Below are 144,179 nucleotides of genomic sequence, written 5' to 3' on the forward strand. Positions count from 1 at the left end.
TGTAGGGTGTTAGGTGTCCGGAATCAATGTATAGTAAATATATTGTCAATTACTATGACATATCGCAGGTCAAAGAAAAATTCTAATATTATGTTCATCATGAGAATATCCTATTAACAAATATACGGTAACTATAACCATTAGAAATTCTCAAAGTGAATCAGTTTAATGGTCATATCTCTATATGTACCATTTATATATATATCCGAGTCGCTAATGTCCTAATTTTAGTGATTCTATGATTAAGAACAATTTAAATTAAAAGTACTTTAAAAACATATATCTCATTATTATGATCCCTATCATAATTATTCATTTCTAATTTTAATTAAAGACACTATCATAAATTGTGAAAGCTTATTCTTATAAATAATAATAATAATAATAATAATAATAATAATAATAATAATAATAATAATTCATTATAGTATTTTGTTGGACATACATACACACTTATCTCTTCAGTTGGAATATAGTATTTTAAGATATCATTTGGTGGATTACCTTTTTTCTTCCGCTGCGTGTTATGAACACATGATAATCCTTCAATTAGCAAAGTATAATTTAAGCTTAGCAAGAATACGTGGAGAAGGTTACGATGGAACTAGTAATATACAGAGAGAATTTAATGGCTTAAAAAGTTTGATTCTAAAACAAAATGCGTGTACTTTTTATGTTCAGTACTTTGCTCACCAACTTCGATTAACATTTGTGGTTGTTGCAAAGAAATAGGTTGAAATTGCACTGCTTTTTAATTTGCTTATTAGTTTGTGTAATGTTGTTGGAGCTTCTTATAAACGTAAAGACATGCTCCGTGAAAGTAAAATGCAAAAGATAATTATTGCATTACAAAATAGAGATGCTTCTAGTAGACATAACTTAAATCAAGAAACAACATTGAAAAGGACAGGTGATACTCGATGAGGCTCACATTATAGTACAATACTTAGCTTGATTTCTATTTTTTTTCGTGGTAGAAATTCTTGAAGTCACTGAAGAAGATGGAAATAATCCGGAATATAAGAGTTGAAGTATGCCAATTATTAAATCATATTCAATATAATCCAGAACAAAAGGGTTGAAGTATGTCAATTATTGAATCATATACATCCTTTTGAATTTGTATTCAATTTACATTTGATGAAAAATATATCAGGGGTTACTAATGAGTTATTTCAAGCTCTAGAAAAAAGTAACAACACAATATAAATGCTATGATATTGGTCAAAATATCCAAGTGGTTTGTATTCTTTTTCTCAATGAAGTTTCACTGTTTTGTGATAGTCACAATATTCATGTTCCAAATATGAATGACGTATTTGTAACACAAGAAAGATCAAGGCGCATAATCCAAAAGGTCTCAAACTTGCATTATTTTCAAGTTAAATCATTTTATCAAGTGGTTGATAAACAACTTCAAGAGCTTAATAATTATTTTACAGAGGTAAATACCGAATTACTTCTTTGTACAGTTTGCTTGAATTCAAGTGACTCATTTTTTGTATTTGATAAGAAGAAGTTGATTCATTTAGCTGAATTTTATCCACATAAATTCTTTTCTACTCAATTTTTGGCACTTGATAGTCAACTTGAGAATTTTATATTGGATATGCGTGTTGATGATCAATTCTCAAATATAAATAGAATTAGTGGATTATCTCAAAAATTAATTGAGACAAAAAAAAGTATATTATTTCTCCATTGGTGTTTCTCCTATTGAAATTAGTTTTGATTCTACCTGTAGTAATGACATCAGTTGAAAGAACATTTTCTGCTACGAATATCATAAAAAGTCAACTTCGTAATTTGAGATAACTGGTTGAATAATTGTTTGGTTACATATATAAAAAGAGAGATATTTAATCAAGTTGATAACGAAACAATTATTCAACATTTTCAAAATATGAAAACAAGAAGAGAAGCACTTTTAAGATTTGAAAAGAAGAAAATCAGTGACTAATGTAATTTTTTTTTATATTCGAATAACAAATGCGCACTTTTTTTTTTATTTTGGATTAATATATCTTTTGATAGTAATGTGTATTATTTTTTTCAACATAAATTTTTTAGGTCACTATACATATATACCCTATATAATAAATATTGTTTTGATACCAATATTTTTTTACTAACTAAACACGGGTTCTCTTTTTGTTAATTGAAAAATAATTTAAATATAAAATTAATTAATAATAATCGTATTTTTATATGGATATTAAGATTTTAGCGTATGAATAGTATTTTTGAAAAAGAGTATATGATTAAATTTATCTGTAAATGATCACCCGTTTTTTAAATTGGTCCCTAAAAGATTTTTTAATAAATTCGTTTTTTAAAGATTTAAGTTAATCACGTTAATCTTTCTATCACTTCTTTTGTTGACGGTATCAAAAATTGCTGATGTGGATCGTTAAGTGATCACGTTCCACATCAAATAGTCCTAATTTGCTATTAACATAATAAGTTTATGAAGTTAGATCAAATCAAAACCTAATTAAAGAAAAATCTTGAGGCTTTAGAATTTGATTTGATCTAATTTCATAAACTTATCATGTTAGTCGTCAATTAGGACTATTAAGTGAATGTTATAGTGTTACTTAACGTGCCACATCAGCAAATTTTGATGCCATTAGGATTAACATGACTAACTTAAAATATTTGAAAGATGAATTTAATTAAAAAAATCTTTTAAAGACCAATTTAAATAACAAGTAATCTTTTAGAAACTAATTTGATTATATACATATATTATACCTAAAAAAACAAAACATAAGAAGGAAAGAAATAACATACGAACTATGAAAAATTTGAAAAGAATAAATACGTAAATTAAAATAAAAATTAGAAAAATAAAAACCAAACAATAAAGCATTGAAGGAAATAAATACAAATAAAAAAATAACATTATTAGAAGGAAGAGCAACAATTTAATGTATTATATATATATATAACATTATTCGAAGGAAGAGCAACAATTTAATGTATTATATATATATATATATATAAAATAAAAAATATACATTGTCTTATTTAATTTAGAGCAAACTTTTATGAAAATAAATACATAAAATAAGAAAATAATAATAATAATAATAATAATAATAATAATAATTTACTATAATCTTAATTTTTTAATATAATTAATTTTAATAAAATAATAAATTAATTAAATATAAACATGCCAAATCATATAATCAAATATTGAATTTATACAATTATATATATGGTCATAATGTATTAAAGTAATAACTTATCAAATCAAATTAAAGCATATATGGTCGTAATGTATTAAAGTAATACAATAAGAATGTAATAATTAATGACAACATTTATCTTGTCAGTTTTATTGGTAGCTTTATTATATATTTTGTAAATTAATCAAATCATTAATTGATATAAATTATAATAAATTATGTAATATTTTAATATTTAATAAAAATAATTAATTGATATCATTAATTAGTTATAATTGATTTAATTTAAGGGTAAAAACCAAAAATAAGTCAAGGGAAAAAATAATTTACGTGAATAAGCCAAAATAAAAATTGCTTCATGAATCCATTAATGCACGTTTATATGTAGTTCGAACCAACTTGGTTCGAACTCCATTTTTACATAATTCGATCCAGCTTGGTTCGAATTATACACAAACGCATGCACACACGTAATTCGAACCAGCTTGGTTCGAATTACACACAAACACACGCACACACTAATTCGAACTAGCTTGGTTCGAATTACACACACAATAATTCATGGTATAATTCAAATTATGCTGTTAAAAAATTAATAATTTATTAAAAAAATTTATTAAAAAAATTATTAAAAAAATTAATAATTTAAAAATTAAAAATATATATATTTTATTTCATACGTTAAAAAAAAGCTAACAAAATATTTAATTACGAGACTTTTTTAAAATATTAATGAGCTATCAATTCGAATTCCATACAATACTTTTCTGTCCATTTTTAATAGTTCATGAATATTTTTTAATAAATTTTTTAAATTATACTACAAAAAATATTTTATCCTATGCAAAATAATTTAAAAAAAATTGCTTAATAAATGTTAGGAGTACTATAAAAATTTGTAATGTTATAATAACTTAGGTAAATACATGCATGTACTCAAATTTTAAATAAAATATTCTACATAGTCAATAATAATTTAGAAATGAAAGAAAATATTTTATTCTATACAAAATAATTAAAAAATATATTTTATTCTATACAAAATAATTTTAAAAAATAGCTTAAAAGATGTTATGAATACTATAAAAGTTTGTAATATTCTAGTGATTTAGGTAAATACATGATAAAAATATTTTTTCTTTAATTTCTAAATTATTAGTGACTATGTGGAGTATTTCTTTAATGTCCTAAGTCACTAGGACATTGCAAATTTTTATAGTACTTCTAACATCTTTTAAGCCATTTTTTAAATTATTTTGTATAGAATAAAATATTTTTTTATGGTATAATTTAAATAAATTTATTAAAAAATATTCATGAGCTATCAAAAATGGGCAGAAGAGTATTGTATAGAATTCGAATTGCTCACCATATAATTTGAATCAGAGTAATTTAAAAAAATATTTTTTAATAAATTTATTTAAATTATACCACAAAAAAATATTTTATTCTATGCAAAATAATTTAAAAAATGGCTTAAAAGATGTTAGAAGTACTATAAAAATTTGCAATGTCCTAGTGACTTAGGACATTAAAGAAATACTCCACATAGTCACTAATAATTTAGAAATTAAAGAAAAAATATTTTTATCATGTATTTACCTAAATCACTAGAATATTACAAACTTTTATAGTACTCATAACATCTTTTAAGTCATTTTTTAAAATTATTTTGTATAGAATAAAATATATTTTTTAATTATTTTGTATGGAATAAAATATTTTCTTTCATTTCTAAATTATTATTGACTATGTAGAATATTTTATTTAAAATTTGAGTACATGCATGTACTTACCTAAGTTATTATAACATTACAAATTTTTATAGTACTCCTAACATTTTTTAAGCAATTTTTTTTAAATTGTTTTGCATAGGATAAAATATTTTTTGTAGTATAATTTAAAAAAAATTTATTAAAAAATTTATTAAAAAATATTCATGAACTATTAAAAATGGATAGAAAAGTATTGTATGGAATTCGAATTGATAGCTCATTAATATTTTAAAGAAGTCTCGTAATTAAATATTTTGTTAGCTTTTTTTTTAACGTATGAAATAAAATATATATATTTTTAATTTTTAAATTATTAATTTTTTAATAATTTTTTTAATAAATTTTTTAATAAATTTTTTTTAATAAATTATTAATTTTGTTAACAGTATAATTCGAATTATACCATGAATTATTGTGTGTGTAATTCGAACCAAGCTAGTTCGAATTAGTGTGTGCATGTGTTTGTGTGTAATTCCAACAAAGCTGGTTCGAATTATGTGTGTGCATGTATTTGTGTATAATTCGAACCAAGCTGGTTCGAATTATGTAGAAATGGAGTTCGAATCAGGCTGGTTCGAACTACATATATATGTGCATTGGTGGATTCATGAAGCAGTTTTCGTTTTGGCTTATTCACGTAAATTATTTTCTCCCTTGGCTTATTTCTGTTTTTTATCCTTAATTTAATGAATAAAAAAATAAATTAATAAACACTTTTAAAGGCATGTTACATTTTTTTTTACTAAAGATAGGGAGATCCGAACTTATGATCTCTTAAATGAATATGAAAAGATTATGTCATTTGAACTATAACTCATTGACAAAAACATGCTACTTTAATTCTATTATTAGTGTATTATTGTATGTCTTTTGCTATGCACGAAAAATATCTATTTTTTATATTTATATATGAAATATGCTTCTAAAATGAATTATTCATAAATATATTTACATGGTATAAAATAACTTTATATATATATATATATACACTAATACCAAATAATTTATAAAATAAAGAAATTCACAAAGTACTTATATTTAATAAAAAAAAAGTATAGTATGCAATAAATAAATAACTTAATGTCTATAAAATAATGAACTAAAATATTTTAAAGTGAATTTTATATATATTCACTAAATATTGCCAAATGAATAATAATAATAATAATAATAATAATAATAATAATAATAATAATAATAATAATATTTATTTGATTAGTAAAAATAATAATATATTACTAAAAATATCAACAAATAATTCTCAAACTATTTAGATAAATTTAATAATACACAGGAACAAAAAAATTTGTATTCAAAACATTGTACAAAAAAAAATAAAAAATTATTAAGAAGACATATATAATATTCAAAGGAATATAAGAAAGAATTAAAATAATTATTAAAAAGATATAATATACAATATTATAATTATTGATAAATTTTATCATAATTAATTATTAAATATTAATAAATTTAATTATTTAATACATAATATTTTTCAAAGAGGTAAATTCTGAGTCGGTATCCAAAAAATTTTGTTATTAACAAAATATTACCTAACTTTTGTTATTGACAAAATAGTCCTTAAATGATTTTAAAATTTGACAAGCGTGTCCCTAAGCTCGCCGGAGCACATTTCCGACGAGAAGGATGTTGAGGTGGCCACCGAAAAATTTAAGGTGGAATTTTTAATTGATTAATTAACCAGTCCAACTTGAAAAATCTAAAATCCCCCTTTCTGAACCCTAATCCCCCTCCCTTCCCTCTCTGAACCCTAACCTCCGCCCTCTCCAATGCACTCTCTCACTCATGAGTTACTATAAACCTGGAAATGCTCCTAAATTCTAATCTAGAAAAAGATCCTCCCTCCCCATCACACTCTCATTTTTCAATCATGAATTATTCCAAATTTGCAGATTAATTTATAATTCAAAAAAATTAATAACAATAAAGCTCAAAAAAATGCAAACAGATTCATATACAATAATTAAAATAAAATAAAATAAAATAAAGCTCAACACAAACACCACAGAAGCAAGAGGCAGATTTAGACCAAGCCAGAAGAATAAGAGATAGAAGAGGTACGACACGGCGGAGCCAAGATGGAACACAGGCATAGGAGGTAAGGCAGCGAGCAGAGGTGATAGAAACGAGGCCGATGAGTGAGACGCTGCTGTTATGTGTGTCTGTTCTTATGCTTGACCACAAGGAGGGAAGCGAGCCACCGCGAAGCACATACCTACGAGGTGACATTGAGGAGACAACAATGAAGGTGAAGGGACGACAGAGGGTGGGTTTAGGCAAGGCGATAGCGGTGAAGGCACATGAACGATGCGACGCTGACGGAGGAGACAGACGACATAGGAGTTGGCAGACGCAGAAGACCCGGCGACGAGATGGCGACCGTGCAGTGTTGGTGACAACGGCTCTGTGAGACTGAGAAAGTTCAACTTTACTGTCGTTTTGTGGAGAGTGCGTTGGGAAGGGGGGATTAGGTTCAAAGGGGGAAGGGAGGGAGATTAGGGTTCAAAAGGGGGATTAGGGGGATTAAGGGGATTGGGAGGATTAGATTATGGATAATTAATTAATTAAAATTTTCACTTTGCATTTTCTCGTGGCCACCTCAATATCCTTCTCATTGGAAATGTGTTTTGGTGAGTTTAGGGACACGCTTGTCAAATTTTAAAATCATTTAAGGACTATTTTGTCAATAACAAAAGTCAAGTACTATTTTGTCAACGCTAAAATCTTTCGGATACCAATTTAGTATTTACCTCTTTTTAAAAAATACCATCAATATGTAAATTGGTACCAAAATGCACCACGTGAATATACTTCACTCTAAACTTATACTCATAAATAGTAAAATAAAACACTATATGTAATATTCACAAAAATATAAGAAAAATTGTGATAATTTTTAAAGGATATAAAATAAAATATTAGAATTATTGATTTACGAAAATATAAAGAAGAATAATAATAATTACTAAAAAAATATGAAATAAAATATTAAAATTATTAACAAATCTTAATATAATTAATTATTAAATATTAATTAACGTATAATTGATTACATAATATTTTCTTAAAAAATTGTTGAGAAGAAAGTAGTATCCAAACTGGCACCACATACGCCACTTTACAATGCTTTGCATCATAATATAATATATTGTTAAATTAACAATAATTGATTATTAATGATTGATCCACTAAAATATAGAGAAAGAATCATAATAATAATTACTAAAAAGATATAAAATAGAATATTAGAATTATTGACAAATCTCAACATAAATAATTATTAAATATTAATTTGTGTAAGATTGATTACATAATTTTTTTTTAAAAAAAATTAAAAAGAAAAACGTATGTAAATTAATACTAGAATGTGTCATATGAGCATCTTTGATACTATAATGTAATCTGTTGTAAATGATAATGATATAACGATGATATAATAAATAATAGATATAATTGGTAAATAGATAGTTATTTTATGGGGTATTCCAATTTTTATTAATATCTCTTGAATATAAAATCTCCATTCTTAAACAACCATTGTTTAAACTTGTCATTTTAGGCAAAAATATATTTAGCAAATTTCCAAATATATTTGTTTGCATAAATATTTATTGCAATTATTATATTACTATTATAGTATTATTAAAACCTAGACTATACAAAAAATAATATGTGTTCATATTTGGCTTTATATTTTATATGTCCAATTTATTTCGTGTTCAACATGTAGGCTATATTTGAAATTGAACTTACCAAGATTGGTCCGAAATCCTTACTTGATCCAAATTAGAGAGTAAGTTAAAAGCTTTCCTCCTCCCTACTACTTTGGTAACCACTTCTAAGTGGTAACCACCTTGAACATAGGGAGATTTTTCACATTAAAAGAGAAGTAATCATCCATGATCTTTAGGAATCATCTTAAAAAAAATTAAGTCTAACATTTTTACTTTATAAATACACCTATCATATAGGTATTTTTTTCAATTCAATCTCATTGAAGCCTTCTAAAAACTCCTGCTAAATTAGGTATCGGAGTCCCCTGTAGGTACTTCTCCATAACCATTTAGGTGAGGACATCGAACCAACCACCGTACCAACACTCAAGTCGAAACTCAAACTAAAATCCATTTGGACCTCACATCTAAGCCTAAATTCACCCTAGTTTAGGTGACATCTCGAAACATTGGCGCTGTTATCGAGGACCGAACCATGTCACTTGTCTTAATGGCTAACACTGACAGACACGATAGCAAAATGGTCTCATACTTTGGTTCCCACATCAGAAGCCACGACCGGGATCGCCATTCTCCATCCATACCACCTTTACCTCCTCCCTATTTCCACCAGTAATCAACAACCCTCTCCCCAACCTCACTAAATCTCTCCTCAACCTCATTAAAATAACTCACAACCTCAAAACTCCCACATGCTCAACTGAAACATTTATATTTCCCCACAATAAAGGGAAAGGATTCAAAATTTTGGGACCGATATACAATCATTTGGGACGACTTGAGTAACTGGAATCCGAATTTGGTCGACAGAAGGATGCCGAGCATCAACTCAAAAAAGAGATGCAGTGGCAAAAGGAGACTGACTAGAAGATTAAAAGAATGGAGATGGAGCTAAAGTAGAAAAGTAGTTAGGAGGCATACGGTGATTCTAATTACTACTATGGTGGAGAGGACCCATTTTTGGAGGCCATCTTGCGGGAAGAAGTTCTCGAAAATGGCTATGTATGATGGAACTACTGATCTGAGAAATCATTTTAGCAACATCAGAAGTTAGATGTACCTTGGGGGAGCATCTAATGCAACTCGGTGTGAAGCTTTTCTGACCACCCTTACCAAAGCAACCCTTAAGTGGTTTGATGGGTTTCCTTCCAGTTCAATCGCGTGTTTCAATGATCTAGCTTGTAGATTTTTTACCCATTTTTTGATTTAGAAAAATAAAGTCAAATACACTTCAAATTTACTTGGAGTAAAACAAGAAATCAGAGAGTCACTACAAATCTACATGAAAAGGTAAAATAAGGCTTGCTTGGAAGTTCAACACTTACCTACAAAGGCAATCATCATAGGTTCGATAAATGGCTTAAGGGATGGACCATTCTCCCAGTCCATCTCCAAACAACATCCGACCTCGATGGCTAATGTACAAATCAAAACTAAGAAGTAAATCAACATGGAAGAAATTACACAGCTCAGAAAATCACTCCTATGTCGGGATATTAAAAAAGCTCGTGAGGGCAACAAGGAGAAACATAAAAGGAAATGAGAAGAGGAATCTTCTGGTAGAAAAATGTATCACTCTTACACTCCTCTTAGTGTTTCATTGGTGGAAGTCTACATGGATATCTACAATGTGGAGAAGCTACCACTATCTTGGCCCATCAAAGGTAAGAAAGGGGAAAGCAAGACAGAATACTGCGAGAATAACCACATCTATGATCGTCACACTAACGACTGTTATGATCTCAAAAACGGGATAGAAAAGTTATTACATGATGGTCGATTGGATAAATATATCACTTTCTCTAGGTCAAATCAGAGGAGGAGGTGGGATGCGAGAGATGAAAGAAGCTCTTGAGACAAAGACAGGAGTGAAGAAAGGGAAAAGACCCCAGAGAGACATATAAATGTCATTGCCAGAGGATTTATGGCAGGAAAAACCTCCAAGTCTTCCAAGAAAAGACACCTGAACGGAATATATCAGAAGAAAGTCGAGAATTCGACATTCCTGAGATTGTCTTCCCTAAGAAAGATGCAAAGAGAGTTATACCAGGAATTTGACATTCTCGAGATTGTCTTCACCAGGGAAGATGCAGAGGGAGTTATACCAGGACATGACAACCCGATTATAATCACCATGGTATTAGAAAATACCAACCTACATCGAGCCATGATCGACCAAGGAAGCTCAGAAAACAACCTATTTAAGCTGGCTTTCGAAAAGCTAGGTCTAAAAATCAAAGACCTAAGAGCCTACCAAGATACCTTGTTCAGACTAGGAGAAAACCTAATTCAACCAATAAGATATATCAGCCTTTATTCCATATTCAGAAAAGGACCAAGAAGTATCACCTTAAAGGTGGATTATGTGGTTCTTGATACACCAACAACATATAATGCCCTGATAAAGCACGCTTGGTACACGAAATTGTGATCTCAACGGCTCCAAAAATTTGGTAGGCATGTTCATAATCTCAACTCTTTTTCACAACTCCACACAACTAACCAGCAAGTGCACTGGGTCATCCAAGTAATAAACTTACGTGAGTAAGGGTCGATCCCACGGAGAATGTCGGCTTGAAGCAAGCTATGGTCATCTTGTAAATCTCAGTCAGGCAGATTCAAATGGTTATGAGGTTTTAATAATTAAAATATAGATAAAATATAAAATAAGATAGAAATACTTATATAATTCATTGGTGAGAATTTCAGATAAGCGTATGAAGATGCTTGTTGCTTCTGAATCTCTGCTTTCCTACTGTCTTCATTCAATCATTCATACTCCTTTCCATGGCAAGCTGTATGTTGGGGGATCACCATTGTCAATGGCTACCGTCCGTCCTTTCAGTAAAAATGGTCCAAATGTGTTGTCACCGCACGGCTAATCATCTGTCGGTTCTCACTCATGTTGGAATAGGATCCATTGATCCTTTTGCGTCTGTCACTATGCCCAACACTCGCGAGTTTAAAGCTCGTCACAGTCATCCCATCCCAGATCCTACTCGAAATACCACAGACAAGGTTTAGACTTTCTGGATCTCAAGAATGCTGCCAATTGATTCTATCTTATACCATGAAGACTCTGATCGTGAACCAGGAGGCTAAGAGATATGCATTCAAGCTTGTTTTCATGTAGAACGGAAGTGGTTGTCAGGCATGCGTTCATAGGTGAGAATGGTGATGAGTGTCACATAATCATCACATTCATCATGTTCTTGGGTGCGAATGAATATCTTGGAATAAGAATAAGCTTGAATTGAATAGAAAAACAATAGTACTTTGCATTAATTCATGAGGAACAGCAGAGCTCCACACCTTAATCTATGGGGTGTAGAAACTCCACCGTTGAAAATACATAAGTGATGAAGGTCCAGGCATGGCCGTGAGGCCAGCCTCCAAAACGTGTACAATGGTCTGAGAGTCTAAGAACTAAACGTCCAAAGATGGTCAAAAGATGTGAAATAAATTACTAAAAGTAGTTTTTATACTAAACTAATCACTAGGGTTTACAGAAAATGAGTAACTAAGTGCAGATAATGTAGAAATCCACTTCCGGGGACCACTTGGTATGTGCTTGGGCTGAGCATTGAAGCTTTCAGCCTGTTTGTGGCGTTTAACTCTGGTTTGTAACCTGTTTCTGGCATTTAACTTCAGAATAGGGCAGGAAGTTGGCATTTGAACGCCAGTTTGCGTCGTCAAAACTCGAGCAAAGTATAGACTATTTGTATTTCTGGAAAGTTCAGGATGTCTACTTTCCAACACAATTGAGAGCGCACCAATTGGGTTTCTATAGCTCCAGAAAATCCACTTTGAGTGCAAGGAGGTCAGAATCCAACAGCATATGCAGTCCTTTTTCAGCCTCTGAATCAGATTTTTGCTCAGGTCCCTCAATTTCAGCCAGAAAATACCTGAAATCACAGAAAAACACACAAACTCATAGTAAAGTCCAGAAATGTGAATTTTGCTTGAAAACTAATAAAAATATACTAAAAACTAACTAAATTATACTAAAAACTACCTAAAAACAATGCCAAAAAGCGTATATATTATCCGCTCATCAACGCTTAACCAAATTTTTGCTATAGTTTCAACCTCTCATTTGTGCATGAAGTTTCCAACTAAAATGGGATGGTTATTGTAAAGGGTGATCAAGCGTTAGGTCAAAGATGTTATAATGAAAGCTTAAATCTCAGGGACAAAAGTCAGAGGACAAGTGACTATCCTTGAGCTCGGGCGACCTAAGAAAAAAAAATAACTTTGACCAAACCAGAAGAAAAACTAAAGGAAGTCAAAGTCGGGGATCAACTAGAAAAGACAACCCAGATAAAAGAAAACATGAAGAAAGGGCTGAAAGAGGAACTCATTTAACTCCTGTGAGACAACGCCAATTTTTTTGTATGGAAAACCTCTTATATGTTAGGTATCAAACTTGAACTTATGATTAACAAACTGGTAGTATTTCCAAGATCCATGCCTATCCAACAAAGAAGAAAGAAGCTAAGTGAGGAGCGAGCACAAGTTGTCGAGGAACAAGTGTAAACCCTGTTAGAAGCCAGGTTCATCAGAGAGGTCAAGTACCCGATATGGTTGGCTAATGTCATTTTAGTCAAAAAATAAAATGGTAAATGGAGAATATGCATAGATTATACGGACTTCAATAAAACATACCCCAAGGATCTTACCCCCTCCTGAGTATGGATGCTCTAGTGGATTCAGCATTTGGATATAAATATCTGACCTTCATAGATGCTTACTCGAGATACAATTGAATCCCGATGTACGGCCCTGATAAGAAGAAGACATCCTTCATCACCCCCAAGTCAAAATATTGTTATGTGGTTATGCCTTTAGGATTGACGAATGCATGAGCCACTTATTAGCATTTGATGAGTATGATTTTTCAACCTCTCTTAGGGAACCTTATGGAAGTATATGTAAATGATATGCTGGTAAAGACAAAGCAAGCTTCCTTGTTAACATTCGATCTCAAGAAAGTATTCTCCACCATAAGAAAGCACAAGATGAGATTAAATCCTATTAAGTGTGCATTTGCAGTGGAAGCAAAAAAAATTCTCGGGTTCATGCTAACATAGAGAGGAATAGAATCAAACCAAGAAAAATATGTGGGATCCTCAACATGAAGAGTCTGATGTCAATCACTGAAGTTCAACAACTCAATGGGCGACTCATGACATTGTCAAGATTCCTTGTATGATTGATACTAAAAGAAATACCCCTATTCTCGATGTTAAAAAAAGACATCGACTTCGTATGGATGGAGGATTGTGAGAAGGCTTTCCAGCAATTCAAGGAATACTTGGCGCGACCTCCGATCCTCTTGAAGCCTAAGGAAGGGAAAGAGCTAATCCTTTACTCAGCTATTACAAAGAAAGCAATAGCATCAGCTTTGATAAGAAAAGATGAAGAAAGGCAACCTCCAGTGTACTTCACGAGCAAAGTACTTCAGGGGTTCGAATTAAACTATCAGAAGATAAAAAAAAATTGCATATGCTCTCATACTTTCTTCTAGACCGCTCCAACCTTACTTCCAAGTCTACATTGTCTGAGTCTGCACCATCCATCTAATGAAGAGCATATTGTAGAAAACCAACCTCACATGAAGAATATTACAATGGGCTACAAAGCTATCCGAGTTTGATCTAAGGTACAAAGCTTGGACTGCATTAAATCCCAATGCTTAACCGACTTCCTAGCAGAATATGCAGGTGAATACAAGTTAGAAGACTCAAGCTGGCATATATATGTCGACGGATCTTATTATTGGTAGTGGAGCAGAAGTCATCCTAAAAAACTTGGGAGGCACAAGGTTAGAATTATCACTCAAATTCGACTTTCAAGCTTCCAATAATTAGGTAAAATATGAAGTCGTGTTGGTTGGATTCCAACTTGCAATAGAAGTAAGAGCTAAAAAGGGGGTAATCCACAGTGACTCCCAAGTCGTTACCTTGCAAATTAATGGGAGCTATCAAGCCAAGGATTCTTCCATGAAGAAGTATCTTGAGATAACCATCAAACTAATATCTGAATTTCAGGAGGTGAAAGTCTGACACATATCTTGGGATGACAACAATAGAGCAGACGCCCTATCAAAGTTGCCAAGCACCAAACCTGGGGCAGCTACAGAAGCCTGAGACAGGAGATGCTTCAAGAACCATCAATCTCGAAAATAGAGGTCAACTCGGAAGTACTCGTAGTCGTGGGGCACGACCTGGGATGGATGACATCATACATCGATTTTCTTAATTTTGATATAGTTCCAAGTGATCCGAAAGAACTAGGAGGCTCATCAGAAAAGTGCTACACTCTACATGCCCAGCTCACTTCGTGTCCAACATACATGCTACATTCGAAATTAAGCCTGCCAAGATTGGCCCAATAACCCTAAAATTGCTACAAAAAACCTAGCTTAGATATGAGTCTCTGAAACTTTTATCCGATCTGATTTGGGGAGCAAATTAAGTGCTCCCCCTACTTTGGTTACCACATCTAAGTGGTAACCACCCTGAACATGGGGATGATATCCCACATTATAAAGGAAATAACCACTCATGATCTCTAAGAGTCATTTCCAAGAAATGACTAAGTCTAATACTTTTATTCTATAAATACTCTATCAAACAAGCATTTTTTTATAATCTAATCTCATTGAAACATACTAAAAACTCTTGTTAATTTAGGCATCGGAGTTTTATGCAAATATTTTCACCATCGTCTAGGTCAGGATGAAACACGCGAATAAGAAAAAGGAACATGAAGAAAAAGGAGGAGAAACATAAACAAGAAAGAGAAGGAGGAGGAAGAGGAGGACGAACGCAGAATATAAATATTGAAAAAAAAACGACATAATTTTAGGTACACATTATGTAAATGAGTTTTGTTAGGTTAAAATTAATTTGTATGAATTTATTTACCAAAAAAATTTATATGTATAACGAAACTGTAATTTTTAATTATATACTATAATATATCAAAAATAAAAATAAATAGAGTTAAATTAGGTCTAAATTCACACTCAATGTTATTCGCAACTTAATCTGTTCAGCTTTTAACCTGGAGCACTATAAATTAGATTGCCAACCCTATAAATAAGATTGGATTGAATTGGATTGAATACCCCAGATAAGGTTAGTATTGCCTCTTATGTCATAAACAAAAGAAGGAAACATATATCCATACATTTATATGTTCTTTCTTAGTGGAGAAGCATTGTGTGCACCCTAAATTGGATCGAAAATCCTTTGGCTTTATATTTTTTGTTTGCATTGTACACTGCATTTCTTTGGCTTTATCTGAATCCCCGGGGGTTTGTAAAATACATTTTTTGATGATCGGTTTGTAAAATACTTTAAAATGATGTAAATATATTTTTAAAATTTAAAAAGTATCCCCGTTTAATATTTTAATATATTTTATATTTTAATATATTTTAAAAATTAACTTATTTTTAAATAAAAATAAAAAATATTATTTAAATATTAAAATTAATATATAATTATATATAAATATATATAATTTAATTTATTTTTAATATATATTTTTTTATTTTTTTAATATATATTTTATATCAATAATTAATTTTAATATTATAATATGGTTGAATAAAAAAAATCCTGGAAAAACATACCTACAAGAGAAAAAGGAACTGCAGTAGTGCAGTGTACATTAGTAGTAAGTAGTACCTGATATAACAAGGTTACGTTCACGCGGAGACACTGAAACACTTTGCATTCAACAGAAAACAACAATGTCCAACCCAGCTAGCTTCTGGACACAGGCTAACGCTCTTCTCCGCAAGAACTTAACTTACCAGGTTACCTACCTTCCAATTCCAACCATCTCATCTTCTTCTTTTCTTGCTTCGTTAATTCTTCCTCACTTTCTTACAGAAACGCGATGTCAAGACCAACGTGAGGCTGGTGCTGTTCCCGGTGATCCTCGTCGTACTGCTCTACGCGCTCCAAACGGCGGTCGACATCGTGCAGAGAGCGTCGCTTCAAGACGAGGAGAAGACGAAGGCCGCCGCCTGCAAAGGCTGCGTCTGCGTTCACGACATCGGGCCCCATGCCAAGTGCCCGGATTCAGAGAAGGTGTGTGGGCCCCGATTCTTGGGCCAAGAGGATGCCAAGAAGTGTCCCGTACCCTACCCACCGGAGTGGCCTCCCCTTTTGCAACTTGACGTCGGCGACGGATTCTTCAGCAATGATGCCGCCCGCAATGTCACCATGCTCTTCACTGGCACTGACCAATTTTTTGGAGAAAGTAAGTTTTTTTTATGGTCAATTCTTTGGTGGCTTCTATTTTGGTGTGGAAATTCTAAAATTTATATTTTAAAGTAAATATTAAATATTTAAAAATTATTTATTTTTATATTTTTTAAATTACATATCAATTTTTAATTTTTTTAATAAATTAGACACTAAATTTTAGTCACTGAAATAATTAATATTTTTTATATGTTCTAAAAATTTATTTTATTGTTAAAACTTTTATATTAACCATCTTTTTGGATAGTTTTGAGTCCATGGAGAGTTAAAATCAAAGGGTGAGGTGCACGAAATCAGTTCATTGGGTTTGAATTTCACCGACTTATGAAAAAATTTTACAGTTACAAGTTAGTTATTTAGAAGAGATACACAAATAATTTTGTCTAAAATTTCTTTTTCTTGACTGAAAAAAAATGACACTTCATATGTTCTTATAATTTTGTTGAAAAATATTAGTTTTTAGTTTCTTTAAATGCTTTTAAGAGGAATCTTTAAGAGAAATCATTTTTCTTTTTGGTTCAATCAGATAGAAAATTTAATTTATGGAATCACTTTTATTTTTTTTCATAGTATATAATTATATATTTTGCACATGCAATCTGATGTAAATTCAAGTTTAAGTTTAAGTCGCTGGTTTTGTATTTATCATGAATTCAGTTATCACAAAAGTTAAGCTTTTAGATGAAGCACGACTGCACGAGTGTATGATGAATAATTCTAAAAGAATGCCATGCAGAAAAGAATAGACGTCACCTGAAATGGAGTGATATGTTGTGGAAACTACATTTTGAGAAAAATGTAGTTGATTAACCTTTTTTATTTTGTTTATTTTCTCTTTCAAATTTATTTGTGCAGGTTTATTTGGAACTATGTTCCCAACTGAGTTGAGTATAAATGAGTCTGATATCATGGCTAGTTTGGCATCAGTTGTTCTGGTGAGTCAATATTATTTACTGCTTCTTCCGTTTGTCTTCTGTTTCAAAACCTGTTGTTGGTGTAACCATCAGAAACTGTGCAGGGAACTGAATTTGGGTTGGATTCAACCCTTTTTGTGGACCCTGCGTTAAGTATTAACTCTTATATCCTTTATCGTCTACAACAAGATCAGTGTAAGGTGAACTCTAGTTTCTCCTTTAACTTCAACGAGGGAGACTCCAAAATGATCCGAGGTATTGAACTACAGAACATGACGTGTTTCTTGTGATAATGACATTTTTGTAGACATGATAATGACATTATTTGAGCATGTTGCATTGAAAACTTTGATGAACACTCTCTTTTCTGACTCTGTTAGATATGCATGGCTTGAATCAGATGCCTTGAGCTTTTATCACTAATTAAAAGTTTAATTTCTTTAGATGTTAAGGTGAATTGTACTCAGGCTTTTACCTTATGGCGCAAGACTTTTTCTGATATATGGGATGAGCTACAAGTTGAAGATTGTGATGATGATACAACAGGTTACACGTTATACAAGAATCCTATTAGTGGAGGTACTTAGTATACCATTATGTTTAAATTTATTTAATCTGTGGAAAACCATACTAATTTAATGTTGTTTTTGCAGCTTTTGACTTTCTAAATTCGAATAAGAATATTTTTAATGTTAGCTTTTTAATTTACAAACATGACAATAGAGATAAGATCAACTTGAGCCGCACTCCTCGTTCTGTAAATATGGTATGTGTCTAAATCTTGTTATTGCTTGTCTCTCATTGTTTTCTTTGGACATCATATCCCGTTTTCTAATAATAATGTATATGACATAATGTAGCAGAAAAATCTTTCCAACATTTTGTTTTATCTAGCAAAGTAAACACTAGAGTTCAAACACGTACTTCATTTATTGGTACTCTAGTAGATTTGAACAACAGAAACTTGCTTTAGTCATTACCATTTGAAAACTAACTGCATCAGTAAATTTTACAAAGTTGGTATAGAAATAGCAATTCCTCTATACATATATTATTAGCAATTTTGTGTTGGTAACATATTTCAATAGGGACTGACTTCTAGTATATCTATGCATGCATGCAGATATCAAATGCCTTCTTGAAGTTTTTGCTGGGAAATGGTACCAAGATGTTATTTGACTTTATAGAGGAAATGCCAAAACCTGCATCCTCAGACACAACAATGATTGATATAACTTCTCTCCTGGGTGGTTTGTTCTATACATGGGTCATCCTTCAACTGTTTCCTGTAAGAGCAGAAATATCTGAACAAATTGATCAACTATGAATATAATCAATTTGTTTGTATCTATGAAACAGTAGTTAACAGAAATGAGTGAGTTGTGTTGCCATTATGTTGAAAAAATGTTTTTCTTTTAACTAGTTTTGATTTTTTGAAATATGCCTCACATTCCTACTTATCCCTATGTTGTGTTTTTTCTGCCTTCTTCTTTTTAATGTTTCTTGCACACTGAACAATATATAATGTGAACACAATAGAATTTATTTTGTTGTATATTTAGCTGTTCAACAGGAATAAACTTTTTTTTCTCTAAAATTTTTTATGCAGGTTATTCTGATATCGTTGGTGTATGAGAAGCAGCACAAAATAAGAATGATGATGAAAATGCATGGTCTTGGAGATGGACCATACTGGTTGATTTCCTATGCTTATTTTCTTGCCATTTCCATGGCCTACATGCTGTGCTTTGTGTTAATGGGTTCATTCTTTGGTATGAATACAACCATTTGAACTGTATAGCATTGTTGGTGTTTTCCAATTCTCTTTAATACTGACGATATTTAATTTTCCTTTTCAGGATTCCATTTCTTCAGAGAGAATAACTATGGAATCCAGTTTGTGTTTTATTTTATCTATGTAAACTTACAAATTGCCTCCGCATTTCTGGTGGCTGCCCTGTTTTCGAATGTTAAGCCTGCTACAGGTTTGATCAAATTCGTTTCTGAAATTGTAAAGTCTATAATTACTTATACATGCTTTCAAAATTTAATTTCTTTTATTCATATCTGATTAATGGCCTGTGTTTTTCATAATTGCAGTTACAGCATATATAGTTGTCTTTGGAACTGGACTGGCAGCTGCCTTTCTTTTCCCAGATTTGATGAAGAATGATCTGTTTCCAAGTAAGTTAAATGACTGAAAATCAGGGTATTGTAGTAAAGAATCTTTCTTTGAGTGGCAAATTAGGATGCTGTGGCTAATTTATCTTTGACGTTGATAAACATGGTTGATTAATAACAACAATAACAATTTTCATTAGAGTTTATGGCTTACCTTTCTTTTCTCATGAATAAATCTAATGGTGGAAAATGTTGTTCAATGGTTAGACTTAGATACCCTGCTTTGGATCTAATCCTGTGGGAACAAGGAAATTTTGGTTTCCCAAGATAGATATTCTTCTCCACTTTTGTCATGTTGTTAGCTCATTAACAATGTGATCTTCCTACGAATTGTAATTTGTAAATATGGATGAAAAGTATGAGCTATAGGCTTATAGTTTGTAATAAGTATGAAATTATTCGGTGGCTCTTTGACCTCAGCAATTCATTCTCACTTTGTTTCACAAAAAAGCCGATCTTCTACCATGATTACTCACTTGAGATTGATGAATCACCTATGGGAACCACTGGGAGTGTTGATTAATGAGAGCACCCTTTTAATGAGCATAAGTGAGATAATTGGATATAAAGATAGAATTGCAGAGAAGAATATGCATATAGAAGAGAGAAATCAGAGGGGGAATGTCATCTCACATTTTGCAAAATTCCTATTGCAGTTCATAGTATTCCTATTTATGCTCTTCTTTCCTATAACTAACAACTCTACAAATTGAGTTTTTGGGCCTATTATACATGTTGCAAAGTTAAAGTTGCATGGTTAAATTGAATGAAAGTGTACCACTAACAAGTGAAGAAGTTATTTCATTCTCATATTAACCTACTATCCTGTGGCATTTCTCCAGAAAAATGGATCATTGTTATGGAGTTGTATCCTGGGTTTGCTTTATTTCGCGGGCTAAATGAGTTTGCAGAATATGTCAGTGTTGGAAATAGTTCAGGGACCCTTGGCATGAGGTGGCAGGATCTGAATGATAGCACAAATGGCATGAAACAGATCTTAATCATCATGTCAATTGAGTGGATAGTTTTCCTTTTTGTTGCTTACTACCTTGATCAAGTTTCCTCATCAGCAAGTGGGAGAAGTCCATTTTTTTTCTTGAAAGGATTTCAGAAGAAGACACCTTTGTCTTCCCAAAAGGACAATATGCCAATACAGGGGTCAAGAGCCTTGGCTCAGATGGATAAACCTGATGTAATCCAAGAGGTGAATTCTTACTTGCTTCCATTAAATTTCATGTTGATCTACTCTCTCTTTCTTTAACAAAATTCTGAAAACAGAATACGCTGAAGATAAAACAGAAATAAAAACGGAAACCAAATATACTCTAAGGAGTTGTGTTACATGCATACTGCATTTTCATGCTTTCTTTTTTTTTTTCCCCTCTCTTCAGAGAGAGAAAGTGGAGGAACTGCTACTTGAACCGGCCAGCAATCACAGGATAGTTTGCAACAAGCTGAGAAAAGTCTATCAGGGGAGGGACGGAAACCCGGATAAAGTAGCAGTGAGAGGCTTGTTCCTTGCTGTTCCTCAAGGGGAATGCTTTGGCATGCTTGGTCCCAATGGTGCTGGAAAGACTTCTTTTATTAGTATGGTTAGTTATTTGTACTTCAATTGCATTTCTTTCCACTACTCACAAAAAATTAATATAAATATTTCTACTATGATTCCATGTTGCATTGTTTCTTTCTTTTTGGCAATTCAGAAATCTAATCAACTTATATATGTATATGTTTATAGATGATTGGTCTGACAAAGCCAACCTCTGGTACTGCATTTGTTCAAGGCATGGACATAAGAACTGATATGAATGGACTATACACAAACATGGGTGTATGCCCCCAACATAAGTAATAGAATTCCCTCCAACTTTATTTATTTATTTACTATCTAACTCTTTTTTTTCTTTTTTCTTTTTTTTAATATACAAATTTTCTTGATATTTTAGCTTGCTGTGGGAAAGGTTGACAGGGAGAGAGCACCTACTTTTCTATGGCAGACTTAAAAATCTCAAAGGTTCAGCCTTAACACAGGTAAGTTGACTTACAGAAAATATTAAGACTTTAGACACTATTATCTTCTTCTCTCTTTTTTTATCCAATTAAAGATCTCCACTATTAAAGAGATATATATTAATAAAAAATGATGAAAGTAAAGAGTCCAACATTACAAATGAAAATACTTTGCAGCATTAAGATTAAAAAAAGTGAATACTGTATATGACATAATACACTTTTGGTTCAACAAAAAATTAATGTGTTGTGCATGTTTGTGAACTAATATTTATGGCTTGGTTTTTGGTTGAGTTTGGAGCTAGAGAAGGAAAAAATTGTCCAGTATAGATGCAATTTGAACAATACTAGCATTAGCATTTATTCGGAATGCATGAGTATTGAGTACTATTTTTGCTGCAGGCAGTAGAAGAATCTTTGAAGAGTTTAAACCTTTTCAATGGAGGAGTTGCTGATAAACAAGTTGGAAAATACAGTGGAGGGATGAAGAGGAGGCTTAGCGTTGCAATTTCTTTGATTGGGAATCCCAATGTATATTCTTTTAATCAAAGTTTAATCCTACAGAATCATTTACGTGTCTTAGCTTTTCTGACGCTTTAAATTTTTAGGAAAAATACTTTATAACATTTATGATCAGGGTCTATCAGACTAAAAAATTTATAACGTAATTCTTGTTGTTCCATTCTACTAAATAAAGATAAAATTTAATAGTTCCTGACAGTTATATTAGAATATCAAGTTTATGTTTGATCACAATGTAATTTCCTTTTTCTTTATAAGGTTGTTTATATGGATGAGCCAAGCACCGGATTAGACCCTGCATCAAGAAAACGCTTATGGGATGTTATTAAGACTGCCAAAAAGGATCGTGCAATTATTCTCACTAGTGTGTCTCGCTCTCTCTGATTTCCATCATCTATGTTTTTTCCTTCTTGTATATTTTATTGATATATACCAATCTTGCTTTATATTATTGTTTCAGCTCATTCCATGGAAGAGGCAGAGGCCTTGTGTGATCGATTAGGAATCTTTGTTGATGGTAGCTTGCAATGCATAGGAAATTCAAAGGAGGTAAAACTAAAATTGCTCCAATAACTTCTGAATGATTCTTCACACTTGCTTGCATTATTCTTGTTTCAATCACTATAAAAAATTATTGGAATAGCAACCAACTAGAATGGCTTTCGTGGTGGTTGCTAAATCGGTCGCCAAATTAGAAATTAGCAACCTATTTAGTGACCAATCTTGTTTTGGTAATAACAAAACCCGATCAGTCGCTATTCCAGATATTTCTTGTACTGGATTTGAGTTCTTTTATGATGGTAGCTGCATCTGTTGGTTTATCATTTTATATAGTTGAAAGCAAGATATGGAGGAACTTATGTGTTGACAATGACAACACCTTGGGAGCATGAAAAGGAAGTGGAGAACATGGTACGGCTGCTATGTCCTAATGCTAACAAGATATACCATATTTCTGGGACTCAGAAGTTTGAGCTGCCTAAAGGGGAGGTTAGAATAGCTGATGTATTTGGAGCTGTTGATTTTGCAAAGAGAAACTTCACTGTTTCTGCATGGGGTTTAGCTGACACCACAATGGAAGATGTCTTCATTAAGGTTGCTCGTGGCGACCCCCATTCTCAAAACCTGTCATAATATATAATTGTCATACATGTTTATGGCATATCAGTATATGGATGTTAAAACTTTAATCTTGTTAGTTCCGGTGGGATTTAAATTAGAAAACTTTGACATATATATAAACTTTACGCTAAAATACACTTTTGGTAATTGCTACGATTCTTTATAAACAGTGTCTAATTTTTTAAAATGATAACTAGTTAATATTTAATAAATTTTAAATATTTAATTTTTTATTTTAAAAATAATTTAGACAATTTAAATACCAAAATAGAAAACATCATAAAATTTACCTATATTTTTTACTCTAATGGTCTCGAAAAAGTTTTAAAAATATTCTAATATTTAATTTGTTTTTATTTTAATGTTTAAGTTTGAGTTTTATTCTAATAGTTAATTTTTTGAACATTAATATTTCATCAACACTTTTGTTAGTTTTAAATCCCATAATCGATTTATCCATAATTTCATTCACATAAACATCTCTCAACAATAATTAATCACTAAAGAACATAAAACTGCTCTCATGGAATTATCGAAATTTGGAGAAACTCCTGACAATCCACAATCTTAAAAAGATTTATAAATTCTACTCTCCTGAGATTATTTTTATTTGTAAAACAAAAAATCAATTTTTCTAAATTGAAGAAAAATTAAGATCTTGTAGTTTCAAGGAATGATCTATTGTGGATCCGAATGGATTATCTGGGGGTTTGGTAATAACATGGAGGGATGGTTACATTGTTCAGATTTTACAGCATGGTAGATTTTTCATTGCGGCATCAGTTTTAATAGCTGGTTCTAATGTTCCCTGTGGTGTTCTAGGTATTTATCTCAGTTCAAATAATCAATATAGAATGGCTCAGGTTGTTGAATTAACTTCAGTCACCCAACAGTTCCACGGTAAGGTGGTGTTAATGGGTGATTTTATTGCCGTTTCTAATCAATTGAAAAAAGCAGGTGGGGGTGTTAAATCTCCTTCCTCTATTGAAACTTTTAACAGTTTTATTGATGATAATTCCTTGATTGATATTGGTATGGTTGGAAGACCATTCACTTGGTCGAATAGGCAGGATGGTGATGAGTTGATACAGAAGAGACTGGACCGATTTCTGGTAGGAGTTGATTGGCAACAACTTTATCCTAATGCATCGGTTCTTAGACTGTCAGAATCAAGGTCGGGTCATTCCCCTCTTCTCTTAGACTCTAATCCAAGAATTGAAAGATCTAAACGACGATTCAAATTCTAAGAAAGATGGTGTTCAAATGATAAAATAAGACAAGTTTTTAAAGAGGTTTGGCACGAACAGATTGATAGTTCAGCCATGTATATCCTAACTCAAACAATAAAGCGTTGTCGGCATAAGATTGTCAGATGGTAGCAAGAAAACAGATCTAATTCAAAGGTGGAGATTGATTCACTACAGTTTAAATTAGAGAAACTTCGTTTAGTAGGAACTCATGGAGGTGACATCATTTCAGAACTAGAGGGCAAACTTGAGAAAGCATTGCAAAATGAGGAATCTTATTAGAAAGATAAGTCTAGAATCAAATAGCTCAAATTTGGTGATCAGAATACAGCTTTCTTTCATCAGAAATTTAGAAATCAAACCCGAAGGAATAAAATTTGGCAACTAACTGACAGTAATGGTGAAGTGGCTACTTCAAATGCTGGTATTGCTTCTATGGCTGAATCTTATTTCAAGGACATCTTCTCCTCCACTTGTCATGAGAACCCTGAACCTTTGTTTACTAATTTTGAACCTAAGGTTACAATGCACATAAACCGTAGGCTTCAAAGACCAGTGACTATGAAAAAAGTAAAACGTGAAATATTTAGCATTCATCTTTAAAGTGCTCCAGGAGATAATGGCATGATAGCAAAGTTCTTTCAAATCTTCTAGAACATCCTTAGTGGTGATGTATTTCGAGCAATTAAGAGCTTCTTTTTAGGAGGCAGAATTTTGAAGGGTTTTAACCACACTCAGATCTATCTTGTTCCCAAGATTTCTGATGCTAAAGATATACCTCAGGTAAGACTAATAAGCCCATCCTCAGTCTTTACAAGATTATCTCTAAAGTACTTGTGCATAGACTTCAGGGTATGATGAATAAACTAATTAGCCCTTACGCATAATGCTTTTATTAAAGGCAGATTAATCTCTGATAATATCCTAATTGCTAATGAGTGTATACATTACTTGAAGAACAAAATAAGAGGACTCAAAAATAAAATTGCGCTAAAATTATATATGAGTAAGGCATATGATAGGGTGGAATGACACTTTCTTTGGTTTATATTGGAGAAGTTTGGTTTTGACTCTCGATGGATTATGTGGATTCGAGAATTAGTGGTAGTTGTTTCTTATTCTGTCATTGTGGAAAGGACAACCCTATGATTTCTTCAAACCAAATAGAGATATTCGACAAGGAGATCCTCTATCTCATTACCTTTTTTTTCTATGCAGAAGGTCTCTCCTTCTTGCTACACAAGGCAGAATAGAACAGACTAATTCAGGGTTTTCAAATACATAGGTGATGCCCAAGGTCAACCACCTCCTCTTTGCTGATGATTCCATTTTGTTCTGTAAGGCTAATCCTGAGGCATGTTCAAACATCCTGCATTTATTGAATTCTTATGAAAGCATCAGTGGTCAGAAGGTGAATCTTAATAAATCTGTTGTATTCTTTAGCCACAACACTCCCTCCACTATTCGTACACTACTGGCTAACTCTATGAATATTAATCATATTGGGACGCAGGATAGATACCATGGTTTGCCTTCTATAGTCTCTAAATTGAAAAAAAGCTTCTTTTAGTATGATCAAAGAAAAGGCTCGGAAAAGCATCCAAGGGTGGAAGCGCAATCTTCTATCGTCGGGTGGTAGACAAGTATTGTTTAAGGCAGTGGGGGAAGCTATTCCTATTTATACATTGTCTTGCTTCAAGTTGCCTGATAGTTTAATTTCAGAAATTCATTCTCTACTTTCTCAGTTCTAGTGGGGACAAAAAGGTTTTGAAAGGCGAATGACTTAGATTAGTTGAGACACTATGACTCGCCCACGATAAGGAGGCCTTGGATTTAAAGATCTCATAATTCAGAATCTAGTGCTTTTAGGCAAACAGTTTCGGCGACTTGTAACATAGCCTACTTTTCTATTATCCAAAATCCTAAGAGGTAAATACTTTAGCAATGATAATGCTATAACTGCAGAAATTGGAGTCTTACCTTCCTGGGAATAGATGAGCATACTAGAAGGCCGAAAGATTGTTGAAAAAGGTCTTAACTGGGCTGTGGATACTGGAGAGAATATTCAAACCTTTGAGGATCCTTGACTGCCTCCTCCGTAACCTTTAATGATTTCTGACATGCCAAACAGACATGCTATTTCTGAGTTAGTTCTAAGAGTTAAAGACTTAATTATTGAAAACAGGAATTGGAATCAGAATCTTATTCAATAATTATTTTTTCAAGACCTTGCAAACATGATTTTGTCAGTTAAAATTCAGCAGAGTAGAGAAAAATTGCAATGAGATTTGAGCAAATCCAAGCAATATGATACAGCTTCAAGTTATAGAATTGGCTATTTATTCCACAACTTTGTCCTAATTATATGCAGCAGAAAAAGCCGTGGATTGATCTATGAAAGTTGAACTTGCCTCACAAAATTAAGTTATTTATCTACAAAACTCTCCATGGGCGGCTTTTGGTGCTTGCTCAGATTCATCGCCGCATCCCATCTATATCGCCAATATGCCCCTGCTGTCATAAAGCAACATAAACAATCACTCATTGTTTGGTCAATTGCTCAAGAATTAAAGAAGTTTGGTCTTAGAGTTATCTTTGTGACTGTCTTCCCCCTTAGAGCCCTAACAATTTTTAGACATGGTGGACTACATCAACAAAGATGCTTAACCCGTTGAAGAATGCTGACCTAATCCTTAATCGCTTGCCATCATTTGCTGGAAATGTTGGAAAGCTCGCAACTAGTTAATTTTTGAAGGTTCTATTTCAATGCCGTCTGTTATTCTAGCAAGCTCTGTCAAGTTGCTCCGTGAAATCCAAAGAACTCCCCATTTAGATCGTCATCTCTATGAGGCAAACTCTTACTTTATTCAATTTGTCTTATTATTCTTTCTTTTTTAAGATTTTTCTTTGTTTTTCGACCATGCACCATTGGATGAATATCTTCAGTGTATTATTTTAAAAAATTTCCACATTTTATTATGTTATCTTGCTTTTGTACATCTTTATAATTCACTTTTCAATAATAATAAAATATAACCAACTACCTTTAGAAAAAAAAATTAACCACTAAGGCACTGATTGGTTTGTGAAAATATCTTTTATTTTCGTTTTCTGTTTTTATTTTCTAAAAATAAAAATCATTTTTAACTTTTTGCATTTTAAAAAATGCGATTGGTTTGTGAAAAAATTTATTTCTAAGTATCAAAAATAATAAAAATATGTTTGGTTAGTTTATTTTTAAAATGTATTTTCAATAATTTAAAATCACAAAATTATATCTTTATTAAATGTACAATTTTATTTTTTTAATTTTTATATAGTATCAATATAAAATAAATTACTATCTTATTATACTATTTTAGAAAAATTTAATATCTCTTATATATATATATATATATATATATATATATATATATTGATTTTATTTCTTATGGCACTATATAATAATAAAAAACCATCAATTGAAACAAAAAATGAAACTAAAATTAGTTTTACACCAAACGAATTAATTAATATTTCAAAATTTATTGATGTAAATAATTTTTTAACAAATAATTTATTAATAAAATAATGAATAAATAAATATTAAAGTTAAAAAAATTTTAAACAAAATGCCAACTTTCCTGTCAATATTTTTATGTTTTTATTTATTCTTTTAATTTTTATTATCGATACTTTTATAATTAGTTGTCGATTTAAAAAATAATTTTCATAACAAAATATTTTTTTAAACGAAAAAACGAATGTCAAAAATAAAGAAATTTAATAAATACATGTTAATTCAGAGAGTACGTACACAATACTAAATAAAATAAAAAACTTAATAAATATATATTTTAATTCTAATTAAAATTTTATTTTTTCTTTAATTACCTTGTCTATATACTCAAAGATACAAAAATTAAGCCTAAAATAAAAAATCAAAAGGATCAAATAAAATAAAAAAAAAAAAAACTTTATCTTTTCATGAAATGTATTTATAAATTAGAGGTAAAGAATGGATATCCTAACAACAAAACATATAGAGAAAGGAGAAGATAGAAAAAAATGAACAAATACACTGATAAATATAGCGTGAAAAAAAATTATAAAATTGAGTAGGAGAGATTTAAATCTTTTGTTCCAAAACCAAAAACATCGTATTTTAATTTAAAAATGTTTTCAAAAGTTAAAACTAAAAAGACTGAAAATATGAAAATGGTGTGTTTTTAACTTTGTTCTTATTTTTTAACATATTTTCGTTGAAAATATTTTTACAATGTTTAATCAATCATATTTTTATGTCTTATTTTCATTTTCATCGAAAATAAAAATGAAGACGCTTAAAAAAATTAACCATGTTATTAATTAACTCTAATTTCTTGATAAGCATCTTAACATAGAATTAAGTTTTAAAGTGGTTCATAAAATTAGTGTTGTATATTAAAATCGCTTTTGAGATTTTAATGGTGCCAATTACATCATTGAAATTGGCAAAAGTATATCATGTTAGTTTCTAATTTATTTTTTTGTTAATAGAGTGCAGATGTAGCTCGATAAAGTGAATCATTAATGATGCATCACTTTGTAGTTTGACCACGTGTAATGATATGGTAATGGGTCCAACAATGACACTTGGTATGCTGACGTACATGAATGTGTCAGCTACGTATCACAATACTATTTGTGTCAGCTACGTATCACAATACTATTTGGTCACGTATCAGTTTGTGTCATGTGTCGCAACATTATTTGTTCACATATAATTCATTATGTGGTCATTGTAGATGTCTCAAATTGGTCCTTAACTTTTCATTAAATGACTCATTTTATTCTCTAAAATTAAGTGTTGTCCACTAAATTAGTTACTTCAATAGTTTTTTCTTCTTTTTTATATAAATTTAAAATTCTTATTATCTTTGAATGCACTAATCTTAATTATATTTTTTTACATATTTTTTAAATATAAATATTTTTGATAAATATTTTTAAAATTTCAATTTTAATCGTATAATTTTTTTCATAATAATTTAACCCTGATAATTATGTGACGTGAGATAACTTTTAACTTCTCATACAATAAAGGAACAAATCACACTCATTTCATATAAAATCATCTCTCTCTAAAAATATCCCAAAAAATTCAATTATTTCTCAATTCAATTCTCACATAAATAAATTTTAACTCTTAGTTGACTTAGATATTGGAGTCTCTTACAAGTACCTCCTACTGCTATTTTAGAACTGACGTAAAGACACTTCAAGCATTTTTATTGTCATTTTTGACCTCTTTCATCTAGTCTATTTACACCTAATCAATTTTAAGGTATATCACATCTCATAACAATGATTATGTTATTTCATAAAAGAACTATATGATTAATTTAAAAAACATGTATTTTATAAAAACAAAAAATAAAAAAATGTGTATTTTGATTCTTAACTTCTTGTTAAAAATACGCGTATTTTTTTATGAAAAAAATGTGTTTAATCAATTATATATATATTTTTAAAATAACATACTATTATATTACAAAATTTGTCAATGTTAAATTATTATAAAAAAATTGTATAATTAAAACTAAAATCTTAAAAATAATTTATAAAAACATTTATATTTAAATGACATATAAAAAAATAGAATTGAAATTAGTATATCCAAAGATATTGAAAATTGAATTAAAAAAATTTGGTGAATAACTAATTTGGTGCACGACATTTAATTTCAAAAACTAAAATGAGTTATTTAATGCAAAGTTAGGGTCCAATTTGGTGCATCTATAATGATGACCCAGTGAATAACATGTAGACGAATAATATTGTGACATTTGGCACATCTATCCACATCAACACGCCACATGTCATGGATCGATCCGTCATCGTATCATTACACGTTCCTAAATCGTGAAGTGAATGATCCATATCATCAAACTATATTAGCATGCTATTAACAAAAAATGGATCAAAGACTAACAAAATGTACTTTTGTCAATTTAAAAAATATAATTGATGTAATTAAAATCTCAAAAATAATTTTGATACGACATCAATCTCAAATACTATTTTCAAACTTAACTCTCTAACCTATAATAATATAATTGTGATAAATTTTAGTCACAAATTTTCACTTTAAATATTGAATCATTCTTGATAAATTGCATTCAACTTTAGACTTTTTTTACTATTAATTTATTTAGTAGATATCACTTATTTATGTTGACAACTTATAACATTATCTTTGAATACCTTAACTACCCTAAACTTGTTAATAAAATAATAAACTTACCCGTTTTACTCTTAGCCCTCATCCCACTACCACCAATTAGGGGTGGCAAGCGGGGAAGCCCGCCCCACCCCGTCCCGCCCGTCACACTAGAAGGCGAGCTGGCCCGTCCCACCCCGTCCCGCCTAGTGAGATGGTCCCAGAATTCCAGTCCTCTCCGCCTAATGGCGGGTTGGCGGGTTAGCGGGCTAAACCCGCCAAATATCGTCTTTTTTTTTTTTTTTTACTTTTAACTATTAAATAATATACATAAAGGTATAAAAAAATCTCTTCTGCTTTTTACTTTTAACTATTATAATTTATATATTCACAAACGTTAAAGTCTTTGTAATTATAAATATCTAATAAACATAATTATAAACTAAGTTTTCATCCAAAATATAATTATAAATATTGTTCTCAAAGCAAAATAAACATAATCCAAAACATAATTATAAATATTGTCTCTAAAACAAAATAAACATAATCTAAAACACTCAATTTTCATCTTCATTCTCTTGTAAGTTGGGTTGGGAAAAGTTGGATTTTAGCAAAAATATTATAAAAATACCCCTTGCAATTTAAGCGATGCGGATTAAGCGAATTTTTGCTATTTGACGATCCCAATTTTCTAGTCCAACCCGCCTTTTTTGACGGATTACGCGGACCGACCCGACAGATTTAGCCCCGTTTGCCACCCCTACCACCAACCGACCACATTGCACACCTTTTACTGCGCCGCCACATCACCACCCTCATTCTCACTACTGCCATTCCATCCCATCCCTCATCTCACCAATGCACCACAACAACTCACCATTGAATCTGCCTCCCGAACATACTACTCTGTATCATAATTGTCACCAACATCAATAACATTAACAACTACCACACCACTCTACGGCAGTGGCGGAAACAAAATCTTGGGGGCAAAAAATTTAATATAAAAATTTAAGGTCAAACTCATCTGATGTAATTCTTTAAATTTTTGAAGGTTGTATCTCATTTTTTTTGTGATTTATTAAAATAGAAGAACTATTTATAGATGTTAATGTTGTAGAAGTTATATATTTTCTTTCTTAAATATTAGTCTTCTTCTTAAAAAATGTATCAATTCTTTGATTTTTCATTATTATTTTGTATAAAAATTTGAATATATATTCTGTAAAATATATAAAAAAAATTAGAAGAATAAATATTAAAATTTATAATATTTATTAATTTTTTTTATCAATTTATACAAATACAATAATATCAATATTTATTGAATATTTTAATATTTTTTATCATATAAAAAATTAAATTAAATAAATAATAATATATAAAATAATATTAAATTAAATAAATAAAAAATACCTAATTTTAAAATAAAAAGAAAAATGTGTTTTTATAATAAGAAACAAAATAGTAAGTATGATGATTTTTGTTAGATAATTTTCTTTTATTGATGTATTGTAAAGCCAATAAAAATTTACTCTAAAAATTATTATACAATAAAAATATGAAATAAATTTTGAACTTAAATACCTTAAATTATAGTAAAACATTTAAATCAACTGAATTATTTTTTATTTTTTATTAGATATATTATTAATTTTTTTATTAGAAAATTTGGGAGACCATGACCCATTACCTTAGTTAACCTCCACCACTGCTCTAGGGCAACTCCTCATTGTTATCGCTGTGTTTTGAAAGTTTATTTATCTATTTAAATCTTCTGAAATTATTTTTATTAACGGTATGAATTTTTAAATATTATTTTAATAGTTTACAAATGAATGATTTCTGACACCAAAAATCAAAAGATCGGAGGTAGAATTTGCAAAATCCCCTCTCTCTCTCTCTTAATAACGCAAATTACAGTCAATCATGCACCTACTTAATTTCCTAAAAATATCTGAATATTTGAAATTTAAATTATAATAATTAAATTACATAGTATTTATAATTTTAAAATATTTTCAGTTTATCCAAACAAGTATTATCGTGCATATTCTGTTATTTGTGGGTAAATACCGATAGAATTTATCTAAAATTTTGATCCAATCCAACACTAAAAGTATTAGATCGAATTTAATGTTCACAATTTTTTAATTTAGATCCAATAAAATTTGCAAATTAGATCAGATCACAAATATATTCACAAAATATATAAATATTTTAAAAAAATTATTTTTATTAAAAAATATTAATAAAATATTTTTTTATTTTTTTAAACAGATTTATTTTTAAAATGTTATTAAATATACTTTTTTAAATAATAAAAATAAAATAATACAATATACATAATTTATTAATTGAAATAAAACATAAAAAATATTTATTTATTTATTAATTTATTTTTACAGATCCGTCGATATACGTATCGGATATTCGAATACCTACATAAAATCTGTAATCTGATCTTATTAATGTGGAGATCAAATCCGATTCAATCGGATAACTTTGAGAATGAGATTGATATCTGCAATTTTCAAATCGATTCAATTCATAAACATCCTTATAATTATTTAAGTTAGACAAATTTAAGAGTTATCAGAATTTATTTATTTTGTCCATCACTTAATTATTAATTCAATTTTTTTAATCTAAATTTTTTAATCTAAAAATCTAACAATATATTTTATTTTATACTTTTAAATATTAATAACTAAATAATAAATAAAATAATAAATTTTAATAGTTTCGTCCTAACATTCCTCTTTAAGTTATAAGAGGAAATAAATATTCTTCAAATTACATGTGTGTTTTTCGTAATAATGAACTTTAGTGTAATGTTATTAGGGATGGCAAAATTTCCCGAGACGCGGGGATCCCTGCGGGGACTGCTCCGAATGGGGATCCGATTGTGGGGAATTTTTCCCGCAGGGATGGGGATGGGGACAAAATTCCCCCGAAGCAAGTGTGGGGACCCGAGCGGGGATCCCCGTCCCGTCCCTGCTATTCCCCGAAATTTATGAATTCCTTAAATTATCCTTAATAGTTTATTTCTCATATATGTTTTTTAGTCATTTCTCACACACATATATAGAAACCCAAAACTCTTAATCTTTATTTGCATAACCCTTCTTCAATTCAGAGATCCCTAAGACTGTCCATACTCCATCTAACCTCTCTGCAGCCACCCCTCGTCACCCTTCTCACCGAATCGTCACACCTCACCGTGCCATCACCCTTATCGCGTCGTAATTTCTATTTGCGGCGTTCTTTTTTATAACTCTGCCGTCGTGTCCATTCTCCTCTCTGTTGTCATGTCTCTTACCTCGTCCACTGCTTTGTCCTTTGACTCGTCGTTGCGTCCCCCTATTGCGTTATTTCGAGAGAAGTCATCATCGTATTATTTAGGCTTTTTGTATAAAATCTTGCAATTTTTGTATAAGATAGATACTTGCAGCTCTATTCATATGGAAATTAATAATTAGTTAGAATTATTATGTAGATGGGGAATGGGGTCCCCGCGGGGAATGGGGCCCCGTGGAGAATGGGGATGGAGAGCAATATTCTCCCACGGCGGGGAATGGGGCGGGAATGGGGAGCAAATCTGAGGGCGGGGATGGGGAGCAGGGAGGCATCCCCCGCCCCCGCCCTGCCCCATTGACATCCCTAAATGTTATTATATTTATAACTTATAACACGTGTTTAGTAGAGCAAGAGATCAGTGATTTTGGTTGCTTAGTAAGATAAGTGATGTATTTTAAATTTTTAATAACAAAAAAAAATTGAATTTAAAAGAGAGAAAAATTTTAAAAATTAAAAAAAAAATAAGAACCTTTAAAAATTCGGTTATAATCGTAAAATATTTCAAATAGGAAAACATTTCAACAGTATCTTAAAATCTTGAAATGTTGTTAAGATTGTTTTAATATTGAAATTAGTTACACATCACAGATTTTTTCTATATAAATTTATAAGGTTTGACTTCAAGAATTAAAATCTCATTATTATTAATTATTCTGGATATTTTCTTTCAGAGATGGCTAAGGTATCAATGTTGTTTTCCTTTCTTCTGGGTTTGGTGCTCCTTTCCCAAGCACATGGAAGTGGCGAGAAGATTGGGTTTTATGAACTTAGAAGAGGAGATTTTGAGATGAGAGTCACGAATTATGGTGCTACCGTTCTATCTGTTGTGCTTCCTGATAGAAATGGTTTCTTCCCCTATCTAATTTTTCTTAATTGTCAATTTTCAATTTTCATTATTTTTATTTAATATATTTAATAATAATTCTCGGTCACACTATAACTTAATAATTTTCTGCGCAGGAAATTTGGCTGATGTTGTTCTTGGTTACGATTCTATTAAGTCTTATGCGGTATTATACTATTCTGACGTTGTTCTTGGTTACGATTTATTATTGGCGAGCTAATTCATAAGCGGAAAAAAGTTAAAAAATTAAGTAATTAAAATAAAACGTGTTCTTTATGTGCCGTTGGTTCTCTATCACTTCCGATTCAATATTATTTTATTCTATATATCCAAGTTTCGTTGATTAATTGAATATTTAATTTTTTTAACTGATCTAATTTTATGGTGCTGCATTTTGAATGCTTTCTCAAAATCTAAAATGTGTTATAAAGTGATTACTACTCATTGTTACACACATAATCTGTGAAAGAGTAAGGTTAGATAATCAATTTTTTTAAAAATTATTTTACTTATGTTAAATTTAAATTTTAAATCATAAATTGTTAATCTTAAATTTTAATTATAAAAATTAAAATTAATTTCTTATATTTTCTCTCTTTCCGAAATTCATAGAGGCAGTGAAATTTTGTTGTAGAATGATACAACTTACTTTGGAGGGCTCATCGGACGAGTGGCAAATAGAATCGGAAATGCTGAATTCACTTTGGATGGCAAAACCTACAAATTGCCAGCTAATGATCATGGCAACACACTCCACGGTAATCATATATGTGCATATTTTTATTTTCATATTATTTTTAATAATTATTATATATAGCTATCAAAGGAATTGCTCACTTATAATATCAATTGTACAATTTGAATTCATATGTGTTGTAATCTTCTTAGGCGGTTTCAAAGGGTTCAATAATGTTATTTGGACTGTAACATCCTACAAGAGAGACAGTCACATAACATTCCACTACAACAGTTATGACAATGAGCAAGGTATGTAACTCATCCTTGAAATTTAGGTAGAGTTCATGATTTAGAGTGTAATACTTTATTCAATGGTTAATCAATCTTTTATACATGTTTTTATTTAATCAAATTACTTAGTATGTTTAAAAAAACAATTAATAAAAAATAATAGTGTTAAAAGCAAGCATAATTTATTCTTTTTGATAAGCATTTAGCCATCAAAATATTTTTATAAACTTATATTAATAAAAAAGTCTAAATTTACTAATAGATTGAGTGTCGGTTAAAATTGTTGACCAATTTAAATAAAAATTGCTGGACCTAAATGTTTTTCAATAAAAAATTGTGAAAAATAATATGATTACGTATTCGTGGAAAGATAGTAGTAAGTATTGGCATCTATTATATATTACATAAAAACTCGAAATTGTTATTGTAGGATTTCCTGGAAAACTTGAGGTGGATGTGACTTACATGTTGATGGATACAAACAAATTGGTTGTGAAAATGATTGCAAAAGCAATAGACAAAGACACACCGGTGAACTTAGCACAGCATACATACTGGAATATGAGAGGCCACAACACAGGCGACGTTCTTTCGCACAGAGTTCAAATCTTTGCATCCAAAATCACTCCGGTCAACGAAAAACTCATCCCTACCGGAAACCTTCAATCCGTGAAGGGCACTCCATACGACTTCCGTCGGCCAAAGGAAGTCGGAAAACAGATCGACGATCTGCCCGGTCTCTACGATATCAACTTCGCCGTAGACAGGAAAAGCAAGAAACACTTGAACAAAGTTGCCGTAGTGAGGGATCCAGTGTCCGGGAGGCAAATGGAGTTGTGGTCAAACCAGGTTGGAGTGCAGTTCTACACAAGTGGAATGTTGAATAACACCATTGGAGGCAAGGATGGTGCTGTTTACAAAAAGCATGCTGGTATTGCTTTGGAGACACAGGGGTTTCCTGATTCTGTTAATCATCCGAATTTTCCTTCTCAAATTGTTCGTCCTGGACAGATTTATCAACACTACATGGTTTATAGGTTCACTGCTTATTAATTAAATGGAGAAAGTATGTTAGTATAAATGATATATAAAACTATAAATTACGAATTAGTTTGGTTCTTTTGGGTTTAATTATATGCAAATTAGGATAAGGAGACTTTTTGTGCTTAGGTTCATGTTCATCATCACAGACTATATTCTTTTGTGATGCCTTTCACTAAAAGAAAACTGTGAAATAACGAAAAAAATTTACCAATAAATTTATTATCGTCAAATTTTATATCGGATAAATTCTTTATTGATAATTATTTATTGGGCAGATTTACTCTTCTGATGGTAGTTTGTGGTAAAATTAGCGGCAAATTTTACTATAAGGTGACAAAATTTTCCTAATAGTTATATAATTTCCAACTTTGGCACCATGTGTTATGATTCTACGCCACGTTGCTGCCGGATTTTTCCGCCGTCGAATTATTAAAATAAATACTACGGACGATAGCTTTATCTTTTTAGACTCAATATTCAATAATTAATAATTAATAGTCAAATCCTAATTAATAAAAGTCAAATAATAATTTATCTGAAAATAATGATCTATATATAATGTAAAATATCAAGTATATAGAATGAAAACTTGAAAGAAATAAAATGTTATCAAATAAATCAAAATAAAGTCTTAATGACTACGAGTCCTGATAGTCATCGTCGTCATCATTCTCCTGGTCTTCTAAAGCAGCGGTTTAGGTGGTGTCGGTGCCTGTCCTGACTCCTGCGCAAAAGAAGAGGAGCCGCCTCTAGTAGCGCCACTGTCACTGGCGCGTACCTGCTCATAGTACACCGCCATCTGTCTTCGCATCCGTTGAATCTGCTCCAGCTCCCACTTGAGCTCCTCCTTTAGGGACTTTGTCTCTGCGTTGCGAGGATTTTGTTATATCTCTCCTCAGACTGATGCAGCTGCTGATCCTGGTTTCTGAAGGCTCTAGGTGAGGCCAAGAACCTGCTCCTGCAAATCGATGACCTCGAGATCGGCAGGGCTGGTGGCTGAGGCAGATGAAGCCCTTAAGGTGGAGGTGCAGAGGTTGTCGGCAAAAAATGACCCCAACCTATAGACATGATTCCTATACGACTTAGATGTGGTCTCACGCCACACCGCATCAGGATCGACAATAGAAGCAGCAGAGTTGTTGTCGTCCTTCCCACTCTACTGAGATTGCTGGGTCACGGCCTACAACCTCTGCGTGTAGGATTCTTACATATCACATTATATGCAAAAGTGATTAGGACGACAATTAATTGAAAACAAATATATGTTATGATTTAAACCATGACGTTTACTCACATAATAATCCTGAGACCGCTGATCGGCAAATCTCTCATTTTTCTCCTTCAAGGTGTGAGTATACTTGAAGATCTCTGAGGTCGTTGCCTCATGATCTAACTACCTAGACTCCACATATTGAAACAATAGATTAAATCAAGTGATAAGTATATTATACTGATCAGTATACTTGGATGACCTGGTCGATGCGCTGTTGGTCCTGTTTGTGGCTTGGAGACGCCTGAATCCCTCATCAGTCACCCAATAGACGTAGAGGGCCTTCTTAACGTTTGGGTGGAGCCACTAAGTAAGGTGGTCACGCCCTTTACACACGTCTTCAAGGATTTTCTGAAGCCTCCTACACTGCAAGAAAAAGGCTAAATACCATCGAATTTTCCGTCGAAAAAACGAACAAAATCTGACAGTAATTAAGTTACCTTTGGAAGAAATAAGACGATATAAACCTCGTCGGTAACACGATATCGGCGGATTTTTTTACGTTCGACGGTAATTTCTGTAGAATTTAGTGACAGTATATAGTTAGTAAGAAAACGGAATCTGTTGGACGTTACCGTCACTAACGTTGGCGCCATATCGTATGTCTCTGCGCCATCTTAGCAGCGAATTATTCCAACAGTACTGCCAATGGAAATGTTTTTAATTTTTTTGATAATATTTTCCCATCTATCTATAATGTACCTTGATAATTAATACTTGAAACAGTGCTTTAAACATGATGTGAAATATCAAAAAGATAAATTAAAAATACGGAATGATGGTAATTGAAATATCTGAAATAATACTAACTATATTACAATCTTCGCAAAGTTTCTTAAAGAAATATGATAAACCACTATATTATGGTTTATCTTGTGCTCAATTGAGTGGTTTTTATGAAGTCTCTGCACACTTATTCATACTAATTCGCATGTTTTACATTTTCCTTCCTAATTTTGTTCTATAATTGGAAACTTGCTTCCCAAGCCTTTAAATTACCAAAAATTAATTTTCCTTTATACCATTCAATGCCGTGATATGTGTGTTAAGTGACTTCTGGCTCTATAGGGCAGGAATGGCTTAGAGGATGGAAAGGAAGCATGCAAAAGTGGAAGGAATACAAGAAGTTGAAGAAATTGCTAAGCTGTCTAGCCTGACCTCTTCGCACTCAAACGGTCATAACATGAGCTAAAGAGGTCCAAATGAGGCGGTTCTAGTTGCGTTGGAAAGCTAACATCTGGGGCTTCGCAACGATATATAATTTGCTATAGCTGCCCCGAAGATAGGTGACGCGCACGCGTGACCTGGAGAAAATTCAATCCACGCGTACGCGTGGACGACGCGTACGCGTGACTTTGCCGCGTGCTGGACGTATCAGAAATCGCTGAAGGCGATTTCTGGGCTGTTTTTGAGCAAGTTTTGGCCCAAAAAACACAGATTAGAGGCTATAAAGTGGGGAAATCGATCCATTTATCGAGACAACATTCAATATACACAATTTTGAAGGTTTTAGATGTAGTTTTTAGAGAGAGAGAGGCTCTCTCCTCTCTCTTAGGTTTTAGGATTTAGGATTTCTCTTAGGTTAGGTTTACTCCTTCTTCATTCCAGGTTTAATGTTCCTTTAATTTAATTTCTCTTCTACTTTTATTTATTCTATGGCTTTAGTTTTTTTATTTACCCAATTTGATTTATGAACTCTCCATGTTAGAATTGATTTTCTTATTTAATATAAATTGAGGTATTTCAGATTTATGATTGCTTTCTTCTATTTATGATATAAATAATTTGGATTTTTTCCCTTTTGGCTTTGGTGGAGTAATTGGTAACACTTGAGTTATCAAACTCAGCTGTTGATTGAAAATTTGAATTTGCTGATTGATTTGGATCCCTCTAAAGCTAGTCTTTCCATAGGAGTTGACTAGGACTTGAGGAATCACATTGATTAGTCCACTTGACTTTCCTTTATTTAGTAAGGGTTAACCCATGTTCCCACAATTTTTCTACACTTAATTGACACACAATCTCTAACTTAAGCTAACCAAAGATTCAATTTGGGGTAATTAATTTGTTTTTCTGCTTAAGGCTAGTGATGTGGTAAAATATAGAACAAAAGAAGATTTAAAAGGTTCAAAGTGGCTAACAAAGGTGACATAAAAGGGTAGGCTATTTGAGATAAGTGAGCTAATAACAATTAATGACCTCAATCATATGTATGCATATGACACATTAAACATTGGACATATAGGATGGAACAAAATATAGATTACAATCATAGAGAAGCAAACACACAAGAATAAAATATTATGGTCAAATAATGTAATCATACAATTAGGCTCAAAAGTCTCTCTGGGTTGTGTGTTCTTAGCTATCATTTATGTTCCAATTTACAGTCTTCAAACAAGTTTTAACTCAAAAGTTTTGATTTAAATTAGTGAAATTTTTTAAAATAGAGTCTTTGAAAAGAAACTTATTATGTTTCAACCAATTAGAACATGCATGCAAACACTTATTACTATGCAATCTATCCTATCCTAAACAAAAGAAAAAAAAATTTATTGGTACTAAGAAAGAGAAATTACCTCCGGAAGCCAGGTACTGACCGACCTCTCCACACTTAAAGCTTGGCACCGTCCTCGGTGCCTGATAAACCACTATTTTTTGGTTTATCTTGTGCTCAATCGAGTGGTTTTTATCAACTCTTTACCCACTTATTCATACTATTTGCATGGTTTTACATTTGCCTTCCTAATTATGTACTTTGATTGAAAACATGCTTCTTTGGCCTTAAGTTCCCTATGTTTAAATCCTCTCTTATTACCATTAGATGCCTTGATATGTGTGTTAAGTGATTTCAGAGATTACAGGGCAGGAATGGCTCAGAGGAGAGAAAGGAAGTATGCAAAAGTGGAAGGAATACAAGAAGTTGGAGAAATTGCTAAGCTGTCCAGCCTGACCTCTTTGCACTCAAACGGCTATAACTTTAGCTACAGAGGTCCAAACGACGCGGTTTCAGTTGCGTTGGAAAGCTAACGTCCGGGGCTTCGATTTGATATATAATTTTCCATAGCTGCTTCGAAGTTAGGCAACGCGAACGCGTGAATGATGCGCCCGCGTCGCATCTGCAAACTTCAATCCGCGCGGATGCGCGGGCGACGCCTCCGCGTCACCTTTCCGCGACCTGAACGTAACAGAAATCGCTGGGGGCGATTTCTGGGCTGTTTTTGACCCATTTTTCAGCCCAGAACACACAGATTAGAGGCTATAAAGTGGGAAAATGCATCCATTCATAATCATGCTTTTCATATTCATAATTTTAGGAGTAGATGTAGTTTTTAGAGAGAGAGGTTCTCTCCTCTCTCTTTTAGAATTTAGAATTAGGATTTCTTTTGCTTTTAGGATTATCTTTTTATCAGGTTCAATATTCCTTTTTATTTATCTTCTCAATTTAGTTTATGAATTCTTCTATGTTACAGATTATTCTTTGAATTAATTTTACTGGAGGTATTTCAGTTTATTATTGCTTTCTTTTATTTATATTACTGTTGCTTCTAATCTGAAGACATTTTTATTCCAGTAGATTCACTTTTTCCTTTTGGTCTTGGTTAAGAAATCAGTAACTCAGGAGTTATCAAACTCAACATGATTGACAATTGTTATCTTTGCTAATTGAATTGAACTTCAATAATCCCAATCTTTCCTTAGGGATTAACTAGGATTTGAAAATCAAACTTAATTAGTCACTTGACCTTCCCTTGCTCTAGTAAAGGTTAACTAAGTAGAATTAAGACTCAATCTTCATCATCATTGTAAGGATAACTAGGATAGGATTTCTAATTTCCCATACCTTACCAAAAGTGTGTTTTACAGTTATTTATTTACTTTACAGTCTTTTACCTATTTTAATTGCAATTTAAATTACTTGTTCCTCATCTTCAAAACCCCGATTTACAATCTTCATAACCAATAATAAGAACATACTTTCCTGCAGTTCCTTGAGAAGACGACCCGAGGTTTAAATACTTCGGTTATCAATTTTAAAGGGGTTTGTTACTTGTGACAACCAAAACGTTTGTAAGAAAGGTTGATTGCTTGGTTTAGTAACTATACTTGCAACGAGAGTTTACTATAACTTCTAAACTATCAATCTTCAGTTCTTCAAAATGGCGTCGTTTCCGGGGAATTGCAAACGTGTGCCTTATTATTGGTTATTGTAAATATTTACTTTTTACCTGTTTATTTATTTTTATTTTTGTTTTTATTTTTTGCTTTTTCGTAAATTAAGAGGTTATTGGTTTTTATTTAGTTATTAAAAATTTTTTCAAAAATTTTTTCTTGGTGTTCATCTTGATCTTCAAGTTTTTCTTCGTGTTCATCTTGACCTTCAAGTTGTTCTTAGTTGTTTTCTTCGTTCTGATCTAAAAATTTTAAGTTTAGTGTCATTTTATTGTTTTTCCCTTTCCTCATTTAATTCAAGGTTCATTATGGTTGGAAGCTTTAAGTTTAAACGCAAAGGTTGGTGTAAAGCTCAACTGAATGGGTCTAGGAAGTTAGTTGGCCGCTTTAGTGAGAATTCAGATTGCTTGCCACCCGGATGGAATCATGATGATCAACAAGAAGACGGGTGCAATAGCAAGGTTTGGGATCCTGGAATCTGTTCTGACATCCAACACCCCGGGAGCCTAAGAATCTGTTTGAAGCTGCTTAAAGGCTTTACGTGCCTAGTTTGGGATCCCGGAGGATATTGGAATCACAAACATTGGTGGAGATTCCTGGATGAGTTCAAGCATATGCCACCATAACAGGAAGCTCATCAAATGTCCAACTTAAGGACTTTAACTAAAAGTGCTAGGTGGGAACAACCCACCATGGTATGATCGTTCCTTTTTCAATTTTATTTCGTTTTGTTTGTTTTTATTTTATTTTATTTTATTTTCATTGAACCTGGAATTATTTATTGCATCTACATTAGCATTTCATTATGCATATTGCATATAAAAAAAAAGAAAAGCACGCACGCAACGCGGCAGTGTCGCTGACGCGTCCGCGTCAACAGTGCATTGGGAAGAAAAGAAATCGAACAGAAAGTCACGCGAGAGCGTGGCTGGAGGCGTGCCTTTGGCACAATTTGACCCACTCAACCGCGTCGCTGACGCATCCGCGTCATATGGAAAACATGCCTCCCACACGATCGCGTCACCCACGCAGTCGCGTGATCTGTAAAATCAACGTAAAAGGGTGTACGGCCGAAAGTTGAGCTGGAATTGGGCTGGACTCGTGCTGGATGCCCAAGCCCTCCCACGCGAACGCGTGCCTTACACTTCCGCGTCGGTTTTCAAAGTATGGCCACTCACGCGATCGCGTCAACCACGCGACCGCATCACCCAACAAATTGGCAAAAAGAGTTTCGAACAAAGAGTTGCGCGAATGCGAGGCTGCACTCGCGCCAATCGCAGAAATCAGGTCACGCGATCGCGTGACTCACGCGTCCACGTCACCTGACCTTATCACGCACCACGCGAATGTGTAACCCACGCGATCACGTAGCCTGCGCCGCACAAACTTATCCAGATCAGCGCCAATTATCTTATCTTTTCTTTTCTAATCCTAATTTCTTCTCTCTTTTCTTCTTTCTTCTTTCTTTCTTACTTACTTCTTCTTCATCTCTTTAATTTAATTTATTTGCATACTTTCATTCATTGCATTTTAATCTTGTGCATATTTTTATTTTCTTTTCTAACTTTATTATTCCATTGGTGTTAAAATTTTTCAACTGTTGCATCTTTTCTTGCATTATTCTGGTGCTTTATGACTTGTTTTATTCTGATTGGGTATTATTCTTCACAAGTCAATGCTAATTTTTATAATACTGATATTCCTTTTGCATTGATATGCACTTACATTATCTTACATTACCCATACTCTCTTCCCCATTGTTGTAACTTTTATATGCCATATGCTTCCCCTGTTTTCTCACTTGCATGTTGTAGCTACCATGTAATTGAGACCTTTATTATTTGGCATTAACACCCATATTTTATTTATGTTCTTATCTTTATTTCTGGGTTACTGTTCTTCTTTTTCTCTTCTTTCAGGCTGGTCACCGAAGACGGAAAAAGGGAGAAACTTCTAAAAGGGGAGACAAACAAGTCCATCTGCACAATCCTTGAAGAAAAGCATCAGTTAGAACAACCTGTCCACCTGCACATCTCAGCATGCACCGGGGACGGTGCAATCTTTAAGTGTGGAGAGGTCGATACCGATCTCCATGGGTTAGTTACTCTTCTATCTCAACACCAATGGTTTATTTTCCTTGTTAGTTGTTGCATTTGCATGTTTGATTGCATGATTATTTGATTTTGTGCATATTTTATCACTTGGTTGAAGTAATATTTTCTTTTTCAAAAAAACTTTTAGAGCATTTCACTAATTTGAATAAAATTTAATGTTACACTTGTTTGAAGAAATATTATACTAGAACATGGTTTAGAGCTCGAACACACAAAACCTGTGAGATTTTTTGAGCCTATTTGAATTGGTTGCATTTTATCAACCAATATTTTATTTTGGTGTGTGTTTTTCTCTCTAAAATTGTGATCTTTGTCTTGCTTAATTCTATATTTCCATGGTTTGATGTATGCATGCACTTATATGATTGAGGCCTTTGTTTCACTAAGCTTACATATCCATATGGCCTTACCTTTCATTATTCCTTGCAAACCAATATTGAGCCTATTATACCCCTTTGTTCTTTACTTTAGCACATCATTAACTCTAAGCGGAAAACAATAATGTCCTTAATTTGAATCCTTCGTTAGCTTAGACTAGTGAGAGTGCTCATGAATTAATTATGGGAAAAGTTGAATTTGGAAACATTTGGTTTGAGAATTGAGTATGTTAGAACTTTCTGAAAATGTGAAAAAAAAATGTTTAGGACATGATTCATGCATCCAATAATTTAATCATATGCATTGAGAAAAATAAAAGAATATATATATATATATATATATATAAGCAATTAAGCAAAAAAAGGACAAAATGCCCCAAAGTAAGTGGTGAAAGCAATGCATATGTATTGTACTTGAAATTAGAATGCATGAATATGTGGAAAACATGGTTAATGGATAGTTAGATGTGGTATTATGATTACATGGATTGTCTAAAGTTAGGTGGAAAGTTTAAGTTAATTAAGGATTCAGATTTTAGTCCACTTGGCCAAATACAATCCTACCTTGACCCTAACCCCATTACAACCCTTAAAAGACCTCTTGATATATGTATCTGCGCATTAAATTTTTGTTGATTATTAGATGAAGAGCAACCCTTAGAAAGCAAGGTTAGTAGAGAATTGAGAGAATCGAACCTTAAACACTTGAGTGATTAGAGTGTATACACTACCAGTGAGGGTTCGATGCTCAATTCCTTGTTCCCTGCTCTCATGGGCTATTTTCTTCTTACAAGTCTATTTGTACTTCATTTCCATGATTTGAATTAGTGAAATCCAGTTCATATTTCTTCTTGAAGGATTTGTTTACTTTTAACCAAGTAGGTAAAAATATTTTGCATGTAGTTGCATTCATATAGATAGGATTGCATTTCATACATTTTACCATTCCTCTTCACTCATTTATAGCTTCTCTTGAGCTTAGCATGAGGACATGCTAATGTTTAAGTGTGGGGAGGTTGATAAATCACTATTTTATGGTTTATCTTGTGCTCAATCGAGTGGTTTTTATCAACTCTTTACCCACTTATTCATACTATTTGCATGGTTTTACATTTGCCTTCCTAATTATGTGCTTTGATTGAAAACATGCTTCTTTGGCCTTAAGTTCCCTATGTTTAAATCCTCTCTTATTACCATTAGATGCCTTGATATGTGTGTTAAGTGATTTCAGAGATTACAGGGCAGGAATGGCTCAGAGGATGGAAAGGAAGTATGCAAAAGTGGAAGGAATACAAGAAGTTGGAGAAATTGCTAAGCTGTCCAGCCTAACCTCTTTGCACTCAAATGGCTATAACTTTAGCTACAGAAGTTCAAAAAATGCGGTTTTAGTTGCGTTGGAAAGCTAACGTCTGGAGCTTCGATTTGATATATAATTTGTCATAGCTGCCTCGAAGTTAGGCGATGCGAATGCATGAATGACGCGCCCACATCGCATCTGCGAACTTCAATCCGCGCGGACGCGTGGGCGACGCCTCCGCGTCACCTTCCCGCGACCTGAACGTAACAGAAATCGCTGGGGGCGATTTCTGGGCTGTTTTTGACCCAGTTTTCAGCCCAGAACACACAGATTAGAGGCTATAAAGTGGGGGAATGCATCCATTCATAATCATGCTTTTCATATTCACAATTTTAGGAGTAGATGTAGTTTTTAGAGAGAGAGGTTCTCTCCTCTCTCTTTTAGGATTTAGAATTAGGATTTCTTTTGCTTTCAGGATTATCTTTTTATCAGGTTCAATATTCTTTTTTATTTATCTTCTCAATTTAGTTTATGAATTCTTCTATGTTACAGATTATTCTTTGAATTAATGTTACTTGAGGTATTTTAGTTTATTATTGCTTTATTTTATTTATATTACTGTTGCTTCCAATCTGAAGACATTTTTATTCCAGTAGATTCACTTTTTCCTTTTGGTCTTGGTTAAGAAATCAGTAACTCAGGAGTTATCAAACTCAACATGATTGACAATTGTTATCTTTGCTAATTGAATTGAACTTCAATAATCCCAATCTTTCCTTAGGGATTAACTAGGATTTGAAGATCAAACTTAATTAGTCACTTGACCTTCCCTTGCTCTAGTAAAGGTTAACTAAGTGAATTAAGACTCAATCTTCATCATCATTGATAAGGATAACTAGGATAGGATTTCTAATTTCCCATACCTTACCAAAAGTGTATTTTACAGTTATTTATTTACTTTACAGTCTTTTACCTATTTTAATTACAATTTAAATTACTTGTTCCTCATCTTCAAAACCCCGATTTACAATCTTCATAACCAATAATAAGAACATACTTTCCTGCAGTTCCTTGAGAAGGCGACCCGAGGTTTAAATACTTCGATTATCAATTTTAAAGGGGTTTGTTACTTGTGACAACCAAAACGTTTGTAAGAAAGGTTGATTGCTTGGTTTAGTAACTATACTTGCAACGAGAGTTTACTATAACTTCTAAACCATCAATCTTCAGTTCTTCAGTGCGATCAGTCAGGAACAAAGGGGGCTGGTAGCAGCATCTCCACAATCGGGACCGTCATGGCTCCCTGTGCTGGTAAATGAAGTGGAGTCTGGGGTGTCTGGGTTTTCTTCAGGTGGGTGGTTACCAACAAGCAGCTCCTTGAGGTATGTAAATCGGCGCTTGTTACGGCGCTCTCTTTGCTTTCCTTGCCGGTCAAGCCGGTCCAACCTCTCAAGTATCTGAAGGAGTAGCTGATTTGCTGAAGGTGCTTGTGATGTGGAAGGAGAAGGAATATCTCTGGTCGGTTCTGCAGTTTGGTTGATAGTTGCTGCTCGAGGTCTGATGTACTTCCCATTTGGGACGATCTGATCATCCCGTGGAATCATGGTCTTGGTGTCCCCAGCTCTGTAGGTGACTCTGGCTGCTGAGACTAGATCTGAAATCAAGACGGGAAAAGGTAGGTTGTAACGACCCAATTTTCAATATGTCTAGGTCATACCGAAAACCGAGCGCTACCAATTTGTCTTCCTAATTATTATCTATTATTTATCATATGAGCCTGATTCGTTGTTAAAAATGTAGTTAATTTGCGACGTATTTTTTTTGAAACGTTTGGATTAATAGACGGAATCATTCATAATCAACTCACAACTGATAACAGATAAAACAGTTATAAGCAACCACACATAAATACATCACAAGTAGCTAGCAACATTCAGTGATCTAGCCCTTATTAGAGTATAGACCTTTAGTTAGAACACCCCTAGATATAGCTAGATAATAACTATATACATATACATTCATACAACATCCCATATCCTGACCTGTTTAAGAGGTTCCTAAGCTGGCACCTAGGCTAGCCTAGACTCTATACTCACCTAGTCCCTCTAGACTACTAAAGCAAGGAAAAGTACGTTCTAGGTCTTCAAAACTCAAGTCAGGTGGAACGTCATCGAAAGGTAGAACATCATCTGTTACTCCTCTGCACGATCAGACATTGCCATATGACGTTGACGTTAGGATTTTTTTACCAGTAAAGAGATTCATAGAAATAGTTGCGTTGTAGATATAGTCTTTAAACCGACAAAAATCCCTTCGTACAAACGTTTTGGGTGTCACAAGTAACAAACCCCTTTAGAAATTTTTAACCGAGTATTCAAACCTCGGCTCGTCTTCTCAAGGAACTGCGAGTAAGTATGTTCTTATTATTATCTATAAAGGTTGTAATCGGGGTTTAGAAGATGAGAAGCAAGTAATTTAAATGACAAGTAAAGTAAATGGCAATTAAAATAAATAAATACTGCAAAGCAGACTTTTGGCAAGGTAAGAGAAGTTGGAGGTCCAACGTAGTTATCTCTCTCAACTATAATGAAAGTTGACTCTAAACTCCACTTGGTCAACCTTTACTAGGGCAAAGGAAAGTCAGGGGACTAATTAAATTGACCTTTGAATCCTATTTATTTCCTAAGAAAAGGTTGGGATTACTTGAGTTCAGCTCAATTAGCAAGATAACGATTATCAGTTATGTTGAGTTTAATAACTGTTGAGTTACTGAATTCTTAACCAAGACCAAAAGGGGAAAGAGTAAAATTGCTGGAATAATAAAAATGTCCTTAGATGGGGAGCAATGGTAACTTAAATCAAAGAGAACAATCATAAACTGAAAATACCTCAAATATCATTAATTCAAATAACAGTCTGTAATATGGAAGAATTCATAAATCCAATTATAAAGGTAAACAGCCAACTCAGATACTGAAATAAATAAATAAAGTGAAAGGGAAGTTTAAAACAAAGAAATATAAAACCTGGATTGAGAGTCACTCTTAAAACAAGAAGAAATTCTAAATCCTAAGAGAGAGAGAGAGAAGATCTCCCTCTCAACTAAACCTAATTCATTGAAAAATAAAATATGCGAGCTCTCCCTGAATGGATGCATTCCCGCACTTTATAACCTCTGGTCTATACTGTCTGTACTTGGATCTGGGCCAAAAACGCCTTCAGAAATCGCCATGAGCGTTTTCTGCAATTTCTGGTGCGTGGCCTCTGTCACGCGTCCGCGTGGGTCACGCGGTCGCGTCATTTGGAGCTTTTTCTTGCCACGCGATCGCGTCAGTCATGCGACCGCGTCATGTGCGTTCTGCTTAAGGCGCGGTCGCGTCAGTCATGCGGCCGCGTCGCTGCATCTTCGCTTCTGGCACGCAATCGCTTCGTCCATGTGGTCGCGTGGATACCAGTTTCCTTAAAGCTCCGTTTTGCCTTCTCCTTCCTATTTTGTATGTTTCTTTTTCCATCCTTTAAGTCATTCTGCCTTAGAAAATCTGAAACTACTCAACAGACTAATCACGGCATCGAATGGAAATAAAGGTAATTAAAATAACTAATTTTTAAAACTTAGGAAACCTGTTTTTCACAATATGACATAATAAGGAAGGGAAAGTAAAACCATGTAATTAATGTGAATAAGTAGGTGAAGGATTGTATAAATCACTCAAATTAAGCACAAAAGAACTCAATGAAATATGGGTTTATCAGACGTCTCTCTAGTACCTCATCAAGTAGCCACACAACAGGAGTCTCGTACACAGGATTTAGGTTAAAGTTCACGTACAAACGGGGTGTAGATATTGGCTGGTCTCATAATATATACATATAAACAGAGAACGAGATTCACCCTAGACTCAGAAGACTATCTAGAGCAGAATCCTCTTTGCAGAACCATTATCAATGAACTACGGTAAGGTACTCTTACTTCCATCAGAAGAGGGAAGGGAGAGAGAAGGGGTAAGAACTGGGGAGTTCTTAGTAGGGCCGGGATTATTAGTTAAGTTCATTAATTCTGTGTTGTTTAGAAGATGAATAGCAAAATATAGAAAAGCAGTAAATAGAAAAAATAGATAAAATAGAGAATAGAAAGCAAAACATGAACGAAGTATACAAACAAACAAAGCATACATTCATTCAACAATCATAACAGAGGAAATGCACAACCAAGTATGATGCATGTCTGTCCTATGCAGGCCATGAACTCACGTGTCGGTTTACACCCTGCAGCCCGACATTACCTAGGAACAAGTCCTAGATATGGTTTCCCTTTGTGTCCTTAGTGCATACGTGTCAGTGGTGAGAATACCACTCCTTCGTGACTACCGGCAGTCGGCACAAAGCTCGACCCTATAATATACGCACAAAGGGAAACAGTGATCCTCAATTCGTGGGCGTCCCCGAGATCAATTCACAAACAAAACAATGATCCTCAGTTAATGGGTTTCCCCGAGATCAACATACAACAACAAACACGATCCTCAGTTCGTGGGCTATACCCGAGATTAATACTCAACAATACAGTAATCTTCAGTTCGTGGGTTATACCCGAGATCAACATACAACAGTTCGTGGGTTATTCCCGTAATCAATGATTATCAGTTCGTGGGTTTTTCCCGCATATAAAATAGTTAACAGTTCGTAGGTTTTCCCGAGATCAATAATCATTCAGTTCGTGGGTACTTCCCGTATTTAACCAATTATTCGTTTGTGGGTTTTACTACTCTTTTCTCTTTCTCTGTTTACTCTGCTCTGATTACTCTTTTCTCTGTATCTGTTTCCTCTGCTCTTATTACTCTTTTCTCTATATCCCTATTACTCTTTTTTTTTCTTTATCTCTTTACTCTACTCTGGTTACTCTGTTCTCTCTGTTACTTTATTCTGCTCTGATTTCTTTGTTTAACGTTTGTTTTTAAGGCTTATGTAAATTTCGGAATGAATAGTTAGCCTATCCCAAGTATAGGTTCATTAAGTCTATACTGAAACAGTTTAACTTTTCATATAATACCTAACCCTAGTCGCAACTCAAGGACTAACTATATTGCCCTAGTTCGTTCACTAATCTCTGTCTGTTTTTCTGTCATTAATACTTTACAGACTTTTACTTCGATTTTTATCTTTTCTTCAACTTCTTATCTTTCTTTTATCTTTGCCTCACTAATATGTTCTTACCACTCCCTAAGTATTTTATGAAGATAATTATGAGATTCTGTACTTAAAGTTGTCTTTCTAAAGCTTTTACAAAAAACTGCCTTTCTGCATTATTTTATTATTTTTATTAAAATATTATTTTTAATTAAATATTATTATTTAATATTTTATTATTATTTATTATTTTATCATTAAATTTTCGAAAATTACCTTATCTTTACCTTTAACCTTTAAAATTTACTTTTTACCACCCGTAACTTTTAATATTTCTACTTTAACCACCTTAACTTTCAGAAATTACCAAATAACCCCTCAAACACCAAAATATTTACTTCCTTGCCCTTTCTAAGATCTAAAAGGTTTTCTTCAATGTTCTTCACCACACTCAAAGTGTTCTTCATGTTCTTCGTATATTCTTCAAATTCTTTCTTTGTTTTTACCCGTTTTTCAGTCTTTTCAGCAATCGATTTTTATCAAAATTCAAAATAAATTCCCAGCCACTAAAACCCCATCTTTTCTACATGTTTTAAACACAAATTGAACCTCAATTTAAGGATTAGGGTTCATTTTTCCAGCTGCACTCAAGAACATATTTCATAGCTTGAATATCATCAAATTTCATCAAATTTTCACCAAAATTTCAACAAGAATCACTCATATAAATCATCAATTTCAAGCACAGCAAAACTATATCATAATCACACAACTCAAATACAATCAATCAAGACTAAATTCGTCAAACCCTACCTTGATTTACTGCTCCAAATCCGGTTACTCTTTGAAGTGTTCTTAAAGCACTTTTTTCTCCTAAAACACATCAAGAACAACTTTAAAACTCTAAACCATCAACTAAACGAACTTCAACAGCATCTTAGGAAGGTTATCCTCACCTTAAATGTACAGGAAATCAAAGATCCTTGGCCCACAAGTCAAGCTAAGCAAGAGATCTAAGGAAGAACATCAAGAAAACACTTATTTAAGCATGTTTCCTTGAAAACCGAATTGAAGAAGGAGGGAGACAGCCATCTCACCTTATTTCCAGTCTTGATATTTTACATGGTTATGTAGAGGAAGAAGAGAGGATCATTTTGGTGAAATCGGAGTTTTGATTTGAGTTTTAGTTCAGAAGAAATCAAGTTTTGAAGATTAAGTGTTCATGAAGTTTTCTCTTTTTTCTCTCCTTTCAATTTCGGCCAAAGGGAGTAAATGACCAGCCTTGGAGTGTCTTGGGGGTGTAAGGTGAGTTTTGATTGGTTGGTTTGGAGGTGAATTAAAATAATATTAAAATATCTCTGGTGTACAACTACTAAAACTAAATGTATCGGAACACTCGTAAAAACATCTCTAAAAATTATTTTCCGAGCTACTAGCATAAATGACACTGTAACATATTTATTATGAGAATAGAACATGTATGATGAGACCTTAGCATTGCTAAAGTCATCAGAGAGTGCTGGTGCAAAGCTGCACCAGTAAACTGTGAACTCGGTTAAACCGATTTTCTATTTTTAACTAAAATAGATCAGGTAACCTTATAATATCATTCAAGAAGCTTCTAATACTAATATAATGATAATATTATCCTATTATCTCTCTTCTCTCATGAATCGAGTCTGGTTCATCAAATAGAGACTATTTACAAAAAATCGAATTAAAACTCCTAACCGATACGGTTCAAAAACTAGGTTCTACGTGACTGTGTTATTGAGCTTGCCTCAAAAAGGGTTCTACCTTAAAGATGAAATAATAACAATGAGGATTGAAATGCTTGATGATATAGAAGAGGTTCTTCCCCTACTAATCTTTTAGAGAAATCTGTGCCTTTAGAAAAGATCTCGCGTACTCGAAAATTAGGGTTGTTACATAGGTTGCCCGCAATCTGTACGTGTCCCATAGCATTTCGGATGTGTCTTGGTAAGTTGAGAGGCTGGTCTATAAGGATACACCAGAGTAGAACAGCCATATTTGCAGTGAAGGAGGACTCGTGAGTGCTCGAAAAAATATAATGGGACATAATCTGTGCCCATACTCGAGCCTCCAAGGTGAGTGCTGAAGTCAATATGCCCTTAGGTCAGGATCGATGGTATCCATAGATCCATCTGCTGCCAGGTTGTGCTATAACTCTGAGAACTGCATCCCAGTCAAATTGGTATGTCTGGCGCTTGAATGAGGCTTCTTGGAATGCGTCCAATCCTTCTGGAGCAGGGGGAAGATCTAAAGCTCACTGAATGGCCTCTTCGGTTATGGGGACTTGCTTCTGACGGACATAGACAGACTGCATGGTTGGCATGTGAAAATTGGAGTAGAATTCAACTACCCATGACAGGTTAACCTACCGTGGCTGTCTCCGTAGAAATCCCCATTATCTTCGCTCAATGCGGGGCTCAATAAATTCAACAATGTGGGTCGGGAGGATGAGTAGGTACTCGTTGTTATAGTTCTGCTCAGCCAGGATGGGGAACACCTGCTCACTGTAGCGGTTAGTGAACCGCGCAGTGTCCTTTGCTGGAAAGGCTTTCTCTTTTTCATCGACCTTGATGATCCTCTTGATTCGTTTTGTTCAGGGCTTTACTGCTGTTGAAGATGGTTCCGCAGTTAGTGCTCTTTTTGTTCCTTTCCTTGCCGATAGTTTGGGAGTAGCTTTCTCTTTACCCTTCTTGGTGGCTATCTTGAAAAGGGAAGGAGTAAGTAACATTTAAAGCTAAGGGTTAGGGCAAGGAAGAGGATGGTACAAGTGATAATCAATGCACGGTAAAGAAGGATGTCGTTAACACATGGCCGCGACTACATGTGAGAAGTTCATCAATGGAAATATAGCAAGTGCATGTAATGGCAAGTAGATGCAAGATATTTATTGGCATGCTGGCAAAGGCATGAGTAGCATAGATCAAGTATTAATTGCCCAATTTGATTATCAAGTGTTTCAAAAAAACAATCTGTTTGTATTGACAATTATATTCAATGAATAATATATGAAAAGGAGTTTTGTGAAAAACAGGCATTAGAGTAAAAGAATAGAATAATTTAAAAATGCACAATGTCATACGGGCTTTTTCACAAACACTTAGCATGCATGGTAAATATGTTATTGAAAGTTTTAATTTTGAACATGTAAGCAACCCTTAAGAAGTAATATTAATTAGACAATTCCTTAATAATCCATAAGCAAAATATAGAAGAAAACAATCACCCAAATAAATTTCTAACACCAGTTAAAATAATGTAAAAGGAAAAAGAAAGACAAATAAAACATAGATAATGAAAGTAAAAAGAAAAAGAAGAAGAAAACATAAATAAAAGAAAAATAATAATGAAAAAGTAAAGAGGGAAGAAGAAAAGAACCTTGATGATGAGGGTGAAGAGGGAGAAAAGAAATGAAAAAGTAAGAAGGAATAAAGAAGAAAGAAGGAAGAAGAAAGAAATATGAAGGGAGAAGAAAGAAGTAGGATTAGGGAGGAAAAGATAGGAAATCTGACGTTGATCTGGATAAACTGTGCGGCGCATGTGACGCGGACGCGTGGGTCGCAATATTTTCAAGTGACGCATTCGCGTGGGTGACGCTTACGCGTGATGTTAATTGTGCTATTGGCGCGAGAGCAGCCTCGTGTACGCACAACTCTCTGTTTCATATGCACATTGCCAAAATTTAGGGTGACGCGTGCGCGTGAGGGACGCGCACGCGTGAGTGGCCTGTTTTGTAAAAATGATGCATACGCGTGGGTGACGCATACACGTGATAGGGGTTGTGCTTCCAGCACAATTCCAGCTCCACTCCATCATAACTCTCTGCCATACACCCCTTTACGTCGATTTTGCAGGGTCACGCGTGTGCGTGGGTGACGTGCATGCGTGGAGGGCTGATTTTGCAATCGACGCGGACGCGTCAGGGATGCGTACGCGTGGGCGTGTTTATGCCTAAGGCACGCCTCCAGCCACGCTCCCGCGTAACTCTCTGCTTCTTTTCTTCTTTGTTTCTAATGCACAGATGACGCGTACGCGTCAGCGACGCTTGTGCGTCGTGTGCAATTTTTTTTATATGCAGAATGCAAATGCAAATGCAGACTATATGCAGAGATTATGAGAAGAGTCACTAAGAAAAATGAGTAGAATAAAATAAAACAAAACAAAGACTAAAACGGAACGATCATACCATGGTGGGTTGTCTCGCACCTAGCACTTTTAGTTATAGTCCTTAAGTTGGACATTTGGTGAGCTCCTTGTCATGGTGGCTTGTGCTTGAACTGATCCAGGAATCCCCACCAGTGCTTGTAATTCCAATAGCCTCCGGGATCCCACACTAGTTGCATAAAGCCTTCAAGCAAGTTAAAGCAAGTGACAAGGCCCCAATAGTGTTGATTGCTAGATTGAATTCCGGGGTCCCAAACCTTGCTTTTGCACCTGTCTTCTTGTTGACCATCTTTGTTCCAACCGGGTGGTAAGCAATCCGAATTCTCACTGAGGCATCCAAACAGCTTCCTAGACCCATACAATTTAGTATTCTTCCAACCATGATAATTCAGCCATGAGCTTCCTACAACAATGAACCTAGGATTGTGTTGCCAACCACTAGCCATCTCCCTCTTACTCTTATAGCCATAAAGAGCTCTAAGTTGCCCATCTGTCTCAAGCAAAGCATATTCAAGTGTGCTAATTAAGCTTAGAGATGAGAGAATTACCCACTTGAATGAAGGGATGAATGGTGATGGCTTTGGGGGAGAGGTCTCCAACAATCTTGGCAAGGTGATCTCAAGCTCCATTCCCTTGGGCTCTTCTTTGACAACTTCCACCTCTTTGCAAGTTTTTTCAATATCAACCTCTTCTTCTTGGTAGCTTTCTTCCAATTTGATCTCTTCTTCATTGTTCACAAGGGCATGGGAGGTTATGCTTCTTCTTCTTTAATCTCTATCTCTTGATCAACCTTTGCAAAGTCTTCAACCATGATATGCCTCGGAGGTTGTACACCCTCCTCAACATCAACATCAAACACTTTGGAGGGAGGCTCTATGGCTGGACTTTCCCATGGAGGTTCTGCATCTCCTAAGTCTTCAACCACTTCTTCCTCTTCAATAATTACTGCTTTGTCCAGTTGTTTTAGTATAAAATCGTACTCATCCTTGATGATTTCCTTTCTATGACAACTCCTTTCAACTATTCCTTCATCTTCAAGGGTCTCTCCTATCTCCACATTTTGTGCCTCCTCTTGCTCTAAGACAAACATACTCCTTCTTGATGTCTTCCTTCACTAATTCTTCAACCACTCCTTCGACTTCAAGGGTCTCTACTACCTTCACCTTTAGGGCCTCCTCTAGCTTCTGATGAAGTATGAATTCGCGAAGACGATCCCTACTCTCTTGTTCCATGTCAATAGCATAACTGGGATCATCTTGCTTTTGGATTGATGGATGTGGATGCTTTTCCATGGAGGGTGGTGATGGGATGGAAAGATCATTATGTGGTTGAAAAAAAAGTGCACTAGAGCTTGAGGGTTGAATATTGGAGGTAGAGGGTTGGTTCATGTGGGATATAAGATTTTGGAGTGTAGAGGTGAGACCAATGATGTTAGACATGAGTGTGTTGCTATCCAATGGAGGTTGGTGTGGTGGATAAGGATTATGGTCATATGGAGGTGAATGGTGGAAAGGGGCTTGTGAGTATGGTGGTTCAGAGTTATGTTGAGGAGGGGGTTCATAAGCATATGGTGGGGCTTGTTGGTAACTGATGAGGTCCGGAAGTTAGACCAATTAAAAGATTATAATATAATAGAACAGCGTTGCGAGTATAGCTCTTAACCAGCAAAAATCCGCCTCATCAATTTAGAAAAGTTGTAACAAAGGTTTAGAATAAAAATACTGGGAGTATGAGTCCCAGGTCGTCTCCCAACGAGTTGCTAGAAAGGATGATAATTTATTAATCAAGAGTTTCTGAGAATTTTGAGAGTTGAATAATAGAAAATAAACAATTGTAACTAAGTGCAATGAAAATAAAAGGAATTTATATTATTCAAAATAAAAGCCTTGACTGGGAGAATGATTAATCAGAAGTTCTATCCTTGTTGGGATCTCTTAAGTGTAGTATCAAAAAGGTTGTTGTTTTCACTTAGTTAACCCTTACTAAATAAAGGAAAGTCAAGTGATTGAGCTAATTCTTATTCACAAATCCTAGTCCTCTCCCTTGGGAAGGTCTAGCGTTAGTAAATACAGAACTAGCCAACAACTTCTAATTTAACCATCACTTAAGCCTTCCAACTCAAGTGTCTCCTTTTAATCAACCCCCATGTCAAGTAGGGAATCTACTCCATTGACATGAATATAACGCTCATAGAAATATAAGAGGAAGACATAATGAATCAAATAAAATAGGGATTGGAAATTAATTAAAAATAAAAGTAATCCTTTGCATTAATAATCCATGAAAATAATCCAATTACCACTTTAAACAAGAATTAAGAATATGGAATAAATAAAAGAGCAAGTAAGGAAACAAACTAGAATAGTATCTTCAACGGAGGTGATGACTCTTCAAAATCCAAAAGCAAAAGCAATAAACTATGAATGTAAAGGGAACCTAGAGGAAGAGTAATTTCTCTCTAGATTCAGATCTAAAACCTAAAAACTATCCTAATGAGAATGTATGAATGTGTATGCCTCTGTGTGTGGAGTCTCTGTTTATTTCCTGGCTTTATTCTGTATTTTTGGGCCGAAAACTGGGTCAAAACGTGGCCCGAAATCGCCCCCAGCATTTTTTATTAATTTTGCAGATCGCGCAGGTCACGCGTATGCGTCAGTCACGCGTGTGCGTCATTTGGAGAATTTCCTTGTCACACGTACGCGTCGTCCATGCGTGCGCGTCATCTTGCAGAACTCCATTCCACGTGTACGCGTCAGCCACGCGCATGCGTCGCTGCAATTTTCTCCATTCCGCGCGCTCGCGTGAGCCATGCGTGCGTGTCGGTGCTCGCTGGTCATCTTCTTGGTTTCTTGTGTTCCTTCCATTTTTGCAAGCTTTCTCTCTATTTTCTAAGCCATTCCTGCCCTATGAAGCCTGAAACGCTTAACACACGGATCACGGCATCGAATGGTATAAAGGAGAATTAAAATATACTAATTAAAGATTCCTAGGAAGCAAGTTTTCAACCATAGAACAACTTTAGGAAGGAATTGTAAAATCGTGCAAATCATATGAATAAGTGGGTGAAGACTTGATGAAACCACTCAATTAAACACAAGATAAACCATAAAATAGTAGTTTATCAATCTCCCCACACTTAAACATTAGCATGTTCTCATGCTTAGTTTAAGGAGATAAAAATAAATGAGTAGGGAAAAGTAAGACTCATGCAATGCAATGCAACCTATGTATATGAATGCAACTATATGCTAAAATGATTTTGTCTACTTGGTTAAAGGTAAATAAGTTATTCAAGACAAATATAAATCAAATATCACTAATTAAAATTTATATAGTAAAAACAATTAAGCTTGTAGGAAGACAGCTCATGAAAGCAGGGAACATAGAATTAAGCATTGAACCCTCACTCATGGTGTATATGCACTCTAGTCACTCTAGGGTATAGGGTAATCACTCTATTCTTCTCTAATCATGCTTTCTAAACTTTGTTCTTCACCTAACCAATTAACAAGCATTTAATGTACCAATACAAATATCATGAGGTCTTTTCAAGGTTGTAATGGGGCCAAGGTAAGGGTGAGGGTATATATATGGCTAAGTGAGCTATAAATTGAATCCTTGATTAACCTAAGCTCTTACCTATACATACTCTCCTTATATTTTTAGAATTATGCCTAGCTACTGATGAGCGGATAATTTATACGCTTTTTGGCATTGTTTTTACATAGTTTTTAGTATGATTTAGTTAGTTTTTAGTATATTTTTATTAGTTTTTAATTAAAAATCACATTTCTGGACTTTACTATGAGTTTGTGTGTTTTTCTGTGATTTCAGGTATTTTCTGGCTGAAATTGAGGGACTTCAGCAAAAATCAGATTCAGAGGTTGAAGAAGGACTGCAGATGCTGTTGGATTCTGACCTCTCTGCACTCAAAGTGAATTTTTTGGAGCTACAGAACTCCAAATGGCGTGCTCTCAATTGCGTTGGAAAGTAGACATCCAGGGCTTTCCAGAAATATATAATAGTTTATACTTTGATTAAGGATAGACGACGTAAACTGGCATTGAACGCCAGTTCTATGCTGCATTCTGGAGTCAAACGCCAGAAACAGGTTGCAAAGTGGAATTAAACGCCAGAAATAAGTTACAAACTGGCGTTCAACTCCAAGAAAGACCTCTACATGTGTAAAGCTCAATGCTCAGCCTAAGCACACACCAAGTGGGCCCCGGAAGTAGATTTCTGCATCATTTACTCATCTCTGTAAACCCTAGTAACTAGTTTAGGATAAATAGGACTTTTTACTATTGTATTTACATCTTTGGAACATCTTTAGTTTCATCTTTAGATCACGTTTGGGGGCTGACCTCTCGGCCATGCCTGGACCTTCATCACTTATGTATTTTCAACGGTAGAGTTTCTACACAGCATAGATTAAGGTGTGGAGCTCTGCTGTTCCTCATGAATTAATACAAAGTACTACTGTTTTTCTATTCAATTCAAGCTTATTCCTATTCTAAGATATCCATTCGCACCCAAGAACATGATGAATATGATGATTATGTGACGCTCATCATCATTCTCATTTATGAACGCGTGCCTGACAAACACTTCCGTTCTACATGCAAACAAGCTAGACTGAATATCTCTTGGATATCTAATACAGAGGACCGAGTCCGAGATATTAGAATCTTCGTGGTATAAGTTAGAACCCATGGATGGCCATTCTTGAGATCCAGAAAGTCTAAACCTTGTCTGTGGTATTCCGAGTAGGATTTGGGAAGGGATGGTTGTGACGAGCTTCAAACTCGCGAGTGCTGGGTGAAGTGACAGACACAAAAGGATAGTAAATCCTATTCCAGTATGATCGAGAACCGACAGATGATTAGCCATGCAGTGACAGCGCATTGGACCATTTTCACAGAAAGGATGGGATGTAGCCATTGACAACGGTGATGCCCTACATAAAGCTTGCCATGGAAAGGAGTAGGAATGGTTGGATGAAGACAGCAGGAAAGCAGAGGTTTAGAGGAACGAAAGCATCTGTGCACGCTTATCTGAAACTCTCACCAATGAATTACATAAGTATCTCGATCCTATTTTAATTATCTTTTAGTATACTATAATCTCTTAATACATTTGAATCTTCCTGACTGGGATTTACAAGGTGACCATAGCTTGCTTCAAGCCGACAATCTCCGTGGGATCGACCCTTACTCACGTAAGGTTTATTACTTGGACGACCCAGTGCACTTGCTGGTCAGTTGTGCGAAGTTGTGACAAAAAATTAAGATTATAAACGTGCGTATAAAGTTTTCAGCGCCGTTACCAAGGAATGGAACCGTCACGATTTCTGTGCACCAAGTTTTTGGCGCCGTTGCCGGGGATTGTTCGAGTTTGGACAACTGACGGTTCATCTTATTGCTCAGATTAGGTAATTTTATTTTAATTTTAAGTCTTTGTTTTTATTCTTTTTATTTTCGAAAACTTTTCAAAAAATTCAAAAATTTTTCTCTTATCGTTTTTCCCAATTAATTTTCGAAAAATACAAAAAAATTTTTAAAAAAAAATCATAAAACCAAAAATATTTTTTTGTGTTTCTTGTTTGAGTCTAGAGTCAAGTTTTAAGTTTGGTGTCAATTGCATCTTTTTAATTTTCTAAAAAATATGTTCGAAAATTTCATGCATTGCATTCTTCATGATCTTCAAGTTGTTCTTGGCCAGTCTTCTTGTTTGATCTTCATATTTTCTTGTTTTGTGTCTTTTCTTGTTTTTCACATGCATTGAGTTTTTCATATTTGTTATTGTCTAAAGTTTGATAATTTTTTAAGTTTGGTGTTCATCTTGACATTCAAAGTGTTCTTGGTGTTCATCTTTGCATTCAAAGTGTTCTTGCATGCATCACATGTTTTGATCCAAAATTTTCATGCATTGAGTCTTTTTTATGTTTTCCTCTTCTTTATAAAAATTCAAAAAAAAAAAAATATCTTTCCCTTTTTCACTCATAAATTCTCGAAAATTTGAGTTGACTTTTTCAAAACTTTTTAAAATTTAGTTGTTTCTTATGAGTCAAATCAAATTTTCAATTTAAAAATTCTATCTTTTTCAAATCTTTTTCAAAAATCAAATCTTTTTCAATTTTTCTTTCATATTTTTGAAAATTTCAAATTAATTTTCAAATTTTTTTTCTTATTTTTAGTCCATATTTTTGAATTCAATGCTAACAATTAATGTGATTGATTCAAAAATATTAAGTTGTTACTTGCCTATTAAGAAAGGTTCATTCTTTAAATTTTAAAATCATATCTTTTAGTTTCTTGTTAGTCAAGTAATCAACTTTAATTTTCAAAATCAAATCTTTTTAATTTCGTTTTCAAATCCTTTTCATAATGATTTTCAATCATATCTTTCAATCATATCTTTTTCAAAATCAATTTCAAAATCTCTTCTAACTTCTTATCTTTTTCAAAAACAATTTTCAAATCTTTTTCAATCAATCTTATCTTTTTGTTTCAATCATATCTTTTTCAAAACTACCTAACTAATTATCTCTCTCCAATTTTCGAAAATCCCTTCCCCTTTTTTTTTTCAAATTTCTTTTTATTAACTACTTGTTTTAATTTTTAATTTAATTTGATTTCATTTTTAATTTTCAAAATTTAACTTTAAATTTTAATTTTAATTTTTTTATTTTCGAAATTCCCTCTTTCTCATCTCCTTCTAATTATTTATTTATTTACTAACACTTCTCTTCATCTCAAAATTCGAACCCTCTCTTCCTCTCTGTGTTCGAATTTTTCCTCTTCTCCTTCTTATATTCCTCTCTTCTTATACTTGCATAAGGAATCCCTATACTGTGACATAGAGGATTCCATATTTTCTTTTGTGTTCTCTTCTTTTTCATATGAGCAGGAACAAGGATAAGAACATTCTTGTTGAAGCTGATCCTGAACCTGAAAGGACTTTGAAGAGGAAGCTAAGGGAAGCTAAAGCACAACTCTCTGGAGAAAATCCGACAGAAATTTTCGAAAAAGAAGGAGACATAGCCGAAAATAATAACAATGCAAGGAAGATGCTTGGTGACTTTACTGCACCAAATTCCAATTTACATGGAAGAAGCATCTCAATTCCTGCCATTGGAGCAAACAACTTTGAGCTTAAACCTCAATTAGTTTCTCTGATGCAACAGAACTGCAAGTTTCATGGACTTCCATCTGAAGATCCTTTTCAGTTCTTAACTGAATTCTTGCAGATCTGTGATACTATTAAGACCAATGGTGTTGATCCCGAGGTCTACAGGCTTATGCTTTTCCCGTTTGCTGTAAGAGACAGAGCTAGAGTATGGTTGGACTCTCAACCTAAAGACAGCCTGAACTCTTGGGATAAGCTGGTCACGACTTTCTTAGCCAAGTTCTTTCCTCCTCAAAAGCTTAGCAAGCTTAGAGTGGATGTTCAAATATTCAGACAAAAAGAAGGAGAATCCCTCTATGAAGCTTGGGAGAGATACAAGGAACTAACCAAAAAGTGTCCTTCTGACATGCTTTCAGAATGGACCATCCTGGATATATTTTATGATGGTCTATCTGAGCTATCAAAGATGTCATTGGACCATTCTGCAGGTGGATCCATTCACCTAAAGAAAACGCCTGCAGAAGCTCAAGAACTCATTGACGTGGTTGCAAATAACCAGTTCATGTACACTTCTGAAAGGAATCTTGTGAATAATGGGACGCCTATGAGGAAGGGAGTTCTTGAAATTGATACTCTGAATGCCATATTGGCTCAGAATAAAATATTGACTCAGCAAGTCAATATGATTTCTAAGAGTCTGAATGGATTGAAGGAATCATCCAACAGTACTAAAGAGGCATCTTCTGAAGAAGAAGCTTATAATCCTGAGAACCCTACAATAGCAGAGGTGAATTACATGGGTGAACCCTATGGAAACACCTATAATCCCTCATGGAGAAATCATCCAAATTTCTCATGGAAGGATCAACAAAAGCCTCAACAAGGCTTTAACAATGGTGGAAGAAACAGGTTTAGCAATAGCAAGCCTTTTCCATCATCCACTCAGCAAAAGACAGAGAGCCCTGAGCAGGATCCATCTAGCTTAGCAAATATAGTCTCTGATATATCTAAGGCCACTTTAAGTTTCATGAATGAAACAAGGTCCTCCATTAGAAATATGGAGGCACAAGTGGGCCAGCTGAGTAAAAGGGTCACTGAAACCCCTCCTAGTACTCTCCCAAGCAATACAGAAGAGAATCCAAAAAGAGAGTGCAAGGTCATTGAATTAACCATCATAGCTGAACCTACAAGGGAGGGAGAGGACGTGAATCCCAGTAAGGAAGACCTCCTGGGACGTCCAGTGATCAATAAGGAGTTTTTCTCTGAGGAACCAAAGGAATCTGAGGCTCATCTAGAGACCATAGAGATTCCATTGAACCTCCTTATGCCATTCATGAGCTCTGATGAGTATTCTTCTTCTGAAGAGAATGAAGATGTCACTGAAGAGCAAGTTGCCAAGTACTTTGGTACAATCATGAAGCTGAATGCCAAACTATTTGGTAATGAGACTTGGGAAGATGAACCTCCCTTGCTCATCAATGAACTGAGTGATCTGGATCAACTGACATTGCCTCAGAAGAAACAGGATCCTGGAAAGTTCTTAATACCTTGTACCATAGGCACCATGACCTTTGACAAGGCTCTATGTGACCTTGGGTCAGGGATAAACCTCATGCCACTCTCTGTAATGGAGAAACTGGGAATCTTTAAGGTACAGGCTGCCAAATTCTCATTAGAGATGGCAGACAAATCCATAAAATAGGCTTATGGACAAGTAGAGGACGCGCTAGTAAAGGTTGAAGGCCTTTACATCCCTGCTGATTTCATAATCCTGGATACTGGGAAGGATGAGGATGAATCCATCATCCTTGGAAGACCCTTCCTAGCCACAGCAAGAGCTGTGATTGATGTGGACAGAGGAGAATTAATCCTTCAACTGAATGAGGACAACCTTGTGTTTAAAACTCAAGGATCTCCTTCTGTAACCATGGAGAGGAAGCATGAAAAGCTTCTCTCACTGCAGAGTCAACCAAAGCCCCCACAGTCAAACTCTAAGTTTGGTGTTGGGAGGCCGCAACCAAACTCTAAGTTTGGTGTTGAACTCCCATATCCAAACTCTAAGTTTGGTGTTGGGAGGTTCCAACAATGCTCTGAACATCTGTGAGGCTCCATGAGAGCTCACTGTCAAGCTATTGACATTAAAGAAGCGCTTGTTGGGAGGCAACCCAACGTTATTTAATCAATTTTATTTTATTTTCTCTTTATTATTTCGTGTTTTATTAGGTTGATGATCATGTGGAGTCACAAAAACTACTGAAAAATCAAAAACAGAATGAAAAATAGCATTGAAAACAGCACACCTGGAGGAAGGGCTTACTGGCGTTTAAACGCCAGTAAGGAGCATCTGGCTGGCATTTAACGCCAGAACAGAATATGAAACTGGCGTTAAACACCAGAAATAAGCAGCAGTCTGGCGTTTAAATGCAGGATTGCACCCAGAGGAAAGCTGGCGTTAAACGCTAGAAACAGGCTCCATTTGGGCGTTTAACGCCAGAAACAAGCATGGAGCTGGCGTTTAACGCCAGAAACAAGCATGGAAGTGGCGTTAAACGCCAGAATTGCACAATAAGGGCATTTTACATGCCTAATTGGAGCAGGGATGTTAAGTCCTTGGCCCCACTGGATCTGTGGACCCCATAGGATCCCCACCTACCCTTCTTCTCTCCTCTTCACACCTTTTCATAACTCTCTTCCCCAAATACCCCTCACCAATCAACTCAATCACTCTTTCCCATCACCCCTCACCACTCACATCCATCTTCTCTTCCCCATAAACCCCACCTACCTTCAAATTCAAAATATTTTTCCTCCCAAACCCAACCCTAAATGGCCGAACCCTAAACCCCTCCCCACTTCTATATAAACCCCTCATTCCTTCTTCTATTTCACACAATACAACCCTCTCTTCTTCCACTTGGCCGAAACCTACTCTCTCTCCCTCTCCTCCATTTCTCTTCTTCTTCTACTTATTTCTTTCTTCTTTTGCTCGGGGACGAGCAAACATTTTAAGTTTGGTGTGGTAAAAGCATTGCTTTTTATTTTTTCATAACCATTTATGGCACCTAAGGCCAGAGAAACCTCTAGAAAGAGGAAAGGAAAGGCAATTGCTTCCACCTCTGAGTCATGGAAGATGGAGAGATTCATCTCAAAGGTCCATCAAGACCACTTCTATGAAGTTGTGGCCAAGAAGAAAGTGATCCCTGAGGTTCCTTTCAAGCTCAAGAAGAATGAGTATCCGGAGATCCGATTTGAAATCCAAAGAAGAGGTTGGGAAGTTCTCACCAACCCCATTCAACAAGTCGGGATCCTAATGGTTCAAGAGTTCTATGCAAACGCATGGATCACAAGGAACCATGATCAAAGTGTGAACCCAAATCCAAAGCATTGGCTTACTATGGTTCGGGGGAAATACTTAGATTTCAGTCCGAAAAATGTAAGGCTGGCGTTCAACTTGCCAATGATGGAAGAGAACGCACGCCCCTACACAAGAAGGGTCAACTTTGATAAAAGGTTGGACCAAGTCCTCATATACATATGTGAGGAAGGAGCTCAATAGAAAATTGACTCAAGAGGCAAGTCGGTTCAATTAAGAAGGCATGACCTCAAACCAGTGGCTAGGGGATGGCTAGAGTTCATTCAACGGTCAATCATTCCTACTAGTAACCGGTCTGAAGTTACCGTAGACCGGGCCATCATGATCCATAGTATCATGATTGGAGAGGAGGTGGAAGTTCATGAGATTATACCTCAAGAACTTTACAAGGTGGCTGACAAGTCCTCCACTTGGGCAATGTTAGCCTTTCCTCACCTCATTTGCCACCTCTGTAATTCGGTTGGAATTGACATAGAAGGAGACATCCTCATTGAAGAGGACAAGCCCATCACTAAGAAAAGGATGGAGCAAATAAGAGATCATGGACCTCAACATGAGCATGAGGAAATTCCTCACCATGAAATCCCTGAGATGCCTCATGGGATGCACTTTCCTCCACAGAATTATTGGGAACAAATCAATACTTCCCTAGGAGAATTAAGTTCCAACATGGGACAACTAAGGGTGGAGCACCAAGAGCATTCCATCATCCTCCATGAAATTAGAGAAGATCAAAGAGCTATGAGGGAGGAGCAACAAAGGCAAGGAAGAGACATAGAGGAGCTCAAAAGCACCATTGGTTCTTCAAGAAGAGGAAGACGTCACCCTCACTAAGGTGGACTCATTCCTTAATCTCCTTGTTTATTTATCTCCCTGTTTTTCAATTTTTAAGCTGTATGTTTATTTATATTTGTGTCTTATTACATGATCATTAGTGTCTAAGTGTCTATGCCTTAAAGTTATGAATATGAATCCATCACCTCTCTTAAATGAAAAATGTTTTAATTACAAAAGAACAAGAAGTACATGGTTTCGAATTCATCCTTGAAACTAGTTTAATTTTTTTGATGTGGTGGCAATACTTTTTGTTTTCTGAATGTATGCTTGAACAGTGCATATGTCTTTTGAAGTTGTTGTTTATGAATGTTAAATATGTTGGCTCTTGAAAGAATGATGAAAAGGAGAAATGTTATTTGATAATCTGAAATATCATAAAAATGATTCTTGAAGCAAGAAAAAGCAGTGAATACACAAGCTTGTAGAAAAAAAAATGGCAAAAAAAAATAGAAAAAGAAAAAGCAAGCAGAAAAAGCCAAAAGCTCTTTAAACCAAAAGGCAAGAGCAAAAAGCCAATAGCCCTTAAAACTAAAAGGCAAGGGTAAATAAAAAGGATCCAAGGCTTTGAGCATCAGTGGATAGGAGGGCCTAAAGGAATAAAATCCTGGCCTAAGCAGCTAAACCAAGCTGTCCCTAACCATGTGCTTGTGGCGTGAAGGTGTCAAGTGAAAACTTGAGACTGAGCGGTTAAAGTCAAGGTCCAAAGCAAAAGAAGAGTGTGCTTAAGAACCCTGGACACCTCTAATTGGGGACTTTAGCAAAGCTGAGTCACAATCTGAAAAGGTTCACCCAGTTATGTGTCTGTGGCATTTATGTATCCGGTGGTAATACTGGAAAACAAAGTGCTTAGGGCCATGGCCAAGACTCATAAAGTAGCTGTGTTCAAGAATCAACATACTGAACTAGGAGAATCAATAACACTATCTGAACTCTGAGTTCCTATAGATGCCAATCATTCTGAACCTCAATGGATAAAGCGAGATGCCAAAACTATTCAAGAGGCAAAAAGCTACAAGTCCCGCTCATCTGATTGGAGCTAAGTTTCATTGATATTTTGGAATTTATAGTATATTCTCTTCTTTTTATCCTATTTGATTTTCATTTGCTTGGGGACAAGCAACAATTTAAGTTTGGTGTTGTGATGAGCGGATAATTTATATGCTTTTTGGCATTGTTTTTACATAGTTTTTAGTATGATTTAGTTAGTTTTTAGTATATTTTTGTTAGTTTTTAATTAAAAATCACATTTCTGGACTTTACTATGAGTTTGTGGTTTTTTCTGTGATTTCAAGTATTTTCTGGCTAAAATTGAGGGACTTGACCAAAAATCAGATTCAGAGGTTGAAGAAGGACTGCAGATGCTGTTGGATTCTGACCTCCCTGCACTCAAAGTGGATTTTCTGGAGCTACAGAACTCCAAATGGCACTCTCTTAGTTGCGTTCGAAAGTAGATATCCAGGGCTTTCCAGAACAATATAATAGTCCATACTTTGATTAAGGATAGAAGACGGAAACTGGCGTTTTCATGCTGCATTCTGGAGTTAAATGCCAGAAACAAGTTGCAAAGTGGAGTTAAACGCCAAAAATAGGTTACAAACTGGCGTTCAACTCCAAGAAAGACCTCTACACGTGTAAATCTCAATCCTCAGTCCAAGCACACACCAAGTGGGCCCCGGAAGTGGATTTCTGCATCATTTACTCATCTCTGTAAACCCTAGTAACTAGTTTAGTATAAATATGACTTTTTACTATTGTATTTACATCTTTGGAACATCTTTAGTTTCATCTTTAGATCACGTTTGGGGGCTGGCCTCTCGGCCATGTCTGGACCTTCATCACTTATGTATTTTCAACGGTAGAGTTTCTACACACCATAGATTAAGGTGTGGAGCTCTGCTGTTCCTCATGAATTAATACAAAGTACTACTATTTTTCTATTCAATTCAAGATTATTCCTATTATAAGATATCCATTCGCACCCAAGAACATGATGAATGTGATGATTATGTGACGCTCATCATCATTCTCACTTATGAACGCGTGCCTGACAAACACTTCCGTTCTACATGCAAACAAGCTAGACTGAATATCTCTTGGATATCTAATACAGAGGACCGAGTCCGAGATATTAGAATCTTCGTGGTATAAGTTAGAACCCATGGATGGCCATTCTTGAGATCCAGAAAGTCTAAACCTTGTCTGTGGTATTCCGAGTAGGATCTGGGAAGGGATGGCTCTGACGAGCTTCAAACTCGCGAGTGTTGGGCGTAGTGACAGACGCAAAAGGATAGTAAATCCTATTCCAGTATGATCGAGAACCGACAGATGATTAGCCATGCAGTGATAGCGCATTGGACCATTTTCACAGAAAGGATGGGATGTAGCCATTGACAACGGTGATGCCCTACATAAAGCTTTCCATGGAAAGGAGTAGGAATGGTTGGATGAAGACAGCAGGAAAACAGAGGTTCAGAGGAACGAAAGCATCTCTGCACGCTTATCTAAAACTCTCACCAATGAATTACATAAGTATCTCTATCCTATTTTAATTATCTTTTAGTATACTATAATCTCTTAATACATTTGAATCCGCCTGACAGGGATTTACAAGGTGACCATAGCTTGCTTCAAGCCGACAATCTCCGTGGGATCGACCCTTACTCACGTAAGGTTTATTACTTGGACGACCCAGTGCACTTGCTGGTCAGTTGTGCAAAGTTGTGACAAAGAATTAAGATTATAAACATGCGTATAAAGTTTTCAGCGCCGTTACCAAGGAATGGAACCGTCACGATTTCTGCGCACCAAGTTTTTGGCGCCGTTGCTGGGGATTGTTCGAGTTTGGACAACTGACGGTTCATCTTGTTGCTCAGATTAGGTAATTTTATTTTAATTTTAAGTCTTTGTTTTTATTCTTTTTATTTTCGAAAACTTTTCAAAAAATTCAAAAATTTTTCTTTTTTCGTTTTTCCCAATTAATTTTCGAAAAATACAAAAAAATTTTAAAAAAAATCATAAAACCAAAAATATTTTTTTGTGTTTCTTGTTTGAGTCTAGAGTCAAGTTTTAAGTTTGGTGTCAATTGAATCTTTTTAATTTTCTAAAAAATATGTTCGAAAATATAGAACACAATTTATTGACACACAATTTCTATCTTAAGCTAACCAAAGATTCAATTTGGGTTATTACTTGTTTTTCCGCTTAAGGCTAGTGATGTTGTAAAATATAGAACAAATGGGATTAAAAGGCTCAAAGTGGCTAACAAAGGTAAATGGAAGGGTAGGCTATTTGGGATAAGTGAGTTAATAATCAATTAATGGCCTTAATCATATGCATGCATATAACACATTAAATATTGGACATATAGGATGGAACAAAATATAGATTACAATCATAGAGAAGCAAACACACAAGAATAAAATATTATAGTTAAATAATGTAACCATGTAATTAAGCTCAAATCTCACAGGTTATGTGTTCTTAGCTATCAGTTATGTTCCAATTTACAGTCTTCAAACAAATTTAACACAAAAATATTTTGATTTAAATTAGTGAAATTTTTCAAAATAAAGTCTTGAGAAGAAACATATTATTTTTCAACCAATTAGAACATGCATGCAAATACCTATTACTATGCAATCTATACTATCCTAAACAAAAGAAAAATAACTAATTTATTCTATTCTATTGTATTGGTGTTAAGAAAAAGAAGTTACCTCTGGAAGTCAGGTACTGATCGACCTCCCCACACTTAAAGCTTGGCACCGTCCTTGGTGCCATCAGTCAGGAACAAAGGGGGGCTGGTAGCAGCATCTCCACAATTGGGACCATCATGGCTCCCTGTGCTGGTAAATGAAGTGGAATCCGGGGTGTCTGGGTTTTCTTCAGGTAGGTGGTTACCAACAAGCAGCTCCTTGAGGTATGTAAATCGGCGCTTGTTACGGCGCTCTCTTTGCTTTCCTTTCCAGTCAAGCCGGTCTAACTTCTCAAGTATCTGATGGAGCAGTTGATTTGTTGAAGGTGCTTGTGATGTGGATGGTGAAGGAATATCTTTGGTTGGTTCTGTGCTCTGGTTGATAATGGCTGCTGAAGGTCTGATATACTTCCCGTTAGGGACGTACTGATCATCTCGTGGAATCATGGCCTTAGTGTACCCAGCTCTGTAGGAGACTCCGGCTGCTGAGACTAGATCTAAAACCAAGGCGGGAAAAGGTAGGTTGCCCGTAATCTGTACGTGTCCCTAGCATGCCGAATGTATCTTGGTAGATTGAGGTGCTGGTCTGTAAGGATACACCAGAGTAGAACAGCCATGTCTGCAGTGAAGGAGGACTTGTGAGTGCTCGGAAAGATGTAATGGAACATAATCTGTGCTCATACTCGAGCCTCCAAGGTGAGTGCTGAAGCCAATATGCTCTTAGGTCAAGATCGATGGTATCCATAGATCCATCTGCTGCCAGGTTGTGCTATAACTCTGAGAACGGCGTCCCAGTCAAATTGGTATGTCTGGCGTTTGAATGAGGCTTCTTGGAATGCGTCCAATCCTTCTAGAGCAGGGGGAAGATCTAAAGCTTTCTGAATGGCCTCTTCAGTTATGGGAACTTGCTTCTGATGGACATAGACAGACTGCATGGTTGGCATGTGAAAATTGGAGTAGAATTCAACTACCCATGAAAGGTTAACCTGCTGTAGCTGTCTCCGTAGGAATCCCCATTGTCTTCGTTCAATTCGGGGCTCAACAAATTCAACAATGTTGGTCGGGAGGATGAGAAGGTACTCATTATTATAGTTCCTCTCCGCCAGGATAGGAAACATATTCTCACAGTAGTGGTTAGTGAACCGCGCAGTGTCCTTTGCTGGAAAGGCTTTCTCTTTTTCATCGACCTTAATGCTCCTCTTGATTCGCTTTGTTGAAGGCTTTACTGCTGTTGAAGATGGTTCTGCCACTAGTGTTCTTTTTGTTCCTTTCCTTGCCGGTTGTTTGGGAGTAGCTTTCTCTTTACCCTTCTTGGTGGTCATCCTGAAGAGGGAAAAGGTAAGTACATGTAAAGCTAAGGGTTCGAGTAAGGAAGAGGATGGTACAAGTGATAATCAATGCATAGTAAAAAAGGATGTTGTTAACACATGGTCATGACTACATGTGAAAAGTTCATCACTGGAAATATAGCAAGTGCAAGTTATAGCAAGTAGATGCAAGATGTTTATTGGCATGCCGACAAAGGCATGAGTAGCATAGATCAAGCATTAAATGCCCAATTTGATTACCAACTCTTTCAAACTAACAACCTGTTTGTATTGACAATTATATTTAATGAATTATATATAAAAAGGGGTTTTGTGAAAAGCAGGCGTTAGAGTAGAAGAATAGAATAATTTAAAAATGCATAATGCCATACGTGCTTTTTCACAAACACTTAGCGTGCATGGTAAATATGTTGTTGAAAGTATTAAATTGAACATGCAAGAAACCCTTAAGAAGTAATATTAATTGTCAAACAATTCTAAATAATCCACAAGCAATTATAGAAGAAAATAATCACCCAGTTAAATTTCTAACACCAATTAAAAGAATGTAAAAAAAAAAGAAAGAAAAGGAAAACATAGATAATGAAAGTAAAAAGAAAAAGAAAAAGAAATAAATAAAAATAATAATAGAAAAGTAAAAAGGGAAGAAGGAAAGGAAAAAAACTTGATGATGATGATAAAGGAAGAAGGGAGAAAGTAAAAAGTGAGAAAAATTAAAGAAGGATAAAGGAAGAAGAAAGAAATAAGAAGGGAGAAGAAAATATAAGATATCTGGCGCTGATCTGGATAAGCTGTGCGGCAGATGCGACGCGGACGCATGGTGCACGCGTTCGCGTGGTTTGCCTTATTTTCAGATGACGCGGACACGTCAGGGACGCGGACGCGTGACCTGATTTGTGCTATTGGCACGAGTGCAGCCTCGCGCACGCGCAACTCTTTGTTTCATACGCTCATTGCCAAAATTCAGGGTGATGCATGCGCGTGGGTGACGCGCACGCGTGAATGGCCTCTTTTTGAAAAATGATGCGGACGTGTGAGGCACGCGTTCGCATGATAGGGCTTGTACTTCTAGCATCATTCTAGCCCCACTCCATCATAACTCTCTGCCATACACCTCTTTACGTCGATTTCGCAAGGTCACGCGTGCGCGTGGGTGACGCGCACGCATGAGAGGCTGATTTTTCAAATGACGCGGACGCATAGGGCACGCGTTCGCGTGGGCATGCTTGTGCCTAAGGCACACCTCCAGCCATGCTCCCGCGTGACTCTCTGCTTCTTTTCTTCCTTGTTTCGAATGCACCTATGACGCGGACGCGTCAGCGACGCTTGTGCGTCGCGTGCTTTTTTTTTAATATGCAGAATGCAAATGCAAATGTAGGCTATATGCAGAGAATATGAGAAGAGTCATTAACAAAAACAAAATAAAACTAGGACTGAAATGGAACGATCATATCATGGTGGGTTGTCTTCCACCTAGCACTTTGCTTTTACGTCCTTAAGTTGGACGTTCTTCAAGCTCATTCTGCTTCTGTTGGTGGGTCTTTCAAGAGGAAGACCTCTAGCTCTTTGTGATCCTTCATCTTTTCTCCATGATAAAGCTTTAGGCGATGTCCATTGACCTTGATGAATTTTGAACTAGAAGGATGACGCAGGTGAAAAACTCTGTATGGCTCTCCGTTTTCTACTCTGTAGGGACCTTCCCATCTTGATCTCAGTTTACTTGGCATGAGTCTCAGTCTGGAGTTATAAAGAAGAACTAACTCCCCTGGTCTGAATTTTCTCCTTTTTATGTGCTTGTCATGGACATCCTTGATCTTCTCTTTGTATCGCCTGGAGTTGTCATATGCTTCTAGGCGAAGATTCTCCAATTCTGCTAGTTGCAGCTTCCTTTCAGCACCAGCTTCTTCAAAATTCATGTTGCACTCCCTCACAGCCCAGAAAGCCTTGTGTTCCACCTCTACTGGAAGGTGGCAAGCCTTTTCGTACACTAAACGGAAGGGGCTCATCCCAATGGGTGTCTTGTATGTTGTTCTATATGCCCAGAGTGCATCTTGTAGCCTGGCATTCCAGTCTTTTCTATGAGGCTTTACTATCTTCTCCAGAATGCGTTTAATCTCCCTGTTAGACACTTCTGCTTGTCCATTGGTTTGGGAATGATAAGCCGTTGCTACTTTGTGAACAATCCCATGCTTCTTTAGTAATCCTGTTAGTCTCCTATTACAAAAGTGAGTGCCTTGATCACTCACGATTGCTCGTAGTGATCCAAAGCGACAGATAATATGGTTTCTAACAAAGAAAACAACAGTGTTAGCATCATCAGTATGGGTAGGAATTGCTTCTACCCATTTAGAAACATAATCTACAGCTAACAGTATGTAACGGTAACCATTAGAGTTTGGAAATGGACCCATGAAGTCAATTCCCCAAACATAAAAAATTTCACAGAAAAGCATAATCTGTTGAGGCATCTTATCCCTCTTGGATATATTACCAAACCTTTGGCATGGGGAACAAGATTTACAAAATTCAGCAGCATCTTTAAAAAGAGTAGGCCACCAGAATCCACAGTCTAAGATTTTTCTAGCTGTTCTTTGAGGGCCAAAATGTCCTCAACTCTCAGAAGAGTGGCAGGCCTCTAAAATGGACTGGAATTCTGATTGAGGCACACACCTTCTGATTACCTGGTCAGCACCACACCTCCACAAATATGGGTCATCCCATATATAATATTCTGATTCGCTTTTCAGCTTGTCTCTATGATGCTTAGTAAAATTGGGAGGGAAAGTATGGCTAACTAGATAATTAGCTACAGGTGCATACCAATGAACTACTTCAGATACTGCATGCAAGCTATCAAATGAAAAAGCATCATTTATAGGAGTGGAGTCATCTTTAATGTGCTCAAGGCAACTCAAGTGGTCTGCCACTAAATTCTGGTTACCACTCCTATCCTTAATTTCTAAATCAAATTCTTGCAGCAACAGTATCCAATGTATCAACCTTGGTTTAGACTCTTTTTTAGCTAATAAATATTTTAGAGCTGCATGGTCCGAGTACACTACTACCTTAGTACCAATTAAATAGGCTCAGAATTTATCCAGAGAAAAAACAATAGTTAGAAGCTCTTTTTCAGTAGTAGTGTAATTAGACTGAGCAGCGTCTAAGGTCTTAGACACATAAGCAATTATGAAAGGATCCTTACCTTCGCACTGAGCCAGCACTGCTCCCACTGCATGGTTGGAGGCATCACACATAATCTCAAATGGCTGGCTCCAATCTGGTCCTCTCACAATCGGGGCTTGAGTCAGGGCAATCTTCAGCTTATCAAATGCTTGCATGTAATTCTCACTGAACTTGAACTCAATATCTTTCTGTAGCAGTTTGGATAAAGGTAATGCTACCTTACTGAAGTCCTTAATGAATCTCCTGTAAAAACCTGCATGGCCAAAGAACGAACGGACTTCCCTCACGGAGGAGGGGTAACGTAAACTAGAAATGACGTCTACCTTTGCTGGATCTACAGAAATACCAGTATTAGACACAACATGTCCTAGAACAATCCCTTGTTTTACCATAAAGTGACATTTTTCAAAATTCAGTACAAGGTTTGAACTAACACACCTGTCTAATACTCTAGCTAAACTATCCAAGCAAAGGTTAAACGAATTACCATAAACGCTAAAATCATCCATGAATACTTCCATGCAACTCTCAATAAGATCTGAAAAGATACTCATCATGCATCTTTGGAAAGTAGCCGGTGCATTACATATGCCAAAAGGCATCCTTTTATATGCATACATTCCAAAGGGACATGTAAAAGTAGTTTTCTCCTGATCTTCAGGAGCTATATGAATTTAGAAATAGCCTGTATAACCATCTAAAAAGCAGTAATGGGATTTACCTGACAGGCGATCTAGCATCTGATCAATAAATGGCAAGGGATAATGATCCTTGCGAGTAGCTTGGTGGAGACGCCTATAGTCAATGCAAACCCTCCATGAATTATGCACTCTAGTTGTCAGGAGCTCTCCATGCTCATTCTTCACTGTTGTGACTCCAGACTTCTTGGGCACCACTTGTACTGGACTGACCCATTCACTGTCTGAGATGGGATAAATGATATCTGCTTCAAGTAGCCTGGTCACTTCTTTCTTAACAACTTCTAGAATGGTGGGATTCAATCTTCTTTGGGGTTGACGGACAGGCTTCCTCTTCTAGGTATATTCTGTGCTCATAAATTTGAGGGCTGATGCCTACTATATCCGCCAAGTTCCACGCAATTGCTTTCTTGTGTTTTCTCAGCACACTAAGCAGTTGCTCCTCCTGTTGTGAAGTGAGTTCCCTTGCAATGATAACTGGGAACTTCTGATTATCCTCAAGGTAAGCGTACTTGACGTGTGGAGGGAGGGGCTCCAATTCCAATTTCTGCTCATAGCTAGGCTCTGGATCATTTGGGGCTAGTGGTGATGGTAAGTTGTCTTCATTATGTTCAGATGGTGTCCCCACACTTGGACCTTGCTCCATGTGCTTCTCTTCTACTTCTTCTTGGTGAACTTTGGCTACAGTCTCATCAATGATGTCGCACTGGAAGATAGAATGATCTTCCGGAGGGTGCTTCATAGCTTCATTTAAACTGAAACTCACTGTTCTGCCATCTATCTCCAAGTAGTAAGTTCTCTCATCTAGCTTGAACTTTGAAGTCTTCAAGAATGGTCTTCCAAGCATGATTGATGATGGTCTTCCTGAGTCATTAGGGGGCATTTCCAGGATATAGAAGTCAATAGAAAATGTGAGCCCCTTAATGCTCACTAATACATCTTCAGCAATTTCAACTACTGTAATAATGCTTTTATCTGCTAACACAAAACGAGCTGCCGACCTTTTTAAGGGAGGGAGCCTTAAAGTATCATATATAGACAACGACATTATACTAACACACGCTCCTAAGTCAAACATGCAATCAGAAAATATTACACCTCCAATGGTACAATTAACCATACATGGACCTGGATCACTACATTTTTCAGGTATACCTCCCATTAAAGCAGATATAGAACTACCTAAAGGAATAGTTTCTAATTCATTAATTTTATCTTTATGTATGCATAAATCTTTTAGAAACTTTGCATATTTAGGTACTTGCTGAATGACATAAAAAAGGGGAACAATTACCTCAACCTTTTTGAAAATTTCTACCATTTTGGGATCAAGTTCCATATGCTTTCTGGATTTCCTTACAAGGTGTGGGAATGGGATAGGAATGGTGCCACTTGCAGCCTCTGCATCCTTTGGTGTTCCATTCCTTGGTTGAGCTGCTTCTTCTTCAACCTTGTCTTGTACTTCACTTCCTCTTCAACATCTTCCATTTCAGCATCTTCCACGTCTACTGAGTCTTCAATTGGGGCATGTTCTAGTGGCCTTGGCTCCTCATGATTCCTCTCTGGCAGTGTGGTTTTAGATCTCAAAGTGATGGCATTGATGCCACCCTTGGGGTTAGGTAAGGGTTAAGAAGGAATTCCACTAGAGCTTAAAGGTTGGTTAGTGGAAGTAGGTAATGAATCTATCCGGGCGGCGAGAGCTTGTAAAGTGGCATTCAGACCATTTAAAGTAGAGTTCAGTGTAGTCTGCATGTCTTATTGTCCTTGTGCAAGAGAACGAAGCATCTTGTCATTTAATGAGGAAGTAGGATAAGTGATCTGAGGGACTTGTTGTTGGTTATGCTGGGGTCCTTGTGACTATCTTAGGTGAGGAGTTCTATAAGGTTGGTTCTGATTCTGCTGTTTGTTGTTGTTATTCCACCTCTGATTCCCATTGTTATCTCTGCCTCCTCTGTTATAGTTGTCCCTCCAGCCATGGTTGGAATTATCTCTCCAACCTTGGTTGGAGTTGTCCTGCCATCCTTGATTATAGTTCCCACCTTGGTTGTAGTTGCTGCCTTGTTGATTGTATCCTTGATTCGGACGGTCATAGAAATTATGAGTAGCTCCACAGTGTTGTCTTCTTGTTGGAGCTGTGGGCATTCATCAGTATAATGACTATAATCAACACATATTTCGCATACTCTTTGGGGAACTAACTGTTGGCTTTGTTATGGTGGGAAAGGCTGAGCTTGTTGTTGTTGGTTCAATTGCATCTGCTTCAGTAGGTTGGTCATCTCACATATACTCTGTGTAAGAGCAGAAGTCTCACTGCTAGAGGAAACTTATGCAATAGCTTTTGAGTGGCTGCTTCTGTGCCTGTGATTCCTAGTGGACTCAGCTAAATCGTTGATTAGTTGCCATGCCTTATCTGCGGTCATGTACTTCTTCAGAGAACCATTACTAGCACCATCTAATGTAGTTTTATATCGAGGCTTCATGCCATGAGTGAAATAGCTAATCAATACTAGCCTGTCAATCATGTGATGGGGGCATGCGTCTAGAAGGTTTTTAAAGTGCTCCCAGTACTCATAGAGAGTTTCTGATTCACCTTGAACAATGCAGGAGATCTCTTTCCTCAGTCTGTCTGTAACTTCAGCTGGAAATTATTTTTCCAAAAATTCTCTCCTGAGCGTATCCCAGTTGGTAACAGTTGCTTCAGGATGGGAGTAGTACCACTCCCTCGCCTTTCCCTTAAGAGAAAATGGGAAGGCGGTTAACAGAATAGAAGTTTCATTTGCACCATGACTCCTAACAGTAGAACATGCTGTCTGAAAATCCCTCAGGTGCTTGATAGGCTCCTGAGCAGGTAAGCCATGAAACTTGGGCATCAAGTTGATTAGTGCAGTCTTCAACTCAAAATCTGCAGTTAGAGTTGGATGATGCACTTGATACGGCTGTAGTGTAAAATCTGGGGCTCTAGCTTCCTGGAGAGTAATCCTCCTAGGTGCTGCCATGTTATCTACACGTGAATTAACTGAATCAGTAGTAAAGGAGCTTGCTTCTTCCTCAGATGACAGTTCAGATTTGCCCTCAGATGAGACTGGTGAATCGATAACAATCACTTCACCACTCTCAGAGGCTAACCTGCGTCGAGCTCGCCTAATACGTGAAAGAGTTCTTTCAATTTCAGGATCGAATGCAGGTAAGCTCGGATCAGGCAGTGAACGTGTCATTCAATGAAAGAAACATATAGCTCATGGTAATAAAATAAAAATAAAATATGCAAATAAAATAAAAATATGTACACTAATTAATAATTCAGCACACAATTGCAACTCTCCGGCAACGGCGCCAAAAATTAACGAGGGGCAGAAGTTAGACCAATTAAGAGATTATAATATAATAGAATAGCATTACGAGTATAGCTCTTAACCAGCAAAAATCCGCCTCATCAATGTAGAAAAGTTGTCACAAAGTTTAGAATAAAAATACTAAGAGTATGAGTCCCAGGTCGTCTCCCAACGAGTTGCTAGAAAGGGTGCTAATTTATTAATCAGGAGTTTCCGAGAATTTTGAGAGTTGAATAACAGAAAATAAACAACTGTAATTAAGTTCAATGAAAATTAAAAGGAATTTATATTATTCAAAATAAAAATCCTTGACTGGGGAAATGATTAATCAGAAGTTCTACCCTTGTTGGGATCTCTTAAGTGTAGTATCAAAAAGGTTGTTGTTTTCACTTAGTTAACCCTTACTAAATAAAGGAAAGTCAAGTGATTGAGCTAATTTTTATTCGCAAATCCTAGTCCTCTCCCTTGGGAAGGTCTAGCGTTAGTAAATACAGAACTAGCCAACAACTTCCAATTTAACCATCACTTAAGCCTTCTAACTCAAGTGTTTCCTTTTAATCAACCCCTATGTCAAGTAGGGAATTTACTCCATTGACATGAATATAACGCTCATGGAAATATAAGAGGAAGACATAATGAATCAAATAAAATAGGATTGGAAATTAATTAAAAATAAAAGTAATCCTTTGCATTAATAATCCATGAAAATAATCCAATTACCACTTTAAACAAGAATTAAGAATATGGAATAATAAAAGAGCAAGTAAGGAAACAAACTAGAATAGTATCTTCAACAGAGGTGATGACTCTTCAAAATCCAAAAGCAAAAGCAATAAACTATGAATGTAAAGGGAACCTAGAGGAAGAGTAATTTCTCTCTAGATTTAGATCTAAAACCTAAAAACTATCCTAATGAGAATGTATGAATGTGTATGTCTCTGTGTGTCGAGTCTCTGCTTATTTCCTGGCTTTATTCTGTGTTTTTAGGCCAAAAACTGGGTCAAAATGTGGCCCGAAATCGCCCCCAACATTTTCTGTTAATTTTGCAGATCGCACAGGTCACGCGTACGCGTCAGTCATGCGTGCACGTCATTTGGCGAATTTCCTTGTCACGCGTACGCGTCGTCCATGCGTGCGCGTCATCTTGCAGAACTCCATTCCATGTGTACGTGTCAGGCATGCGCACACGTCGCTGTAATTTTCTCCATTCCGCGCGCTCGCATGAGCCATGCGTGCGCGTCGGTGCTCACTGGTCATCTCCTTGGTTTCTTGTGTTCCTTCCATTTATGCAAGCTTCCTCTCCATTTTCTAAGCCATTCCTGCCCTATGAAGCCTGAAACGCTTAACACACGGATCACGGCATCGAATGGTATAAAGGAGAATTAAAATATACTAATTAAAGATCTCTAGGAAGCAAGTTTTCAACCATAGAACAACTTTAGGAAGTAATTGTAAAATCGTGCAAATCATATGAATAAGTGGGTGAAAACTTGATGAAACCACTCAATTAAACACAAGATAAAGCATAAAATAGTGGTTTATCAGTAACTACAAGGGGGTCCACCATATTCATCATCTTGGTATGCACCTTGGAATGGATCTTGACCATAGTAATCTGGTGGAGGTTGGTTGTCACGAAAAGGTCCACCATAACTATTGTCTTGGTATGCATCATAGAATGGTTGTTGGTTATAGTGCATTAGAGGGGGTTGTTTCCAAGAGGGTTGATCAAATCCTTGTGGCTCCTCCCATCTTTGATTCTTCCAACCTTGATGCATATTTTCATTATAGTTTCAATTCCTTACAACAACATTGGAACCAAACTTAAAGCCAGAGGGGTGAGAATTCATAGTAGCAAAAGAAAATAAAAATAAAAATTAATGAAAATAAACTCCTAAAACTAGAAACACTAACAAAGAAACGAAAAAACAAATATTTACAATAAACAATAATAAGGCACACGTTTGCAATTCTCCGGCAACGGCGCCATTTTGACGAATGGAACTCTCGCGCGGTCTAGAATTTCCTCAATTAAGTTCTCGTTGCAAGTATAGCTTCTAGACCGACAAGAAATCCTTTCGTACAAAAGTTTTGGTTGTTACTTAAGCAAACCCAATAAAAGTTATAACCGAAGTATTTAAACCTCGGGTCGTCTCTCAAAGAATTGCAGGGAGGTGTGTTTATTATTGGTTATGGAAAAAGTATCTTTTTGGATTTTTTAAGATAAGAAGCAACAATAGTAAATGGCAATGGAAACAAACTATCTATACAAACTCTTGGCAAGGTATGAGAACTGGAAATCCCATCCTAGTTATCCTTATCAGGTGTGATGAGAATAGTTTATTGCTCCCACTTAGTTAACCCTTACTAAATAAAGGAAAGTCAAGTGGACTAATCAATTTGATTCCTCAAGTTCTAGTCAAAATACATATCACAGAACTATGTTTATATTAACCCTATTCAGATTCATCATCTTCTTCCTCAAGTTCACCATCCTTTTCTTCCGAGGTAGTTTCCTGATCATTATCAACTCGTCTTCCTCTTCTTCGTCGCCATTGACCCCGTCTTCTTCTTGAAGATTGTCGTACTCTGGTGGAAGTGCGTCGGCATCTATTCCAAAGTCAGTGATGTCATCATCCATAACAACTGACCTAAGGGTGATCGGCTCACTGGTATCAACCAACGTTTTCGAAGGAGTTGGGTCGTCAATCTAGTAAGGTTCCTGACCCTCTGTCCTATCAACAGACTCGATGCGACTTCTTGACTTAGTTTTAACCACAACCATCCAACTAGACTTGCATGAACCCGGAAAAGGCAAATAGTATACCTATCATGCATTTTGAGGTAGAATAAAAGGATCGTAGTGCCTATATTTCCTAGTTATATTAACTTCATTGATACTGTACTCCTTGTGCTTTCATGTTTCTTGTTGCAAACTTGGATCATACCATTCATATTTAAACACGCACACCTTGTAGGTAGTGTGACAGAAATACTCTAATTCAATTATATTGTGCAACACACTAAACCAATCAGAATGACCCCTGCCTGAATCCCCACGAACCAAAACTCTGGTGTTATCTATTTTCTTTCCAATTAACCACTGTAATGTATGAAACCATGATAAACCACTATTTTATGGTTTATCTTGTGTTCAATTGAGTGGTTTTATCAAGTCTTTACCCACTTATTCATATGATTTGCATGATTCTACAATTCCTTCCTAGTTTTGTTCTATGGTTGAAAACTTGCTTCCTAGAAATCTTTAATTTGTGTATTTTAAATTCTCCTTTATACCACTCGATGCCGTGATCCGTGTGTTAAGTATTTCAGGCTTTATAGGGCAGGAATGGCTTAGAGAATGGAGAAGAAGCTTGCAAAAATGGAAGGAACACAAGAAACTAAGGAGATAACCAGCGAGCATCGGCGCGCACGCATAGCTCACGCGTGCGCGCGACATGGAGAAATTTGCAGCGACGCGTGCGCATGCCTGACACGTACGTGTGGATTGGAGTTTGCACAAAGACGGGTGCGCGTGGATGACGTGTATGCGTGACACGCCAAAACGACCAGCGACGCGTACGCGTGACTAACGCGTACGCGTGACATGCGCTATCTGTAGAATTAACAGAAAACATTGGGGCAATTTCGGGCCGAGTTTTGACCCACTTTTCGGCCCAGAAACACATACTAGAGCCAGGGAACATGCAGAGACTCAACACACATTCTCATTAGCATAGTTTTAGATTTTTAGATCTGAATCTAGAGAGAAATTACTCTTCCTCTAGGTTTTCTTTTACATACACATATTCTTAGTTTTATGCTTTTACTTTGGATATTGAAGAGTCATTACCTCCGTTGAAGATACTATTCTAGTTTGTTTTCTTACTCCTTTATTATTCCATATTCTTAATTCTTGTTTAGAGTTACAATTGGATTTCTTTCAGAATTTATTAATGCAAAGGATTACTTTTACTTTTAATTAAGTTGCAGTTATTGTTTATCATGTCTTCCTTTTATTCCCTTTTTAATCCTATGCAAGTAATTTTCATGTCAATGGAGTAGATCTCCAACTTGACATGGGGGTTGATTAAAAGGAGACATTTGAGTTGGAATGCTCAAGTGATTAGTTAAATTGGAAGTTGTTGGCTAATTCTCTATTTACTAACGCTAGACCTTCCCAAGGGAGAGGACTAGGATTTGTGAATAAGAGTTAGCTCAATCACTTGACTTTCCTTTATTTAGTAAGGGTTAACTAAGTGAAAATAACAACCTCTTTATACTACACTTGAGAAAATTCCAACAAGGATAGAATTTCCAATTAATCATTCCCCCAGTCAAGGCTTTTTATTCTGAATATATAATTCTCTTTTAATTTATAATTATTTATTTTCTATCATTCAACTCTCAAATTTCTCGAAAAACTCCTGATTAATAAGATAGCACCCTTTTTGTCAACTCGTTGGGAGACGACCTGAGACTCATACTCCCAGTATTTTTATTCTAATTTTGTGACAACCTTTCTAAATTGATGAGCGGATTTTTGCTGGTTAAGAACTATACTCGCAACGTATTTCTATATTGATTTCTTAATTGGCTAACTTCCGCCCTGCATCAATTTTTGGCGCCGTTGCCGGGGAGTTGCAATTGTGTGCTAAATTATTAATTAGTGTACATATTTTTAAATTTTGCATATTTTATTTTATTTTACCATGAGCTGTATGGTTCTTTCATTGAATGACGCGTTCGTTGCCTGATCCGAGCTTAGCCGCATTTGATCCTGAAATTGAAAGAACTCTTTCACGTATTAGGCGAGCTCGGCGTCGGTTAGCCTCTGAGGGTGGTGAAGTGATTGTTATCGATTCAGCAGTCTCATCTGAGGGCGAATCTGAACCGCCATCTGAGGGAGAAACAAGCTCCTTTACTACTGATTCAGTTGATTCACGTGCAGATAGTATGGCAGCACCTAGGAGGATTACTCTCCAGGAAGCTGGAGCCCCAGACTTTACTCTACAACCATATCAAGTGCGTCACCCAAATCTGGCTGCAGATTTTGAACTGAAGACCGCACTAATCAACTTGATGCCCAAGTTTCACGGCTTACCTGCTCAGGAGCCTATCAAGCACCTCAGGGATTTCCAAACAGCCTGTTCTACTGTTAGGCGTCATGGTGCAGATGAAACTTCTATTCTGCTAACCACTTTTCTAAAGCGACTGTTACTAACTCGGATACACTCAGGAGAGAATTCTTAGAAAAATACTTTCCAGCTGAAGTTACAGATAGACTAAGGAAAGAGATCTCTTGCATTATTCAAGGTGAATTGGAGACTCTCTATGAGTACTGGGAGCGCTTCAAGAACCTTCTGGACACATGCCCCACCATATGATTGACAAGTTGGTGTTGATCTTCATTCAAGGCATGAAGCCTCGGGATAAGACTATGTTAGATGGTGCTAGTAATGGTTCTCTGAAAAAGTACAAGACCGCAGATGAAGCATGGCAACTGATCAGTGACTTAGCTGAGTCCACTCGGAATCACAGGCACAGGAACAACCACTCAAGGGCTACTGCAGAGGTTTCTTCTAGCATTGAGACTTCTGCTCTTACACAGAGTATATGTGAGATGACCAACCTACTGAAGCAAATACAGCTAAATTAACAACAACCGCAGCCTCCCCCACCACAACAAAGTCAACAGTTAGTCCCTCAGAGAATATGCGGAATATGTGCTGATTATAGTCATTACACTGATGAGTGTCCGCAGCTCCAACAAGAGGACAACACCGTAGCATCTACTCACAATTTTTATGACCGCCCGAATCAAGGGTACAATCAACAAGGCAGCAATTACAACCAAGGTGGAAACTAAAACCGAAGTTGGCAAGACAACTCCAACCAAGGATGGAGAGACCATTCCAACCAGGGATGGAGGGATAATTCCAACCAAGGTTGGAGAGACAACTACAACAGAGGAGGTAGAGAGAATAATGGAAATCAGAGGTGGAATAACAACAACAGACAGCAGAACCAAAACCAGCCCTATAAAGTACCTCACTTAAGGCAGTCCCAAGCACCTCAGAACAACCAACAGCAGGCCCCTCAGATCACTTACCATTCTTCTTCTTCTCATGACAAAATGCTTTAGTCTATTGAGCAAAGACAAAAGGCCATGGAGAACACACTTAGCTCCACCTTGAACGGTCTGACCTCTACTGTACAAGCTCTTTCCTCACAGATTGGATCAATGAATACTTCCAATAATCAGCCTTCAAGCTCCAATGGGATTCCTTCTCAACCCTTACCCAATCCCAAGGGTGGCATTAATGCTATCACTTTGAGGTCAGGAACCACACTGCAAGAGAGGAATCAGGAGGAGCCAAGCCCACAAGAACACGCCCCAGTTGAAGACATAGTTGAAGTGGAAGATGCTGAAGAGGAAGAGGAAGTACAAGATATAGTTGAAGAAGAAGTAGCTCAGCCAAGGAATGGAGCACCAAAGGACGCAGAAGCTGTAAGTGGCGCCATTCCTATTCCATTTCCACACCTTGCAAGGAAGTCTAGGAAGCAGATGGAACTTGTTCCCAAAATGGTAGAAATCTTCAAAAAGGTTGAGGTAACTGTTCCCCTTTTTGATGTTATTCAACAAGTACCTAAATATGCGAAGTTTCTGAAAGATTTTTGCATACATAAGGATAAAATTAATGAATTAGAAACTATTCCTTTAGGTAGTTCTATATATGCTTTAATGGGAGGTATACCTGAAAAATGTAGTGACGCAGGTCCATGCATGGTTAATTGTACCATTGTGGGTGTAATATTTTCTGACTGCATGTGTGATTTAGGAGCGTGTGTTAGTATAATGCCATTGTCTATATATGATGCTTTGAGGCTCCCTCCCTTAAAACGGTCAGCAGCTTGTTTTGTGTTAGCAGATAAAAGCATTATCACAGTGGTTGGAATTGCTGAAGATGTGCTGGTTAGCATTAAGGGACTCACATTTCCCATTGATTTCTATATCTTGGAAATGCCCCCTAATGTCTCAAGAAGACCATCATCAATCCTGCTTGGAAGGCCATTCCTGAAGACTTCAAAGTTCAAGCTGGATGCCTTCTCAGAAACTTACTCCTTTGAGATAGATGGCAGAACAGTGAGTTTCAATTTGAATGAAGCTATGAAGCACCCTCCGAAAGATCATTCTATCTTCTAGTGCGACATCATTGATGAAACTGTAGCTGCAGTTCACCAAGAAAAAGTAGAAGAGAGGCACATGGAGCAAGGTCCAAGTGTGGGGACACCCTCTGAGCACAATGAGGACACTTTTACACTATCACTAGCTCCAGATGATCCAGAACCTAGCCATGAGCAGACATTGGAATTAAAGCCCCTTCCACCCCACCTCAAGTATGCTTACCTTGAGGATAATCAGAAGCTCCCAGTTATCATTGCAAAAAAACTCACTTCCCAACAAGAGGAGCAGCTGCTCAGTGTGCTGAAAAGACACAAGAAAGAAATTGGGTGGAACTTGGCGGATATAGTAGGCATCAGCCCTCAAATCTGTGAGCACAGAATATACCTAGAAGAGGAATCAAAGCCTGTCCGTCAACCCCAAAGAAGATTGAATCCCACCATTCTAGAAGTTGTCAAGAAAGAAGTGACTAGGCTACTTGAAGCAGATATCATTTACCCCATCTTAGACAGTGAATGGGTCAGTCCAGTACAAGTGGTGCCCAAGAAGTCTGGAGTCACAACAGTGAAGAATGAGCATGGAGAGCTCCTGACAACTAGAGTGCAGAATTCATGGAGGGTTTGCATTGACTACAGGCGTTTCAACCAAGCCACTCGCAAGGATCATTATCCCTTGCTATTTATTGATCAGATGCTAGATCGCCTGTCAGGTAAATTCCGTTACTGCTTTTTAGATGGTTATACAGGCTATTTCCAAATTCATATAGCTCCTAAAGATTAGGAGAAAACTACTTTTACATGTCCCTTTGGAACGTATGCGTATAAAAGGATGCCTTTTGGCTTATGTAATGCACCGACTACTTTCCAAAGATGCATGATGAGTATCTTTTCAGATCTTATTGAGAGTTGCATGGAAGTATTCATGGATGATTTTAGCGTTTATGGTAATTCTTTTAACCTTTGCTTGGATAGTTTAGCTAGAGTATTAGACAGGTGTGTTAGTTCAAACCTTGTACTGAATTTTGAAAAATGTCACTTTATGGTAAAACAAGGGATTGTTCTAGGACATGTTGTGTCTAATACTGGTATTTCTATAGATCCAGCAAAGGTAGACATTATTTCTAGTTTACGTTACCCCTCCTCCGTGAGGGAAGTTCGTTCGTTCCTTGGCCATGCAGGTTTCTACAGGAGATTTATTAAGGACTTCAGTAAGGTAGCATTGCCTTTATCTAGACTGCTGCAGAAAGATGTTGAGTTTGAGTTCAGTGAGGATTGCATGCAAGCATTTGATAAGTTGAAAATTGCCTTGACTCAAGCTCCGATTGTGAGACGACCAGACTGTAGCCAGCTGGTGCACGAAAATTACTTCACACTATGTAATTCTGCACAACTAACCAGCAAGTGCACTGGGTCGTCCAAGTAATACCTTACGTGAGTAAGGGTCGATCCCACGGAGATTGTTGGTTTGAAGCAACCTATGGGTATCTTGCAACTCTTAGTCAGGATATTAATTAGTGGCTATCAATTGACTTGCAAATGAACAAGAGAACATGAATTAAAGGTTACTTGTTATGTAGTAAATGAGAATATGTTGGAGTTTTGGAGATGCTTTGCCTTTTGAATCTCTGCTTTCTCTCTATCTTCTTCTTCACGCACGCACGTCCCTCCTATAGCAAGCTGTGTGTTGGAGGATCACCGTTGTCAATGGCTACCATCCTTCCTTTCGGTGAAAATGGTCCAGGTGCGCTGTCACCGCACGGCTAATCATCTGTAGGTTCTCGATCATACCAGAATAGGATTCGCTATCCTTTTACGTCTGTCACTACGCCCAGCACTCGTGAGTTTGAAGCTCGTCACAGTCATCCAATCCCAGAATCCTACTAGGAATACCACAGACAAGGTTTAGACTTTCCGGATTCTCAAGGATGCTGCCAATGGATTCTAGCTTATACCACGGAGATTCCGATTAAGGAATCTAAGAGATACTCATTCAATCTAATGTAGAACGGAGGTGGTTGTCAGGCACACGTTCATAGGTTGAGAATGGTGATGAGTGTCACGGATCATCACATTCATCATAATGAGGCGCAAATGAATATCTTAGATAGGAACAAACATGATTGAATAGAAAACAGAAATACTGGCATTAACTCATCGAGGCACAGCAGAGCTCCTCACCCCCAACAATGGAGTTTAGAGACTCATGCCGTCAAAAGGTACAAATTTTAGATCTAAAATATCATGAGATACAAAATAAATCTCTAAAAGTTGTTTAAATACTAAACTAGTAACCTAGGTTTACAGAAAATGAGTAAACTATAATAGATGGTGTAGAAATCTACTTCTGGGGCCCACTTGGTGTGTGCTGGGGCTGAGACTAAAGCTTCTCACGTGCATAGGGCTGTTTTGGGCATTCAACGCCAGCTTTGGATCCAATTCTGGCGTTGAACTCCAACTCCTAACTTGTTTCTGGCGCTGGACGCCAGACAGCAGCATGGAACTGGCGTTGAACGCCAGTTTACGTCGTCTATCCTTGAGCAAAGTATGGACTATTATATATTGCTGGAAAGCCCTGGATGTATACTTTCCAACGCAATTGGAAGCGCGCTATTTGGAGTTCTGTAGCTCCAGAAAATCACTTTGAGTGCAGGGAGGTCAGAATCCAACAGCATCAGCAGTCATTTTTCAGCCTGAATCAGATTTTTGCTCAGCTCCCTTGATTTCAGCCAGAAAATACCTGAAATTACAGAAAAATAAACAAACTCATAGTAAAGTCTAGAAATATGAATTTTTCCTAAAAGCTACTGAAAATAAACTAAAAACTAACTAAAACACACTAAAAACTATATGAAATTAACCCCAAAAAGCGTATAAAATATCCGCTCATCACAACACCAAACTTAAACTGTTGCTTGTCCTCAAGCAACTAGATAAATAAAATAGAATACAAATAATTTAAGAAGCAATAATATCTCAGAGTTTTTGAGTGAAGCTCAGATTCTAATTAGATGAGCGGGACTAGTAGCTTTTGGCTTCTGAACAGTTTTGGCATCTCACTTTATCCATTGAAGCTCAGAGTGATTGTCATCTATAGGAACTCAAAATTCAGATAGTGATATTGATTCTCCTAGTTTAGTATGTTGATTCTTGAACACAGCTACTTTATGAGTCTTGGCCGTGGCCCTAAGCACTTTGTTTTCCATTATTACCACCGGATACATAAATGCCACAGACACATAATTGGGTGAACCTTTTCAGATTGTGACTCAGCTTTGCTAAAGTCCCCAATTAGAGGTGTCCAGGGTTCTTAAGCACACTCTTCTTTTTGCTTTGGACCTTGACTTTAACCGCTCAGTCTCAAGTTTTCACTTGACACCTTCACGCCACAAGCACATGGTTAGGGACAACTTAGTTTAGCCGCTTAGGCCGGGATTTTATTCCTTTAGGCCCTCCTATCCACTGATGCTCAAAGCCTAGGGATCCTTTTTATTTACCCTTGCCTTTTGGTTTTAAGGGTTATTGGCTTTTTCTGCTTGCTTTTTCTTTTTCTTTTTTTTTTTTCTGTAAGCTTTGTTCTTTGCTGCTTTTTCTTGCTTCAAGAATCATTCTTATGATTTTTCAGATTATCAATAACATGTCTCATGTTCATCATTCTTTCAAGAGCCAACATATTTAACAGTCTTAAACATCAAATTCAAAAGACATATGCACTGTTCAAGCATTCATTCAGAAGACAGAAAGCATTGCCACCACATGTAAATAATTAGAATGTTCTTATTAAAAACTCGAAAATTATTGCCTCTTATTCTAAAGAAATTCTTCTATTTTATTCATGTTTGATGATGGTGAGAAAATTAAATTATAGCTTAATTGGAGATAAAATAAAAAATATAGATACTAATTACTACTATATGACTCCTAAGGTAAAACTAGAATAAGAACAGTTATCACAGAGTTAAGGCTAAGATTGGAATTTAACAACCTTTGTTCTGGGGAGTGGATGTTCCTCTAATCTGCGGGGTGCTTGGTCCTTCAAGAGATAATTTCTGGCGCTTCAATTCCCTTAAGTCGCGCCCTTGCTCCTCCTGTTCTTTAATCAAATAGCAAAGAATGCTACTTTGTTCCTTCTGTTCTTTCATTATTTGTTCCATAGCTTCTTGCATCTTGGTAACTAATGTTTCAAGATACTCCCAGTATTCAGATTGAGGGATTTCTGAGAGAAATTCCTGTGTTTTCTTCTTGATGGGGTCATCCTGTGCTTGTTGTTTTTCCATTGATGCTTTGGTGATTGGTCGCTCAATTGAGATATACTCAGTTATTCCCATCCTTACTCCAGCGTCCTTGCAGAGCATAGAAATCAAGCTTGGATAAGCCAACCTAGCATCTTTGGAATTTTTGTTTGCAATTTTGTAAAATTCAGTTGAAATCAGTTGATGAACTTCCACTTCTTTTCCCATCATGATGCAATGGATCATCACTGCTCTTGTAATAGTGACTTCAGAACGGTTGCTAGTGGGCAGCAGAGAATGCCCAATGAAGTCCAGCCATCCTCTAGCGACTGGTTTGAGATCTTCTCTTTTGAGTTGATTTGGAACGCCCTTCGTGCTGGTGGTCCACCTGGCTCCAGGGATACATATATCCTCTAGAATCTTATCCAGGCCCTTGTCTGTTCTCATCATTCTCCTATTGAAGGAGTCTGGATTATCTTTCAGCTGAGGTAGCTTTAAGATCTCCCTGATCTTGTCAGGGTGGGTATGAACAATCTTTCCTCTGACCACGGTCTGATAGTCATAGATAGCAGATCCAGATAGTCTTTGCCTGTCTGTATGCCATATATTAGCATAGAACTCCTGGACCATATTCCTTCCCACTTTCGTTTCAGGATTGGCTAGGATCTCCCAGTTCCTGATTCGAATTTTCTCCTGGATCTCCGGATATTCGTCTTCTTTCAGATCGAATCTGACTTCCGAGATCACTGATCTTAGACCCATTATTTTGTAATAATGGTCTGAATGTTCTTTGGTTAAGAACTTCCCTTGATTCTAAAGTGGTTTTGGAACACTCTCTTTCTTGCCTCTTGGAGTGGGTTGTTTTCCTTTGGGAGCCATGATCTTAGTGATCACGGATAAGCACACCAAACTTAGAGGTTTGCTTGTCCTCAAGCAAAATAAAAAAAAGGAGAGGGAGAGAAGGAGAGCTAGGTGCAATGGTGGATGGGAGGGGAGGGAGGCGGAACCCATATTTAAAGGGAGAGGGGGGTGGATTTTCGAAAAATAGGGAGAAAGATAAAATAGAAGATATGATTTTTAGAAAAAAAATATGATAAGAAAAGATATGATTTAAAATTGGAAAGATATGAAAGATATTTGAAAAAGATAGATTTGAAATTTTGAAAAAGATAGTATGGAGATTTGAAAAAGATATTGCTTAGTTGAAAAGATTTTTGAATGAAAAGAGAGAGATTTGTTTTGAACATTTTGAAAAAGAGTTGAGTTGGATTGAAAAAAAAGGATTTGTGCTTATGGATTAAGATACATTTAATATATATTTTTTTAATAAGGGTTTTTAGAAATTAGGGATTTTAGAAATCATGGTTCTTAACATGTTTATGCAAGAAATCATGAATTGGAACATGAAAATTAGGATTAAAATGAAAAATATGAAGAAAAAACGAATTTACCTCCTCCCCACCATCCTGGCGTTTGAACGCCAAAACGCTGCATGTTTTGGGCGTTCAACGCCCAAATGCTGCTTCTCCTGGGCGTTCAACGCCCAGCTGCTGCTTATTTCTGGCGTTGAACGCCAGGAAGTCCTTTGTTACTGGGCATTTTTTTGAACGCCCAGAGCGCTGTAAATCTGGCGTTAAATGCCCAGAAAGAGCTTCTTTCTGGCGTTCAACACCCAGATGGCTATCCTTACTGGCGTTCAACGCCCAGTGGATGCTTCTGTTGGGCGTTGAACGCCCAAAACAGACTTTTACTGGCGTTTTCTTGCCAGTGAGCTCTTTTTCTCTGTTTTGCGTGCAGAATCCTTCTGTAACCCTGTGAACTTATACACTTGACTCTTTACCTTAGGATCAATGAACTTTATATAAACAAATAAAATCAAGAATAGGGCAAAATGCTTAGAGGAAGTGATGCCCCATGGCTGGGTTGCCTCCCAGCAAGCGCTTCTTTATTGTCTTTAGCTGGACCTTGCTGAGCTTTTAATCTAGCTTCAGCCTTGAGCACTCTTGCTCAACATTACCTTCAAGATAGTGCTTGATTCTCTGTCCATTAACAATGAACTTCTTATCAGAATCAATATCTTGAAGCTCCACATAACCATATGGTGATACACTTGTAATCACATATGGTCCCCTCCACCGGGACTTCAGTTTCCCAGGGAATAGCCTGAGCCTAGAGTTAAACAACAGAACCTTTTGTCCTAGTTCAAAGATTCTAGATGACAGCTTCCTGTCATGCCATTTATTTTATTTTTCTTTATAAAGCTTAGCATTTTCAAAAGCAGTGCATCTGAATTCCTCTAGTTCATTTAGCTGGAGCAATCTTTTTTCTCCAGCTAATTTGGCATCAAAGTTTAGGAATCTGGTTGCCCAGTAGGCTTTATGTTCCAGTTCCACGGGCAAGTGACATGCCTTACCATACACAAGTTGGTATGGAGAGGTCCCTATAGGAGTCTTGAATGCTATTCTGTATGCCCACAGAGCATCATCCAAGCTTCTTGCCCAATCCTTTCTACGGGTACTTACAGTCCGTTCTAGGATTCTTTTTAGCTCTCTGTTAGAGACTTCAGCTTGTCCATTAGTCTGTGGATGATATGGGGTCGCCACCTTGTGGCGAATCCCATACCGGACCATGGCAGAGTAAAGCTGTTTGTTGCAGAAGTGAGTGCCCCCATCACTGATTAGTACTCTAGAGACCCCAAACCTGCTGAAGATATATTTCTGGAGGAACTTCAGCATTGTTTTAGTATCATTGGTGGGTGTGGCAACGGCCTCTACCCATTTTGATACGTAGTCAACGGCCACCAGAATATAAGTGTTTGAGTATGATGGTGGAAAAGGTCCCATGAAGTCAATTCCCCATACGTCAAACAACTCAATCTCCAAGATTTCTTGTTGAGGCATGGCGTAACCATGAGGCAGATTACCAGCTCTTTGGCAACTGTCACAGTTACGTACGGACTCTTGGGAATCTTTATAGAGTGTGGGCCAATAGAAGCCACATTGGAGGACCTTGGTGGCTGTTCACTCACCTCCGAAATGGCCTCCATATTGTGATCCATGGCAATGCCATATGATCCTCTGTGCTTCTTCTCTAGGCACACATCTCCGAATTATTCCATCTGCACATCTCTTAAAGAGATAGGGTTCATCCCACAAGTAGTACTTTGCATCAATAACTAATTTTTTCTTTTGTTGCCTGTTGTACTCTTTGGGTATGAACCTTGCAGCTTTATAGTTTGCAATGTCTGCAAACCATGGTGTTTCCTGAATGGCAAATAAATGCTCATCCGGAAAAGTCTCAGAGATCTCAGGAGAGGGGAGGGACGTCCCTTCTTCTGGCTCTATCCGGGACAGATGATCAGCCACTTGGTTTTCTGTCCCTTTCCTGTCTCTTATTTCTATATCAAACTCTTGCAGAAGCAACACCCATCTTATGAGCCTGGGTTTTGAATCATGCTTTGTGAGTAGATATTTAAGAGCAGCATGGTCAGTATACACAATCACTTTTGATCCTACCAAGTATGATCTAAACTTGTCAATGGCATAAACCACTGCAAGTAATTCTTTTTCTGTGGTTGTGTAGTTCTTCTGGGCATCATTTAAAACGCGGCTAGCATAATAAATGACGTGCAGAAGCTTGTCATGCCTCTGCCCCAGCACTGCACCAATGGCGTGATCACTGGCATCACACATTAGCTCAAATGGTAATGTCCAGTCTGGTGCAGAAATAACTGGTGCTGTGACCAGCTTGGCTTTTAGCGTTTGAAACTCCTGCAGACACTCTGTGTCAAACACAAATGACATGTCAGCAGCTAGCAGATTGCTCAGAGATTTTGCGATTTTCAAAAAATCCTTTATAAACCTCCTATAGAATCCTGCATGCCCTAGAAAGCTTCTGATTGCCTTAACATTGGCAGGTGGTGGTAATTTTTCAATTACCTCTATTTTTGCTTGATCCACCTCTATTCCCTTTTTTGAAATTTTATGCCCAAGGACAATCCCTTCAGTCACCATAAAGTGACATTTTTCCCAGTTTAAAACCAGGTTGGTCTCTTGGCATCTTTTTAGAACTAGTTTCAGGTGATCAAGACAGGAGCTGAATGAGTCTCCATATACTGAGAAGTCATCCATGAAGACTTCCAAAAATTTTTCCACCATATCAGAGAAAATAGAGAGCATGCATCTCTGGAAGGTTGCAGGCGCATTACACAGCCCAAATGGCATCCTTCTATAAGCAAACACTCCAGATGGACATGTGAATGCTGTTTTCTCTTGATCCTGGGGATCTACTGCAATCTGGTTATAGCCTGAGTAGCCATCCAAAAAGCAGTAATAATCATGACCTGCCAGTCTTTCTAGCATCTGGTCTATGAATGGTAAAGGAAAATGATCCTTTCTGGTGGCTGTGTTGAGCCTTCTGTAGTCAATACACATGCGCCACCCTGTAACTGTTCTTGTAGGAACCAGTTCATTCTTTTCATTATGAACCACTATCATGCCTCCCTTTTTGGGGACAACTTGGACAGGGTTCACCCAAGGGCTGTCAGAAATAGGATAAATAATCTCAGCCTCCAGTAATTTGGTGACCTCTTTCTGCACCACTTCCTTCATGGCTGGATTTAGACACCTCTGTGGTTGAACCACTGGTTTAGCATTATCCTCCAATAAGATTTTGTGCATGCATCTGGCTGGGCTTATGCCCTTAAGGTCACCTATGGACCACCCAAGAGCTGTCTTGTGTGTCCTTAGCACTTGAATAAGTGCTTCCTCTTCCTGTGGATTTAAAGCAGAGCTTATGATCACTGGAAAAGTGTCACCTTCTCCCAGAAATGCATATTTCAGGGATGGTGGTAATGGTTTGAGCTCGGGTTTAGGAGGTTTTTCCTCTTCCAGAGGAAATTTCAGAGGCTCTTTCATTTCCTCTGAATCCTCCAAATCAGGCTGAACAACTTTAAAGATGTCTTCCAACTCTGATTCGAGACTCTCAGCCATATTGATCTCTTCTACCAAAGAGTCAATAAGATCAACTTTTATGCAGTCTTTTGATGTGTCTGGATGCTGCATGGCTTTGACAGCATTCAACTTAAACTCATCCTCATTGACTCTCAAGGTTATTTCCCCCTGTTGGACATCAATGAGAGTTCATCCAGTTGCTAGGAAGGGTCTTCCTAGAATGAGAGTAGCACTCTTGTGCTCCTCTATTTCCAGCACTACAAAGTCAGTGGGAAAGGCGAATGGCCCAACTCTGACAATCATGTCTTCAATCACGCCTGATGGGTATTTAATGGAGCCATCATCAAGTTGGAGACATATCCGGGTTGGTTTAACTTCTTCAGTTAAACCAAGCTTTCTGATAGTGGATGCAGGTATTAGGTTGATGCTTGCCCCAAGATCACATAAAGCTATCTTGGTGCAATTACCTTCTAATGTGCATGGTATCAGAAAACTCCCAGGGTCTTTAAGCTTTTCAGGAAAGCTTTTTAGAATGACTGCACTGCATTCTTCAGTGAGGAGAACTCTTTCAGTTTCTCTCCAATCCTTCTTATGACTCAAGATCTCTTTCATGAACTTGGCATAAGAAGGTATTTGCTCTAGTGCCTCTGCAAATGGAATCTTTATTTCAAGAGTCCTGAGATAATCTGCAAAGCGAGCAAATTGCTTATCCTGCTCCTCTTGGCGGAGTTTTTGAGGATAAGGTATCTTGGCTCTATATTCCTCAACCTTAGTTGCTGTAAGTTTATTTCCTACAGAAGTGTTTGAAGAAGCCTTTTTAGATGGGTTATTATCAGCACTTGTGTGTGTCTGATCCCTCACTGGCAATTGAGTGCCAGAGTTAGAAACTGGAGTGACGTTAGACACCAGCTCCTCATCTATTCCTGGCGTTTGAACACCAGAACTGTGCCTCTTTTGGGCGTTCAACGCCAGATCCTTGCTTGTTTCTAGCGTTGAACGCCAGTCCTGAGCATGGTCTGGGCGTTCAGCACCAGCCTTCCACCCAACTTCTGGCGTTTTAGCGCCAGAATTAATTTTCCCTGGGCTCTTACTGTCCTCAGATGGATTTTGGGTGGTTTGCTCATTTCTTGGTTTCCTGCTGCTTTGAAGTGGGGTAGTTAGTGCTTTCCCACTTCTTAGTTGAACTGCTTGGCATTCTTCTGTTATTTGTTTTGACAGCTGCTGCCTTGTTTGCTTTAATTGTACTTCCATGTTTATATTAGCCATCCTTGTCTCTTGTAGTTTATCCTTGAATTCAGCTAACTGCTTTGTTAGAAAATCCAATTGCTGATTGAATTCAGCAGCTTGCTCTGCAGGACTGAGTTCAGCAGTTACTGTTTTAGCCTCTTCTTTCATGGAAGGGTCCCTGCTTAAGTACAGATGCTGATTTCTAGCAACTGTATCAATGAGCTCTTGAGCTTCTTCAATTGTCTTTCTCATGTGGATAGATCCACCAGCTGAGCAATCTAAAGAGATCTGAGCTCTTTATGTAAGCCCATAATAGAAGATGTCTAACTGAACCCACTCTGAAAACATTTCAGAGGGGCATTTTTGTAGCATCTCTCTGTATCTCTCCCAGGCATCATAAAGAGATTCATTATCTCCTTGTTTAAAGCCTTGGATATCCAGCCTTAGCTGTGTCATCCATTTTAGAGGAAAGTATTGATTCAGGAATTTTTCTGTCAGCTGTTTCCATGTCCTTATGCTAGCCTTAGGTTGGTTATTTAACCACCTCTTGGCTTGGTCTTTTACAGCAAATGGAAACAGTAATAATCTGTAGACATCCTGATCTACTTCTTTATCATGTACTGTGTCAGTAATTTGTAAAAACTGTGCCAGAAACTCTGTAGATTCTTCCTGTGGAAGACCGGAATACTGGCAGCTTTGCTGCACCATGATAATGAGTTGAGGATTCAACTCAAAGCTACTGACTCCAATGGAAGGTATGCAGATACTACTCCCATATGAAGCAGTAGAGGGGTTAGCATATGACCCCAGAGTCCTCCTGGACTGTTCATTTCCACTTAGATCCATGATGGAGAAAGGGAGATGATAAAAAAAATATTTATTTTTATTTATTTATTTATTTATTCAATTATTTCGAAAATAAAATAAATTAAAACAAAATAAATAAAAATAGGTGAAGATTTTCGAAAAAAAATGAGGAGAGAGAAAGTAGTTAGGAAGTTTTGAAAAAGATATGATTTGGAAAAGATTTTAAATTTTGAGAGAAAAAAAATCTGAATTTTTTTTTTATAATTTTCAAAAATTTGTTTTAAAAATAGAGAGAAAAGATATTTTTGAATTTAGTGAGGAAAGAGAAAAACAATAAAATAGCACAAGATTTAAAATTTTTAGATCTAATGCTCCTAGTTTTCGAAAATTTTGGAGGGAAAACACCAAGGAACACCAAACTTAAAAATTTTAAGATCAAGACTCAAGGAATACTCAAGAACACTTTGAAGACTCACAAGAACACCAAACTTAAAATTTTTATAAAATGAAACTAAAATTTTCGAAAAACAAAGAAAAATCAACAAGAAAACACCAAACTTAGAGTTTGGCACAAGATTTATTCAAAGAAAAATTATTTTTGAAAAAGATTTTTAAAAAATAGGATAGCCAATTACCAAGAACATAAGCACCACGCTCTAACTAATTGAGCTATAAATTTAAAGTATTTTAACAATGTATAAATAATAAAAGACTCTAAACCAAAAAGAAAATTTGTCCTAATCTAAGCAACAAAATAAACCGTCAGTTGTCCAAACTCAAACAATCCCCGGCAACGGCGCCAAAAACTTGGTGCACGAAAATTACTTCACACTATGTAATTCCGCACAACTAACCAGCAAGTGCACTGGGTCGTCCAAGTAATACCTTACGTGAGTAAGGGTCGATCCCACGGAGATTGTTGGTTTGAAGCAAGCTATGGGTATCTTGCAACTCTTAGTCAGGATATTAATTAGTGGCTATCAATTGACTTGCAAATGAACAAGAGAACATGAATTAAAGGTTACTTGTTATGCAGTAAATGAGAATATGTTGGAGTTTTGGAGATGCTTTGCCTTTTGAATCTCTGCTTTCTCTCTATCTTCTTCTTCACGCACGCACGTCCCTCCTATGGCAAGCTGTGTGTTGGAGGATCACCGTTGTCAATGGCTACCAACCTTCCTTTCAGTGAAAATGGTCCAGGTGCGCTGTCACCGCACGGCTAATCATCTGTAGGTTCTCGATCATACCGGAATAGGATTCGCTATCCTTTTGCGTCTATCACTACGCCCAGCACTCGCGAGTTTGAAGCTCGTCACAGTCATCCAATCCCAGAATCCTACTAGGAATACCACAGACAAGGTTTAGACTTTCCGGATTCTCAAGGATGCTGCCAATGGATTCTAGCTTATACCACGGAGATTCCGATTAAGGAATCTAAGAGATACTCATTCAATCTAATGTAGAACGGAGATGGTTGTCAGGCACACGTTCATAGGTTGAGAATGGTGATGAGTGTCACGGATCATCACATTCATCATAATGAGGCGCAAATGAATATCTTAGATAGGAACAAACATGATTGAATAGAAAACAGAAATACTGGCATTAACTCATCGAGGCACAGCAGAGCTCCTCACCCCCAACAATGGAGTTTAGAGACTCATGCCATCAAAAGGTACAAATTTTAGATCTAAAATGTTATGAGATACAAAATAAATCTCTAAAAGTTGTTTAAATACTAAACTAGTAACCTAGGTTTACAGAAAATGAGTAAACTATGATAGATGGTGCAGAAATCCACTTCTGGGGCCCACTTGGTGTGTGCTGGGGCTAAGACTAAAGCTTCTCACGTGCATAGGGCTGTTTTAGGCATTCAACGCCAGCTTTGGATCCAATTCTGGCGTTGAACTCCAACTCCTAACTTGTTTCTGGCACTGGACGCCAGACAACAGCATGGAACTGGCGTTGAACGCTAGTTTACGTCATCTATCCTTGAGCAAAGTATAGACTATTATATATTGCTGGAAAGCCTTAGATGTCTACTTTCCAACGCAATTGGAAGCGCACTATTTGAAGTTCTGTAGCTCCAGAAAATCCACTTTGAGTGCAGGGAGGTCAGAATCCAACAACATCAGCAGTCCTTTTTCAGCCTGAATCAGATTTTTGCTCAGCTCCCTCGATTTCAGCCAGAAAATACCTGAAATCACAGAAAAACACACAAACTCATAGTAAAGTCTAGAAATATGAATTTTGCCTAAAAGCTACTGAAAATAAACTAAAAACTAACTAAAATACACTAAAAACTATATGAAATTAACCCCAAAAAGCGTATAAAATATCCGCTCATCACCAGCCATTTGAGATTATGTGTGATGCCTCCAACCATGCAGTAAGAACGGCGCTGGCTCAGCACGAAGTTAAGGATCTATTCGTAATTGCTTATGCTTCTAAGACCTTAGATGCTGCTCAGTCCAATTACACTACCACTGAAAAAGAGCTTCTAGCTATTATTTTTGCTTTGGATAAATTTCGAGCCTATTTACTTGGTACTAAGGTGGTAGTGTACTCGGACCATGCAGCTCTAAAATATTTATTAGCTAAAAAAGAGTCCAAACCAAGGCTAATACGTTGGATACTGTTGCTGCAAGAATTTGATTTAGAAATTAAGGATAGGAGTGGTAACCAGAATTTAGTGGCAGACCACTTGAGTCGCCTTGAGCACATTAAGGATGACTCCACTCCTATCAATGATGCTTTTCCATTTGATAGCTTGCATGCAGTATTTGAAGTAGTCTCTTGGTATGCACCTATAGCTAATTATCTAGTTAGCCGTACTTTCCCTCCTAATTTTACTAAGCATCAAAGAGACAAGCTGAAAAGCGAGTCTAAATACTATATATGGGATGACCTATACTTATGGAGGTATGATGCTGACCAGATAATTAGAAGGTGTGTGCCTCAATCAGAATTTCAGTCCATTTTAGAGGCCTGCCACTCTTTTGAGAGTGGAGGACATTTTGGCCCTCAAAGAACAGCTAGAAAAATTTTAGACTGTGAATTTTGGTGGCCTACTCTTTTTAAAGATGCGGCTGCCTTTTGTAAATCTTGTTCCCCATGCCAAAGGTTTGGTAATATATCCAAGAGGGATGAGATGCCCCAACAGATTATGTTATTCTGTGAAATTTTTTATGTTTGGGGCATTGACTTCATGGGTCCATTTCCAAACTTTAGTGGTTACCTTTATATACTGTTAGCTGTAGATTATGTTTCTAAATGGGTGGAAGCAATTCCTACCCGTACTGATGATGCTAACACTGTTGTTTCCTTTGCTAGAAACCATATTATCTGTCACTTTGGATCACCAGGAGCAATCGTGAGTGATCAAGGCACTCAGTTTTGTAATAGGAGATTAGCAGGATTACTGAAGAAGCATGGGATTGTTCACAAGGTGGCAATAGCATATCATCCCTAGACCAATGGGCAAACAGAGAAATAAAGTGCATTCTGGAGAAGATAGTAAAGCCTCATAGGAAGGACTAGAGCACCAGACTTGTTGATGCGCTCTGGGCATATCAGACAGCATACAAGACACCCATTTGAATGAGTCCCTTCCACTTAGCATACGGAAATGCTTGCCACCTTCCAGTAGAGGTGGAACACAAGGTTTTCTGGACTGTGAGGGAGTGCAACATGGGATTTGAGGAAGCTGGCGCTGAAAGGAAGCTACAACTAGTAGAATTAGAGAACCTTCTCCTAGAAGCATATGACAGCTCCAGGCGATACAAAGAGAAGATGAAGGCTATGCATGACAGGCACATAAAAAGGAGAGAGTTTAGACCAGGGGAGTTGGTTCTCCTTTATAACTCCAGACTGAGGCTCATGCCAGGCAAGCTGAGATCAAGATGGGAAGGTCCCTACAGAGTAGAAAAGGCAGAGCCATACGGAGTCTTTCACCTGCGTCATCCTTCTAGCTCCAAATTCATCAAGGTCAATGGACATCGCCTAAAGCTTTATCATGGTGAGAAGATGAAGGAACACAAAAAACTAGAGGTCTTCCTCTTAGAGGACCCACCAACAGAAGCAGAATGAGCCTGAAGACCGTCCAACTTACGGACGTAAAAGCAAAGTGCTAGGTGGGAGATAACCCACCATGGTATGATCGTTCTGTTTCAGTCTTAGTTTTATTTTATATTATTCTACTTTATTTTTCTTAGTGACTCTTCTCATAATTTCTGCATATTCATCTGCATGCTGCATTTTGCATTCTGTATAAAAAAAATTGCACGCGACGTGCAAGCGTCACTGACGCGTACGCGTCATATGTGCATTCGAAAAAAAGAAGAATGAAATAGAGAGTTACGCGGGAGCATGGCTGGAGGCGTGCCTTAGGCATAAACACGCCCACGCGTACGCGTCCCTGACGCGTACGCGTTGCTTGCGAAAACCCCAGTCCACGCGTACGCGTCGCTTACGCGTACGCGTGACCCTGCAAATCGGTGTAAACAAAGTTTGGGCAAAGAGTTGTGATGGCTTGATGCTGGAATGATGCTAGAGCACAAGCAACGTCACGCATGTGCGTCCTTGACGTGTACGCGTCATTTTCCCCTCCAGGCCATCCACGCGTGCACGTCCCTCACGCGCACGCATCGTTTGAATTTTTTACAATAGTGCGTATGGGACAGAGAGTTGTGCGTGCGCGAGGCTGCCCCCGTGCCAAACGCATAACCCATGCCACGCGTATGCGTCCCTGACGCGCACGCGTCGGTTAAAATTAGCGCAATCTACGCGTCCGCGTGCTCCACGCGCACGCATCGCATGCGACGCACAGTTTAACTAGATCTGCGCCAGAATTCTTATCTTTTCTCCCCCAATCCTAATTCTTTCTTCTCCCTTCTTAATTCTTCCTTCTTCCTTCTTTCTTATTTATTCCTTCTTACTTTTTCCTTTCTTCTTTCCCTCTTCATCCTCTTCATCAAGGTTCTTTTCTTCTTTCCCCCTTTTTCCTCTTCCATTATTTTATATTCCCTTCCTCTTTTTTATTTTTAATTTCATTATCTATGTTTTTTTTATCTTTCTTTTTCTTTTTACATCCTTTTAATTGGTGTTCGAAATTTAATTGGGTGATTGTTTTCTTCCATAATTGCTTGTGGATTATTAAGGAATTGTTTGACAATTATTACTAATTATTTTTAGGTTGTTTGCATGTTCAAATTTAATACTTCCAATAACATCTTTACCATGCATACTAAGTGTTTGTGAAAAAGCCCGTATGGCATTGGGCATTTTTAAATTATTCTATTCTTCTACTCTAATACCTATTTTTCACAAAACCCCTTTTAATATTTTATTGATTGAATATAATTGTCAATACAAACAGATTGTTAGTTTGAAACATTTGATAATCAAATTGGGCAATTAATGCTTGATCTATGCTACTCATGCCTTTGCCGGCATGCCAATAAACATCTTGCATCTTGCCGTAATATGCACTTGCTATATTTTCATGGATGAACTGATCACACGTAGTCGCGACCATGTGATAAAAGTCATCCTTCTTTACCTTGGCATTGATTATTACTTGTACTGTGCTCCTCCTTGCTTTAACCCTTAGCTTTACATGTTACTTTTCTTTTCCCTTTTCAGGATGGCCACCAAGAAGGGTAAAGAGAAAGCTACTCCCAAGCCACCAGCAAGGAAAGGAACAAAAAGAACACTAGCTACAGAACCATCTTCAACATCAGTAAAGCCCTCAACAAAGCGAGTCAAGAGGATCATCAAGTTCAATGAAACAGAGAAAGCCTTTCCGGTAAGGGACACTGCGCGATTCACCAACCGCTACTGTGAGCAGATGTTCCCCATTCTGGCTGAGAGAAACTACAACAATGAGCATCTACTCATCCTCCCAACCCACATTGTTGATTTTGTTGAGCCCCGAATTGAACGCAGACAATGGGGATTTTTACGGAGACAGCCACGACAGGTTAACCTTTCATGGGTAGTTGAATTCTACTCCAATTTTCACATGCCAACCCTGCAGTCTGTCTATGTCCGTCAGAAGCAAGTCCCCATAACTGAAAAAGCCATTCAACAAGCTTTAGATCTTCTCCCTGCTCCAGAAGGATTGGATGCATACCAAGAAGCCTCTGTCAAGCGCCAGACATACCAATTTGACTGGGACGCCGTCCTCAGAATTATAGCACAACCTGGCAGCAGATGGATATATGGATACCATCGATCCCGACCTAAGGGAATATTGGCTTTAGCATTCACCTTGGAGGCTCGAGTATGGTGGTGCACGAAATCACAATCACACTTTTGCAATTCTGCGCAACTAACCAGCAAGTGCACTGGGTCGTCCAAGTAATACCTTACGTGAGTAAGGGTCGATCCCACGGAGATTGTCGGCTTGAAGCAAGCTATGGTTATCTTGTAACTCTTAGTCAGGATATCAATAATTCTCAGATTTAATTGTAAAAAGTAAAAGAACATGAAATAAATACTTGTTTTTTAGTAATGGAGAACAGGTTGAGGTTTTGGAGATGCTCTATCTTCTGAATCTCTGCTTTCCTACTGTCTTCTTCTTCATGCACGCAAGGCTCCTTCTATGGCAAGCTGTATGTTGGTGGATCACCGTTGTCAATGGCTACCATCCGTCCTCTCAGTGAAAATGGTCCAAATGCGCTGTCACCGCACGGCTAATCATCTGTCGGTTCTCACTCATGTTGGAATAGGATCCATTGATCCTTTTGCGTCTGTCACTACGCCCAGCACTCATGAGTTTGAAGCTCGTCACAGTCATCCCTTCCCAGATCCTACTTGGAATACCATAGACAAGGTTTAGACTTTCCGGATCTCAGGAATGGCCACCAATAATTCTAGCCTATACCACGAAGGTTCTAATCTTAGATTAGAAACCCAAGAGATATGCACTCAAGCTATTGCAGATAGAAAGGAGGTGGTTGTCAGGCACGCGTTCATATGTGAGAATAATGATGAGTGTCACGGATCATCACATTCATCAAGTTGAAGTGCGAGTGAATATCTTAGAATAGAAACAAGCGTGATAGAATGAAAAACAGTAGTAATTGCATTAATTCATCGAGACACAGCAGAGCTCCTCACCCCTAACCATGGGGTTTAGAGACTCATGCCGTAGAGAATACAATATAAAACGTGTAAAGTGTCATGAGGTATCCAAATACAATAGCAAAAGGTTCTATTTATAGAAAACTAGTAGCCTAGGGTTTACAGAAATGAGTAAATGATGCAGAATCCACTTCTGGGCCCACTTGGTGTGTGCTTGGGCTGAGCATTGAAGCTTTCACATGTAGAGACTTTTCTTGGAGTTAAACGCCATCTTTTGTGCCAGTTTGGGCATTTAACTCTAGCTTTTATGCCAGTTCTGGCGTTTTGACGCTAGAATTTTTATGCTGACTTGGAAAGCCGATTTGGGCCATCAAATCTCGAGCAAAGTATGGACTATTATATATTGCTGGAAAGCCCAAAACGTCTACTTTCCAACGCAATTGAGAGTGCCCCAATTGGGATTCTGTAGCTCCAGAAAATCCACTTCGAGTGCAGGTAAGTCAGAATCCAACAGCATCTGCAGTCCTTTTTCAGCCTCTGAATCAGATTTTTGCTCAGGTCCCTCAATTTCAGCCAGAAAATACCTGAAATCACAGAAAAACACACAAACTTATAGTAAAGTCTAGAAATGTGATTTTTGTATAAAAACTAATAAAAACATAATAAAACTAACTAAAATATACTAAAAATATACTAAAAACAATACCAAAAAGCGTATAAATTATCCACTCATCACAACACCAAACTTAAATTGTTGCTTGTCCCCAAGCAACTAAAAATCAAATAGGATAAAAAGAAGAGAATATACTATAAATTCGAAATTATCAATGAAACTTAGCTCCAATTAGATGAGTGGGGCTAGTAGCTTTTTGCCTCTGAACATTTTTGGCATCTCACTCTATCCCTTGAAATTTAGAATGATTGGCATCTTTAGGAACTCAGATTTTAGATAGTGTTATTGATTCTCCTAGTTCAGTATTTGTTGATTCTTGAACACAGTTACTTTATGAGTCTTGGCCGTGACCCTAAGCATTTTGTTTTCCAGTATTACCACCGGATACATAAATGCCACAGACACATAACTAGGTGAACCTTTTCAGATTGTGACTCAGCTTTGCTAGAGTCCCCAATTAGAGGTGTCCAGAGCTCTTAAGCACACTCTTTTTTGCTTTGGACCACGACTTTAACCGCTCAGTCTCAAGTTTTTACTTGACACCTTCACGCCACAAGCACATGGTTAGGGACAGCTTGGTTTAGCTGCTTAGGCCAGGATTTTATTCCTGTGGGCCCTCCTATCTACTGATGCTCAAAGCCTTGGATCCTTTCTATTACCCTTGCCTTTTGGTTTATAGGGCTATTGGCTTTTTCTGTTTGCTTTTTTTTCTTTTTCTTTTATTTTTTCGCCTATTTTTTCGCAAGCTTTTCACTGCTTTTTCTTGCTTCAAGAATAAATTTTATGATTTTTTAGATTATCAATAACATTTCTCCTTTTCCATCATTTTTCAAGAGCCAATAATTTTAACATTCATAAACAACAAATTCAAAAGACATATGCACTGTTCAAGCATTCATTCAGAAAACAAAAAGTATTGTCACCATGATAAACCACTATTTTATAGTTTATATTGTGTTTAATTGCGTGGTTTTGTCAAGATCCTTACCCACTTATTCATCAATTTAGCATGCATTTAGATTTCCTTCCTAAATTCAGTACATATTTTAAAATTGCTTCCTAGAGACTTTAATTATTTAATTTTAATTCTCCTTTATTCCATTCAATGCCGTGATCTGTGTGTCAAGTGTTTCAGGTTTTATAGGGCATGAATAAGATGGAGATTGGAGAGGAAGCTAGCCAAAAATGGAAGGAACACAAGAATTTGAGGAGATAACCAGCGAGAAGTGACGCGGTCGCATGGCTCATGCGACCGCGCGAAGGAGCGCAAATCGCAGTGACGCGGCCGCATGGCTTGCGCGGCCGCGCGGATTGGAAAGCACAAGTGACGCGGTAGCATGGACGACGCGAACGCGTGGAGAGGAAAAAGCGCAAGCGACGCGTCCGCATGGACGACGCGATCGCGTGACATGTGCGATCTGCATAATCTGCAGAATTCGCTGGGGGCGATTTTTGGACCTTATTTCGGCCCAGTTTTCGGCCCGGAACAGCAGACTAGAGTCAGAGAATATGCAGAAACAACACACACATTCATTCAGTAGTTTTAGATCTAGTTTTTCACTCTTTTAGGTTTTTCTCTCTAGTTTTTAGAATTTTAATTTTCAATTGGTCTTAGCATTGGAACATTGAGAAGAGTTATTTCCTCATCAAGACTTCATCATTCTAGTTTGTTTTCTTAACTTGGTTTTATTCTTCCATATTCTTTGTTTTGTTCAATTTTATTATTCAGATACTTTTATGATTATTTAATGCAAAGATTATTTCTTTTTAATTCAATTTCAATTCCAATAATCATGTCTTCTTTTAATTCCCTTTTATGTGTTATGGGTTTATTATTTACAATGCGTGAGTAGTTTCATTACTTGATGGGGAATTGATTGAAAAGGAACTCTTGAGTTGGAAGGATTGAAAGAAAATTTGTAATTGGGTTAATTGTTGAATTGCTATCCTGTCACCAATGTCAATCCCTTGAACTAAGTGGGTTGTAACTCGTGAACGGATCTAGTAATCCAACTTGTTTGACTTTCCCTTACCTAGTAAAGGATAACTAAACAGAGTAACCGTTAATTATAAATCCATCTAAAAAATCATTCCATCAATGATAGAGATTCTAACTAATCAATTCCCAGTCAAGGTTTTTTTTATTCGTATCATTTAATTTTCCTCAGTTTACATTCCAATTTACTTACCTCAACTTCTTCGAACCTCTGATTAATAAGATAGCACCCTTCTCTGCAACTCGTTGGGAGACGACCTGGGACTTAAAACTCCCAGTAATTTTGATTTAAACTCTTTGTGACACATTTCTAAATTGATAGGCAGATTTTCGGTGAATTAAGAACTATACTTGCAACGTATCAAATTTAATAATTTTTTAATTCATCAGCTTCTGCTTCCCATCACACCACATCAAAATAATTAAACTAATTTCAAGGATGAATTTGAAATCATGTACTTCTTGTTCTTTTGTGATTTAAAACATTTTTCCTTTAAGAAAGGTGATGGATTTATAATGCATTCATAGCTTTAAGACATAAAAATAAATATAAGAGCAGACCAATAATAATAGAAGACAGAAAATTAAAAATAGAAAAATAAATGACTCTTAAAATCGATTCCTAATAATAAAGGTTATCACAGAGTTAGGACTTAACAACCTTGATTTTGAGAAGTGGATGCTCCTTCCTTCTGTGGGGTGTTTGGTCCTTCAAGGGAGAGCTTCTGGCGCTTCAGCTCCTGTAGCTCACGCCCCTAATTCTCCTGTTCCTTAAGCAGCTTGCAGAGCCTGCAGTTTTGATTCTGCTGTTCTTCCTTAAGTTGCTCCACAACTTCTTGCAGCTTGGTGACAGATGCTTCTAGGCGGGTCCAGTAGTCAATTTCAGGGATTTCTGGGAGGAACTCCTGCGCCCTCCTTTTGATGGAGTTATCTTGTACTTGTTGTCCTTCCATTGGCTTCTTGGTGATTGAGTGTTCGATTGGGATGAATTCATCTACTCCCATCCTCACTCCAGCATCTTTACATAGTAGAGAAATTAAGCTTGGGTATGCCAGTTTGGCTTCAGTGGAGTTCTTGTTTGCAATTGTGTAAATCTCACAAGGAATCAGATGATGAATCTCCACTTCGTTTCCCAGTATAATACAATGAATCATCACTGCTCTTTTGACAGTAACCTCAGAGCGGTTGCTAGTGGGCAGTATAGAACGCCCAATGAAGTCCAACCAGCATCTTGCGATTGGTTTGAGATCTCCTCTCTTGAGTTGGTTTGGGACACCTTTTGAATTGGTTATCCACTTAGTTCCAGGGAGGCATATGTCCTCTAGAACTTAGTTCAACCCCTTATCTACTCTCACCATTCTCCTATTAAAGGATTCTGGATCATCTTGTAGTTGAGGCAGTTTGAAGACCTCTCTTATTTTGTCCAGGTGGAAGTAAATAATCCTCCCTCTGACTATAGTTCTGTAGGTATGAAAGGCAGTTCCAGTTATTCTCTGCTTATCTGTCAGCCACAGATTTGAGTAGAATTCCTGAACCATGTTTCTTCCAACCTTTGTCTTATGATTAGCTAGAATTTCCCATCCTTTGTTTCAAATTTGCTCTTGGATCTCTGGATATTCATCTTCTTTCAGATCGAATTTAACTTCTGGGATCACTGACCTCAGACCCATTATTTTATGGTAATAGTCTGCATGTTCTTTGGTTAAGAACCTCTCTTGATTCCAAAGACTCTTTAGAGTATTCTCTTTCTTGCCTCTTGAGTTGGTTTATTTTCCTTTAGGAGCCATGATCTTAATGAGTTTTAGCTCGGTGATCACGGAAAAACACACCAAACTTAGAGGTTTGCTTGTCCTCAAGCAAAAGAAGGGAAAGGAGAGAGATAGGAGGAGAGGCAAATTCGAATGGAAAAGATGAGATTTTTAAATGGAAAAGATATGAAGAGGTTAAATCTGAAAATTTGTTGATGCATCTAAGAATTAAGAGATGATATGATGAGTTGGAAAAGATTTGGAAAGAAATTGAGAAGATATTTGAGTTTTTGAAGAAGATTTGGGAAGGATTTGAAAGAAATTTGAAAAGGGATTTAGAAAATTGTTGAATTTTTGAAAATTGAAGGTGAATGATGAAAATTTGTAACATGTTTATGCAGAAAATTTTGAGTCAAAAAATGAAAATTTGAAAAATTTTGAAGTGGAAAACAAAATACTCTCCCCCTGCCTTTCTGGCGTTAAACACCTAGAATGGTATCCATTCTGGCGTTTAACGCCCATATATTGGCCATTGTGGGCGTTTAACGCCTAGTCAGGTACCCTGGCTGGCGTTAAACACCAGAAATCTTTTGTTACTGGGCATTTTTCTGAACGCCCAGGATGCTGCAATTCTGGCGTTAAACGCCCAGAATGGTACCTATTCTGGCGTTTAACGCCCAAAATGCCCCTTACTGGAGTTTTCTTGCTAGTGAGCTCCTTTTCTTTGCTTTTTGCATTGAATTCTTCTGTAACTCTGTGAATTCCTACAATTTGATGATTAATCTTGAAGAAAATTTATATCAAACTTCTATAAGTATTAATTAAAACAAATAACTTGCTAATGGCTGGGTTGCCTCCCAGTAAGCGCTTCTTTATTGTCTTTAGCTGGACCTTGACTGAGCTTTATTCTAGTCTCAGTTTTGAGCATTCTTGCTCAAAATTGCTTTCAGGATAATGTTTAATTCTCTATCCATTAACAATAAACTTTTTGTTAGAGTCAATATCATGAAGCTCAACATATCCATAGGGTGACACACTTGTAATCACATATGGTCCCCTCCACCGGAATTTCAATTTCCCGGGAAATAGTCTGAGCCTAGAGTTAAACAGCAGAACCTTCTGTCCTAGTTCAAAGACTCTAGATGACAGTTTCTTGTCATACCACCTTTTTGCTTTCTCCTTATAAATTTTTACATTTTCAAAAGCATTGAGTCTGAATTCCTCTAGCTCATTCAGCTGGAGCAATCTTTTCTCTCCAGCTAACTTAGCATCCAGGTTTAGGAATCTGGTGGCCCAGTAGGCTTTATGTTCCAGTTCCACGGGCAGATGACAGGCCTTGCCATACACAAGCTGGTATGGAGAGGTTCTTATAGGAGTCTTGAATGCTGTTCTGTATGCCCACAGAGCATCATCCAAGCTTTTTGCCCAATCCTTTCTACGAGAAATTACAGTCCGTTCCAGGATTTTTTTTAGTTCTCTATTAGAGACTTCAGCCTGCCCATTTGTCTGTGGATGATGTGGAGTTGCTACTTTATGGCTAATTCCATATTGGACCATAGCAGAGTAAAGCTGTTTATTGTAGAAATGAGTGCCCCCGTCACTGATGAGTACTCTGGGAACACCAAATCTGCTGAAGATATGTTTCTGGAGGAACTTCAGCACTGTCTTAGTATCATTAGTGGGTGTGGCAATTGCTTCTACCCATTTAGATACGTAGTCTACTGCCACCAGAATGTAAGTATTTGAGTATGATGGTGGGAAAGGACCCATGAAGTCAATACCCCATACATCAAATAACTCAATCTCTAAGATCCCTTGTTGAGGCATGGCATAACCATGAGGTAAGTTACCAGCTCTCTGGCAACTTTCATAGTTACGCACAAACTCTCGGGCATCTCTATAGAGAGTAGGCCAGTAGAAACCACATTGGAGGACCTTAGTGGCTGTTCGCTCACCTCCAAAATGTCCTCCATACTGTGATCCATGGCAATGCCATAGGATTTTCTGTGCCTCCTCTCTAGGTACGCATCTGCGGATCATTCCGTCTGCACATCTCTTAAAGAGATATGGTTCATCCCATAAGTAGTACTTTGCATCAGAAATTAGTTTTTTCGTTTGCACCCAATTGTACTCTTTGGGTATGAACCTCACGGCTTTATAGTTTACAATGTCTGCAAACCATGGTGCTTCTTTAATGGCGAAGAGTTGCTCATCTGGAAAGGTCTCAGAGATCTCAGTAGGAGGGAGGGACGCCCCTGCTACTGGTTCTATCCGGGACAGGTGATCAGCTACCTGGTTCTCTGTCCCTTTTCTGTCTCTTATTTCTCTATCAAACTCTTACAGAAGTAACACCCATCTTATGAGCTTGGGTTTTGAATCCTGCTTTGTGAGTAGGAATTTAAGAGCATCATGGGCAGTATACACAATCACCTTTGAACCTACTAAATAGGATCTAAACTTGTCAATGGCATAAATTAGTGCAAGCAGCTCTTCTTCTGTGGTTGTGTAGTTTTTTTGTGCGTCATTTAGAACACGGCTGGCATAGTAAATGACGTGTGGAAGCTTGTTATGTCTCTATCCCAGTACTGCACCAATGGCATGGTCACTGACATCACACATTAGTTCAAATGGTAATGTCTAGTCTGGTGCAGAAATAACTGGTGCTGTGACTAGCTTAGCTATCAGAGTTTCAAACGCCTGCAGACACTCTGTATCAAACACAAATGGTGTGTCAGCAGCCAGCAGATTGCTCAGAGGTTTTGCAATTTTTGAAAAATCCTTTATAAACCTCCTATAGAATCCTGCATGCCCCAAAAAGCTTCTGATTGCCTTAACATTGGTAGGTGGTGGTAATTTTTCAATTACTTCCACTTTAGCTTGATCCACCTCATTTCCCTTGTTTGAAATTTTATGCCCAAGGACAATTCCTTCAGTCACCATAAAGTGACATTTTTCCCAGTTTAAAACTAGGTTGGTCTCTTGGCACCTTTTCAGAACAAGTGCTAAATGGTCAAGGCAGGAGTTAAATGAGTCTCCAAATACTGAAAAGTCATCCATGAAGACTTCCAAGAATTTCTCTACCATATTAGAGAAGATAGAGAGCATGCACCTCTGAAAGGTTGCAGGTACATTGCACAGACCAAAAGGCATCCTTCTGTAGGCAAATACTCCAGAAGGACATGTGAATGCTGTTTTCTCTTGGTCTTGAGGATCTACTACAATTTGGTTGTAACCCGAATAGCCATCCAAAAATCAGTAATAGTCATGACCTGCTAGTCTCTCTAGCATCTGGTCTATGAATGGTAAAGGAAAATGATCCTTTCGGGTGGCTGTATTGAGCCTTCTGTAGTCGATACACATACGCCACCCTGTAACTGTTCTTGTAGGTACCAGTTCATTCTTTTTATTGTGAACCACTGTCATGCCTCCCTTTTTGGGTACAACTTGGACAGGGCTTGCCCAGGGGCTATCAGAAATAAGATAAATAATCCCAGCCTCTAGTAACTTAGTGACCTCTTTCTGTACCACCTCCTTCATGGCTGGATTTAGCTGCCGCTGTGGTTGTACCACTGGCTTAGCATCATCCTCCAATAGGATCTTGTGCATGTATCTTGCTGCGCTAATGCCCTTAAGATCGCTTATGGACCACCCAAGAACTGTCTTGTGTGTCCTTAGCACTTGAATTAGGGCCTTCTCTTCCTGTGGATTTAAAGCAGAGCTTATGATCACTGGAAAAGTGTCACCCTCTCCCAGAAATGCATATTTCAGGGATGGTGTTAGTGGTTTGAGCTCGGGTTTAGGAGGTTTCTCCTCTTCCTGAGGAATTTTCAGAGGTTCTTTTATTTCCTCTGATTCCTCCAGATCAGGCTGAACATCTTTAAAGATGTCCTCTAGCTCTGATTCGAGACTTTCAGTCATATTGATCTCTTCCACCAAAGAGTCAATAATATCAGCGCTCATGCAGTCATTTGATGTGTCTGGGTGCTGCATGGCTTTGACAGCATTTAACTTGAACTCATCCTCATTGACTCTCAGGGTCACCTCCCCTTTTTGTACATCAATAAGAGTTCGTCCAGTTGCTAGGAAAGGTCTTCCTAAAATGAGAGTTTCACTCTTGTGCTCCTCCATTTCCAGCACTACAAAGTCAGTGGGAAAGGCAAATGGCCCAACCTTGACAATCATGTCCTCAATTATGCCTAATGGGTATTTAATGGAGCCATCGGCAAGTTAAAGACATATCCGGGTTGGTTTGACTTCTTCAGTCAAGCCAAGCTTTCTGATAGTGGATGCAGGTATTAGGTTGATACTTGCTCCAAGGTCACATAGAGCTGTCTTGGTACAAGCACCCTCTAATGTGCATGGTATCATAAAGCTTCCTGGATCTTTAAGCTTCTCTGGTAAGCTTTTCAGAATGACTGCACTGCAATCTTCAGTGAGAAAAACATTTTCAGTTTCTCTCCAATCCTTCTTATGACTTAAGATCTCTTTCATGAACTTAGCATAAGAGGGTATTTGCTCAAGTGCCTCTGCAAACGGGATCTTTATCTCAAGAGTCCTGAGATAGTCTGCAAAGCAAGTAAATTGATTATCCTGTTCTGCTTGGCGGAGTTTCTAAGGATAAGGCATCTTGGCTTTATATTCTTCAACCTTAGTTGCTGCAGGTTTATTCCCTACAGAGGTGGTTGGAAAAGCCTTCTTAGAGGGGTTACTATCAGCACTTGCATGTGTCTGATCCCTTATTGGCATTTGAACGCCAGGATTGGGTGCTGGATGGGCGTTTAACGCCAGCTTTCCACCCTTTTCTGGCATTTGAACGCCAGAACTGGGCAGGGAATGGGCGTTTAACGCCAACTTTTCTCCCTTTTCTGGCGTTTGAACGCCAGAAGTGGGCATCCACTGGGCGTTTGATGCCAATCCTTCACCATTTTCTGGCGTTTGAACGCCAGAATTATTCCTCTCTGGGCTCTTGCTGTCCTCAGAGGGATTTTGGGCAGTGGTTTGGTTATCCTCTGTCAGTTGTTCCTTTCTTGGCTTTTTGCTACTTTGAGCTGAATTATTCAATGTCTTCCCGCTCCTTAGTTGAACAGCTTGGCATTCTTCTGTTATCTGTTTAGATAGCTGCTGTCTTGTCTGATTCAATTGTGCTTCTATATTCTTGTTAGCATTTTTAGTGTCTTGGAGCATCTCTTTAAATTCTGCTAATTGTTTTGTCATAAGGAGTAATTGCTGATTAAGTTCAACAATCTGTTCTTGAGGATTAGGATCAGTGGTTACTGCCCTAGCCTCTTCTTTTATGGAGGACTCACTGCTTGAGTACATATGTTGATTTCTAGCAACTGTATCTATGAGTTCTTGAGCCTCTTCAATCATCTTTCTCATGTGTATAGATCCACCAGCTGAGTAGTCTAGAGACATTTGAGCTTTTTCTGTAAGCCCATAGTAAAAGATGTCTAACTGCCCACTCTGAACACATTTCAGAGGGGCATTTCCTTAGCATCCCTCTGTACCTCTCCCAGGCATTATAAAGGGATTCATGATCCTCTTGTTTAAAGCCTTGGATGTCCAACCTCATCTGTGTCATCCTTTTTGGAGGGTAAAATTGATTTAGGAATTTGTCTGATAACTGTCTCCATGTTTTTATGCTTGCTGTGGGTTGGTTGTTTAACCACCTCTTAGTTTGATCTTTTACAGCAAATGGAAACAGTAATAATCTGTAGACATCCTGATCCACTTCTTTATCACGTACTGTGTCAGCAATTTGTAAGAACTGTACCAGAAACTCAGTAGGTTCTTCCTGTGGAAGACCGGAATACTGGCAATTTTGCTGCACTATGATGATGAGCTGAGGATTTAGCTCAAAGCTGCTTGCTTTGATGGGAGGTATACAGATGCTACTCCCATATGCAGCTGTAATGGGGTTAGCATATGACCCCAGAGTCCTTCTAGACTGCTCATTTCCACTTAGGTCCATGATGGAGAAAGGGAGATGATGTGGATTGCAAATAAAATATATTTTTGTTTTTTTTCTTTGAATACCGAAATTAAAATAAAATAAAATAAAATAATTGAAAAATTGAATATAAGTTCGAAAATTAGAAGAAAATGAAATAAAAGCAAATTGAAAACTAAATTAATTAATTAATTAAAAAGATTTTGGAAAAAGAATGCTTAGTTAATTTCGAAATATGAAAGAGAAAAGTAGTTAGGTGATTTTTTTATTTTGAAAAAGATTTTGAAATTAGCAATCAAAAAGATATGATTGAAAATTATTTTGAAAAAGATATGATTGAGAAGATATGATTGCAATTTATTAAAAAAAAGATATGATTGAAAAGATATGATTGAAGAAATTAAAAAGATTGTATTTTTGAAAAAGATTTGAAAAGATCAATTTTTGAAATTAGAATTTTGACTTGACTAAAAAAAAGATATGATTTTGAAAATCTTTGACTAATTTAATGCAAAATTTCAAAATTTATGAGTAAAATAAGGAAAATATATTTCTTTAATTTATGAATTTTAATGAGGAAAGAGAAAAACAACAAAATGACACTAAACTTAGAAATTTTAGATCAAAACAAAGAGAACAAACAAGAAAACTTTGAATGTCAAGATGAACACCAAGAACACTTTGAAGATCAAGATGAACACCAAGAACAAATTTTTGAAAAAAATTTTTAAGTAAATAAAAGCACAAGGGACACCAAACTTAAAATTTTTAGAAAATCAAACACAAATTTTCGAAAATTTAAAGGAAAAGACAAAGAAGACACCAAACTTAGAATTTCTAAAGATCAAGAAAGAACTAAGAACATGCAAATTCTAAAAATTGAAAGAAAATAAAAGCATGCAATTGACACCAAACATAAAATATGAAACTAAACTCAAATAAAAGACTCAAATTTAGTGACTCTAAACCAATAAAAATAAATTATTCCTAATCTAAGCAACAAGATAAACCGTCAGTTGTCCAAACTCGAACAATCTCCGGCAACGGCGCCAAAAACTTGGTGCACGAAATCACAATCACACTTTTGCAATTCCGCACAACTAACCAGCAAGTGCACTGGGTCGTCCAAGTAATACCTTACGTGAGTAAGGGTCGATCCCACGGAGATTGTCGGCTTGAAGCAAGCTATGGTTATCTTGTAACTCTTAGTCAAGATATCAATAATTCTCAGATTTAATTGTAAAAAGTAAAAGAACATGAAATAAATACTTGTTTTGCAGTAATGGAGAACAGGTTGAGGTTTTGGAGATGCTCTATCTTCTGAATTTCTGCTTTCCTACTGTCTTCTTCTTCATGCACGCAAGGCTCCTTCCATGGCAAGCTGTATGTTGGTGGATCATCGTTGTCAATGGCTACCATCTGTCCTCTCAGTGAAAATGGTCCAAATGTGCTGTCACCGCACGGCTAATCATTTGTCGGTTCTCACTCATGTTGGAATAGGATCCATTGATCCTTTTGCGTCTGTCACTACGCCCAGCACTCGTGAGTTTGAAGCTCGTCACAGTCATCCCTTCCCAGATCCTACTCGGAATACCACAGACAAGGTTTAGACTTTCTGGATCTCAGGAATGGCCGCCAATAATTCTAGCCTATACCACGAAGGTTCTAATCTTAGATTAGAAACCCACGAGATATGCACTCAAGCTATTGCAGATAGAACGGAGGTGGTTGTCAGGCACACGTTCATAGGTGAGAATAATGATGAGTGTCACGGATCATCACATTCATCAAGTTGAAGTGTGAGTGAATATCTTAGAATAGAAACAAGCGTGATAGAATGGAAAATATTAGTAATTGCATTAATTCATCGAGACATAGCAAAGCTCTTCACCCCCAACCATGGGGTTTAGAGACTCATGCCGTAGAGAATACAATATGAAATGTGTGAAGTGTCATGAGGTATCCAAATACAATAGCAAAAGGTCCTATTTATAGAAAACTAGTAGCCTAGGGTTTATAGAAATGAGTAAATGATGCAGAATCCACTTATGGGCCCACTTGGTGTGTGCTTGGGCTGAGCATTGAAGCTTTCACATGTAGAGACTTTTCTTGGAGTTAAACGCCAGCTTTTGTGCCAGTTTGGGCGTTTAACTCCAACTTTTATGCCAGTTTTGGCGTTTTGACGCCAGAATTTTTATGCTGACTTGGAATACCGATTTGGGATATCAAATCTCGGAAAAAGTATGGACTATTATATATTTCTGGAAAGCCCAGGATGTCTACTTTCCAACGCAATTTAGAGCGTGCCGATTGAGCTTTTGTAGCTCCAGAAAATCCATTTCAAGTGCAGGTAGGTCAGAATCCAACAGCATCTGCAGTCTTTTTTCAGCCTCTGAATCAGATTTTAGCTCAGGTCCCTCAATTTCAGCCAGAAAATACCTGAAATCACAGAAAAACACACAAACTCATAGTAAAGTCCAAAAACATGATTTTTGATTAAAAACTAATAAAAACATAATAAAAACTAACTAAAATATACTAAAAACAATGCCAAAAAGTGTATAAATTATCCGCTCATCGTATGGGCACAGATTATGTCCCATTACATTTTCTCGAACACTCACGAGTCCTCCTTCACTGCAGATATGGCTGTTCTCCTCTGGTGTATTTTTACAGACCAGCCTCTCAATCTACCAAGACACCTCCGGCACGCCATGGGACATGTCCAGATTGCGGGCAACCTACCCTTTCCCGCCTTGGTTTCAGATCTAGTCTCAGCAGCCGGAGTTTCCTACAGAGCTGGGGACACCAAGACCATACTTATGCGAGATGATCAGTACGTCTCTAACGGGAAGTACATCAGACCTCCAGCAGCCACTACTAGCCGGCCTGCAGAACTGGCCGGAGATATTCTTTTTCCTTCCACATCACAAGCACCGTCAACAAATCAACTACTCCTTCAGATACTTGAGAGGTTGGACCGGCTTGACCGGTAGGCAAAGCAAAGAGAGCGCCGTAACAAGCGCCGATTTACATACCTCAAGGAGCTGATTTTTGGCAATTACCCACCTGAAGAAGACCCAAACACCCAGGACTCCACTTCATCTACTAGCACAAGGAGCCATGTGAATCTCGACTGTGGAGATTCTGCTACCTGCCCTCCTTTGTTCTTGACTAATGGCACCGAAGATGGCGCCAAGCTTTAAGTGTGGGGAGGTCGGTCAGTACCTAACTTCTGGAGGTAAGCTCTCTCTCTTAACACCAACATTTTAGTTTTTCTTTTGTTAAAAAGAATAGATTGCATGATAATAAATGTTTGCATGTATGTTCTACTAGGTTGAAAAATAATAAGTTCTTTTTAAGACCCTATTTTTGAAAAATTTCACTAATTTAAATCAAAACTTTTGTGTTAAAACTTGTTTGAAGATTGTAAATTGGAACATGGTTTAAAGCTAGAACACACAACCTGTGAGACTTGAGATTAATTACATGGTTACATTATTTAACCATAATATTTTATTCTTGTGTGTTTTCTTCTCTATGATTGTAATCTATATTTTGTTCCATCCTATATGTCCAATGTTTAGTGTATTTACATGCTTGCATATGATTGAGGCCATTATTTTATTAGCTCACTTATCCCAAATAGCCTACCCCTTCAATTACCTTTGTTAGCCACCTTAAGCCTTTTAATCCCCATTTGTTCTATATTTTACCACATCACCAGTCTTAAGCGAAAAAACAAATTAAATACCCCAAATTAAATCTTTGGTTAGCTTAAGATAGAAATTGTGTGTCAATCAAGTGTGGAAAAACTGTGAGAACATGGGTTAATAGGGAATGTGTTATGATAAAATATTAGAAATTTGGGCACCTACTCATGTAAGACCAGAAAAATAAAAAAAAATCCATGTGCATTGATAGTGTTATGTTTACTTTTACTAAAAAAAAGAGAAAAAAATAGTAAAAAAAAATATATATTTCCAGCATAAATAAATAAATAAATAAATAAGGGGACAAAATTACCCCAATGCTAAGTTAAATAAAAGATCAATGCATATGTGATAAAAAAATTAAAAGAAAGGTTGATGCATGAGTATGTGAAATATGCAAAAATGGGAATTTTGGGTAGCTAGGCATGATTTAAAAAGTATATAGAATATGTGTATAGGTGAAGAGCTTAGGTTAGTCAAGGATTCAATTTATAGCTCACTTAGCCATATATATACCCTCACCCTTACCTTAGCCCCATTACAACCTTGAAAAGGCCTAATGATATTTGCATTGGTACATTAAATATTTGTTGATTGGTTAGATGAAGAACAAAGTTTAGAAAGCATGATTAGAGAAGAGTAGAGTGAATTACTGTTCCAAAGGTTACTTAAAACTATAGACCGATCTCGGATGAGATCTTCTGTACTGGTCGGAGATGACGTGTCCGGCTGGCTGGTGGCGGCCGGGGCTGTTGTGTCCGACTTGTTGGACTGGCTGCACTTCTGATCCTTGGTCACCGGAGGGTAGGGGGTACCTGCAAGAGACTCCGATGCTTAAGTTAACACGAGTTATAAGCAGGTTTTTAGTAGAATCAGAGTATGAGTTATACCTGGGTGCTCCAGTGTATTTATAGTGGTTGTAGAATGACCTTTCTAGATAAGATAAGTTAGTTATCTTATCTTATCTTTATCTTTGAGTTGAGGTCAGCTTATCTTCAAGGGAACCGCCCTTATCTCTATAGGCTTGGACGGCCTGTGGATTTGGGTCGTGTTCCTCTATTTGGGCCCTTTATTGGGCTTTCCTGTCGATTTGGCTGACCTCTTTGAGAAGAGGTCGGATAGCCTGACCTGAAGAGGTCGGTCGCTTTGTCACTGAACATCTCGGGTCGGATAGCTCGGCCCAGGGTGTGAACAGTGCCCCTGCTCGAGCTCGGTCTTCTGCTTTGAGGTCGAGTCCTTGACTTCGATCTTTCTCTAGTGAAGCCGAACTCGAGCATTTTGTCGATTCCTTTCTTTGTTGAACCTTTTTGAATGTAGAACGCTTTCCTCTAAGAGCGCGCATTTTTATATCAGCGCTTTGGCTTTGGGAATATGCGAAGGTTTAAATACCTTTATTAATTGGTTTTGATTGCCCGTTTCTTTGGCTTTTATTTTCGAAATTCACGATCAAAAAATGGTTTCCTCTTCTTCATCTTTCTTTGTAAGTTCTCCCTTCACTTTCACACTTTCTGTTTTCGCCTGCATTTTGCCTCAGCATCATTTTGGCGATTCTCTGGGTGATTCCATCTTTCCATCTTCAATCTCCTCTGAAGCTTCTTTCTCTGTTCAGGTTGGTGTTTCTTCCTTTCTCACGTCATTTTCTTGTCTGGTTTTGAGAAAGTTTTGATTTTGTTTGGAGAAAGTTTGGATCTTTCTGCTTTTGCTGTGCCTGATTGCCGTTGTAATGTGTGTTCTGAGAGTTTATTCGCCCTTTTGCGTGAACCTTTTCGTCTTTCCTGTTGCTTGATGTTCTTAAGGCTTTTGCATGTTATCACCGTTTCTGTTTGTGCATTTGATGATGATTTTGTTTGATTCTGAAAAAAGGTTGTGCCTTTGACGATTTTCGCTTGGCGTGTTTGATGTTGTCGATGCTTTTTGCTGATAGACTGTAAAAAGATAGTGGCTTTGATGACTTTTTATGTTTCGACTTTTCTTGTCTGAGAGATGGACGTAAACTATAGATTTTTCCTGAATCCTTGCTTTGTTATTGCCTCCAAAGGATGCCCCAGGGCTTTGGTTTGAGTCTTGGGGTTTTCCTTTTCTGTTTGTTCTTCTGTATCATATTAGTCGAGTTGTTTTGCCCCTCGTCCGAGATGTTTTTTAGTAATCCAATCTTCTTTTCTTATTTTAGGATTAGTTGGCCTCATGTCTTCTCGTCATAACATTGTAGAGATGTCTTCTAAAGTTCCCGAGGGGATGTCCGATTGGCTAGACTCCCTTGTCTTAATGTGTGTCTCTGTTGTGGATGCTGAGTTTTGTTTAGAGCGGAGGAAACGTCATAGGGTTTGTGGTGGTGGTGCCCAAGAGAGAGGTTATGAGCTTGTGACGCCCGACTCTGACGAGAGGGTTTGCTTTCCTACTTCTGTCGAGGGGGAACGTCCTTTTTTCTACGCCTATGAATATTTCTTCAGCCAGTTGGACATTACCTTTCCTTTTACTGCTTTCGAGACCGACTTGTTGTGGTTGTGTAATATTGCCCCATCCCAGCTTCATCCGAATTCCTGGGGTTTTATCAAGATTTTTCAGCTGCTTTGCCAAGAGTTAGGCATAACACCTTCTCAGACTCTTTTCCTCTATCTTTTTGTTTCTGCCGAGCCCGAAGGGTCTTCCAAAAAGAAAGCTTCCTGGGTTTCTTTCAGGTCGGCCCAGGGGCATAAAGTCTTTGCCATGTACGATGAGTCTTTTAAAGATTTTAAGAATTACTTCTTCCGAGTCCGTGCTATTGAGGGGGCCTGCCCCTTTTTTCTTGATGAAAATGATGAGCCTGCCTTTCCTCTAGAATGACAAAAGAATGTGAGAGTGTCTCGCTATACATGGGAGATGCTTGACGAGGTTAAGCAGGCTTTTTGTAATTTTTCTTGAAGATTTATGGGGGGAACCACCCCATCTTGATACGAAAAGATTTTTGAGTGATCCATCTTTGATTCGAACTGCTTTGGGTACTGTCTGACTTGTTTCTATACTTGCTTTTTAGTTTTGCTTCTTCTTTTTGTGATTGTAACCCATTGCTGTGGTCGATTCTGTATTTTCAGAGATGTCGAAAAATAACGATTCCATGAAGGCCTACAAGAAAGCAAAGAAGGCTGCAACTGCTCAAAATATCTCGGCCAAGGTGGCAGGAGAGGGATCTTCCCAAGTTCCGGTGAAGCCGCCCGTGCCGAGTTCTCCTGGCCCGAGGAGGGTAATTCCCACTCCTAGGGTTCGCCTGGCCAAGCCTCCGCAGTCTTCCGTTGCTACTTCAGGTGCTCCTCCCAACAAGAAACAAAAAACAATTGAGCCTTTCAACCTTGATGTCCCTGATTTTGACGCGGTCGAGTTCGTAGATCAGCATATCGGTCCATACGGTGTCTTCCTTATGGATGATGTATCACTTCTTCGTCATTTGGACTTTATAACTTGGAGTAGTGTAAAAATGGCACATATGGGAGCTGCCTTGTACTGAACGGCTCAAAATCTTCCTCTCCATGCCACCAAAGCCTTATGGAGGAGGCAAAATAGGAATTTGACCAGATGAAGGGCTTGAAAGAGGAGCTTGAGGTGAAAGTAGCCAAACTGGAGAAGGATCTGGAGAACGAAAAGGCTCGCTCTCTTGCCCTGGCGGCTTCTGTGAGATTGGCCGAGGACACTGCGTTGAGGCATAAAGATAGTTATGTCACATCTTATCGGGAGGTGATACGTCTGAGGGAGGAGCTGGAGTCTGCCTGAGTTGACTATTCCGAGCTCCAAGGTCACCTTGTCGGCAGCGTAAACGCTGCTTATGATAATTTGAAGGAGCAGGTTCAAGTTCTCGCTCTTGAGGTTGATCTTACTCTTTTTAGCTTGGACAACATTGTGAGGGATGGTAAGATTGTCCCCGACGAACAAGATGATGATGATGTCGAACCTCCCTCTGCGCCTGCTGCTAAAGTGTCGACCTCTATAGTTCCTCCTGCTGGGATTGCTCGTCCAGAATTAGATCCTAATTGTCAAATTCTGAATAGGGACGACGGTACGGTGGATGCAGTGCCTCTCCAAGCTCGCCCTCCTTTACCCCAGACTGATGCTACCGAGAAGGCTCCCGATCTTAGCTGATTTTTCTTGGATGTTTGTGTAGATAGCCCGACTTGTGGGCTTTTTTAAACTCTTTATTCTGTAATTTGAATATTTTGCTGACTGTTGATACTCCTTCTGGTTGCTTGTTTAGCAACTTTTTATTTTGAAAAAACAACAAGTAGCTTTCAAGCTTTGGGCCTGATCCTGAAGCTTGTTTATAATATTGCATTTTATATCATGCTTGTTTGCACTTGTCTTAGCACCTTTCTGGGTTTTGAGAATGCTGAAGCCTTGCTGCTCGGCCTCTTTGGATTGCTTTGTACTTATTGCTTGTAGCTTGGATCCTTTGTGGATGTGTGGATCCAACTCGTGTTTCGGTTTTCTGGCTCTTACTTGTATTTATTTCTGGCCATCCATAACCAATTTCTTTATGTTGGTCCTCTTTCCAGTTATTTTTGTAGTCCTCTTTTTTGGACCTTTGTCAGGTCTCTTTCAGGGACTACTTTTATAATTTGTTTGTTGTAGGAGACCGACTTCTTTATGTTGATCTCTTCTAAGTTATTTTGTAATCCTCTTTCTTGGACCTTTGTCAGGTCTCTTTCAGGGATTACTTTTTATAACTTGTTTGTTGTAGGAGACCGACTTCTTTATGTCGATCTCTTCTAAGTTATTTTGTAATCCTCTTTCTTGGACCTTTGTCAGGTCTCTTTCAGGGATTACTTTTATAACTTGTCCGTTGTAGGAGACCGACTTCTTTATGTCGATCTCTTCTAAGTTATTTTGTAATCCTCTTTCTTGGACCTTTGTCAGGTCTCTTTCAGGGATTACTTTTTAAAACTTGTTTTTCGTAGAAGACCGACTTCGTCATGTTGATCTCTTCTAAGTTATAGCAATTCCTCTTTTATAGGGTTGGCCAGACCTCTTTCCAGGGATTTGCTGATAACTTGGGTTGACTTGGTCCGACTTTTTAACGTCGGCCAGTCTTTAAGTTATTATTTAGCAATCCATAAGACCTCGTCAGGTTCTTTTTTCGGATCACTTTCGATAACTTCTTGCATTATTCTGTGTTCATCTTGCCGATATGTAGAAGGTGGTTTCTATCTTTGTTTGGTCGACCTTTAGATGAATCGCGTTTTCATCTCTATTAGTCTTTATCGTGATTGTTCAGTGAATCTGTTTTTCACTTTTCTGCCGATCTGTTGCTTTATAATTGAACGATGACTGCTTCAGATTAATGCGTCTTGAAAATTTGTAGAATATCTAAAATATGTTTTATTTAAAAGAAAGTGAAAATATATACATGTGGGAGTTTTTTCATCCCTTTAAGTCGGTTAATTTCTGAATCTCAACTTGGTGCCTCATTAGAAAACCTTTTCAGGAAAAAGAGTGCATCCTATGATGAGATCTTTTACCTTCTCTAGCTATAGTACCTTCTTAGGTTGCAGGCGTGCCATGATCTGGGAAGCTCTCTTCCCTCGAGTTCGGACAGTCTGTAGTAGCCCTTCCCAAGTACTTCTATGACTCGGTAAGGTCCTTTCCAGTTTGCTGCCAGCTTTCCTTCTCTGGGTCGAGTTGTTCTAATATCATTTTGGATTAGGATAAGATCATTCTCAGCGAAACCTCTCGGTACTACCTTTTGATTATATCTGGAAGCCATTCGACGTTTTAGTGCTTCTTCCCTGATCCGAGCTTTTTCTTGGATTTTAGGAAGTAGGTCGAGCTCTTCCCTTTGAAGTTGGGAGTTGGCTTCCTCATTGTAATGAACCACTCTAGGTGACCTTTCCTCGACCTCTACTGGGATCATTGCCTCCACTCCATATGCTAGTCGAAATGGTGATTCGTTTGTGGTGGAATGTGGCGTCGTTCGATATGCCCATAGGACTTGTGAAAGTTCTTCGGCCCAGGCTCCCTTTGCATCTTGCAGTCTCCATTTCAGCCCAGCCAATATGACTTTGTTGGCTTCTTTGGCTTGTCCATTGGCTTGGGGATGTTCAACGGAGGTGAACTGGTGTTTTATGTTTAAGTCGGCTACTAACTTTCTGAAGCCCGCGTCTGTGAATTGGGTGCCATTGTCTGTAGTGATGGAGTATGGAACCCCAAACCTTGTGACAATATTCCTATATAAGAATTTCTGGCTCCTTTGAGCAGTGGCGTTGGCTAGGGGCTCTGCCTCGATCCACTTTGTGAAATAGTCTACCCTGACTATGAGGAATTTAACTTGTCCCGATCCCTGGGGAAAGGGTCCGAGAAGATCGAGTCCCCATTTTGCAAATGGCCAAGGCGATGTTACGCTGATGAGCTCTTCTGGCAGGGCGATATGAAAGTTGGCATGTTTCTGGCATGGTGGGCATGTCCTTACAAACTCTGTAGCTTCCTTTTGTAGAGTTGGCCAATAAAATCCCGCCCGGAGTACTTTTTTGGTGAGAGCTTGTGCTCCGAGATGATTACCACAAATGCCACTGTGTACTTCCTCTAAAACTTCCCTTTTGTTGGAGGTCGGCACACATTTTAGTAGTGGTATTGAAATCCGTATGGCAGACTTCTTTGTAGACATCTACTAGGGATACCCTAAGAGGGGTGTAATTATGATATTTTTTAATTTTCTCCCCTTGTCGATCTTCCTTCTTTTTGGATTCTTTATCTTTGTCTCGGTAGGAGAATCCGGATTTTGAGGTTTCTCCCAACCGAGAGTTTTCTTCCATGTTGATATATTTTTCCGCTCGCTCCTGCACCTCATCCAGAGGTGTGGGATATTTCTTCGATATAGATTAGCTGAAAGGTCCCTCTCGTAGGCCATTGATGAGGCCCTTGATGGCGGCCTCTGTTGGCAAGCTTTGTATGTCTAGGCATGTTTTGTTGAATCTCTCCATGTAGTTGCGAAGACTTTCCCGATCTCCTTGCCTGATTCCTAGTAGACTGGCGGCGTGCTTGGCCTTGTCTTTTTGGATGGAGAATCTGGCCAGGAATTTTTTGGCTAGGTCGTTAAAGCTTGAGATGGACTTAGGAGGTAAGTTTTTGAACCATCTAATTATTGTCTTCGTGAGGGTCGTTGGAAAATCTTTGCAGCGAACAGCGTCCGAGGCGTCGGTGAGGTACATTCTGCTTCTGAAGTTGCTGAGGTGATGGTTGGGATCTGTAGTGCCATCATACAGAGTCATATCCAGGAGTTTAAAGTCCTTAGGAATTTTAGTTTTCATGATGTCCCTAGTGAATGGATCTTGATCTTTGCGTGAATTGTCCTCAGGGGTGGTCTGGGTAGCCTTTGCTTTGAGATCGGCTTCGAGTTGTAGGATTTTATCTTCTAGCTCTCGACATCGCCTTACCTCTCTTTGTAGATCCTTGCCAACTTCTCGTTGATGCTGGCTTTCTTTTTTAAGTTGCTTTAAACAATTTTGAAGTGCTTCTATTACTCCTGGATTTGATGAGTTTTTGTCTCCGTTAGATTTTGGAGTATCTTTTGGTGTAGCGTCTGCATTTTTGTACGGCGTTCTGTCCTCTAGATCTGAATCGTGGTCGTTGTCATGGTCATCCGCCATGGGGATGGGATGACTTCCAAGTTCCCCGGCAACGGCGCCAATGTTCCGAGGGTTACCTGAAACTGTAGACCGATCTCGGATGAGATCTTCTGTACTGGTCAGAGATGACGTGTCCGACTTGTTGGACTGGCTGCACTTCTGATCCTTGGTCACCGGAGGGTGGGGGGTACCTGCAAGAGACTCCGATGCTTAAGTTAGCATGGGTATTAAGCAAGTTTTTAGTAGAATCAGAGTATGAGTTATACATGGGTCCTCCAATGTATTTATAGTGGTTGTAGAGTGACCTTTCTAGATAAGATAAGTTAGTTATCTTATCTTATCTTTATCTTTGAGTTGAGGTCAGCTTATCTTCAAGGGAACCGCCCTTATCTCTATAGGCTTGGACGGCCTGTGGATTTGGGTCGTGTTCCTCTATTTGGGCCCTTTATTGGGCTTTCCTGTCGATTTGGCCGACCTCTTTGAGAAGAGGTCGGATAGCCTGACCTGAAGAGGTCGGTCGCTTTGTCACTGAACATCTCGGGTCGGATAGCTCGGCCCAGGGTGTGAACAATTACCCTATAAACTTGAGAGATTAGAGTGCACATACACTACCAGTGAGGATTCAATGCTTGATTCTATGTTCCCTGCTTTCATGAGCTATCTTCTTACAAGTTTACTTGTCTTTTATTGTGTAATTTGAATTAGTGGAATTTGATTCATATTTGTCTTGAAGAACTTGTTTACTTTTAACCAAGTAGATAGAGACATCTTAGCATATAGTTGTATCCATATACATAGGTTGCATTGCGTTGCATTGCATGAGTCTTACTTTCCCCCATTCATTCTTTTTGTCTCCTTGAGCTTAGCATGAGGACATACTACTGTTTAAGTGTGGGGATATTGATAAACCACTATTTTATGGTTTATCTTGTGCTTAATTGAGTGATTTTTATCAAGTCTTTGCTCACTTATTCATACTAATTGCATGGTTTTATATTTTCCTTCCTGATTTTGTGCTATGATTGAAAACAATGCTTCTTTGGCCTTAATTTTGCTATGTTTAATCCCCTCTTATTACCATTCGATGCCTTGATATGTGTGTTAAGTGATTTCAGGGTTTATAGGGTAGGAATGGCTTAGAGGATGGAAAGGAAGCATGCAAAAGTGGAAGGAATACAAGAAACTGAAGGAACTACTAAAGCTGTCCAACCTGACCTCTTGGTACTAAATCGACTATAACTTGAGCTACAGAGATCCAAATGAGGTGGTTCTAGTTGCATTAGAAATCTAACATCTGGGGCTTTACAATGATATATAATTTGTCATAGTTGCCACGATATTAGGCGATGCTCACGCGTGGATCACGCGTACGCGTGGACGACGCGTACGCGTGGACGACGCGTACGCGTGACAGTACCGCATGCTGGATGTATCAGAAATTGCTGGGGGCGATTTCTGGGCTATTTTTGACCCAGTTTTTGGCCCAGAAAACACAGATTAGAGGCTACAAAGTGAGGGAATCAATTCATTCATATACACAACTCCATAATTCACAATTAGAGGTTTAGATGTAGTTTCTAGAGAGAGAGGCTTGGTGCACGAAATTGTGATCATTAACAATGGCACCAAAGACTTGGAGCTCTCAAACATGAATCACACTTTCTCATAATTCCGCACAACTAACCAGCAAGTACATTGGGTCGTCCAAGTAATACCTTACGTGACTAAGGGTCGATCCCACGGAGATTGTCGGCTTGAAGCAAGCTATGGTCATCTTGTAAATCTCAGTCAGGCAGATTCAAATGGTTATGGAGGATTGATAATTAAAGATAAATAAAACATAAAATAAAGATAGAGATAGATACTTATGTAATTCATGGGTAGGAATTTCAGATAAGCGTATGAAGATGCTTTGTTCCCCCTGAACCTCTGCTTTCCTATTGCCTTCTTCCAATCATTCATACTCCTTTCCATGGCAAGCTTTATGTTGGGCATCACCGTTATCAATGGCTACTTCCTGTCCTCTCAGTGAAAATGTTCTATGCACGCTGTCACCGCACGGCTAATCATCTGTCGGTTCTCGATCATGTTGGAATAGGATCCATTGATCCTTTTGCGTCTGTCACACGCCCAACACTCGCGAGTTTGAAGCTCATCACAGTCATCCCTTCCTAGATCCTACTCAGAATACCACAGACAAGGTTTAGACGTTCCGGATCTCAGGAATGGCCGCCAATAATTCTAGCCTATACCACGAAGGTTCTAATCTTAGATTAGAAACCCAAGAGATACACATTCAAGCTTGTTTGCATGTAGAACGGAAGTGGTTGTCAGGCACGCGTTCATAGGTGAGAATGGTGATGAGTGTCACATAATCATCACATTCATCATGTTCTTGTGTGCGAATGAATATCTTAGAGAAGACGTAGGCGTGAATTGAATAGAAAAACAGTAGTACTTTGCATTAATTCATGAAGAACAGCAGAGCTCTACACCTTAATCTATGCTGTGTAGAAACTCCATCGTTGGAAATACAAAAGTGATAATAGTGGTCATTGGCTTCGGCCCCAGAGAGGGAATCCGAAGAACCAAGATGAAAATACAATAGTAAAAGGTCCTATTTATAGAGAACTAGTAGCCTAGGGTTTACAGAAATAAGTAATTAATGCAGAAATCTTCTTCTGGGCCCACTTGGTGTGTGCTTGGGCTGAGCATTGAAGCTTTCACATGTAAAGACTTTTCTTGGAGTTAAACGCCAGCTTTTGTGCCAGTTTGGGCGTTTAACTCCAGCTTTTGTGCCAGTTCTGGCGTTTTGACGCCAGAATTCTTAAGCTGACTTGGAACGCCGATTTGGGCCATCAAATCTTGGGTAAAGTATAGACTATTATATATTGCTGGAAAGCCCAGAATGTCTACTTTCCAACGCAATTGAGAGCGCCCCAATTGGGATTCTGTAGCTCCAGAAAATTCACTTCGAGTGCAGGGAGGCCAGAATCCAATAGCCTCTGCAGTCCTTTTTCAGCCTCTGAATCAGATTTTTGCTCAGGTCCCTCAATTTCAGGCAGAAAATTCCTGAAATTGCAGAAAAATACACAAACTCATAGTAAATTCCAGAAATATGATTTTTAAATAAAAACTAATAAAAACATAATAAAAACTAACTAAAACATACTAAAACATACTAAAAACAATGCCAAAAAGCATATAAATTATCCGCTCATCAAGGCTCTCTCCTCTCTCTTAGGTTTTAGGATTTAGGATTTCTTCTTTCAATTTCTTCTCAATTCCAGGTTCAATGTTCTTTTAATTTAGTTTCTCTTCTACTTTTATTTATTCTAGTACTTTGGTTTATCTATTTCACTTGTTAATTACTTATTTTTCCAATTTGGTTTATGAACCTTCCAATGTTAGATTTGATTTTATATTTAATGCAATTTGAGGTATTTTAGATTTATGATTTTAATTTAGCTTTTTACATTCCTAGCTTGAATTGAGTAATTGGTGATACTTGAGTTATCAAACTCCTTGTTGATTGAAAATTAGAATTTGCTGATTGATTTGGATCCCTCTAAAGCTAGTCTTTCCTTAGGAGTTGACTAGGACTTGAGGAATCCCATTGATTAGTCCACTTGACATTCCTTTATTTAGTAAGGGTTAACTAAGTGGGAGCAATAAATAATTCTCATGAAAATTGATAAGGATAACTAGGATGGGATTTCCAGTTCTCATACCTTGCAAGGGTTTTCATGATAATTAATTTATTTTCTTGCCAATTTATTTTCCTGTTCCCTATTTCAAAAACCCAAAAAGATACTTTTACATAACCAATAATAAATCATACCTCCCTGCAATTTCTTAAGAGACGACCCGAGGTTTAAATACTTCGGTTTATTTTTATTGGGTTTACTTTAGTGACAAACAATTTTTTTGTACGAAAGGATTCTTTGTTGGTTTAGAAACTATACTTACAACGGGAATTTATTTGTGAAATTCTTTACTAGCAGAGAATCCGTTCGTCAAACCAATATCCATTAGTATTGTATATCGGGCAGTTAGTACCCTTATTCATTAGGCTACAACTAAGTGCAACTAGTTCTGAATCTGTTTTGTCAGCTAGATGCAAACTGACGTATTCTCTGAACCAACATGAAAAATTGTTCAATGAGGTATTAGAATTTGCCTCTTGGAATAACCTATATGATAGAATAGGATAAAGAAGATTTGATTAGATTAAGAAGTTAGTATCTTACTAATTGCAATATTTACGATGACTTAAGAAACTCACATAAGGTATGGTAAAATTTGGTCACAGTTAAGCAATACATGCAAATGTGCGGCATCGATTTTCTTCTGCTCTAATCAGTAGTCACTGTCCGCACCCATTGCAGCTCCTTCCGACAAAATATTGGGTATGTTGTTCCACCTGACGAGGATTCTCTCCTCTCATCGTTTCTTGCAACCCTTCTACGTGACTCAACATGAGACTGAAAATAGAATGAGTAAAATGCGGATGTTTCCTAAGCTAGGAATGCTTCACAAATGCTACTCTCAATCCAAGTTTATTCTTCACGGTGCGCTTGAATAAACCAATCATCCTCTCAAATGAGTACATCCACCGAAATTAGACTGGCCCACATAGTATTGCTTCGTACAATAGGTGGATTGTTAAGTGTTCCATAACATAAAAAAGGATGGAGGGAATATTCTCTCTAGCTTACAAAGTATGATGGAAATGTTCTTGTTCATGACTGTGAGATCATTAATGCTAAGTTTTGTAGTACATAACTCCCTAAAGAACTCACTTATTTCTGTGAGGGGTTTCCAGATATTGGTTGGACGTTCTCTGAAAGCGGCAGGAAGTAAAGACTCAATGAAGACGTGACAATCATGACTCTTTAACCTAGCAAGCCTACCTTATGACACGTTTGCACATCTGCCCAAATTAGAGGCGTAACCATCAGAAAATCTTAATCCACTTACGAATATTTTGTCTCTGCTCCATCATTATAGGAAACACCGCCTTTGGTTTACCCCACCGCCCACTATTAAGTCTCTTTAAGTTCTAATCTGGCCATCTACAAATGTCTACTAAATCTAGCCTTATCATTGTCCTTTGTTCGCTCATCGTCCATTACTGTGTGCATGTTATTATCAAACACGTTTTTTCAATGTGCATCACATCAAGACAATGTCAAACCAAGTTGTCTTTCCAAAAAGGCAACTTCCAAAATATACTCTGTTTAGTCTAATTATGCTCCCTACCATATTCTGGAGGTCTCAGACCTTCCCCGATATCAACGATCTTTGGTATTCTAATGACATGGTGCCAAACTTACCTACCAAAACCTCACGGGTGCCTCTTCTTATTCAGTTTTATTCTTTTTGAACGAGTCCTTGTTGTGCCGAAAAGGATGATCCATGTCGAGAAATCTTCAATGGCAATCAAACCACGAATACTTACCACAATTTCTTCAACCAAAATGCTTTTGTATCCTCCATATAACTGGGACATGCCATTCTGCCTTGACTGGACTAACCTGACAACATGTTGTACGCAGGAAAGTCGTTAATGGTCCACATCAATGGAGCCTGTAGTTGAAAGTTTGTCTTCGTTGAAATATCATACGTTTCTACACCATGGATCCATAACTCCTTTAACTCATCCACCAACGACTGTAAGAAGACATCTATTTTGGTATTCAAATTGCTGGGACTAGGTATGATGCAAGTTAGAAATATGTCTGGGTCCTTCATGCACATTTCGGGACTCAGGTTATAAGGTGTCACTACTACAGGCCATCAAGAGTACGCGCTACCAAAATTGAAATTTGGTGGAAACCCGTCTGATCATAAATCTAGTCTAACGTTTCTGGGCTCGTTCGTAAATGTAGGATGGATCCGATTGAAATACTTCCAAACTTCTCCGTGCGACATATGTGTTCATCTCTGTTGTTACTATGTTAGGTCATGTGAGGGGTCGAACTCATCGATGCATACAATCGTTTCAGCCTAGGGATTAAGGGCAAGTAGTGCATCAGTTTAATTGGAATTCTCTTTAACCGACATTTATCAATATGTTCTCTCTCAACTTGGAACCTTGGTGATCTACAACATCTGCATTCAGTTACGTCTGTATCCATCTTGTAGTCCAACATTGATGAGTGTTAAACACCGGTTTAGAATTTCACAAGTTTAAAAGCTCAATTTTGTTGTAGCTCTAAACTGAAATTCAACGCTCTTAAAAGTTTAGTAAAAGTGTCACAATTCAAGTTAAATACCAAAAGTTTTATTCCCGGGACGTTCTCCCTAGAAATTGCATCGAGCACTCATCGTTGGCTATGAAAGATCGGGAGTTTTGATTGCAATAAATGAAAATATAAGTAGTAAGAAATTAAATGAGCAAGTAATAACTAAATGGAAAAGGGAATTAAACTAAGAAAATTAAGAAAATTAACTAAGAAAGATCTTGGCAAGGTTGATGGTTAAGGATCACTATCATTGTTACTAACCATAACATGATAATTACAAAGAGCAAATCCAATTCGTCAACCTCAAAATGGCAAGAAAAGTCAACCAGGTTTAATTAATCTTACTATATAAGTTCTAATCAACTTACTAATTAAATTAGCAAAAGATTAGCATCAATGGAAACAAGATTAATATCAACTTGAACATTAGTAACTCAAGGTCACCCAAGTTACCAACCTAATCCAAGAATGCAAAATTCTACTCTAAAACTAAAAGAAGCAGTTTATCAAATACTTGGTAGTTATAAAAGAAAAACATCATAAATTACATGAATTAATAAAATTTACAACTACCCAATTCAAGAAAGTAATAATAACAACTCCAATAAGCAACAAGAAAATAATCAAATTCATTAAAGAAAAATTGCAAATTCAACAAGAGTTCATAAGCTAAAATAATATAAACAAAAACTAACAAGAGTTAATGAACTAAGATAGAAGAATAAGAAAATGTGAATAAAACTAAATTAAAACAAGATTAGAAACTGAAACTAGAGAGAAATTGACAATAAATTAGCTAAATCTACCCTAATTCTAGAGAGAGAAGTGAGAGCTTATCTCTAGAGACCTAATAATATCATGATAAACTAACTGTAAACTATCCTCCCTTTCCTCCTTCATATTTTTCCTTTAAATACCCAAAGAAATCTAACATTTAGGGGCCTTTTATAGGCCCAAAGTGTGTGTTGCGTGTATCTTTAATGATGTTATGTGAGCTTGATTCGTGGCGCAAAAACTGATGGCACACGCGGCTAAAATTCACTATCCATTATAGAGATATGCATACCGCTAGGAAGCCCCGAATATCAGCTTTCTAATTCCATTTAAACTGCTTCATTCAGACCGCTATAACTCAAGTTATCATCAAATTGGTATGAAAGGGTAAGGATTGGCAGCATCCGGAATATTTTTGGCACTAATCTTCGGTTATGAATTACACCCAAAATCATTGAGAATTTGAGAAAGTCTTCAACATCAAAGTTGTAGAGATTGAGTTCTTCTTTCTAATGACTCTAGGTTTTCTCCAACCCAATCATTATATTTCTTTGTGATGCCTTTTCCTTAAACAATGCTCTGTATTTTAACACGAAAACTCAAACGAAACTTGATACTGGAACTAGTTGGATATGAAACTAATTATGCTCAAATCAAAGACAAAATCCATTTAAATGATCAATTATCAAAATTGGAAGGGAAAATTGATGAGCGGATAATTTATACGCTTTTTGGCATTGTTTTTAGGTAGTTTTTAGTATGTTTTAGTTAGTTTTTATTATATTTTTATTAGTTTTTATTCAAAAATCACATTTCTGGACTTTACTATGAGTTTGTGTGTTTTTCCGTGATTTCAGATATTCTCTGGCTGAAATTAAGGGACCTGAGCAAAAATCTGATTCAGAGGCTGAAAAAGGACTGCAGATGCTGTTGGATTCTGACCTCCCTACACTGGAAGTGGATTTTCTGGAGCTACAAAAGCTCAATTGTCACGCTCTCAATTGAGTTGAAAAGTAGACATCCTGGGCTTTCCAGCAATATATAATAGTCTATACTTTGCCCGAAATTTGATGGCCCAAACCGGCATTCCAAGTCAGCATAGAAATTCTGGCGTCAAAACGCCAAAACTGGCATGAAAGCTGGAGTTAAACGCCCAAACTGGCACAAAAGCTGGCATTTAACTCCAATAAAGGTCTCTACACGTGAAAGCTTCAATGCTCAGCCCAAGCACACACCAAGTGGGCCCCGGAAGTGGATTTCTACACTAACTATTCTAGCTTACTCATTTTCTGTAACCCTAGGTCACTAGTTTATTATAAAAACTACTTTTAGTGATTCATCTTGTACCTCATGACACTCTACACGTTTTATATTGTATCTTCTACGGCATGAGTCTCTAAACCCCATGGTTGGGGGTGAGGAGCTCTACTGTGTTTTGATGAATTAATGCAATTACTACTGTTTTCCATTCTATCACGCTTGTTTCTATTCTAAGATATTCACTCGTACTTCAACTTGATGAATGTGATGATCTGTGACACTCATCACCATTCTCAACCTATGAACGTGTGTCTGACAACCACCTCCGTTCTACCTTAGATTGAGTGCTTATCTCTTAGCCTCCTGATTCAGATTAGAGTCTTCGTGGTATAAGCTAGAATTATTGGCGGCCATTCCTAAGATTCGGAAAGTCTAAACCTTGTCTGTGGTATTTCGAGTAGGATCTGGGAAGGGATGACTGTGACGAGCTTCAAACTCACGAGTGCTGGGCATAGTGACAGACGCAAAAGGATCAATGGATCCTATTCCAGCATGAGTGAGAACCGACAGATGATTAGCCGTGCGGTGACAGCGCATTTAGACCATTTTCATTGAGAGGACGGATGGTAGCCATTGACAACGGTGATCCACCAACATACAGCTTGCCATGGAAGGAGCCTTGCGTGTGTGAAGAAGAAGGCAGTAAATAAGCAGAAATTCAGAAGACAGAGCATCTCCAAAACCTCAACCTGTTCTCCATTACTGTAATAACAAGTATTTATTTCATGTTCTTTTACTTTTTACAATTAAATCTGAGAATTATTGATATCATGACTAAGAGTTACAAGATAACCATAGCTTACTTCAAGCCAACAATCTCCGTGGGATCGACCCTTACTCACGTAAGGTATTACTTGGACGACCCAGTGCACTTGCTGGTTAGTTGTGCGGAGTTACAAAAGTGTGATTATAATTTCGTGCACCAATTTTTTGGCGCCGTTGCCGGGGATTGTTCGAGTTTGGACAACTGACGGTTTATCTTGTTGCTTAGATTAGGAATAATTTATTTTTGTTGGTTTAGAGTCACTAAATTTGAGTCTTTTATTTGAGTTTAGTTTCATATTTTAAGTTTGGTGTCAATTGCATGCTTTTATGTTCTTTCAATTTTTCAAATTTGCATGTTCTTAGTTCTTTCTTGATCTTTAAAAATTCTAAGTTTGGTGTCTTCTTTGTGTTTTCCTTTAAATTTTCAAAAATTTGTGTTGATTTTCTAAAAAAATTTTAAGTTTGGTGTCCCTTGTGCTTTTATTTACTTAAATTTTTCAAAAATTTGTTCTTGGTGTTCATCTTGACATTCAAAGTTTTCTTGTTTGTTCTCTTTGTTTTGATCTAAAATTTCTAAGTTTAGTGTCATTTTGTTGTTTTTCTCTTTCCTCAATAAAATTAAAAAATTAAAAAAATATCTTTTCCTTATTTTACTCATAATTTTTGAAATTTTGCATTAAATTAGTCAAAGATTTTCAAAATCATATCTTTTTTTAGTCAAGTCAAAATTCTAATTTCAAAAATTGATCTTTCCAAATCTTTTTCAATAATGTCTTTTCAATCATATCTTTTTTTTTTAAATTGCAACCATATCTTCTCAATCATATCTTTTTAAAATAATTTTCAATCATATCTTTTTTATTGCTAATTTCCAAAATATTTTTAATCAATTAATTAATTTAGTTTTCAATTTGCTTTTATTTCATTTTCTTCTAATTTTCGAAAACCATATCCAGAATTTTTCAAATCTTTTTAATTAATTAGCCATTTTAGCATTCGAATTATTTATTTATCTTTTTACTTTTTCTCTTAATTTTCGAAACTTTTATTTTATTTTTCATTTATTTCGTTTAATTTTATTCGGTTAATTTTAATTAAAATAAAATAAAAAAAAACAAAAATATATTTTATTTACAATCCACATCATCTCCCTTTCTCCATTATGGACCTAAGTGGAAATGAACAGTCCAGAAGGACTCTGGGGTCATATGCTAACCCCATTACAGCTGCATATGGGAGTAGCATCTGTATACCTCCCATCAAAGCAAGAAGTTTTGAGCTAAATTCTCAGCTCATTATCATGGTGCAGCAAAATTGCCAGTATTCCGGTCTTCCACAGGAAGAACCTACTGAGTTTCTGGTACAGTTCCTACAAATTGCTGACACAGTACGTGATAAAGAAGTGGATTAGGATATCTACAGATTATTATTGTTTCCATTTGCTTTAAAAGATCAAGCTAAGAGGTGGTTAAATAACCAACCCACAGCAAGCATAAAAACATGGAGACAGTTAACAGACAAATTCCTGAATCAATTCTACCCTCCAAAAAGGATGACACAGCTAAGGTTGGACATCCAAGGCTTTAAACAAGAGGATCATGAATCCCTTTATAATGCCTGGGAGAGGTACAAAGGGATGCTAAGGAAATGCCCCTCTAAAATATTTTTAGAGTGGGTACAGTTAGACATCTTCTACTATGGGCTTACAGAAAGAGCTCAAATGTCTCTAGACTACTCAGCTGGTGGATCTATACACATGAGAAAGACGATTGAAAAGGCTCAAGAACTCATAGATACAGTTGCAAGAAATCAGCATCTATACTCAAGTAGTGAATCCTCTATAAAAGAAGAGGCTAGGGTAGTAACTACTGATCCTAATCCTCAAGAACAGATTGTTGAACTTAATCAGCAATTACTCCTTTTGACAAAACAATTAGCAGAATTTAAAGAGATGCTCCAAGACACTAAAAATGCTAACAAGAATATGGAAGCACAATTGAATCAGACAAGACAACAGCTATCTAAACAGATAACAGAAGAATGCCAAGCTGTCCAATTAAAGAGCGGGAAGACATTGAATAAATCAGCTCAAAGTAGCAGAAAGCCAAGAAAGGAACAACTGACAGAGGATGACCAAACCACTACCCAAAATCCCTCTGAGGACAGCAAGAGCCCAGAAAGGAATAATCCTGGCGTTCAAACGCCAGAAAAGGGTGAAAGATTGGCGTCAAATGCCCAGTGGATGCCCACTTTTGGCGTTCAAACGCCAGAAAAGGGAGAAAAGTTGGCGTTGAACGCCCATTCCTTGCCTAGTTCTGGCGTTCAAACGCCAGAAAAGGGTGGGAAGCTGGCCTTAAACGCCCATCCAGCACCCAATCCTGGCGTTCAAACGCCAATGAGGGATCAGACACCTGCAAGTGCTGATAGTAACCCCTCTAAGAAGGCTTCTCCAACCACCTCTGTAGGGAATAAACCTGAAGCAACTAAGGATGAAGAATATAAAGCCAAGATGCCTTATCCTCAGAAACTCCGCCAAGCGGAGCAGGATAAACAATTTGCCCGCTTTGCAGAGTATCTCAGGACTCTTGAGATAAAGATTCCGTTTGCAGAGGCACTTGAGCAAATACCTTCTTATGCTAAGTTCATGAAAGAGATCTTAAGTCATAAGAAGGATTGGAGAGAAACCAAAAAGGTGTTTCTCACTGAAGAATGTAGTGTAGTCATTCTGAAAAGCTTACCAGAGAAGCTTCAAGATCTAGGAAGCTTCATGATACCATGCACATTAGAGGGTGCTTGCACCAAGACAGCTCTATGTGACCTTGGAGCAAGTATCAACCTAATACCTGCATCTACTATCAGAAAGCTTGGCTTGACTAAAGAAGTCAAACCAACCCGGATATGTCTTCAACTTGCTGATGGTTCCATTAAATATCCATCAGGCATAATTGAGGACATGATCGTCAAGGTTGGGTCATTTGCCTTTCCCACTGACTTTGTAGTGCTGGAAATGGAGGAGCACAAGAGTGCAACTCTCATTCTAAGAAGACCTTTCCTAGAAACTGGACGAACTTTTATTGATGTACAAAAAGGGGAAGTGACCCTAAGAGTCAATGAGGATGAGTTCAAGTTAAATGCTGTCAAAGCTATGCAGCATCTAGACATATCAAATGACTACATGAGCACTGATATTATTGACTCTTTGGTGGAAGAGATCAACATGACTGAAAGTCTCGAATCAGAGCTAGAGGACATCTTTAAAGATGTTCAGCCTGATCTGGAGGAATCAGAGGAAATAAAAGAACCTTTGAAAATTCCTCAGGAAGAGGATAAGCCTCCTAAACCTGAGCTCAAACCACTACCACCACCCCTGAAATATGCATTTCTGGGAGAAGGTGACACGTTTCCAGTGATTATAAGCTCTGCTTTAAATCCACAAGAAGAGAAAGCACTAATTCAAGTACTAAGGACACACAAGACAACTCTTGGGTGGTCCATAAGTGATCTTAAAGGCATTAGCCCAGCAAGATGCATGCACAAGATCCTATTGGAGGATGATGCTAAGCCAGTGGTTCAACCACAGAGGCGACTAAATCCAGCCATGAAGGAGGTGGTGCAAAAAGAGGTCACTAAGCTACTAGAGGCTGGGATTATTTATCCTATTTCTGATAGCCTCTGGGTAAGCCCTATCCAAGTTATACCCAAAAAGAGAGGCATGACAGTGGTTCTCAATGAAAAGAATGAACTGGTTCCCATAAGAACAGTTACAGGGTGGCGTATGTGTATTGACTACAGAAGGCTCAATACAGCCACCAGAAAGGATCATTTTCCTTTAACATTCATAGACCAGATGCTAGAGAGACTAGCAGGTCACGATTATTACTGCTTTTTGGATGGCTATTCAGGTTACAACCAAATTGCAGTAGATCCTTAGGACCAAGAGAAAACAGCATTCACATGTTCTTCTGGAGTATTTGCCTACAGAAGGATGCCCTTTGGTCTATGCAATGCACCTGTAACCTTTCAAAGGTGCATGCTCTCTATCTTCTCTGATATGGTAGAGAAATTTCTGGAAGTCTTCATGGATGATTTTTCAGTATTTGGAGACTCATTCAGCTCCTGTCTTGACCATTTACTACTTGTTCTGAAAAGATGCCAAGAGACCAACCTAGTTTTAAACTAAGAAAAATGTCACTTTATGGTGACTAAAGGAATTGTCCTTGGGCATAAAATTTCAAACAAGAGAATAGAGGTGGATCAAGCTAAAGTGGAGGTAATTGAAAAATTATCACCACCTGCCAATGTTAAGGCAATCAGAAGCTTTCTAGGGCATGCAAGATTCTATAGGAGGTTTATAAAGGATTTTTCAAAAATAGCAAAACCTCTGAGCAATCTGCTAGCTGCTGACACGCCATTTGTGTTTGACACAGAGTGTTTGCAGGCGTTTGAGTCCCTGAAAGCTAAGCTAGTCACAGCACCAGTCATCTCTGCACTAGACTGGACATTACCATTCGAACTAATGTGTGATGCCAGTTACCATGCCATTGGTGCAGTGTTGGGACAGAGGCATAACAAGCTTCTGCACGTCATTTACTATGCTAGCCATGTTTTAAATGATGCACAGAAGAATTACACAACCACAAAAAAAGAGTTACTTGCAGTGGTTTATGCCATTGACAAGTTTAGATCCTATTTAGTAGGTTCAAAAATGATTGTGTATACTGACCATGCTGCTCTTAAATACCTACTCACAAAGCAGGATTCAAAACCCAGGCTCATAAGATGGGTGTTGCTTCTGCAAGAGTTTGATATAGAAATAAGAGACAGAAAAGGGACAGAGAACCAGGTAGCTGATCACCTGTCTCGGATAGAACCAGTAGTAGGGACGTCCCTCCCTCCTACTAAGATCTCTAAAACCTTTCCGGATGAGCAACTTTTCACCATTAAGGAAGCACCATGGTTTGCAGACATTGCGAATTATAAAGCTGTGAGGTTCATACCCAAAGAGTAAAGCAGGGTGCAGACGAAAAAACTAATTTCAGATGCAAAGTACTACTTATGGGATGAACCATATCTCTTTAAGAGATGTGCAAACAGAATGATCCGTAGATGCGTACCCAGAGAAGAGGCACAGAAGATCCTATGGCACTGCCATGGATCACAATATGGAGGACATTTCGGAGGAGAGCGAACAGCCACTAAGGTCCTCCAATATGGCTTCTACTGGCCTACTCTCTATAGAGATGCCCGAGAGTTTGTGCGTAACTGTGACAGTTGCCAAAGAGCTGGCAACTTGCCTCATGGTTATGCCATGCCTCAACAAGGGATCTTAGAGATTGAGTTGTTTGATGTATGGGGTATTGACTTCATGGGTCCCTTCCCACTATCATACTCAAACACTTACATTCTGGTGGCAGTAGACTATGTATCTTAATGGGTAGAAGCAATTGCCACACCTACTAATGATACTAAGACCATACTGAAATTCCTCCAGAAACATATCTTCAGCAGATTTGGCATCCCCAGAGTACTAATCAGTGACGGGGGCACTCATTTCTGCAATAAATAGCTATACTCTGCTATGGTCCGATATGGAATTAGCCACAAAGTAGCAACTCCATATCACCCACAGACAAATGGGCAGGCTAAAGTCTCTAATAGAGAACTAAAAAGAATCCTGAAACGGACTGTAATTTCCCGTAGAAAGGATTGGGCAAAAAGCTTGGATGATGCTCTATGGGCATACAGAACAGCATTCAAGACTCCTATAGGAACCTCTCCATACCAGCTTGTGTATGGCAAGGCCTGTCATTTGCCCGTGGAACTGGAACATAAGGCCTACTGGGCAACCAGATTCCTAAACCTGGATGCTAAGTTAGCTGGAGAGAAAAGATTGCTCCAGCTGAATGAGCTAGAGGAATTCAGACTCAATGCTTTTGAAAATGCTAAAATTTATAAGGAGAAAGCAAAAAAGTGGCATGACAAGAAACTGTCATCTAGAGTCTTTGAACTAGGACAGAAGGTTCTGCTCTTCAACTCTAGGCTCAGACTATTCCCCGGAAAATTGAAATCCCGGTGCATATGTAATTACAAGTGTGTCACCATATGGATATGTTGAGCTTCAGGATTTTGACTCTGATAAAAAGTTCATTGTTAATGGACAGAGAATCAAACATTATCTTGAAAGCAATTTTGAGCAAGAATGCTCAAAACTGAGGCTTGAATAAAGCTCCGTCAAGGTCCAGCTAAAGACAATAAAGAAGCGCTTGCTGGGAGGCAACCCAGCCATTAGCAAGTTATTTGTTTTAATTAATACTTGTAGAAGTTTGATATAAATTTTCTTTAAAGATTAATCATCAAAATTGAAGGAATTCACAGAGTTACAGAAGGATTCAGTGCAAAAAGCAGAGAAAAGGAGCTCATTGGCAAGAAAACGCCAGTAAGGAGCATTTTAGGCGTTAAACGCCAGAATGGATACCATTCTGGGCGTTTAACGCCAGAATTGCAGCATCCTGGGCGTTCAGAAAAATGCCCAGTAACAAAGGATTTCTGGCGTTTAACGCCAGCCACGGTACCTGGCTGGGTGTTAAACGCCCACAATGGCAAACTTATGGGCGTTAAACGCCAGAAAGACAAGGGGAGAAGATTTTGTTTTCCACTTCAAAATTTTTCAAATTTTCATGTTTTGACTCATAATTTTCTGCATAAACATGTTTCAAACTTTCATCATTCGCCCTCAATTTTCAAAAATTCCACAATTTTCTAAATCTCTTATCAAATTTCTTTCAAATCCTTCCCATATCTTCTTCAAAAACTCAAGTATCTTTTCAATTTCTTTCCAAATCTTTTCCAACTCATCATATCATCTCTTAATTCTTAGATGCATAAACAAATTTTCAGATTTAACCTCTTTATATCTTTTTCATTTAAAAATCTCATCTTTTTCATATCATGATTCTATTTTCTTCCACCAATCATATCTTTATGTCATATCTTTTTCAAAATTTTCGAAATCCCTCCCCTTCACTTATAAATACACATTCGGCTATCCCCTCCTCTCCACCATTTGAATTTGCCTCTCCTCCTCTCTCTCCTCTTTCCTTTCTTTTGCTTGAGGGCAAGCAAACCTCTAAGTTTGGTGTGTTTTTCTGTGATCACTGAGCTAAGACTCATCAAGATCATGGCTCCTAGGGGAAAACAAACCAATTCAAGAGGCAAGAAAGAGAATACTCCAAAGAGTCTTTGGAATCAAGAGAGGTTCTTCACCAAAGAGCATGCAAACCATTACCATAAAATAATGGGTCTAAGATTAGTGATCCCGGAAGTTAAATTCGATCTGAAAGAAGACGAATATCTGGAGATCCAAGAGCAAATTCGAAACAGAGGATGGGAAATTCTAACTAATCCTGAAACAAGGGTTGGAAGAAACATGGTTCAGGAATTCTATTCAAATCTGTGGCTGACAGATAAGCAGAGAATAACTGGAACCGCCTTTCATACCTACCGAACCATGGTCAGAGGAAGGATTATTTACTTCTATCTGGACAAAATAAGAGAGGTCTTGAAATTGCCTCAACTACAAGATGATCCAGAATCCTTTAATAGGAGAATGGTAAGAGAAGATTAGGGGTTGGACCAAGTTCTAGAGGACATATGCCTCCCTGGGACTATGTGGATAACCAATTCAAAAGGTGTCCCAAACCAACTCAAGAGAGGAGATCTCAAACCAGTCGCAAGAGGCTGGTTGGACTTCATTGGGCGTTCCATATTGCCCACTAGCAACCGCTCTGAGTTCACTGTCAAAAGAGCGGTGATGATTCATTGTATTATGCTGGGAAACGAAGTGGAGATTCATCATCTGATTTCTTGTGAGATTTACACAATTGCAAATAAGAACTCCACTGAAGCCAAATTGGCATACCCAAGCTTAATTTCTCTGCTATGTAAAGATGCTGGGGTGAGGATGGGAGTAGATGAATTCATCCCAATCGAACATCCAATCACCAAAAAGTCAATGGAAGGACAACAAGTGAAAGACAACTCCATCAAGAGGAGGGCGCAGGAGTTCCTCCCAGAAATCCCTGAAATTGACTACTGGACCCACCTAGAAGCATCTGTCACCAAGCTGCAAGAAGTTGTGGATCAACTTAAGAAAGAACAGCAGAATCAAAACTGCATGCTCTGCAAGTTACTTAAGGAACAGGAGAAGCAGGGGCGTGAGCTACAGGAGCTGAAGTGCCAGAAGCTCTCCCTTGAAGGACCAAGCACCCCCCAGATTGAAGGAGCATCCACTGCTCAAAATCAAGGTTGTTGAGTCCTAACTCTGTCATAACCTTTATTATTATGAATCTATTTTAAGAGTCATTTATTTTTCTGTTTTTAATTTTCTGTCTTC

The 144,179-nt window shown here is 37.1% G+C and overlaps 2 protein-coding genes and 1 non-coding gene across 3 annotated transcripts; 2 read left to right on the forward strand and 1 right to left on the reverse strand.

Moving 5' to 3' along the window:
• The first annotated feature begins 16,369 nt into the window (after positions 1 to 16,369).
• Positions 16,370 to 23,925, forward strand: LOC107633364 (ABC transporter A family member 7-like). The gene is made up of 18 exons (XM_016337001.3): positions 16,370 to 16,555; positions 16,632 to 17,004; positions 17,865 to 17,944; positions 18,028 to 18,178; positions 18,368 to 18,502; positions 18,577 to 18,689; positions 19,047 to 19,211; positions 19,533 to 19,695; positions 19,783 to 19,908; positions 20,024 to 20,107; positions 20,947 to 21,308; positions 21,496 to 21,696; positions 21,843 to 21,952; positions 22,051 to 22,135; positions 22,517 to 22,645; positions 22,895 to 23,000; positions 23,097 to 23,185; positions 23,471 to 23,925. Exons 1-18 carry the CDS (start codon positions 16,490 to 16,492, stop codon positions 23,768 to 23,770), a joined length of 2,838 nt encoding a protein of 945 aa, XP_016192487.1. The 5' UTR covers positions 16,370 to 16,489; the 3' UTR covers positions 23,771 to 23,925.
• An 11,288-nt stretch (positions 23,926 to 35,213) lies between these two features.
• Positions 35,214 to 37,499, forward strand: LOC107619079 (Galactose mutarotase-like superfamily protein). Its single transcript, XM_016321290.3, has 5 exons — positions 35,214 to 35,391; positions 35,507 to 35,556; positions 36,025 to 36,148; positions 36,279 to 36,377; positions 36,790 to 37,499. The coding sequence occupies exons 1-5, from the start codon at positions 35,220 to 35,222 to the stop codon at positions 37,410 to 37,412; spliced, it is 1,068 nt and encodes a 355-aa protein (XP_016176776.1). The 5' UTR covers positions 35,214 to 35,219; the 3' UTR covers positions 37,413 to 37,499.
• Positions 37,500 to 63,387: 25,888 nt separating this feature from the next.
• On the reverse strand, positions 63,388 to 63,495 carry LOC148578267 (small nucleolar RNA R71). Its single transcript, XR_015904640.1, has one exon. It is a non-coding gene; the product is annotated as a small nucleolar RNA R71 (small nucleolar RNA).
• Positions 63,496 to 144,179: the final 80,684 nt, after the last annotated feature.

This window comes from Arachis ipaensis, chromosome B1 (assembly GCF_059453495.1).
Source record: "Arachis ipaensis isolate K30076 ecotype BB chromosome B1, ASM5945349v1, whole genome shotgun sequence".
Taxonomy (NCBI): Eukaryota; Viridiplantae; Streptophyta; class Magnoliopsida; order Fabales; family Fabaceae; genus Arachis; species Arachis ipaensis.

Coding starts and splice junctions, on each gene's coding strand:
- LOC107633364 (XM_016337001.3), top strand. CDS start 16,490: ATGTCCAACCCAGCTAGCTTCTGGACACAGGCTAACGCTCTTCTCCGC. Junction 17,005..17,864: donor TGACCAATTTTTTGGAGAAA/GTAAGTTTTTTT, acceptor TTATTTGTGCAG/GTTTATTTGGAACTATGTTC. Junction 19,909..20,023: donor GAATGTTAAGCCTGCTACAG/GTTTGATCAAAT, acceptor TCATAATTGCAG/TTACAGCATATATAGTTGTC.
- LOC107619079 (XM_016321290.3), top strand. CDS start 35,220: ATGGCTAAGGTATCAATGTTGTTTTCCTTTCTTCTGGGTTTGGTGCTC. Junction 35,392..35,506: donor TGTGCTTCCTGATAGAAATG/GTTTCTTCCCCT, acceptor TTTTCTGCGCAG/GAAATTTGGCTGATGTTGTT. Junction 36,149..36,278: donor TCATGGCAACACACTCCACG/GTAATCATATAT, acceptor TAATCTTCTTAG/GCGGTTTCAAAGGGTTCAAT.